Source organism: Dendrobates tinctorius, unplaced genomic scaffold, assembly GCF_039654945.1.
Source record: "Dendrobates tinctorius isolate UK_male_01 unplaced genomic scaffold, ASM3965494v1 ptg000016l, whole genome shotgun sequence".
Lineage (NCBI taxonomy): Eukaryota > Metazoa > Chordata > Amphibia > Anura > Dendrobatidae > Dendrobates > Dendrobates tinctorius.
Genome location: NW_027361684.1, coordinates 40,697,700 through 40,841,878, shown reverse-complemented (window position 1 = coordinate 40,841,878; position 144,179 = coordinate 40,697,700). Strand labels below are relative to the sequence as shown.

The 144,179-nt window shown below is 46.6% G+C and overlaps 2 protein-coding genes across 5 annotated transcripts; one reads left to right on the top strand and one right to left on the bottom strand.

The window, feature by feature from the left end:
• Positions 1-25,467: 25,467 nt before the first annotated feature.
• Positions 25,468-99,098, bottom strand: TEKT1 (tektin 1). Of its 3 annotated transcripts, none has more exons than XM_073565714.1 (8): positions 99,016-99,098; positions 57,243-57,458; positions 52,641-52,806; positions 51,390-51,518; positions 46,797-46,940; positions 45,951-46,173; positions 30,271-30,467; positions 25,468-26,129 (listed from the first exon to the last, which is right to left on the bottom strand). In XM_073565714.1, exons 2-8 carry the CDS (start codon positions 57,430-57,432, stop codon positions 25,970-25,972), a joined length of 1,209 nt encoding a protein of 402 aa, XP_073421815.1. In that variant the 5' UTR covers positions 57,433-57,458; positions 99,016-99,098; the 3' UTR covers positions 25,468-25,969. The 3 variants fall into 3 exon arrangements, with proteins under 3 accessions (XP_073421815.1, XP_073421814.1, XP_073421816.1); XM_073565713.1 differs by lacking the exon at positions 99,016-99,098 and adding an exon at positions 60,890-61,213; XM_073565715.1 differs by lacking the exons at positions 45,951-46,173; positions 99,016-99,098 and adding an exon at positions 60,890-61,222 and having other exon boundaries at positions 46,814-46,940.
• Positions 92,334-132,544, top strand: LOC141080473 (tricarboxylate transport protein, mitochondrial-like). 2 transcript variants are annotated; one of them, XM_073565717.1, is made up of 9 exons: positions 92,334-92,450; positions 112,117-112,224; positions 116,592-116,691; positions 117,368-117,506; positions 119,940-120,024; positions 120,233-120,337; positions 122,265-122,380; positions 125,125-125,198; positions 129,673-132,544. In XM_073565717.1, the coding sequence occupies exons 1-9, from the start codon at positions 92,399-92,401 to the stop codon at positions 129,785-129,787; spliced, it is 894 nt and encodes a 297-aa protein (XP_073421818.1). In that variant the 5' UTR covers positions 92,334-92,398; the 3' UTR covers positions 129,788-132,544. The 2 variants fall into 2 exon arrangements, with proteins under 2 accessions (XP_073421818.1, XP_073421817.1); XM_073565716.1 differs by lacking the exon at positions 92,334-92,450 and adding an exon at positions 92,897-93,133.
• The last annotated feature ends 11,635 nt before the right edge of the window (positions 132,545-144,179 follow it).

Genomic DNA, 144,179 nt, shown 5'->3' with positions numbered 1-144,179 from the left:
ATCATGTCGTGTTTGGACTGCCCCTGTGTGCCTAAACAATGGAGTACCCCCACAAGTGACCCCATTTTGGAAACTAGACACCCCAAGGAACTTATCTAGGTACATAGTAAGCACTTTGAACCCCCAGGTACTTCACAAATTGATCTGTAAAAATGTAAAAGTCCTTTTTTTCACAAAAAATTTATTTTTGCCTACATTTTTCATGTGCAACAGGATAAAATGGATCCTAAAATGTGTTGGGCAATTTCTCCTGAGTACACTGATACCTCATATGTGGTCATAAACCACTGTTTAGGCGCACGGCAGGGCCCTGAAGGGAATGAGCCATTTGACTTTTGGAATGGAAAATTAGCTCCAATAGTTAGCGGACACCATGTCGTGTTTGGACTGCCCCTGTGTGCCTAAACATTGGAGTACCCCCACAAGTAATCCCATTTTGGAAACTAGACACCTCAACGAACTTATCTAGATGCATAGTGAGCACTTTGAACCCCCAGGTACTTCACAAATTGATCTGTAAAAATGAAAAAGTACTTTTTTTTTTCACAAAAAATTTCTTTTTGCCTACATTTTATCATGGGCAACAAGATAAAATGGATCCTAAAATTTGTTGGGCAATTTCTCCTGAGTACACTGATACCTCCTATGTGGTCATAAACTACTGTTTGGGCGCACGGTAGGGCCCAGAAGGGAAGGTGAGCCATTTGACTTTTTGAATGGAAAGTTAGCTCCAATCATTAGCGGACACCAGGTCGCTTATGGAAAGTATGTAGTGTGCGTCAGGTTGGTGTGTGTGGTAGGGTATGCACCACACACCCACACACACACCAACTTGACGTACACTACGCCACACACACCAACTTGCCACACTACATTAGGTTGGTGTGTGTGGTGTAGTGTATGTCAGGTTGGTGTGTGGTGTAGTGTAGTGTACGTCAGGTTGGTGTGTGTGGTATAGTATACACCACATACACACCAACCTGACGTACACTACGCCACACACACACACCAACCTGACGTACACTACGCCACACATACCAACCTGACACTACATCAGGTTGGTGTGTGTGGCGTAGTGTACGTCAGGTTGGTGTGTGGTGTAGTGTACGTCACGTTGGTGTGTGTGGTGTAGTACACACCACACACACACACCAACCTGACGTACACTACGCCACACATACCAACCTGATACTACATCAGGTTGGTGTGTGTGGCGTAGTGTACGTCAGGTTGGTGTGTGGTGTAGTGTACGTCAGGTTGGTGTGTGTGGTGTTGTGTTGTGTATGTCAGGCTGGTGTGGGTGAGTTCTGTAGTGGAGTGTCAGGATGTGTTTAGTCCATGGACGTGTGATGAATTCTGAAGCATTCATTCAAATACAGTCCAGGTTTGTCGGGACACGTTTCACATTGGAAACAAGTTTCCCTTCTTGTCCCCCTTTTATAGCATACCCAGCACCTTTTTTTTTTTCTCTCCTCACGGGGAAAATGTTGCCCTGGTACCATACGAGAAACTTGAGTTCCAGGGGTGCTGGGGCGCGCTCCGTCCTCCTCTCCAAAAATCATGGCCTTTATCACCGCCTCCTGGAAATCAAGGAAGGAGTGGTCCTGGCCTGCACATCGTGATAGCATGCATGCATTATACAATGCCATTTGTACGAGGTACACAGCCAGTTTTTTGTACCACACCTTCGCCTTCCGCATGGCACTATAGGGATGGAGGACTTGATCAGAAAGATCGGTGGATCGGTGCTGGGGTACCTCGAACGGTGGTGGCCATGGTGCCGGGACCATGGATTGTGGTCAAGACAAAGACATCTCTTTTGTCTTTGAACTTGACCACAAGCATGTTGCTGCTACATTGGGCTCGGCTCTCACCCTTTCGGAGAGGCTGCTCAATTAGCGGCAAAGGGAGACCCCTCTGGTTTCTGCGCACGGTACCGCAAGCGACGGTAGCTCTGGCAGAGAGGGATTGAAATAGTGTGATGCTTGTATAAAAGTTATCAACGTACAGATGGTAACCTTTATCAAGCAGAGGGTGGACCAAAATCCCACACTATTTTCCCACTCACCCCCAAAGCAAGTGGACATTCTGGGGGCTGGATCCTACTGTCCTTTCCTTGGTAAACTCTAAAGCTGAGAGTGTACCCTGAGGTACTCACACAGCTTGTAGAGTTTCATCCCGTACCTTGCCCTTTTGCTGGGCAGGTACTGACGGAACTAAAGCCTCCCTTTGAAGTGGATGAGGGATTCATCCACACAAATTTCCCTTTCGGGAATGTACACTTCAGCAAATTTGTTGTTGAAGTGTTCGACGACTGGCCGAATTTTGAACAGTCTATCAAAATTCGAGTCATCGCGCGGAAGGATTTCAGTGTTGTCCCTGAAATGAAGAAATTTATGAATAGCCCCAAACCGTTTCCGAGTCATCACCATGCCAAATACTGGAGTTTGATATAAAATATCAGTACTCCAGTATTGGCGAATTTCTGGTTTCTTCACAATCCCCATGTGAAGGACTAGTCCCCAATATTTAATCATTTCTACAGAGTCCACAGGACTCCAAGTAGAGAATGAAGAAATTGGGTGTTCCGCCAAAAATTGTTGGGCATACAAGTTTGTTTGCTCCACCATGAGACTGACAATTGACTCCTAGAAAAAGACATTGAAAAAGTCTATTTCCCTTAAGTTGGCAGTCTCAAACTGGATTCCTGATTGGGGAACAAAATCAGGAATCCGTGGAGCAAAATTTTCAGGGACGGGGGTCCAGGAGGGAGACCTAGTGCTAGGTTGGGCGTGACTAGCACTAGGTTGGGGGAAACTCACACTTGGCTGTGAGACTTCCTCCAAGGTACCCGACTCTTCCTCTAAGGCCTCCGACTCTTCCTCCCTGGGCTTTGGACGATTTCTCGTCCTGCGACATCTCGGTGGTGGCAAGTCTGTGTCGTTGGAAGAGGAAGCGTGGGATGAATAGAGAAAGGTGGGGTCATCTCTCTCACTATCAGTATCAGAGGCAATAATTTCATATGCCTCCTCAACTGAGTAGACCCTTTGGGACTGGGATGAGCGGGACATTGTGTGTGTGGTGTGTGTGCGTGTGTAAAAAACCTTTATTATAGTGTGCGTGTGTATGTGCGAGTGTTTGGTGAAACTTTTTACTGGAGGAATGGGCTGTCAGGAGGAGACTGTCAGGTGCGCGGGGGGCAGGAGGGGATTGTCAGGCGCGTGCGGGGCAGGAGCGGACTGTCAGGTGCGCGCGGGGAAGGAGGGGACTGAGGAGATGGAAGTGGAGATGGAACCAGCAGCAGCAGGGGGTGATCAGGGGGGCAGGGGGTGATCAGGGGTGATCACTGGGGCTGGGGGATGGTCCCCGGGGGCAGAAAGGGGCTGTCAGGTGCAGGAGGGCGCTGAGGAGAATTAGGTGGAGACGGAACCAGCGGCGGCAGCAACAGTGGGGGTGATCAGGGGTGCAGGGGGGTGATCAGGGGTGCTGGGGGGTGATCAGGGGTGCTGGGGAGCGATCAGGGGTGCTGGGGAGTGATCATGGGTGCTGGGGGATCACCAGGGGCAGAGGGGGGCTGTCAGGCACCAGGGGGCAGGAGGTGGCTGAGGAAATAAGGAAATAAAAAAACCTGCAGCAGCAGGGGTTAATCAGGGGGGCAGGGGTTAATCAGGGGGGCAGGGGTTAATGAGGGTGGGCAGGGGTTAATGAGGGTGATCACTGGGGCACAGGTGGCCGTAGGCGGCTGAGGAGCTGGCAGATGTGGAAACAGCAGGTGGATGATCGGGGGTGCTGGGGGAGATCGGGGGTGCTGGGGGAGGATCAAGGGTGCTGGGGGATGATCAGGGGTGCTGGGGGATGATCAGGGGTGCTGGGGGATCACCAGGGGCAGAGGGGGGCTGTCAGTCACCGGGGGGGCAGGAGGCAGGAGGTGGCTGAGGAGATAAAGAAATAAAACCTGCAGCAGCAGGGGTTAATCAGGGGGGCAGGGGTTAATCAGGGGGCAGGGGATAATAAGGGTGATCACTGGGGCACAGGAGGGGGCTCTCAGGCACAGGAGGCAGTAGGCGGCTGAGGAGCTGGCAGAAGTGGTAACAGCAGGTGGATGATCGGGGGTGCTTGGGGAGATCGGGGGTGCTGGGGGAGGATCAGGGGGCAGGGGTGAGTGAGCAGAGGTGTGAGGGGCTGGAATTAGGCGGCGGAGGAGAGAGGTATACTACCGGAAGGCAGTGGTGGCAGCGGCGGCGGCAATGAGAGCGGCGGCAGCGGTGACGGCGGCGGCGATCGCAGGTCAGGGCGGCAGTCTGGCACCTCTTCCTCAGCTTCCACGGACGGGATGAAGTTGAAGAGCGAGACAGCCTTGATTTTACACCGCCCCTCCACATCTGATTGGAGGGCTAGCGTCACATGGACGCTAGCTCCAATCAGATGCGAGGGGGGTGACAAAAAGGTGACTGGGAGTGATCGTATCCCCGGGGGCACAAAGCCACACCCCCTGGGGTCAAGTCTAGGTCCCCCTGTGCCGGCGGGTCGAGTGAACTTTCATTGAACCCGCTAACCCGACCCGCAGGAGGGAGATCTTTTCATGACGCCTATGTGGCGTCAAAGGTCGTTAAGGGGTTAAAGGAGTTATTTGAAGATCCACATGTGAATAGCACCACAGTGTGTATGATTGACCACAGCTCCATTTACATGGTGCTCTTCAAAGCTACGTTTCCCAGGATCATGGGGGTCCCAGCTGTCAGATCCACAACAAACAGAAAGTCATCCCCTATCCCCACATAATGCTCCATACAGTATTATGGGCCCCATATATTACTGCATACAGTATTATGGGCCCCATATAATGCTCCATACTGTATAATCGGCCCCATATATTACTTCATACAGCATAATGGGCCCCATATAATTCTTCTGACCATACCCCACTGCTCTGGTCTCCTCAGTGTAATCTGATCCTCTGCACTGCTTGACACAGGGACATCATTAACTTTACATATATAATTGTCCACTTGGACTGATAATAATAGTGATTTGTTTGTACCCTGTTGTCTGGGGCTGGCCCACTTTATCGGGGTGCTCAGGGCATATGATTATACACCAGTAAAAAGTATGAAAGGCTCAATGTGGCCAGTGCCACCTAGTTTTCTACCCCTCTTATTGTACCGCTACTGTGGGCACACTGACTGGTACTGAGGAAAAGAAAGAACAGAGAGAGAGAAAAAAGAAAACAGAGAGAGAAGGAAGAGCAAGAGAGAAAGAAAGTGGGGGAAGAAAGAAAGAACAGAGAGAGAAAAAAGAGGGGACAGAAAAAGAACAGAGAGAGAAAGAAAAAAAGATGGGACAGAAAAAAAGAACAGAGAAAAAAGAAAGAGGGGAAGAAAGAAAGGACAGAGAGGGAGAGAGAAAGAAAGATGGGAAAGAAAGAACAGAAAGAGAAAGAAAGGGGACAGAAAAAAAGAACAGCAAAAGAAAAAAAAAGAAAGAAGGGAAAGAAAGAACAGAGGGAGAGAGAAAGAAAGAGGGGAAAGAAAGAACAGAGAGAAAGAAAGAGAAATAAAGAAAGAACACAGAGAGAGCGAAAGAATAGAAAAAAAGAGGGGAAAGAAAGAGAACAGAGAAAGAAAGAACAGAGACAAAGAAAGGAAGAACAGAGAGAGAAAGATTACAGAGAGAAAAAAGAGGGGAAAGAGAGAAAGAAAGAGCAGAGCGAAAGAAAGAACAGAGAAATAGGGGAAAGAAAAAATAGAGAAAGAAGAAAGAAAAACTACAGAGAGAAAGAGTGGACAGAAAAAAAGAACAGAGAGAAAAAATGAAAGAGGAGAAAAAAAACAGAGAGGGAGAGAAAGAGGGGAAATAAAAAACAGAGAAATAAAGAAACGGGAAAAAAATAGGGGAAAGAAAGAACAGAGAAAGAGAAAGAAAGATGGGAAAAAAAGAGAACAGAGAGAGAGAAAGAGAGGAAAGAAAGAAAGAACAGAGAGAAATAATGAGGGGAAATACAGAAAGAAAGAACAGAGAGAGAGAGAAAGGAAGAACAGAGAAAGAAAGGAAGAACAGAGGGAGAAAAAGCAGAGAGAAAAAGAAAGATTAGAGAAAGAGGGGAAAGAAAGAACAGAGCGAGATAAAGGAAGAGCGGAAAGAAAGAGCAGAGAGAAAGAATGAGGGGAAATACAGAAAGAAAGAACAGAGAGAGAAAGGAAGAACAGAGAAAGAAAGGAAGAACAGAGGGAGAAAAAGCAGAGAGAAAAAGAAAGATTAGAGAAAGAAAGGAAAGAAAGAACAGAGAGCGAAAGAAAAAAAGAAAGATTAGAGAGAGAAAGAAAGAACAGAGAGAGAAAGAAAGATTCTATAAAGATACTATAGCAGCCCAGCTCCCATTGTAGTGCCCACCTGAGCCTCCCGATGCAGGACATATCATGATCTGCTCACATGGCCGGCATCCCCGAGTCCAAGGCGATCCCGCTGTCTGCGCTGTCGGAGGACACGGTGATGGATCTGAAGCATTCCCTGAAGTGCCTCCATGGTTCCGTCACAATCTCCTCCCGAAATTACTTCATTTCCGGTCAGCTTCTAGCACATCACTTCCGGTGGAATGTCATGTGCGAATTTTAAAGTGCTTCTCGGGGCTCCGCCGTGTACTCCTGTGTCCATGGGAAAAGTAAGCTCCCGGCAGAGGGGCAGACTCTCTCTAAAAATCGGGACTGTCCCGGTGGGAGGTATGGATGCTCCCCACCATACACCTTGTACACATATGGCTCCGCACACCTCATATACACACGGTTCCGCCTTTTATGCCTCGCACACACGGCTCCATTCCGTAAATCTCGTACACATGCGGCTCTGCTCCGTACACCTTTTATACACGTGGCCACGCTCTGTACACCTTGTACTCACATGACTCCATTCCGTAAACCTTGTACACATGCGGCTTTGCTCCATACACCACGTACACACGCAGTTCCACTCCATACACATGCGGTTCCACTCCATACACACATGGCTCTGCTCCGCTCCATACACACGGCTCAGCTCCGTACACTTCGTACACACAGGGCTCCGTTTTGTACGCCCCATACACACACAGCTCCACACTGTACAACCGTTACACACGCGGCTCCGTTCCGTACACCCCGTACACACGCGCTCCGCTCCATACACAGGCGGCTCCGCTCCGTACACCTCGCACACACACGGCTCCACTCAGTACACACATGGCTCCACTCCGTAAACCTCGTACACATGCGGCTCTGCTCTGTACACCTTTTACACACGTGGCCACGCTCTGTAGTCCTTGTACACACATTACTCCGCTCCTTAAATTTTGTACACATGCAGCTTTGCTCCATACACCTCGCACACACGCGTGTTATGAATGGGTCACTGTGGAGAAAAAAGCAAACAAGCTAAGCCACAGAAAACCAGAGTGGTTGGTAACTATGCAGATTGCAGATCCCTGATCTTATCACACAACTAGCAGTAGCCGTGGAGCGTGCCTACGATGAACCTAGACGCCTCGTCACGGCCGGAGGACTACATAAGCCTAAAGCAAGAAAAGGGAAAACTAACTGCCCCAGAGCAAACCCCAAAGGAATAGATAGCCCCCACACATGTATTGACGGTGAAACAAGATAAAGGCACAAACACAGGCAGGAAAATAGGCTGAGCAAATGATGGGGCCCAAACTAACTAGACAGGAAAGGAAAGGGAAGACACTATCTGCAACCTGCAAAAAACCCTACAAAAAATAATGTCCAACACTTCTGATAGCAAAATTAACCCTGAAGTCACTAGACTTCTCCCACTATATCAGCACTCTGAAATATTCTGAGACAGAGCAAAAAGAGACCGAACTAGTAATGGACAAAAAGCCAATTGGCAAAATACTGATAAATAAGAGTGGAAATTCAGCTCAGCCCCCAGCCGGAGCTGGCAGACCACACAAAAAACTGAATAGACCAACAAAATCAAGTGTGAACATTAGCAGAAAAACTTAGCTTTAGATGACTGGAACAGAGCTAAAAACCAAGAGCTGACAAGCCAGAAGGAATCACTAGCAACTGAATAGGGCGTTGGCTGTCTTAAATCCAATCTGAGAATCCTGAGATACAATCGTCATCCTCATTCTCAGGTGGCAGATCTCCACCGATCAAAACAGCCGCACCACCTCCCGTCACCACCAGAGGGAGTCCAGAAGGGGAACACTCAACTGGTGAGAATGAACTCACAACACATGCAGTTCCGCTCCATACACACGCAGCTCCACTCCGTACACCTCGTACACACACGGCACTGCTCCATACACCTCGCACACGCTCGGCTCTGCTCCATACACCTCGCACATGCACGGCTCCACTTCGTACACCCCATACACACGAGGCTCCGCTCCGTACCCACGCGGCTCCGCTCCGTACACACGTGGCTCCGCTCCATACACCCCGTACATGCGCGGCTCCGCTCTGTACACCCCGTACACGTGTGGCTCCGCTCCGTACACCTCGCACACTCGCGGCTCCGCTCCGTACACCTCGCACACACATGGCTCCGCTCCGTAGACCTCGCACACGTGCGGCTCTGCTACATCCACCCTGTAAACCCCTCCTGACCCCACACAGAAACTTGCCTCATTCAGCACGATGACAACCAGCACAGCAGAGACTTGCATGCACTGAGGCCCCTGATCATGTGACCTCAACTCCTCCCCTCCTGTGACCTCATCACAGGTCCCGTGGGAGAGAATAGAACATAGTGGCAGATTAGGGATGGAGATGATCGATAGACCGAGGGCTGATGCGCACAGCACAGGACCTGTGATGAGGTCACAGGAGGAGAGGAGTCAGGGGGTCACTTGATCGGGGGCCCTGACTCCTTCCCTCCTGTGATCTCATCACTTACAAGCCTTTGCACGCTACCGTAGCACCAGCGTGCAGACTAAATTGTACATGCTGCGGGTAGCAGCGCGAATAATGCCGCCCCCTGAGCACAGCTGCTGCCTGCCGCCTGATCTACAGGCTCAATCGCCTCATTATAAGTGCGGCCCTGGGAGGAGGGGGGTTAATGCACGCTTGTGGGGTCTGCTTGGTTTGACAGCGGGGTTAATGCTGGCTTGCGGGGTCTGTTGGGGGAGGGTTAATGCACGCTTGCGGGGTCTGGTTGGGTAGGGGGGGTTAATGCACGCTTACAGGGTCTGAGGGGTTAATGCATGCTTGTGGGGTCTGTTTGGGTCGGGGAGGTTAATGTACGCTCGCGGGGTTTGGTTGGGTCCTGGGGGGGTTAATGCAATGTTGTGGGGTCTGGTAGAGTCCCGGGAGGGATTAATGCACACTTGTGTGGTCTAGTTGGATCCCAGGGCTTGGTAATGCATGTTTCTGGGGTCTGGTTGGGCTCCCGGGGGATTAATGCATGCTTGTGGGGTCTGGTTGGGTCGGAGGGGGGTGGTAAATGCACGCTTGAGGGGTCTGGTTGTACTTCTTGGGGGGGTACTAATGCATGCTTGTGGAGTCTGGTTGGGTCCCGGGGGGGGGGGTTAATGCATGCTTGTGGGGTCTGGTTGGGCTCCCGGAGGGGAGATTAATGCATGCTTGTGGGTTCTGTTTGGGCTTCTGGCTGGATTAATGCATGCTTTTGGGGTCTGGGTGGGCTCCTCTCTGTGGAGGGGATTAGTGCATGTTTTTGGGGTTTTGTTGGGCTCCAGGGGGGGTGAATGCTCATCTGTGGGTTCTGGTTGGGTCCCGGAGGGGTTAATGCACGTCTGTGGGATCTGGTTGAGTCCCGGAGGGGATTAATGCACGCTTGGGTCCCCCGGGGCCCTACAAGACCCCACAAGCATGTGCATTAATCGCCTCCCCAGAAGCCCAACCAGACCCCACAGGCGTTAATTAACCTCCCCCCCGGACAACCGGAGCCCACAAGCGTGCATTAACTCCCCCTGGTCTGGTTGGGATCTCGGGGAATGGGGGATTTCATGCACAATTGTGGTGTCTGAGTGTCTTGGTGATTTGATGCTTGGGCAACGAGGCCTATGCTCGGGGCGGGCCTGTCTGCATCTGTTGTGACTTGAAAGGGGGGGATTGATTTTGGGGTAGGCGCTCGACTGGTAGGGCTTTTTGTTTGGGGAACAGGTGCCATGTGGTGGGGTTTATGCTTGGGGTGGCCGACGGAGTAGACGTTCGACTGGGGTTTATGCTGGGGAAGCTGGACATCCGATGGGGCTTATGCTGGGGAAGGGTCAGGGGTGGAAGTCCGATGAAGTTTTATGTGGGGGGGTAGATGTCCAATGAGGGTTTTATGCTGGGAGTGGCGTTCGATAGGGTCTTAGGCTGGGAGGGGGTGGTTTCCGATGGGGGGCTTAGGCAGGGAGGGGGTGGACGTCCGATGAGGGGCTTAGGCTGGGAGGGCGTGGACGTCCGATGGGGGGCCTAGGCTGGGAGGGGGTGGATGTCTGATGAGGGTTTATGGGTTTATGCTTGGGGGTTGGACGTTCGATGGGGTTGATGCTGTGGGGGAGGGGCGTCCATTGGGGGATTAAGCTGGGGTGGCATCCGTTGGGGGGGTTTTGCTTGGGGGTGGAGGGTACATGATGGGGGTTTATGCTTGAGGGGGCGTCTGATGGGGATTTACGCTTGGGGGAAGGGTGCATTTGGGCTTTGTTGGGTTTATCCTGTGGGGTCCACTGATTAGTGTGAGGTTGAGGTTTATGATAGGAGAGGGGGGACTTATCCTGTGTGGCCCTCTGGTTGGTGTGCAGGGTGGTTAATGCTTCATTGGGGCACACAAAAAACTATGTTTATAAGCTGGTTATGCTAGGAGGGTACACCACCAACTGGCATGAAGCTAATCTGTTTAGCTTAGTTAGTGTCAGGAGGCAGACATGGGTCCGGACCACCCAGGCTGGTTTCTGCCTTAGGTCTTGATTTTTTTTTATTAATGATTTCCCTTTTTCTATCAGATATGGCTTTTGAGGGCGACAGAGTGGACTTATCTCTCTGATCTCCCACCTAGAATTGTGTCGCTACCGCATCATCTGTGGTCTACGAGGCAGGGCCCTAACACATCAAGAGTGTTTGCGGTTTTCCGGTGGACGGTCTTTGCCACTAATCCCCTACCCTCTCATCCCCCCAGAGCCAGATAGAGTAGGGAGAGAAGACAAATCCGTTACCTGCCAGTCATCCGAAAGTCTGTGTTTAGGCTATTCCATGCCCATCTTCATCACCAGTCTGCAAAGAAGGGCTTGAAATCTTCAGAACAGGTATATCCTACCAGGCAGTGAGGGGTCTCCATTAAAAAATTGAAGGGACAAGACAAATATGTCCTAGTGTTCCCCTAAGCAATATGGACATCTGGGGAAACCTTCCTATTCATGCGGCCTCCACGTTTGACAGAAGCTCCTGTGACCCTACTCTTAAAAAATCCAGGCTCTTGTCTAGCCTTCTCCGGTGGCCAGGCCACACTGCCAGCACCCTGAACAGTCATGCACGCCAACTTTCTAGTGCTTCCTGCCCTCTACCTATCAGGGTAAGATAACTTTTCTTCTGCAACAGAGGACTAAACTCCTGCTTCCTAAGAGGTGCACAGTCCAATTGTGGTTGTTTCGGAAATGTTCAGTCCAAAATAGCAACCAACAGGACAACTCTCCTACCCGCCAGGAAGAGACCTTGCTTCAGGCCATCCCCCTCCTGGTATCCATGAAGCCATCTGCGCTGGTCTGCTAGGCCTGGATCTAGCAGACTCCCTTTGGCATGATGGAGGCGTTCCCACCCTGGATGTTACTTAGGGCCCGTCACACATAGCGACTCACCAGCGATCCCGACAACGATATCAGCTTGTCAGGATCGCTGGTGAGTCGCTACATGATCGCTGATGAGCTGTCAAACAGACAGCTTCACCAGCGATCAGCACTAGCGACGCAGAGCGCGCGGCTTCGCTGTGTACGTTACCAGCGCGCTGATGCAGGGAGCTGGTAACTAAGGTACACATCGGGTTTCTAAGCACAGCGCGTCATTTAGAAACCCGATGTGTACCTTGGTTACCAGCTCCCTGCATCAGCGCGCTGGTAACTAAGGTACATATCGGGTTTCTAAGCACAGCGCAGTGCTTAGAAACCCCGCGTTTACCTTAGTTACCAGCGCGCTGATCACTGGTCTCCCGCCTATCACACACAGCGATGCGTGCTGGCCAGCGGGAGACCAGCGATCAAAAAAATGTCCTGGCTATTCCAGGATGATCAGCGATACCCGGCAGGGGGGCCAGTCGCTGATCGCTGTCACACACAGCGATCTCGCTGGTGAAATCGCTGTTGCGTCACAAAAGTGACTCAGCAGCGATCTTGCTATCGAGATCGCTATGTGTGACGGGGCCTTTAGGGTTGGCTGCCGTCTCCTTCACCATTCAAGGCTGGTAATATGATATCTGGTCCTAGACACCGGAAGCCGGCCCTGGGGGGCCGAGCCACAGACCCTCCCATCAGTTCTGCCCTCGTGCACCAACAGCATGTTACAGTTGTACAATACATATGAAATGCATTACATGAAACAAGCAAATGTTTTCAATGCAAAAAATGCACTTTTATAAAATTAGAAAGGGTTATATATATTTTAGAATGTTATTTAGCCAATATTTCTGTAAGTAGAAGTCTGAGATTTCTGTGGGAAATCTTAATTTGTTCCTCTTAAACTGGTTCTGAATGTAAATAAAACATTGCTCTGATTTATAAGTCTCCATGTTGTAATTTAGCCTTTTATTTCATGTGTGGGGCAGGACAAGCCCATGATGCATCTGTGTTGACACATGTGAGGTACTGTAATAACAGGGTGAGACAGGGAAACCAGTTTTGAAACAGTGAAGTTCACTTGTACAAGCTGCATAGATGTAAACCTGCCTAAAGGGAACCTGTCACCAGGTTTTCTCCATAAAAAAAACCCGATACAAACTGGTGTGTATGGAGCGTGTAAGCGCACGTTCACACTGGCCACTGAACAGAAGAAAAACAGACAAACATGATTGAATACCCTGCAGTAAATGGCATAGTGCATGAAAATAATATAGGGTGTTTAGTTAACATATTCTTAAAAAAAAACCCAAAGCCATCCCACCACTTCACGGTGACGTAATTGGGACAGTCCTAACTCTAATATTAAAAACCTTACCGCTTTGTCCTGTGACTTGCATGTGGATAAGGACTGAGAAGGAATTATATCCAGTTTGGCTGTAGGACAATTCTTTTTGTGTTTTTTCATTTAAGACAAATTAAATGAAGATAATAGTACCAAAGAATTTGTGTTTGCAATCATTTTCAGGAAGAAACTGAGTATTATCTGACAGAATTGCAGGGTTGTCAATACTTTTGTCCATAACTGTATATATAGTACCACAACTACCTGTATACCCTTTATATACAACACTTTATAAAGTACGACCACTATCTCACTGCCCTTATATATACACAACATTCTAGAATGCCAATCTGCGTAACTTTGTTGTTTTTTTTGTTAGACTTTCCTGCCGGGCAGTCCCATCCAAAGGGCTTCGCTAGTCTTAATCCGGTGCCTCCTCCTCTTCTATCACTGTCCTTTCTTTGAGTCGACGACGCGTCCTAAGTCCATCCACACAGTGTCTTCCATCGCACTCCGGTGCAGGCTCATTTCTCTTTGCACTTCGCAGTATTTTGCTTTGTGCTCGGCCGTGCAGAGACTTGTTGTTAAGAATCTGGGTCATTCTATGCATATGCAGCAACCCAGATTCTCACATTTGTCTCCTGAGGCTAAGTCCTTTTTCCCTGTGTCTGAGCATGCTCACGGGACTAGATCTCATTGGAGTTCAGGAGTCAGGTGCTCAGGTCCTGCTCCTGATTTGATTGGTTATGCTCGGGGCTCTGGAGGTTTCCAGCAGGTCCCGTACACTATAAAAAGTGCGCATGGCCGCTATGCCATGCGCTAGTATTTTCCATACTTGCTGCTGTGTGTTTGGTGATGGATGCTTGGACTGGTGAATGACTTATTATGAAACCCCTTCCCTCTGATATTACGAACGTGTGAGTGATTGGGATACAGCCAGTGTGCGCGCTAGCGCCAGCGCGCTCAAGCATCCTCTGTTGCAGCAGCCTGCGTCCTGCATTGCGCCTGCTATATCGCGCCTGCAGCCCGCTTTTGGCGTTCGCAGTCGCGACGCCGTGCACACGCCTATTCACGGTAAGTCCATTCGGGTGTAGTGCTGTTCTTAACTACTCCGGCTTTGGCTACCGCACGTGTGCCGCTGAGTGTCTGAGGCTAATACAGACTCAGCGTTTTTTGCATTTGTGTTTTGTGTGCAGCTCTGTGAGTTTTTAACAGAGTTTGCTTTTTTGCACCAGGTTCAGTTCATCCTGTGCACATTACCGTCCTGGTGCTCTGCCTTTTCAGCAGCGGTTATTACACCTGCCGCACGGTGGACCCCGGGCGGCGAACACGTTTATTTATATTTTTTTAAGCGTGTTCCGCCGCCGTAACACTTGTTCCTGCACGGAAGCGTGATGGGGAGGTTGTGCAGATGATGTAGGACCCATCATCCTCGGGAAGGAGGACTGTGCTGGAAGAAGACCAGTGACAAACATAATACCAGACCGCCCCGTAGGTGAGTATAAGATGTTATTTACATTTGCCTCAGACCACATGTGAGGATGTTGCTAGACTGTGCCTCAGATCACACGTGAGGACGTTACTAGACTGTGCCTCAGATCACACGTGAGGACGTTACTAGATTGTGCCTCAGACCACATGTGAGGACTAGTGATGAGCGAGTATACTTGTTGCTCGGGTTTTCCCACTCATGCTCGGGTGTCCTCCGAGTATTTTGGCGTGCTCGGATGTTTAGTTTTTGTCGTCTTATCTACATGATTTGCGACTTGTAGACAGGCTGAATATATGTGGGAATTCCCTAACAAACAGGCATTCCACACATGTATTCAGCCTGTCTAAAAGTCATGCAGATAAGACGAGGAAAACTAAATCTCCCAAGCACGCCAAAATACTCGGAGGACACCCGAGCATGCTCGGGAAAACCCGAGCAACGAGTATATTCGCTCATCACTAGTGAGGATGTTACTAGACTGTGCCTCAGACCACACGAGAGGACGTTACTAGATTGTACCCGCCAGGCATCAGACCACACGTGAGAACATTCCTACGTTGTGCCTGCCATGCCAAGTGGCACAGAAAGCAGAGTAGAAAGTTGGTCATTGTATTTTAAGTCACTACTTGTGGGGATCATTACTGTATATACAGGAGATGTGGTGGTACATACTTCATATAAAGATATCTGTGGCCCGGTACTGTGCAGTGATGTGAAAACCTTTTTGCCCACCCCTCCTGATTTTTTACTCTCTTGCATGTTTGTCATACCTAAATGTTTCAGAGTAACAAATACATTAAAATATTTGACAAAGATAGTACAAGTAAACACAAAATTCAATTTGTAAATGAAGGTCTTTATTATTAATGGGGAAGAAAATACAGGGCCCTGTGTGAAAGTTATTGCCCCCTACTTTGTTTTAACTGTGGTTTGTCACATCTTTGAAAAGCAAAGTTCAGTTTCCCTAGCCACACCCAGGCCTGATTACTGCAACACCTGTCCTCAATCAAAAAATCACTTAAATAGGACCTGCCTGACAAAGTGAAGTAAACAAAAAAGATCCTCAAAAGGTAGACATGCTGCGATCCGAAGAAATTCATGAACAAATGAGATGGAAAGTAATTCAGATCTATCAGTCTGGAAAATGTTATGAAGCCATTTCTAAAGCTATGATATTCCAGTGAACCACAGTGAGATCCATTATCCACAAATGGAGAAAACATGGTACAGTGGTGAACCTTCCCAGGAGTGGTCTGGTCATTAAACTTAAAAAATACTGGAGGGGATAAAAAAAGTTATTGAAAATGGCATTTTTTTAAAGTTTATTTTATATGAAAGAAATATTTTCTTCAACTATACAATATAGGAACATAGAGATACATTGCACATAGCAATGTATCTCTGTACTTATATCCTCTGCTTCTGAATTTACAACCTGCAGTACAGCTCACTATTAACAAATGTTGCAATATTTTTTCAGTGTGGGCGGTAGATCACTGATAGAGCTGTTACCTGTGGGCGTTATTTTTCATGATTTTAATGTTTTTGAATAAAGTTTTTAGTTTATGTGTTTTAATGGTGATGGAGTTTTTTTTTCTCTCTTTATACAGTGGGGAAAAAAAGTATTTAGTCAGTCAGCAATAGTGCAAGTTCCACCACTTAAAAAGATGAGAGGCGTCTGTAATTTACATCATAGGTAGACCTCAACTATGGGAGACAAACTGAGAAAAAAAAATCCAGAAAATCACATTGTCTGTTTCTTTTTTTCATTTTATTTGCATATTATGGTGGAAAATAAGTATTTGGTCAGAAACAAAATTTCATCTCAATACTTTGTGATATATCCTTTGTTGGCAATGACAGAGGTCAAACGTTTTCTGTAAGTCTTCACAAGGTTGCCACACACTGTTGTTGGTATGTTGGCCCATTCCTCCATGCAGATCTCCTCTAGAGCAGTGATGTTTTGGGCTTTTCGCTTGGCAACACGGACTTTCAACTCCCTCCAAAGGTTTTCTATAGGGTTGAGATCTGGAGACTGGCTAGGCCACTCCAGGACCTTGAAATGCTTCTTACGAAGCCACTCCTTCGTTGCCCTGGCGGTGTGCTTTGGATCATTGTCATGTTGAAAGACCCAGCCACGTTTCATCTTCAATGCCCTTGCTGATGGAAGGAGGTTTGCACTCAAAATCTCACGATACATGGCCCCATTCATTCTTTCATGTACCCGGATCAGTCGTCCTGGCCCCTTTGCAGAGAAACAGCCCCAAAGCATGATGTTTCCACCACCATGCTTTACAGTAGGTATGGTGTTTGATAGATGCAACTCAGTATTCTTTTTCCTCCAAACACGACAAGTTGTGTTTCTACCAAACAGTTCCAGTTTGGTTTCATCAGACCATAGGACATTCTCCCAAAACTCCTCTGGATCATCCAAATGCTCTCTAGCAAACTTCAGACGGGCCCGGACATGTACAGGCTTAAGCAGTGGGACACGTCTGGCACTGCAGGATCTGAGTCCATGGTGGCGTAGTGTGTTACTTATGGTAGGCCTTGTTACATTGGTCCCAGCTCTCTGCAGTTCATTCACTAGGTCCCCCCGCGTGGTTCTGGGATTTTTGCTCACCGTTCTTGTGATCATTCTGACCCCACGGGGTGGGATTTTGCGTGGAGCACCAGATCGAGGGAGATTATCAGTGGTCTTGTATGTCTTCCATTTTCTAATTATTGCTCCCACAGTTGGGAGTTTTTTTCTCAGTTTGTCTCCCATAGTTGAGGTCTACCTATGATGTAAATTACAGACGCCTCTCATCTTTTTAAGTGGTGGAACTTGCACTATTGCTGACTGACTAAATACTTTTTTTCCCCACTGTATGTACTCCATTCCGATTTCATCACTGATACAATTGTGCTCAAAAGTTTACATAACCCCACAGAACTTTTGCTTTCTTGGTCTTTTTTCAGAGAATATGAATAATGACACCAAAACTTTTTCTCCACTCATGGTCAGTGGTTGGGTCAAGCCATTTATTGTCAAACTACTGTGTTTTCTCTTTTTAAATCATATGGAAAAACTCAAAACATCCAAATGACCCTGATCAAAAGTTTACATACCACACATTTTAATACTGTGTATTGCCTCCTCTAATATCAATCAATGACTGCTTGAAGTTGTTTGTGGTAGTTATGCATGAGGTTCTTTATTTTCTCAGATGGTAAAGCTGACCAATCTTCTTGGCAAAAATCCTGCAGTTCCTATAAATTCCTGTGCGGTCTGGCATGAACTGCGCGCTTGAGATCTCTCCAGTGGCTCAATGATATTGAGGTCAGGATACTGAGATGGCCACTCCAGAACCTCCACTTTTTTCTTTCTGCTGTGGCCAATGACATGTCAACTTGGCCTACGGTGTTTTAGATCGTTATCATGTTGGAACGTCCAAGAATGTCCCATGCACAGCTTCTGGGCTGATGATTGCAAATTTGCCTCCAGTGTTTGCTGATAAGGTGCTGCATTCATCTTTCCTTCAACTTTGACCGTTTCCTGTGCCTTTGTAGCTCACACATCCTCAAAACATCCGCAATCCAGCTCTGTGCTTTACAGTAGGAATGGTGTTCCTTTCACCATAGTCCTTATTGGCCTCTCTCCAAATGTAACGTTTATGGTTGTGGCTAAAAAGTTCAATTTTGGTCTCATCACTCCAAATTAATTTGTTTCAGAAGTTTTGAGGTTTGTCTCTGTGCTGTTTTGCATATTGTAGGTGAGCTACTTTGTGGCATTTGCTCAGTATTGGCTTTCTTCTGGTGACTCAACCATGCAGCCCATTTTTCTTCAAGTGCCTCCTTATTGTGTATCTTGAAACAGCCACACTGCTAGTTTTCAGAGTCTTGTATTTCAGCTGATGTTATTTGTTTTTCTTTGCTTCCCGAACAATTTTCCTGGCAGTTGTGGATGAAATTTTTGTTGTTCTACCTGACCGTGGTTTTGTTTTTACAGAGCCCCTGATTTTCCATTTGTTAATCACAGTTTGAATGCTGCTGACTACCATTATCAATTCCTTGGGTATCTTTTTGTATCCCTTTCCTGATTTATACAGTTCAACTACCTTCTCCTGTAGATCTGGTGGCAATTCTGTTGCTTTCCCCATGACTCACAATCCAGAAACGTCAGTGGCTGGATGAAAGATGCAAGAGTCTCCCTGGATCCCAGAAACTTCACTCAGCTTTTATGCACACACACTGATTACAAGCAAACAGGTTACAGGTGAGGATGTTACCTTTAGCAGCCATTCCAACCCATTTGTGTCAACTTCTGTGCATTTTATCAGGCCAAAATCACCAGCGGATGTGAACTTTTGATCAGGGTCATTTGGATGTTTTGGGTTGTCATTATAATTAAAAAAGAGAAAACAAAGTAGTTTGACAATAAATGACTTCACCCAATCACGAACAATGAGTGGAGAAAAAGTTTTGGTGTTATCATTCATATTCTCTGAAAAAGGCCAAGAAAGCAAAAATTCTGTTGGGGTATGTAAACTTTTGAGCACAACTGTATACCTGACAGGGGCCCATACATTCTGTACAGTCTATCTACAATAATATATCCTGTATATACTCGAGTATAAGCTGACCCGAGTATAAGCCGACCCCCCTAATTTTGCCTAGGGTGGGAAAGCCTAGGGTGGGAAATGCTCCATAGATTATTCCCCGATATGCTGCCCCCATAAGAAGCTCCATAGATTATTCCCCCATATACTGCCCCCATAAGAAGCTCCATAGATTGCTCCCCCATATGCTGCCCCCATAAGAAGCTCCATATTGTTCCCCCATATGCTGCCCCCATTAGAAGCTCCATATTGTTCCCCCATATACTGCCCCCATAAGAAAATCCATATTGTTCCCCCATATGCTGCCCCCATTAGAAGCTCCATATTGTTCCCCCATATACTGCCCCATTAGAAGCTCCATAGATTATTCCCCCATGTGCTGCCGCTGCTGCAGCATGTAAAAATAAAAAAAATGACATACTCACCTCTCCGTCGCTGGGTGTCATGTGATACCGCTCATTAAAACTCATGAATATGCGCATATTCATGAGTTTTAATGAGCGGCACCACGTGACCGCTGAAGGCAGGAAGAGAAAGCACGGGGAGAAGCTGGGGGCTCAAGACACAGCGTCAGGACGGGTAAGTATGACCTGACACCCCCGCCCCCCCTCCCCCTCCAAGCCCCCGGTGTATATGACTCGAATATAAGCCGAGAGGGGGACTTTCAGCCCAAAAAAACGGGCTGAAAATCTCGGCTTATATTCGAGTATATACGGTACCTGACAGGATCACATACAGTCTATATCTACAATAATATATCAAAAATAGAGAAAAATCCAGCTTCACGAGAAAGTGAAAAAATCCATTCTTTTATTCACTTAAAATTTCAGAGATAGAGGATACAATATAAGCATAAATAGCAGCAAAAAATGCGTTAACGCGTTTCTGGTGTCGCATCACCCTTAGTCATGAATAAGCGTGCTGCAACACCAGAAACACGTTGATAGCATAAATAGCAGCAAAAAATGCGCTGATATTGTATCCTATATCTGTGAAATTTTAAGTGAATAAAAAAATGGATTTTTTCACTTTCTCGTGAAGCTGGATTTTTCTCTATTTTTGCTTTGTTCCACGCCTTGACACGGCGGATCCGTCCTCCGAGTTCCATGATGTCATACTGGTGAGCTGGACTTCATTCATTTTATCTACAATAATATATACCTGACAGGAGCCCATACAGTCTATATCTACAATAATATATACCTGACAGGAGCCCATACAGTCTGTATCTACAATAATATATACCTGACAGGAGCCCATACAGTCTATATCTACAATAATATATACCTGACAGGAGCCCATACAGTCTGTATCTACAATAATATATACCTGACAGGAGCCCGTACAGTCTATATCTACAATAATATATACCTGACAGGAGCCCGCACAGTCTATATCTACAATAATATATACCTGACAGGAGCCCATACAGTCTATATCTACAGTAATATATACCTGACAGGAGCTCATACAGTCTGTATCTACAATAATATATACCTGACAGGAGCCCATACAGTCTATATCTACAGTCATATATACCTGACAGGAGCCCGTACAGTCTATATCTACAGTAATATATACCTGACAGGAGCCCATACAGTCTATAGCTACAGTAATATATACCTGGAAGGAGCCCGTCAAGTCTATATCTACAGTAATATATACCTGACAAGAGCCATACAGTCTATATCTACAATAATATATACCTGACAGGAGCCCATACAGTCTATATCTACAATAATATATACCTGACAGGAACCCATACAGTCTATATCTACAGTAATATATACCTGACAGGAGCCCATACAGTCTATATCTACAATAATATATACCTGACAGGAGCCCATACAGTCTATAGCTACAGTAATATATACCTGACAGGAGCCCGTACAGTCTATAGCTACAGTAATATATACCTGACAGGAGCCCATACAGTCTATATCTACAATAATATATACCTGGAAGGAGCCCGTACAGTCTATATCTACAGTAATATATACCTGACAGGAGCCCGTACAGTCTATAGCTACAGTAATATATACCTGACAGGAGCCCGTACAGTCTATATCTACAGTAATATATACCTGACAAGAGCCCATACAGTCTATAGCTACAGTAATATATACCTGACAGGAGCCCATACAGTCTATAGCTACAGTAATATATACCTGACAGGAACCTATACAGTCTATAGCTACAGTAATATATACCTGACAGGAGCCCGTACAGTCTGTATCTACAGTAATATATACCTGACAGGAGCCCGTACAGTCTATATCTACAATAATATATACCTGACAGGAGCCCATACAGTCTATAGCTACAGTAATATATACCTGACAGGAGCCCATACAGTCTATATCTACAATAATATATACCTGACAGGAGCCCGTACAGTCTGTATCTACAATAATTTATACCTGACAGGAGCCCATACAGTCTATATCTACAATAATATATACCTGGCAGGAGCCCATACAGTCTATATCTACAGTAATATATACCTGACAGGAGCCCATACAGTCTATATCTACAATAATTTATACCTGACAGGAGCCCGTACAGTCTATATCTACAGTAATATATACCTGACAGGAGCCCATACAGTCTGTATCTACAATAATATATACCTGACAGGAGCCCGTACAGTCTATATCTACAGTAATATATACCTGACAGGAGCCCGTACAGCCTATATCTACAATAATATGTACCTGACAGGAGCCCGTACAGTCTATATCTACAATAATTTATACCTGACAGGAGACCTTACAGTCTATATCTACAATAATTTATACTTGACAGGAGCCCTTACAGTCTATATCTACAATAATTTATACCTGACAGGAGCCCGTACAGTCTAGTGTCTTCACCAGTGAGCCGGCTAGACTGTATGGGGCTGCACCCAGGACCTGGCAGGAGCCCATATATTCTGCTGGCTTTAATAATTTATACCTTGAAGGAGCACATACATTCCAGTGTCATGTATGGGCTTCAGTCAGGGCCAGGCAGCAGACCATAAAGTCTGCTATCTTCAAGAATATACACCTAGAAGGAGCCCATACAGTCTAGCATCTTCAGTAGTGAGCCGGCTGCAGTTAGGACCTGGAAGGAGCCCAGACAGTCTAGGCTCAACTCTGCTTTCAGTACAGGCCCGCTACAGGTTACCGTGTTGTGGAAGGCGCTAATGTGTAGTGACGTCATTTCCTACAGTTGTCTATTGGATAAAAAAAAGTCCCGACTCCGCCTCTAACGGTATTTGGCGGCTGACGTAGAAAATGTGGCCTCGGCCAATGGCGAGCAAGATTGCGGTCACGTGGTCTTGAAGTGCTACTATTAAATAGCGTTCCTACAGAGTGCTGCTAGAGTGCTGTCAGTGAGCAGGCAGGAGAGCTAGGTTAGTGGGGCGCGGGCTTAAAGGGGTCATCCACGATATTGATGATCAGCCCTTATGATAGGTCACCATTATCACAGTAGTGGAAACACCCTTTTAAATCTCTTGAAAACAGCAATTAATACTCTCATGCCTATTAAGGGAATGTGTCATCCAAAAAATGTTTTCAACAATTCAAAAAGTGTAAAGTATTAATGTTTTAATTAAAAACATTACTTTTTTTTAAATTGTATAAAAATATGAAAAAATATTTAAAGGGAATCTGTCACCAGCTTTTGCCGCTATAAGCTGTGGCCGCTGCCTTTCAGGGTTTATCTACAGCATTCTATCTATAATAAAGTAGATAAGCCCCCGATCCAACCAGCAAGATAAGAAAAACAAGTTTTATTATACATACAGTCCGGTCCGATGGGTGTTGCAGGTCCTGGTCCGGCGCCTCCCATCTTCCTGCGATGCCGCCCTCCTCTTGCTTCCTCGCTCCTGCGCAGGCATAATACTTATTTGCCCTGTTGAGGGGCAGAGTAAAGTACTGCAGGGCACAGGCACCGGGAAAGGTCATAGAGGTCCAGCGCCTGCGCACTGTAGTACTTAATAATAATCTTTATATAGCACTAACATATTCCGCAGCGCTTTAGAATTTGCACACATTATCATCACTGTCCCCGATGGGGCTCACAATCTAAAATTCCCTATCAGTATGTCTTTGGAATGTGGGAGGAAACCCACACAAACATAAGGAGAACATACAAACTCTTTGCAGATGTTGTCCTTGGTGGGATTCAATCCCAGGACTCCAGCACTGCAAGGCTGCAGTGCTAACCACTGAGCCACCGTGCTGCCCAGTACTTTACGCTGCCCCTCAACAAGGCAGATAAGTATTACGCCTATGAAGGAACGTGATGCCAGGGAGCGATGAAGCAAGCAGGACGACGGCATTGCAAGAAGATGGGGACACCCATCGGACCGCCCCCCCCCCAGTGAGTATAATAAAACTTGTCTTTCTTATCTTACAGGTCGGACCGGGGACTTATCTACAGCATTATAGATAGAATGCTGTAGATAAGCCCTGATAGGCAGCGGCCGCAGCTTATAGCGGCCAAAACAGCTGACAGGTTCCCTTTAAAGGCATTGATATTTTCCAGTTTTAAACACTAGGGGGTCAAGCTGCTGAAATAAGCCTTGAAAATCTAGTGTAGGGCTAACGTACGACTACTGTAAATGTGGGCGGGGTCTGCACACACATCTGACGTCACTGCTCCCCTCTCCTGGGTGTTTGCGAGAGCAAAAGGGAGGATGACATTTACTAGGTATAGATACAAGGCTCTATTCAGTCATTGTAACTCCTCATTCAGGTGTCTGCAGACACAGCAGTAAATTCAAACCATGTCCTATGAGGAACGGTTAAAGGATCTGGGAATGTTTAGAAAGAAAGAAGACTGAGAGGAGACTTAACAGCTGTCTACAAATATCTCAAGGGCTGTCACATTGTAGAAGGATCATCTTTATTCTTATTTGCACAAGGAAAGACTAGAAGCAATGGGATGAAACTGAATGGGAGAAGACACAGATTAGATATTAGAAAAAACTTTTTGACAGTGAGGGTGATCAATGAGTGGAATAGGCTGCCACAAGAGGTGGTGAGTTCTCCTTCAATGGAAGTCTTCAAACAGAGGCTGGACAGGTAACTGTCTGGGATGGTTTAGTGAATCCTGCATTGAGTGGGGGGGGGGGTGTTTGGACCAGATGGCCCAGAAGGTCCATTCCAACTCTACTATTCTATGACTACAATAAAATGGCACCACACTCCTCCTTCAGCTGAGAATTGGAGGTGTGCTCAGCTCCCAGCTGAGTCTGCCACAATGTAGGAGATGCCGATGGACACCGACTTCAGCCACCTATGCCCAGAGGCGGCCGTATCTGCGCAAGGGCTCATACTCACATGCGAGAAACCAGGGCCGGACTGGCCATCTGGCAATTCTGGCAAATGCTAGCAGGGCCTGTCTGGTCGTGGGCTGCCTTGTCTGCTACATTGTTGATAGAATCGATGTTCTCAAGACACCCATGCTGTTAAGAGTTGTGACAGAGCTGACTCCGTCACTTACCCCAACAGGCCACAGGTATCATTAGAAATATTGATCTTGTAATAAATCTTGCTTTCCTCCGTCCAGGACAATATTAGTAATAAATACCATCTGGTGCTTGGGGGCGGGGACAGCATGGGCCTGTGTGATTTCAAATGCCAGGACTGAATTTCAGCCCCAGTCCGCACCTGCGAGAAACTCAGACAAGTTTTGCAGCTTAATACCCGGCACTGCCACCAGCACTCGGATCGGAGCGTGCGGCTGCATGTATTGACGTGCGAGACTTGTCTGAGTTTCTCGCATGTATGAGCCCTAAGTGACATGCTCAGACACCTGCACACCAGCAAATACAAATGGTAGCCCCAAGCGGCTGCAGGAAAAAAAATAAAGTTCAAACAGTACATTCCTTTTTGTATTATAATTGATTATATATTATTATATAAAAAAAAATCTGCAACACATTGCCTAGTAAAGCTGCCTTGTGACAACATCTGCTCCACTTCTCAGCTCTACACAACTCAGGAGGACAGTTCTTGGCTGATTGGTTCATATCAATATCTGAGCTGGGCCCTTCCTCTCATTTTCTTTTATGTTACTTATACGCGCCCTCATAGTCTGCTGTGCTTTACAGATATTATAATGAATACAGCACAAGGTATTGAGCCCACTGATTGGCTGCAGTGGAAACTTGCGCTGTAGCTCTGACATCACCGCAGCTGGTAGCAAACACCAGGCGCAGCGGCGGAGCAGCGACACTGGTGCAGGAGCCGGTGAGTAACCTGTTTAATAGTTTTAACCCTTGGGATTGTATAGACTATAATAAGTAAAATATTAACAGAAACCCTTTTAATGATATAACTTTCTCTTTTCCTTTTTTCACCCTTGAATACGGAGAGCCATCATTTTGCATGTTGGTCATTGCCGGGGGCAATGATTGACTGCAGCGGTCATTGAATGAAGTGATGTCATCTCTGTAGGACTGAGGAGCAGCAGTGATCGAGCGATGGAGGGGTTAGAATGGTTATGTTATTAATGCATTTTTAGTTCCCATATTTATAGATAAATACAAAAAAACACAATCCCTTTAAAAGGTTTACTCCATCTTCATTGTTTCTGTCTGATCGGGCGATTACAGAGCGAAATAGAGGAATCATATACAGGTGAGAATGCAGTAATGTGGGTGAATAAATATGTGTATTTATTGCTTTCATATTTGTATTTATTTTTTTCCATTTTCCATAGAGAACTCAGCATGTTCAAGTAGAATGGCCGAGAAGCCGCACATCTCACATCTAGAAGTTGTTAATGGAGATGGCTTCTCTCATCTGCATACAGATCACTTCATGGATGTACAGAGTGTTTTCCTTCACTTGGATCTCTTCCTCTAGAGACAGCTGCTTACGGATCAAGCCTTTCAGCTCGGCTTCCGCCTGATTCAGAGCCTCTCGTAGTCTGCAAAACAAAAGAATCAGAATGAGTCTAAGGCGATGTTCACACTGGGTGTTTTTCATGTGTTTTTTTTTTCTGCAGAAAAATCTCTTGGCAGCAAAGAAGCTGCAGAAAAAAGCAGGATTTGCTTGGTTTTTCTTGTGTTGTTTTCTGCTTTTTTTTGCTGCGTTTTTATCATTCTACATTTGTCTTTTGTGTATGCTGATAAAAGTTTAGTGAAAAAAAAAATCTGATTCTAGTTCATAAGGTTTTTGGCGTAAAAAAAAGCCGCAAAATTTGATACCCGTGTTTTTTTTCACCACCCATTACTTTCAATAGGTGAAAAACGCTGAAAGAAGTGACATGCTCCATTCTGCAAAAAAAAAAAACAAGCAAAGCACAAAACACAGAGAACAAAAAAAAAAAACAATAAACCAATGTGTGTGCATGAGGTTTCTGAAATCTCCTAGACTTTGATGGAACTGTAAAGTGCAGGTGAAAATTTGCATTAAAAAAGCATAAAAACACCGAATGTGAACATAGCCTAAGGGCTCGGGCGTATAACCCGGACAAGTGAAGTCCGATAAAAAAAAAAAATATCTGATCGCACTCGGACCAATGGTATTCGATAAGGCAGTGCAGATCAGCATCTTTTTTTCTTAGCTGTGTTTGGCATGAGAAAAAGAAAGTCGCAGCGTGCTGAGAATCCACTCCGAAATCTGATGTGAGGGAAAACAAAAATGTTACTGGTGTTATAGTAATCTGATGGGCCAGTGCAGATAAATCAAGCTTTAAAGGGGACCATTACCAGGTGAGAAGTGGACAGCTTTGCTAGACGTGTATTCCCGCTGCTCCCCGGAGTATGCAGTTTTTTTTTCGTTTTTTTATTTTATAATCCGCCATGCTGTTCCAGAGAGGCGAGCCTTTACATTTAGGGCTATTTTTTACGGTATTAAAAAATGGCGTGGCTCCCAGAATTATCTGGGGCGTGTCTTTACGCTGCGCCGCTTTATTATCCTGTGAGCCACGCCCCTTTGTAAAGAGCATAAAAATATACCTCTGGAACCGATGTATGATGGGAAAAAATAACGCAATACTCAGGCGCAGTGGGAATAAAAATAAGAGCAAAAACTGGCCACTTTTTACCTGATGACAAGACTTCTTTAAAGCCGCATGCAAATTAACCTGGAAGCGCATTGGGGGCGTGTCCCTTCTTTTTGATGCAACGAACTGCACCATTGGTTTTCCTCTATGAAATGTGGTAGGAGGTGCCGACACAGCTATAGTTATAGCATTAAGTACTTTAAAGGGAATCTGTCACCAGGTTTTTTCCACCTCATCTGACAGCATGATGTAGGGGCAGAGGCCCTGTTTCCAGTGATATGTCACTTATTTGGCTGCCTGCTGTAGTTTTGATTAAAAAAAAATACCAAAATACCACTTTTTTTGCCTGTTTGTTAGTCAATCCCTGCATGTGTTGCGGCCGTTGAATAGCCGCGGCAACGCAAGCATTTTGTTTTCAAGCACGCCGAAAAAAACTCGATAAGGACACAAGCATGCTCAGATAACATCTTATCCGATCACACTCACTCATCGCTAGGTGGTTTGAACTGACAATATCCAACATTAAGTCCGCCCAGTAGTGTGGCTCCTTCATGGGTGCCACATTACTGCGCCGAAGAAAGGCCTGGAAATGTACTTCCGTATTATACCAAGAAAACTATATTCATGAGCTCTGTATAATCCCGTCACCACCACTGATTGTCAGCTTTCTGCCTATGCACAGTGTACACACATAGCTGCCAATCAGGGGTGTGGGCGGGGTTATTCAAACTTCAGCATTCAGAGAATTGGTAGATCTGCAGCAGATAAAACTATATCTTATTAAAAATACAGAAAGAAACTCAGTAAGTGACACATTGCTGGAATCAGGGTCTCTGTCTCTATAGACATCATACTGCTCTCAGATGGGGTGTCAGAAACCTGGTGACAGATTCCGTTTAAGAACAGAGGGCTTTTTCATGTTTTTGTTTACTGCTCACTATCAAGGTTACCAGTCACCCCTACAATCTAGCAGCTGTGGTGTATCGTGGGCTAGAAGAACAGCACTTCCAAGCTCTTTTCCAAAGAGCTTGTAATCACTGCTCTGAAACTGGCGATCTCTGCAGTGCACTGTTAGCTCCTGATGCAGGCCAGCTTTAGTGCCAGTGTGTTCTTACATAGTAGCATCGGGAGCGCAGTACGAAACGATGCCACTGGGCTTAATTGTCAATCAAATAGGAGTGCATCGACTGACAAAAAAGAATCCATGACATCCCCTTTAAGACACCAGTAGTTGACAGAACCAGATAATTTTCTCAGGGTCAGATGACTATTGTATGGGGGCGTCCCAACTCTTCCCCAAAATCATCTGTCTGAATTCATACGTCGATCCTTTTCTTCTCCCGCTCGATAGACTGACTTACTCCACTCTCCTCATATGGAACACATGGACTCTCAGCTGAAGGGAGTGTACATGTATATGGGGACGTTAGGAGATAGCGGTCAGCCAAGTGAACGTTAGTACATGTGGTACTGCTGTTGTAAATCTATAAAGAGGCCGATCCTCACCTGTCGCTCGCTAGCAGTCATCATATGGGACCTGCTTGATGACCATATTATTAATGTCCAAAATGTGGAAACGGCACAAGCGTCAAGACCCATGATGGGAAGTAGGAGACCAAGAGCCCCTATTTCCCTGAATAGGGCCCATAAAGGCAGGTAATGTCATCATAAGAATTAATTAAAAGAATAAGGGCTACACGTTTCAACATCGGACAGATGTCTTCCTCACGCCAGGCACATCCCTCCAAGCTGAGCGGACTACCTTTCTTGCCAGCTCTCACCATCTCCACTTTATTAAGGATTTCTGTACTCTGCCTTTTTTTTCTCCTTACAGGTTCATCTAATCATCTAAGACACTTTCAATAGACTCTCATTCTTTTCAGCAGCCGTAAAGTGCATTGTCTATACAGTGCGCCTCCAATGGAGGATTGATAAGTAAGAAATACAATTTTAAAAAAAAAATTCCAAACACATTATTCATAGGCATAGGCTATGTGCACACGTAGCAGAACTCTCGCGGAAATTACCGCGAGAATTTCGGATTCCATTCCGCGGGAAAATCGCATTTAAATTCCCGCGATTTTACCGCGGAAAAGCTAGCGTTTTGCAAGTGTAGTTAGCTTGCAGAATGCTAGCGTTTTCCAAGAGATCTGGAGCATCGCTTGGAAAACTGATTGACAGGTTGGTCACACTCGTCAAAGATAGTGTTTGACAAGTCTGATCAACTTTTTACTACTGATGCCGCCTATGCCTATGTAGTAAAAGATAGTAAAAGATAGGATATAAAAAATAATTTAAAAAAATAAAAAAATATTGTTATTCTCACCGGGAGCGTGGAGAGAGGTGGGAAGGCTGCGCGGGACGCCGGAAGGTGAGAATAACAATATGTTATTTTTATTCTATTTTTTACAGGGATATGGTACCCACAGCCCGGAGGACAGTCTCCTCTCCACCGGACCGTGGGTACCATGCGCAAATGTTCTGCTTACTTTTCGCATGGTGGGCACAGCCACATGCGGAAAGTAAGCAGAACAATGCATTCCTATGGGTGCGGGATCGCCGCGATTCCGCTAAATGAGCATGCTGCTTTTTTACCGCGAAGCGATTCCGCCACGGAACAAAACGCAGCATTAGCACAGCATTGCGGAATCCCATAGGAATGCATGGGATGCTTATTATTTGCGTTTTCACAGCAAAATCGCGCGTTTAAAACCTTCCGCAGAAACATGAAAAAACTGCGACGTGTGAACACAGCCTTACACTCAGAGGGGATGTAAAGTATCAAAACATCATGGCTACCATCTTCAAAAAACAGCACCACACCTGTCCAAAAGCTGCATGTGATATTTCAGCTAAACCCCACAGAAGTGAAAAGGTTTAACTGCAATACTACACACAACCTGTGGACAGATGTGGCGCTGTTTCGGAAACATCTGTCCTTATATTTCTAGAAATGTACAACCCCTTTAAATCTAATGGAACTAAAATAAAAAATACATGATAAACTTATGCGATATTTAGGATAAAATTACAGATGTGGTGATCCTCATGTTTCACTCACCTCTCAACATTTGTAGCGATCTCCTGGACTTCGGTGATAAGTCGGTATTGTACAGGGTCACGGCAGTGCTCCACATTAGGTCTCAGCATTCTGGTTTCTAGACGAGTCTGAGCCACTTTGATGGGTCCTTCTTTATCTGCAATGGCTTTCTTAAGATTTTCTATATTCTTTTCCTGGGAACTGATCTCATCCATTACCTTTTAAAAAAAAAAAAAAAAAGAATTAAGGATTAAGAATGGATATAATGCACCTGTCACTGCAGAACATGGAAGCAATCTTTATTGCAACCTAGATTCTCAGAAACATAGGCTCAAAACCGTCCATAAATCTTTATTACAGCCCATATGCTCGTGGCCAACCGTTCATAAATTTATGGAGATTCAACAAAAATTGTAGCTTTTTCTGCCGTTTGGGTAGCAGAGGTGAAAGTAAGGAGCAGCTCCAATCAAAAGGACGCGGGAGCTCCGACTGACTGTCAAGGGTTATGTCTACTCCAGTGATTAATGTAACGGTGACGTCCCAGTGCTAATAGGAGCCCAGAATAGTGGTGGGATTTCAATAACCTGTCCAATTCTTAGACTTAATGAGCATGTGCGGCGCCCCTGAGGCTCAGTCGCCACAGAGGTACTGCACCTTCTCCTAAGGTGTAGTGCCCCACCATCCAGGTAAGGTGGGAACTCCTTTCCACACTCCAACACTCGCATCCCACACAACAGGGTAGTTCAGCACAACCACATTGCGGCTCCATGCTCAGAGGGTAGCAGAGCACCTTTGGTGGTTCCCTGCTTAGAACACTGGACGTGCTGGGAGGTGGGAGGAGTTAAGATACATAAAAGATTGGGAAGGTTTAGAATTACAGGTCAGTCTGACAGAAGGTCAGAGAGAAGGAAGTCACTCAGACACGAGTGAGGATACCTGGAAGAAGGGATGGAGGAAGGAGTGCTGCAGCTGCCTCAGTGATCTGAGCCAGCTGGCATGGGAAGGGAAGAGAAGGAGGAAGACGTAGAACTGTAACCTATGATTCCATAAGAAAGACAAGTACGGAACGAAGGAGTAAAGTGAACAGAGAGGACGTGGGTTAGGAGAGAACCCTGCCTATAGGTTCTAAGTGCAAGGCTGGGGCCCGGTCTCTGAGGTTGTATGGACACTTATGGTTCTGCAGCAGACACCGGTGGAGTAGTTGGCTGTAAATGCACTACTCCCATCTAAGACTTGGGGCACAACAGCAACTATATAGAGAGCTGGGACTCAGGAGAAGGGAGTCCCCGAAGCAGGCTACAGCTGTCTGCCGTACAAGTAGAGTTCTTGGGAACATCAGTCAGGAGCAACTCCAGTGTAACTCAGTACTAGGAGATCTTCACACTTTAAGGCGCTATAGAGGAGACGTTCAGAAAGGTACATGTTGGCGGAGTGTTGGAGGAGACAGTCCTATCTTGCCTGGAGGTTGATTCTCTGACCCGGAGGACACGGCACGGAGGCAGGCACCTGTGTGTACTACAGACTGTGAGTAAAGCTTTGGAACTACAAGCCCCGGTGTCCTCCATTCATTTGTGCGCACACACCCCCAGCACCGCTACATCTGGGTACCAGCTTCTATACCGCCTGCGCCTCTCTTCATCCATTGCAACTACACTGCCCTGGGGCTACAGCTTCACCTGTGGGGAGCTATACCATCTGGGCTGCAACACACCACCAGCCCCAGAGGATCTACATGCAGCGTCGGCCTAACACCTCACTTGCCGAACACCACAGGTTGTGTCACAAACTATTTCTGTGGCGCCCCCAGGTGTATGGTCGCCACACTGGCTTTGCCTTCCTCCAGGGGAGGGTAATGCCAGGCTTGGAGGCAGTGATGGGTCTCTCTCGCAGTTAACCTAATGCGTGCAACACAGTTCCACTCCAGGCCAGCAGGGGGAACTCTGAACTGGAATTGAAGGGAGGAGTGTCCTCTGAGGGCCAAGAGGAAGGAGTGGTCAGTTAGTGAGAGGAGGTCAACGTGTGCAGACGTGTGGAGAGAAATGGAGGTTGAGCTCCGGGTGGAGAGCTCCCTCACTGCGAGAGCGCAAGAGCTGGAGCCTGGTCTCCACGGTGGTGCGGATACTAACGGTCCTGCCACTGACACCAGAGGAGTAGGAGGCTGTAAATGCGCTGCTCCCATCTAAGACTTGAGGGCACAACAGCAGCTTGGATAGAGAGCAGGGGCTCGGAAAAAGGGAGTCCCCGAGATAGGGTACAGCTGTCTGCCGTGGAAGTAAGGTTCTTGGGAACAGTCGTCAGGAGGAACTCCAGTATAACTCAGTACTTGGAGTACTTCATCTAAATAAGCGCTAGGGAAGGAGACTGCACAGCCCTTCTGCTGAGAGAACCCTGATCTGCTTCCAGGCTAGCCTGCTCCGATACCATCTGTAATCAGGACCCTGGACTGCATTTATCAAGTACAGGTACAGAAACTGCAGCCGCTGTGTCTTGTCTGTTCCCTACGCTTCCGGCACTGCTACATCCCCGTACCAACTGCATCTACACTACACTGGGACTATAGTTTCACCTGTGGGGAGCTTTTACATCTTTGCTCCACCATATCATCAGTCCCAGTGGATCCACATGCAAAATCTCCCTTGTCGAACACCACAGGTGGCGTCACAAACTATTTCATTAACTACATTAAAACCACCACTGATTTGGGCGCCCAGGGCCACGGACTGGGTCACCGCCACCGCAGCACATCTCCCCCTGACACCGGCCCGGTACCGAGTACCCCACAGCCCTGGGAGGGCGACCCAATTTGGCGTCACGAACAGGATTACAGAGCCCGGTATCCCCCGGGTCCTGTGTGCCATACACAGTGTTTGTGCAATAAACTGTGTGTGAAATTGGCGCCAGCTGCTGCGCTGCTTGGCACGCGCGGGAAGAAAGAGGGGCGGCCTTTGTGGGCGGAGCTTGCCGCAGGGCGCGAAGAAGAGAAGTGCCGCGCGGGAAGAGGACAGCGCGCGAGAAGGGGGAGGAGCTGAGGCCTACAGCCCGGAGCGTCGGGCCTGCGAAGCGGCCGCCGGAGAGCTCCCACAACCCCCGGCCCTAGCTAACGTTAACTAGAGGGGAGAGAAAATGTCCGAGGATAACGCCGATGTAGCGGTGGGCAATCTCCCGCTAACCCTGCGGCACCGCCAGGAGGAGCAACCACCTCAGTGGTCCCCATCATGCCGCTGTCTATGCCCTACATACCGGGAGCGGCCTGCCTACCGCAGTACTCGGGTGAATCACATACCCTGAGCGAATTTAGACTGTGCTGCTTGTTTAAAGTATACCCTCTGTCTGAAGGCCAGAAAGTGAATATCCTGATTGGACAGCTAACGGGTGCAGCACTGCGGGAGGTGAAAGCCTGGCAGGCCACTGATAAAGAGACTGTTGCAAAGGTCCTGGCCAAGCTGAGAAGCACCTTTGACACCCGCACTGCAGCTGAAATCAAGATGAGGTTCTTTGGCTGTAAATAGAAGACGCAGGACAGTATAAGGGACTATGCTCTCAACCTGCAGGAGGCGCTGCAAGCAGTTAAGCAAGTTGATCCTGACAGTGTGAAGGAGGAAGATATAAACTGTTAAAGGAGCAGTTCATTGAAGGACTCCTGTCCAGTACTCACAGGGGGCAGTAACGCATCCTAACCCTGCAAGACCCTGATCTGGACTTTGCTGATTTTAAGGACAGGGCTATACGGGTACTGCAGGAACCTACTGACAGCCGTCCAGCGCCCCTGAGGCGCCCAGCGATCACCTACCACCAGGAAGCAACGTCTTTCCCTTCCGTCCCTGTGGAGGCTGATGCACAGACTCTGAACAAGGATCCGACTGAGGAGCTGCGTCTTCAGGTCCAGGAGTTGACCAAAGGGATGGCTGCACTTACCAAAACCGTGCAGTCCCTGCAGATGTCCTCCAAGGAAAAGGTCCAGCTTGCTTCCAGTCCAGAGGATGTCCCGTGGCTCCGGAGGAGGAGAGCCCCGCCACTTCGAGGAAGGAACAACGATCGCTATGATCAGGACGGACGTCCCATCTGTCGTCGCTGCTACAAGGCAGGTCATCTTGCAAGGTACTGTCCTTTAAACGAGCAACCCCTGGGGCAGAGGGTCAACCCTCAGGAATAGGATCCCCAGGCCCAAAGAACTGGAGAGCCAAGTATGTGGGAGGGAGACCGATCCTTCCTGTGGTGATTGACGGTATCCCCATGAACGCTTTGCTGGACACTGGCTCCCAGGTGACCACCATGCCCTATATTCTTTACAAGAGGTATTGGGCTGATTCTGAGCTCACTTGTGGTCCAACTAATGAACTAACAGTAGTTGCCAGTAATGGTCATACCTTGCCGCAGATTGGATGTAAGGAGATTACTGTTAAAGTGGGGAGGGTGGAGTTAAAGTCTCAAGGTCTGATAGTTGTTGATATTGATCGACGTGAATGTAATCCCATGATGACTCTTGGTACAAATGTAATTGAAAACTGTCTGTCCGAGGTTATTGTCTTGTTGCAACAGGTGGCTGAGACTGCTGGTTCTGGTGAACAACGAGTCCTGCAGAAGGAGATCCGAGCCCTGATGCAAAGACAACAGGTAGAACTCTCTGGCGGAGAGATTGGCAGCGTCAGAGTGAGTGATGCTTTCCCCATTGCAATACGCCCCAGATGCGAAATGTTGGTTTGGTGTCGGGCAGCTATAGGTCTTAGAGGGAGAGATTACCAAGCATTGGTAGAACCAGTATCCTCCGATAGCAGGCCCACGGTCCTGACAGCCAGAGGGGTGGTTGATGTACGGAAAGGGAGAGTACCTGTACGTCTTTTGAATTGTGGGGAGGAAGAGGCCACAATACCTCAGTACGCCACAGTTGCTAAGCTGCTCACTGTTAATAACAACTCATTGCAGGCAGCAGAGCCCTTGGTCTCATCCGACCAGGTGGAGGACAATGGCTCTGGGAAGCAGCTAGAAGAGTGGTGCCAGCAACTGCAGGTGGGAATTGACTCTACGCCCTCATACCAGAAAAAAGGGATTTACAGAGTGACACAAGAGTATGAGCGGGTATTCAGCAAACACCCACTAGATTTTGGGCAGGCAAAAGGGGTTCAACATCATTTCCCCACTGGAGACCATCCACCCATCAAGGAGAGGTACAGACCTATACCCCCAACACAATACCAATGTGCTAAGAGTATTTTGAAAGAGATGAAGGAAGCTGGGGTTATCAGGGACAGTTGTAGCGCATGGGCAGCTCCAATAGTTTTTGTAAAGAAAAAGGATGGTACCATGAGAATGTGTGTTGATTACAGGAAAATTAACAGCATTACACATAAAGATGCCTACCCATTACCCAGAATTGAAGAGTCATTAGCTGCACTTAAAACTGCTAACTACTTTTCCACCTTGGATCTCACCAGTGGGTATTAGCAGGTTCCCGTGGCAGAGGCAGATAAGGAGAAAACCACTCCAATGGGTCTCTGTGAGTTTAATTATATGCCATTTGGGCTCTGCACTGCTCCAGGGACATTTCAACGGCTGATGGAGTGCTGCCTGGGACACATGAACTTTGAGACAGTCCTGTTGTACCTGGATGATGTCATTGTTTTCTCCAAAACCTATGAAGATCATCTGGAACACCTGGCGGAAGTGTTTGAAGCTTTGTCCAATTTTGGCCTGAAGGTGAAGCCTTCCAAATGCCACCTCCTGAAGCCTAAGGTACAGTACCTCGGTCATGTGGTCAGTGCGGAAGGTGTGGCGCCAGATCCTGATAAGGTTACAGTCATCCAGAACTGGCCGAATCCCAGCAACCTCCATGAGGTACGCCAATTCCTTGGACTGGTAGGCTACTACCGGAGATTCATCAAGGGCTTTACTGAAATAGCCACCCCGATGCAGAATCTTCTGGTGGGGCAGTCCAAGAAGGCCAAGCAGAAGAATTCCACCTTTGAATGGACTGAGGAGTTGGAGAGGTCCTTCACCAGACTGAAGATGGCTCTCACAGGTGACGAAGTTCTGGCCTACCCAGATTATGATAAACCATTTGTGCTGTACACGGATGCCAGCAATGAGGGACTAGGAGCAGTACTGTCGCAGGTACAGAATGGAAAAGAGAGAGTGATCTCCTATGCCAGCAGGAAGCTGCGTCCCACCGAGAGGAACCCTGACAACTACAGTTCTTTCAAGTTGGAGTTCCTTGCCATAGTCTGGGCTGTCACCGAAAGGTTCAAGCATTACCTGGCCTCCGCCAAGTATACTATCTTCACGGACAATAATCCGTTGACACACTTGGACACTGCAAAATTAGGTGCACTGGAACAGCGATGGATGGCCCGGCTATCCAACTACGAGTTTACCATCAAGTACCGGGCAGGGCACAAGAATGCCAATGCTCATGCGCTATCCAAAATGCCTAATCTGCCAGAGGCAGGAGAAGACCCTGAGGCTCTTGAAGAGATAGAGTTGCCTCCCTTCCACCGGCCACTTGCGGCCCAGCGCGCTCAAGGAGTGAGAAACAGACGGTCTGACTTGAAGGAGGTCACCCTGAATCCATTGTCCCATCATGATTGGGCAGAAACGCAAGATGGTGACCCTGCAGTCCGCCTGGTGAAGGAGCTGCTGACACAAGTTGACTCACGTCCAGAGTCGAATGCTCCTGAAGAAACTCAGCAGTTGTGGAAGGAAAGAGGTCGGCTGTTCATTTATGAAGGGAAGCTGTGTCGGAGGAGTATCAACGCCCGCACTCATGAGCTGGTCTGGCAGGTGATAGTCCCAAAGAGAGAGGCACCAATGATCCTAGAAGCATACCACAATGGAGCTGGACACTTTGGATGGAAGAAGTTGGAAGCATTGCTCCGGGAGAGGTTCTACTGGGCTGGTATGAGGAAAGCCATTGAGAGGTGGTGCCGGGAGTGTGGACAATGTAACCTGCGCAGAAGGGATCGAGACAGCCAAAGAGCTCCCCTGCAGCCAATCATCACCAAACAGCCACTTGAGTTGGTAGCCCTGGACCATGTGAAGCTGGTTCCAAGCCGGTCAGGCTACCTCTATGCCCTTACCATGGTGGACCACTATTCAAGATTCCTGGTAGTTGTGCCTCTCAAAGATCAAACCGCCAGGACGGCAGCCAGAGCGTTCCAACAGCACTTCTGTAGTCCATATGGGTACCCTGAGAGAGTGCTTACTGATCAAGGTCCGGCTTATGAGGCAGAAGTGTTTCATGAATTCTGTAAGCTGTACGGTTGTAAGAAGATCCGGACAACACCGTATCACCCACAGACCAATGGCATGTGTGAGAAGATGAACCAGGTAGTGATTGACCTACTGAAAACATTGCCCTTGGAGGAGAGAAATCTGTGGCCAGAAAAGTTACCAGATCTGGTAGACCTCTACAACCATATTCCAGTGAACTCTACCAACTGTACTCCAGCATACCTGATGAGAGCAAGACCGGGTAGGCTGCCTGTGGATTTGGACATGGGAGTCCTGACGCCTGAAGTAACGTCGCCAGATGCTGACTGGGACAAGGAGAGGCAGCAACAATACAGAAGAGTGCAGGAGTGTGTGGAGAAGAGTCTGGTCCAGGCAAGACAGAAGCAGGAGAAGCTTTACAATCAAAATGTGCCTGCTGTTCCCTTTTCGCCGGGAGAACAAGTCTTAAAAAGGAAGAGGAGGTTGCACAAGCTGGATGATCAATGGGAGGCTGAACCTTATACCATTCTGCTCTCAAACTTTGATAATACCAAAGTCTGCCTTATTAGCAAAGATGGAGGAGAAACCTCAGCAGCCATTTCCAGAGATCACCTGAAGCTATGTCCTGACTTGTTAAAAGAAAGAATAGAGGAACCAGATAACATCCAGTCTGTAGAGGAAGAAGAGAAGGTCAGCACAGTGCTTGGAGAGTTCCATGCGAATTGGACTAGAGTTAATGATGCAATAGTGGTGCCAGTGTTGTTATTTCCCCAAGTGGTAGCACAGGAAGATGGGACTCAAGAGAACCCTGAAGATCAGGAAAATCAGGCAGCAGATGCCACACCAGCAGTCGAGCCAGAGAACCCTTGCCCTGCCAGTGGTGAACCTGTTGTGCCCGTGGTGAGTCCAAGAGTTCCCAGACCAGCTAGTGTCCCCGTGCTACATAGAACCCCCGGTAGTGTATCCAGCACCTTACGCAGTACACCGGTAGTTAGAACCAGATGATTGGTAAGGGCCACTACCACACCAGTGTTACGCAGATCTACTCGTACCACACAGGGTGTACTACCAGTTAGGTTCCGCATATAAAGTAAATGTGAATATTAAAAATTGACTGTATATAAGTAACTGTTTTTCAAGTTTTGTGCCTACAGGTAACCTGTAAGAGTTTTCTTGGAAATTGCGAAGTTTGTTTTATGGACACTGCACCTCAGGACTTGTGTGTGGTCAAAAACTTTCTTGTATATATTTCACCATTTGCCAGGAATGGACCATGGACATTGATGCTGGACTTATCATCATAGGATCATTTTTGAGCTCGTGGTTTTTGTACATTTTTTTCCCTTTTTCAAATCTTGTACAACTATTATTGCTTAAATGTTTATATGTTGTTTTCCATGTTGTTCAGTCCGGGAGTGCTGACTTGCACTAGGGGTGAATGTGGCGCCCCCAGGAGTATGGTCGCCACACTGGCTTTGCCTTGCTCCAGGGGAGGGTAATGCCAGGCTTGGAGGCAGTGATGGGTCTCTCTCGCAGTTAACCTAATGCGTGCAACACAGTTCCACTCCAGGCCAGTAGGGGGAACTCTGAACTGGAATTGAAGGGAGGAGTGTCCTCTGAGGGCCAAGAGGAAGGAGTGGTCAGTTAGTGAGAGGAGGTCAACGTGTGCAGATGTGTGGAGAGAAATGGAGGTTGAGCTCCGGGTGGAGAGCTCCCTCACTGCGAGAGCGCAAGAGCTGGAGCCTGGTCTCCACGGTGGTGCAGACACTAACGGTCCTGCCACTGACACCAGAGGAGTAGGAGGCTGTAAATGCCCTGCTCCCATCTAAGACTTGAGGGCACAACAGCAGCTTGGATTGAGAGCAGGGGCTCGGAAAAAGGGAGTCCCCGAGATAGGCTACAGCTGTCTGCCGTGGAAGTAAGGTTCTTGGGAACAGTCGTCAGGAGGAACTCCAGTATAACTCAGTACTTGGAGTACTTCATCTAAATAAGCGCTAGGGAAGGAGACTGCACAGCCCTTCTGAGAGAGAACCCTGATCTGCTTCCAGGCTAGCCTGCTCCGATACTATCTGTAATCAGGACCCTGGACTGCATTTATCAAGTAAAGGTACAGAAACTGCAACCGCTGTGTTTTGTCTGTTGCCTACGCTTCCGGCACTGCTACATCCCCGTGCCAACTACATCTATACTGCCCTGGGACTATAGCTTCACCTGTGGGAAGCTTTTACATCTTTGCTGCACCATATCATCAGTCCCAGTGGACCCGCATGCAGCATCGGCTTAACATCTTCCTTGTTGAACACCACAGGTGGCGTCACGAACTTTATCATTAACTACATTAAAACCACCACTGATTAGGGCGCCCAGGGCCACGGACCGGGTCACCGCCACCGCAGCACATTTCCCCCTGACACTGGCCCGGTACCGAGTACCCCACAGCCCTGGGAGGGCGACCCATTTCACTATTCCACCATTACCAACCCACCATTACTTGGGCGCCCAGGGCCACGGACCGGGTCACCGCCGCTGTGACACATCCCTCTGACATCAGCCCGGTACCGAATACCCCACGGCCCTGGGAGGGCGACCCAACTTGGCGTAACGAACAGGATGACGAGACCCGATGCCATCGGGTTCTGTGTGCCTAAGATTTGTTGGACTTTGAACTTTTGAAAATGTGCAGAAGACCCAATTTAATAGACTGTGACATGAGCATCAAAAATGGCCGCTGGCGTGGAGAAGAAGGGCGTGGAGATGGGAGGTCCTAGGAAAAGACCGCGAAGAGTCTTGGGCCTCCCCTGCCTGAATTACTATGTGACAGCGACATGGGCCACCCCCCGAGGGGTTCATATAATGGCTTGGTATGGAGGCGCTGGAAGAAGCCGCCCCCGGAGGGAGGGGCAGGAGAAGTCATTGATGGGAAAGGGGCCGAGGCAGGAAGACCGCCAGAACGCCATTTTAGAGAGAGAGGGAAGGAGGCCTGTGGAGCGCGGGGAAATGATCTCCCTGGCGCCATGGCTGAAGGCTCCGACCCTGTCTCCGAGATGAACCTCCGGCAGCTGGAAGAGGAAATAGCCGAGCTGACCACCCGTCTGCAGCTGAGGCAGGAGGACTTGGAGAAGCTGAGCAGGCAGCATGCCCAGGAGGGGCCTACACCTGCAGTACCCTTTCCACCAGTACATGTCACCGCTGCACCGGACTGTCCTCAGGCAGCGCTGATTTACACCTCCACGCTGTCCGTGCGGCTGAGTGCCGCTTGCCCGAAGGAGTTACCGGAGGACCCGGGAGCTGAGACCGTGCTCCCGCCCGGACCTGACGCGGCTGCGCAGGTCCCTACAGAGACCCCCGCGGATCCGGAGCCGCCGGTAGCTCCACCGCCATCCTCGGTGTCCCACCGGGCAGCGCCCATTGCCACTACGCCTGCACTGGAGCAGAGGCAGCATCTCCAGGAGTTACCAGGTATATACCCCGGCCCTCCTAATGGGTTACCCCCCGAATTCACGTTGTCAGAGGCGGGTTTGCAGCAACTAGAAATGGGGCAGTTGGAAGAGTCAGCTGGGGGAGCTGGACAGACGGAGATGGGGAGGTGGAGAAGGTCCTTACTGAGAAGGGTACGGCTGGAACAGGCACGCACGATCCAACATCTTAGGGGATTGGAAGAGTCTAGGTCGCTTTGGGATAGTGATCTCGGGATCCCTTGGCTGCCGAGTCCCCATGTAGTTGCTTATCAGCGCTGACAAGCTGTGGCATCCCTTGGTGCAGGGCCACGCACCAGAGCAGCAGAATTATCCACCCCTGAGGAACAGTTAATGAACATTGACATGCATCACAGGTTCCCTCTGCCACAGCTACAAGGCCCTAGGCAGCAATACCAGCAACAGGATGAGGACACTACATCTGGTAGCAGTTCCACTTTAGCTTCCAGAACCCCAGGAGGGGACCGCAATTAATCTAAATAACTCTCGGTAGCCAGGAGGGTTTTGTTTGCACCGTTGTGCCTTCTTTTTGTTCATCATGTTTTTCTGTTTGCACTTTTGTTGCCCTGTTTGATTGGAAACGCTACTTTTGATATTGAACTTCCGTGATCATGAACTTGGAGTGCATCACAAACTTCATTGTAAATAGTTTGCGCCTCTTTAGGTGCTCTCTCTTGGTTTTACATAGGACACTTTTTGAAGATGATGTCTACCTCAAAGAAAAGGACACTGCAAGAGATCCCGGCTGAGAGCGGTGTCCAGCATTGCTTACAAGAATTTTTGAATGTTTTACTGTGAAGTATTTGATAATGTGCTTTATTAGAGTATTAGTAACTGAGAAATGGCTTTTACAGAGAATTGAGAATGTTTTGATATAGAGATGAGAGATTTGAATAAAGAATTGAAAATGGCAGGTGACGGACCAAGTATTTGCCGTCAGCGTCTTAAGTCTAGAAGAGACAGTAAGTAGAAAATGTGAAAAAGGAAAAGTGATAAAGAAATGTGTTACAGAGTACAGCACTTTTGAATTAAGTATAGTTTTGGAAAATTTGCACTTTTTGATTTAGAATTTTAGATAGATAATTAAGAATTGTTGGTAACGTTCAAGAATGAGTACCTCCTATATTAGGAAGTTTAGTTTAAGAAATGTTTTTTTCAGCATTACAAAATTTTGTATGTTCCTGTATTGTCATCTGTTTACCTTGCAGCCCGCGGACGTGCTGTGTTTAACGGGGGGGTATGTGGCACCCCTGAGGCTCAGTCGCCACAGAGGTACTGCACCTTCTCCTAAGGTACTACAACCCGTCTGTCCCACTGATAGTGTGAATTATCCAGAAACAGAAATAGCACTATACAAATACATAATAAAACATATATTTTATTGAAAATGCATTAAAACAAACAACTGATGAAAACCTCTGTGATAAGACACATACACGGCTTATAAATACAAATAATCACATAAAGAAAGAGAGATCCACTAGTGCACTATGAAATAATTAATAAATATATTTAATTATTAATATATCATGGGAAAAACAACCTAATTGTTCATTATAGTCATATAGCTTAAATATTCTCATAGCATAAAGGGCCAAATGAATTAAGCTCCTGAGGAAGAGGACGAAACGCGCGTCGGGGTATTAGGACACACGGTTTTATTCACTCATGTAAGCTATCTATGTGAGACTATATTTACCGCTGGTTATGTTATTTATGTGTTACATATGCTTTTAAGCAGTGTCAATATTTTCTGAATGTAGCTTTGCTATGTTTCATCTTTGAGCAATGAGACTAACCTGCGGTCTGTATTATAATGGAGATAGAGAGCGAGCAGATGCGTAATTCTATTTAGTTCCCATGGGAGCTTAATTCATTTGGCCCTTTATGCTATGAGAATATTCAAGCTATATGCCTATAATGAAAAATTAGGTTGTTTTTCCCATGGTATATTAATAATTAAATATATTTATTAATTATTTCATAATGCACTAGTGGATCTCTCTTTCTTTATGTGATTATTTGTATTTATAAGCCGTGTATGTGTCTTATCACAGAGGTTTTCATCAGTTGTTTGTTTTAATGCATTTTCAATAAAATATATGTTTTATTATGTATTTGTATAGTGCTATTTCTGTTTCTGGATAATTCACACTATCAGTGGGACAGACGGGTTGTAGTATTGTATTTGGCACTTGAAAATTATTTGTTGGATCTTGTTTTTGATTTAATCTTCTCCTAAGGTGTAGTGCCCGACCATCCAGGTAAAGGTGGGAACTCCTTTCCACACTCCAACACTCGCATCCCACACAACAGAGTAGTTCAGCACAACCACATTGCGGCTCCATGCTCAGAGGGTAGCAGAGCACCTTTGATGGTTCCCTGCTTGGAACACTGGACATGCTGGGAGGTGGGTGGAGTTAAGATACATAAAAGATTGGGAAGGTTTAGAATTACAGGTCAGTCTGACAGAAGGTCAGAGAGGAAGGAAGTCACTCAGACACGAGTGAGGATCCCTGGAAGAAGGGATGGAGGAAGGAGTGCTGCAGCTGTCTCAGTGATCTGAGCCAGCTGGCACGGGAAGGGAAGAGAAGGAGGAAGACGTAGAACTGTAACCTAAAATTCCATAAGAAAGAAAGACAAGTATGGAACGAAGGAGTAAAGAGAACAGAGAGGACGTGGGTTAGGGAGAGAACCCTGCCTATAGATTCTAAGCGCAAGGCCGGGGCCCGGTCCCCGAGGTTGTATGGACACTTATGGTTCTGCAGCAGACACCGGTGGAGTAGTTGGCTGTAAATGCACTACTCCCATCTAAGACTTGCGGCACAACAGCAACTATATAGAGAGCCGGGACTCAGGAGAAGGGAGTCCCCGAAGCAGGCTACAGCTGTCTGCCGTACAAGTAGAGTTCTTGGGAACATCAGTCAGGAGGAACTCCAGTGTAACTCAGTACTAGGAGATCTTCACACTTTAAGGCGCTATAGAGGAGACGTTCAGAAAGGTACATGTTGGCGGAGTGTTGGAGGAGAGAGTCCTATCTTGCCTGGAGGTTGATTGAGTCTCTGACCCGGAGGACACGGCACGGAGGCAGGCACCTGTGTGTACTACAGACTGTGAGTAAAGCTTTGGCACTACAAGCCCCGGTGTCCTCCATTCATTTGTGAGCCAACACCCCCAGCACCGCTACATCTGGATACCAGCTTCTATACCGCCTGCGCCTCTCTTCATCCATTGCAACTACACTGCCCTGGGGCTACAGCTTCACCTGTGGGGAGCTATACCATCTGGGCTGCAACACACCACCAGCCCCAGAGGATCTGCATGCAGCGTTGGCCTAACACCTCACTTGCCGAACACCACAGGTGGCGTCACGAACTATTTCACTATTCCACCATTACCAACCCACCATTACTTGGGCGCCCAGGGCCACGGACCGGGTCACCACCGCTGTGACACATCCCCCTGACACCGGCCCGGTACTGAGTACCCCACGGCCCTGGGAGGGCGACCCACATGCTCTTTCTTCTTTCCCAGGCAGCAATAGTCGAGTGGAAGGCACTATGGCTGCCAGGCAGCCTTGCCTCTGAGACACTGCTGCACTTGGCCTGGAAACTGGGGGAACAGCAGCAGGAGTCAGGCTCTGGGTTTTGGCTCCTTCCCCTATTGGAGATGGTTTTGTGCTAGTTGGTGACACATTATTTTGGTATCCGGAATAGCACCATTAATATCATCATCCTTGGGCATTTTAATGCTGGCTCAGGTGGCTGTCCACGGCCTGAGTGTTTGTCAGGAGTTTAGCTTCTTCCACTTGTCTCAGCTCCAGCTATGTATCTAATTATCTCCTCTGCACTCCTGACCTCCATTTTACTACTGGTGTTCATTTGCATGCTCCATTCACTGTATCCAGGCGTTGTTCACACCTAACATTCTGCAATCAGAATTCTAGATAACCAGCTTCTCATGCCTCCTCTTGTTCTTGTTCACACCTTAAGGCCCCCCATATGCATTAGACTAAATTTGGCCAAGCCTGCCAAAATCGACTGGTTCGGTTGACAGTCTAATGTCTATAAGGGCACTAGATAATTATTGGTGGGAATAGAAGGAGACGACATGTCCCATTTTGGACTGTTGTTCCTATTTTCCTCTAGAGATAAGCTGCCACCAGAAATGTCTCCAGCTCTCTCATAGACGACTTAGGAGTGCTTGGCAAAGCGAGCACTTCCATGCATGGGACAGTCAGGCGAGATAGCTGGTGAGCACCTACATTGTATGGGGGGCATTAGTCCCTGCTACCAAGACCAGCTGACATACTCTTCTGTTTTTGAAGTGTGTACCACATTTCTGCAAGTTTCACACTTCAGTTATTTGACGTCAGTCATAATCCGCCGTTTTTATAAAAAAAAAAACGGATCCGCGATTTCACTCTTGGCAGATTTCAAACAACTTGTCGGACGTCAAACAACTGAAATGTGAAACAGGCCTAAGCTACCAGTTGACTAATGCACTTCTGCTATTTATGTATCTACTGCATTTCTGCAGACAAGTCACTAGTTTGCCAATACATGACTTCTATCCTGTGGTTAACCCTAGCCCTGCTGAATGGTTCCGATTACATAAACACTTCCGCTACCCTGTGATTTACCCTATCCCTGTTACAAGTTCCTGTTTGTATATATATATATATATATATATATATATACATACAATTAACTACCTTATATCTCTGTTGCAAGAACAGGACTGTATGTACTTCTTTACTGTTCCGGAGTGCCATTTCCTTCCAACAGGATCTAGTGCTTCTAACTACACAGCTGTCTTGCATACCCTGCTGTCCTGGTCCTCACTGATCCATGAATTGTCCTTTTCTGCTGCTTCATCGCTTCTGGTCTGTGCTGCAATCGACCTCACCAGGTGAACCCATAAGGGATGTAACTCTGCCATCAGATCCATCATGATGCAAGTGGTGGTACATACAGTATGTGCTGTATGATACACAGTTCTTCTTTTGTCCTGTATTCTTACCTTAGTCAGGTGAACTTCCAATTTGTTTTTTGCGTCCTTTGTCTCCGCTACACGTCTCCTCAAGGCAAAATTGACGGTATCACACTGCTTGCGCATATCGCAGGCTGTTTCAGATAAGATGCTGTCAATCAGAGCCCGCAGTGCTACAGCATTGTTCCTCTGCTTTTCAGCTTTTTCGATGTTAGTATTGCTGAAATCCTCCCATTCTGTAGGTGTAACCGAGCTAACAATAAGAGCAAGACAATATTGTCATGAATGTAATCTAGATGCATTTTTCTTACTAAATACTTAGCGCTGGACCTGAGCTTATTTTAACCTTGCAGAAGCTGACAGAGGTGAAAGGCCCCTTTAAATAGGACCTGTTACCAGGTCAAAAAAGTTCAGTTAGGCTTTTTTTTTTTTATTTCAGCTGCTCCTGTTACTGGCGCCCACCAGGATCCAGCGCGGGTCGCTCCGTGATCTGTGCAGAGACAGGAAGCGGTGAAGTCACCGTTACACCAGTCACCGGACTGTGGCAGCCAGTGATTGGCTGCAGCATAGAGGTGATCTTGAACAGCACAACATCATAAAACATGAGGCACTGTTCAATTCACAGGGGGCCGCTTCAGCCAATCACGGACCATAGCAGCTTGGTGGCTGGTGGAACTGAAGACTCATTAGGACATAGAACGTCTTCTCTGTTATTAGTGGTGGAGCTCCTGCTATACTGGCTCCCGGTCACACAGGCAGCTTTACGTTAACAAATTTATCCAATTAATTTTTCCATAGAGGTAGGAACAGGTCAATAGATGTCCTGTCCTGCTATACGTGGCTATTTGTTACCAAGCGTACAACCGTATATCTTACTTTCCCTGAACTGTTACCGCAATGGGAATATATTTGATGTCCGGAGTGTTGTTTGTTAATGTGCTGCAGTGATTGTCCAATTTCAAGGCTTCAAACTTGTCTTTTAGATCTTTCTCAAGCGAATATTTAGCGGAACGACTCAACCTAGAAACATTGGAAATACAATGGGTCATCAGTGTTCAATTATTCATAAAGAAGTGAAGATTAGGAAAATTGGATAATGGTAATAGCTACAGACATGCATGCAGAAAACAACACAACTGATATGTTGGCTTTTTGCATTGAATACAATCAAATCTCAGAAGAAAAGAGATTTATCTGGTCACAATGGGTAATTGTCCTGACTTTTATCTACATGGGTTATCACACATGAAGCCCACTGTGCTATCTTTCCCATATCTATATGGCTTTGATCATAGATCCTCACAGCTTAACAAAGGTTGTCCCATGGAGATAAACAATTGTTATAAAGAACCTGCCCCAGAGATCACCTGCTCCGCATATGAGAAGGGAAACATATTGTTATTGATGCAACCCATTTGATGATAACAGCTTGGAGGATGGAAAGAGGACCTTTAACCAGTCTGAGCATATGAAACCAGCCACCTGATGGAATAGCGGATGCAGAGCTGCGTAAAACATTTCACATTTCTGTTGTAGAGATATTGGCTTGTAAAGCTTAGATTTTAACTTTTTGCTAAGACCAAGAGGCCCATAGTAGAATCATTTCTGGAGGTATGTACTTTTAACGCCTGCATGATGTTGACCAATCATAAGTAGGAGGCATCATGCAGGGGGGAAAAATATATTAGGAATATTAGACCTGGGTTTCTCTGTATAAAGCATAACCCTGCTCATCTCACTGCTGGCATCTACAGTGTAGAGTAGAGCAGACATTAAGTGAACATTATAATCTAAACTTTACAAGCTAATGTTTCTGCTGCGGAGATGAGAAATTAAAAAATAAAAACCCAAGTTTAATTCTCGGTGACATAAGCTGCCGCCATAGTCTGGCAGCAGCTCTCTCATAAAGATCACAGGAACACTTGCACTTGGCAGAGTTAAGGTACTGTCACACTAAGCGATATCGCTAGGAATATCGCTATAACTAGTGACGTTATAGCGATATTGCTAGCGATATCGCTGTGTCTGATACTTACCTACAACCCGCTCCTCCGCGCGAGAACGTCCAGGACTGTTTCTCGTCGTCAGCTTCCTGCGGTGCTTCCTGCTGTGACGACGAGCGATGCGTGGAGCCAGGCAGGAGGACGCAGGATCGCCTAGTGTGACAGGTAAGTAGCGACCCCCATCCCCAGCGATGTCGCTGGTGAGATCTACCTGTGTGGCAGCTCACTAGCGACCACTTAGCGATGTACCAGCGATCCTGACCGCGTCATATCGCTGGTCGGGATCGCTGGCACATCGCTAAGTCTGACAGTACCTTTAGTGTACTGTGTATCGAGGAGAGATACTGTAACTGTTGGCCCAATTGGCTAAACCATCGCTTGGCCAACAGCTATCTATTACGGAGCCCTTTAAGACTGCCATACACATAAGATGGCTGAAATCGCTTCCTGACGAAACCACAAGGAAGTGGTGAAACGCGCGTCGAGGCTTAAGCAGGCTCCACTTGTTCCCTGCTCTGCGTTCATACCGCATCATGTCTGAAGGTAACTAACCCCTTATGCACCTGTTGTCTTACTGTGCTTGTAGACTATAGCTTAGATAAGATCATATTCAAGATCTCTGTTATTATTAACTTAAGCCAGATATGACAGCACGTTTATATATGTACCTTTACCTTTCAATAGATTTCAGCGCCTGCTGTTATTAGCAGCAGGCATTTTTTGCGGTTATGTCGCATTGTGGGTTCCTGTATGAGACCCCCTTTTTCTATTTTCTCTGTCAGGTGTGCAATTATATTTATTAGTCCACATGCATGCATTCACTTATGATTTGAGGATCGCTGTGATATTAATTTTGGTATTGCGCCCTATTTCTACTACTAAATGTGTATGTGCATTGCAGTGAATTTGATATTGTCATCTGCACACCCGTCCATTTTCTCTTACCTCCATAATTTTCAGTGTGTGTATACCCAAGCTATGTTTCTCTTCACATTGTGTTATGACTAATCAATTTTGCATGACTTTTTTGAAACATGTTGTTGGCCTTTATTTTTCTATTCAGGGATTATGACCTCCATAACCAGACTCTTTGAGCATTTAATTATATATTTAACTTTGATAATTATACTAGTATGCTTCAACACTATTTATAATCCAGATACCTCCCTGTTTTAGATTTTCTTTTGTTGTTTGGTTTTTATGTATTGGTCTAGAGGCGTTTCCATCTGGCCATGTGGAATTGTTTTTTGGTCTTAGAGACAAATTTCTGTTAATGCCTCCTTGGTCTTAAGTGAAAATTATAATCTAAACTTTACAAGCGAATGTTTCTGCTACGGAGATGAGAAATGAAAAAATAAAAACCCAAGTTTAATTCTCGGTGACTTAAGCTGCCGCCATAGTCTGGCAGCAGCTCTCTCATAAAGATCACACAGGAACACTTGGCAGAGTTAGTGTTCTGTGTATCGAGGAGAGATACTGTAACTGTTGGCCCAATTGGCCAAACCATCGCTTGGCCAACAGCTATCTATTACGGAGCCCTTTAAGACTATCATACACATAAGATGGCTAAAATCGCTCGACAGGCAAGTCATTTTGGCCGACTCTCCCATATACATAAAAACAAACATCAAACATTTGTATATTGCTTCTCGCAAGGGACTTGAAGAGCAGTTGGGAGAGTAAATGAATCAGTTTGGTATAATATCCTATGCATAGGGTCAGTGCATTAAACAAATAAAACTGTCTTGAAATAAATGTGTCCAGTGATGATCCTTCAAATAGCTGGGGCCTAAGCTCAGACAAGCATTCCTGTGTTCTCTATGAGATAGCCACCACCAGACATGTCTGACAGCATCTTATCTCCAGGAGGACAAAAGGATGGGCAGTCCGATATCCGGCAAACTGAATCCTTTAACTCCCCCCCGCCATAATTTGTCCAGGGTCCTCATACACATTAGACTGTTGGCCGAAGCGGGTTCGGCTGATATCTAATGTGTAAGGAGAACTTTGGAAAGGTTTTGATGCAAAATGACATAAGTGGAAACCAAACATAGGACACAGGTAGATGCCTAGCTCAGCTCACAGTCCAAAGCAGAGGTCATTTGGTGATTTTCTGTTTAAGGCTGGGGTCACACTTACGAGAAACTCGCACGCGTCTCGGTAATCAATACCCGGCACTGCCGCCGGCACTCAGGACCGGAGTGTGTGGCTGCATGTATTTCTATGCAGCTGAAGGCTCTGATCCCGAGTGCCGGCGGCAGTGCCGGGTATTGAGACACAAGACTCGTGCAAGTTTCTCGCAAGTGTGACCCCGGCCTTAATGGTGTTTTTTACATCCCCTGCACTGGATGTCTGTCTTTGGTCCACGACTTTGCAGATCACCCTTAAGTCTGGTGCAGAGCGTGCTGTGACTGAAGAGATTGGCATCTGCGGCTTCATTCATTTCAATGGATGTGAGGAGAAAGTTGTACATGTGTAACTGCCCTTTCTGCCAAAGAAGTAGCACTGTTATGAATGAGTCACCGGAGGAGGAGAAAACAAAAATACAAGCTAAGTAGGGGGTTCCTACGGTGCCCTAGACCCCTCGTCACAGCCGGAGAACTAAATAAGCCTAAAGAAAGAAAGGGGAAATCTAAACTGCCACAGAGCAGACCCCAAAGCAGTAGACAGCCCCCAACATGTATTGTCGGTGAAAAACAGATGAAAACACAGACAGAAAGACAGGCAGAGCAAACGATGGGGCCCAACTAACTAGATAGGACAGGACAGAAAATATGCTGGCTGCAATCCGCAAAAACCCTACCAAAAATGTCCCAACCGTCTGATAGGAAAAAAAGGCCCTGAAGTCGCTAAACTTCAAAATCACTATATCAGCACTCAGGTATATTCTGAAAACAGAGCAAAGAGATCAACTGATCAGAGACAAAATGGAATTCAGCCAGTCCCAACCAGGGCTGGCTGAACACAAACACTAAGGAAACCAGACAAAATCTCATGGAATAATAGCAGGGCAAAAACTTAGCTTTTAGTAGACAGGAACTAAACTGGATGCCAGAGCTCAGAGCAGAAAGGATCACCAGCAACCCTGCAGGGCGTCGGCTGCCTTTTATCCACTCAGAGATTCCGGGTGTCCAATCACACTCTGCCTGTTCAGATGACAGGTTCTTCCCATCCAAATCAATTTCACTACCTTCCTTCACCAGCAGAGGGAGTTCATCAGACATCAAAGGTGAAGGGGAAAATGAACTCACAACATAGCACCAACCAGAAAAGGGGTCTCAGGGGAACCCCTGCATCATCATAAATAAATGTCTGTGATAAAATAACCCATTTATATTTTGTGGCTTCATTAAAAACAACAACTTTCATAGATCAAAAGCGAAGAAGTCATTGACAAAGGTGGCCTGTAGTCTAGTGTTTGGCCAGTAAACAATTAATCACTTTTGTGTAAGGTGATGTATATTACCTGATCTGCTCAGTGATCTGCTCCAATGTCCTCTGCAGTAGAGCCACCACTCCCTGGATCACTTCCACTTCCTTGAAAAGCTCCAGTTCCACTTCATCATGAACCAGATCTATGCCAACTCTTTTCTCTCTAAAATGGTGAACAGTATGTTAGACACATGCATTGGCAGGACGACCAAAGCAAAATGATTGTAGGCAGAACAAATGTATTAGATTATGTTGCCTTGTGAATTTACAAGAGATCTACACTGCAAAGTGATCATCTGATCTTACAAGATGATACATCGAAAAATTACACTGTCCTTGGTCCGTAAACTGTAGCACTGACCAAATTCCAGAAAAGAGGACCTCCAGCACACATTGAGACTAGGACTATTCATCAACTAATGGCTGCAACACCTGTCGCGTGACCAAGATTCGCTCAGTGCCGCTGCTATAGCACATCGTAACACAAGTGAATGCAGTCGCACTATGACCTTGAGGGTACTTTGACTGAGACAGGCGCAATAAGACGCAATAAGTCCAGCCATGTTGGTTATCGTCTGGCTTGTCACATTACCCTCAAGGTCATAATGTGGGAACTACGTATCCCTCACCCCTCTAGAGCCATCCACTATTGTTTTGAGTTGCAGTGTTCCGGTTGCATCTGAGAACTTCCAGCCGATCAGATATTGATGGCCTATCCCGAGGATTGACCATCAATAAAAAAAGTAGTGGCCAAACCTTTTAAACATTAAACTCATTCTTTTTTAGAATTGGTAGTGGTTGCAGTTTATACCTTAATAGGTCAGCAGATAACTTATTATTACGTCTTTAAAGAAAATTACTGCTTCCCGAACCATATGCAGCATGAATCAGAGCTTGGCTGCAGCCAGGTATGTTTTACTCTGAAGCGCTGCTGTGTTTCAGAGAATACATAGTTTGAAAAGCTGAGACCTGACTAGTCCAGTGATGTCCCCAGTTAGTATCTACCCCACACACTTTAGTTGATTGACAGGCCTCTCCTTGTGTGCACATAGCCAAAGACCTGTCAATCAACTGGAGCAGGGTGGGGAATACGCCGCCTGGGGAGGACACTGGACTAGCCGAGGCTCTCCTGTTCAAACTACTATATGTGTTTTCTGAAACACCCCAGCGCATCAGAGGAAAATATACCGGACTGTAATCCTACAGCAAGACTGGTTCATGCTGATCATGGTTCGGGCAGCATGAATCTAATGATAGGTTTCCTTTAAACACTCCCTAGAATTACCTTTCTAATAAACATTGCTGGGCTATAGAAAGGGGCTCCATGCAGCTCTCTAGGGCTTTTTCCAGACGGGTGTTATATGCCAGCAATTGTTCTATATCGTTCACTGTGTCTTCAAGCTTGTTGTCCAACTCCTTCTTCCAAAACTCAATCTCATCCAGCCTCTGCTCTGTGGAGAAATGCACACACCAAGCCTGACATAGCATGTTAAAAAGGAGAAGGGGCTTAGGCCATGTTTAACTGGACATATACAGACAAAATAATTTATAATACGTTCACGAACAGATACATATTTACACGCTGTGGCACATACAAGCACATTATTGTAGGGATTCACTCACTATAGTAGGCATTAGGTAGCGCTCACACAGGCATTATAGTTTTGGTCCAAACACATGTAGTTTTTATTGCTTTCCAAAGGTTGCACAGCACCAAAAGAAACTCATAAACAAAAAACCCTAGCCTTGTTTGTCCAGGTGCTAACTAAACAGAGCAGACCCTGGCTACTCATACACGGCTGATCTAGCCCCAGCTCAGTCAAACAAAACTGCTGTTGTCCATAGCAACCACTGATACCTGTGGTTCTCTTTACACGGCCTGTTCAGACTCTTATCAGAGAGGGATTCTGGCCTGTCTCTCTTTTCAACTTTAAGATACATCCAATCTGGTCAGCTTCCTTTTGCTGACTGACTCAGATGGACACCTAGCCGTTTATATATAGGGCCAGCCAGGTGCACTAATAAAACCCTGCAAAACTAGGACTTAACCCTAGCCTTCCTGGCATTGCTAAATACCCTGCCTCTGTGCCCAAATCCGAAGGCTGGGAACCACCTACTAAACCACCGTACCTACAGGGGGTCACTTTTTCAAAACTGACTGAGAGGGGGCGTGGCCAGTTCTGTATTGCCTCATCTGAGACTGCCACCAGGTGGGCATCAGGAATTCAACAAAGCTTTAAATTGACCCAAGTGAGAGGCTCATGCCTGATGACATGAGTGTGACCTAGTAACTCCAAGAACCTGCCTCTATTTTTGGGTAGCAATTACCATCCATGTTGTCTTTGGGCAGGTGACAAATTTCCAGCTACTTTGATATCTGGAAAGGTGGTTTCTAACTGGGCTAACAACCAAAGGGTTTTTAGCGGCTCCCTATCCTTCCAGGATTTTAGCAGGATGACAAAATATATGGGAAAGGACTTCCTTTTTCTGGTTGGTGTACTGTGTAGCTGATCTCTCCCTACTTTTCCACCACCTTATAGGGTCCCTGCCACTGGGTAAGGAATTTATACTCTCCTGTGGGCAGTAACACAAGTACCAGATCCCGAAGCTTACATTGTGTCACTCTGGCCAACCAATTATACACCTGGGATTTTTCCTCCTGGGCCTTGAAGAGGCGCTCTCTTACCTGTCCCTTTACTTTGCTACCACAACAGAACAAATCATTATGCCTGGCCTATTGCTGACTCTCGGCTCCTGCGGAACCCCCATTTACCATTTCCAGAGTACCTTTTACTGTTAAGTCTCTGGGCTAGGCAGTTCCAAAGTTGTCCTGGGACTCCTGCAGGTCAGGGATATTGGCTTCAGGGGATTTCTCCTCATCCTCTATTCTAACCAGTAAAGTAAATGGAAATTCACCGTTTACATCATGTGCATTTGTTAGCATAGTAGACTCCTGCTGTCATACTGGACTACTGGGTGCAACAGTTTTAGCCCATAGGTCTCAGAACAACGAAAAGTCTCGTCCGATTACAATAGCATGTAACAAGTCCTTGACCACTCCCAGTTGGTGGGACACAGAACCAGAGTCTGTGTGTATGTCCACCTGGGCCATAGGATAGTTCTTGGCATCTCCATGGATACACTTTACCCCCAACTCCTTCCCAGGGACTAGCACATGCATAAGTGTGGTCCTTGCCAGGGTCACTAAACTCCCTGAGTCCAGAAGTCCTGTCACTTGGACACCGTTCAAAGTCACCTGACATTCCTGAGGCCCCTCGCAAGGATGAGGAATAGCTCTGCATGCATGAAAGGCGAAGTAGGAATAGCCCTGGTCTATGCTGCAGTCCATCAGCTCCGAGGTGAAGGGATAAACAGCTGATAAATGACCTGGGACGCTACACCTCCAATAGATCATGTTACAAGTTGCACCTTTGACACCTCTTGGATAACTGCGCCCTTCAGATGTGAGCTTGGGCCCCTTCTATGATGGAATCACTGAATGGGTGGCTCACGGAAATGCGGTATATATAGTATATCTCGACTTCAGCAAAGCATTTGATAAAGTATCTCATACTATCCTTATTGGAAAAAAATGATCAAGTATGGGATTGACAAGGCAACTGTTAGGTGGATTCATAACTGGCTCAGTGATCGTACTCAAAGAGTGGTGATAAATGGTTGCACATCCTATTGGAAGAGTGATTCAAGGAGTACCACAAAGCTCTATCCTGTTCCCAGTGTTGTTCAACATTTTGATACATGATCTAGATATTGGAACTGAAGGTAAACTAATCAAAATTGCAGATGATGCAAAGCTAGAAGGGATAGTGAACACTAGAAAAGACAGAGAAAAGATTCAGGAGGATCTAGATAAGCTTGAACAATGGGCAGCGACTAATAAAATGGTATTTAACATGGAAAAATGGAAGATTCTATATATGGGCAACAAAAACGAAAATAACATCTGCAGAATGGGAGGAATAGAACTAAGCACCAGCATCTGTGAAAAAGACTTGGGTATACTAATAGTTCATAGACTGCACATGAGTCCACAGTGCAATGCAGCAGCAAAAAAGGGCAAACATAATTCTAGGATGTATTAAGAGAAGCATAGAATGTAGATCACGTGAAGTAATTATCCCTCTCTACACCTCCTTGGTCAGGCCTCATTTGGAATACTGTGTCCAGTTCTGGGCACCAAATTAAAAAAAAAAAAAGACATTGACGAACTGGAGCAAGTTCAGAGAAGAGCTACCAGGATGGTAAGCGGATTGCAAAGTATGTCCTACGAGGAATGGTTAAAGGATCTGGGAATGTTTAGATTGCAAAAAAGACTAACAGGAGACTTAATAACAGTCTACAAATATCTGAAGGGCTGTCACAGTGTAAAGGGATCACCCTTATTCTCATTTGCACAAGGAAACACAAGAAGCAATGGAATGAAACTGAAAGGGAGAAGATACAGAGTAGATATTAGAAAACCCTTTTTGACAGTGAGGTTAATCAAAGAGTGGAACAGGCAGCTATGAGATGGTTTAGTGAATCCTGCATTGATGAGGGGGTTGGACACTAAGACCCTTGAGGTTCCTTCCAACTCTAACATTCTATGATTCTTTTGGGTCTCCAAGAAATGTGACCTTAGGCTCCCTTTGATTGCAGAGGGAGTTCTCTATGGCCAAGTATCTTTCCACGAAGCTCACAAGGTCATCTGCATTCTGGGGATCTCCATGGACGACCCAGCTTAGCACGGAATTTAGTAGTGATTGAATAAATCTGTCCACCACCTGTCCTGGAGAACAGGTGTCAGGCTGTAGCCATTTTTGCACCAGGTGTAACATCAAACATCTGGGACTGGGGAGGCTTGTCCCTTTGGTAGCACCAGAGGTGCACGCATTGTGCTTGGAGTGCCATGGTGACGCCCAAACGTGCCATAATCTCCTTCTTCACCTTATCGTACTACTTGTCATCCTGCAGAGCAAGGTCGTAGTACGCTTTCTGCGGTTACCTTTGTAACATGCACTCTCTCCAGCTCAAAGACTCTCTATATCCATTTACACACATATAGGCACTGTGACACTCACACTCATTCACCGTTGTGACAAAATGAGCTCTGACACCCCAAAAATGGTTCAGATGCCTTTGTGTAAAGAAGGTACCAGGAGGTAGAGACCAGTGATAAGGCTACGTTCACACAGAGTATTTGGTGAATTTTTGGTGTTGCAGATTTTATGTAGCATTTCTGCACCTATTAGGTTACATGCGCTTTTTTCCATAATATTTTTTAAGCATTTTTATTGTCTTTTTTTCTGTCTCTTTTGCGGTCATGCTCTGTTATTGATATTTTCTGGTATTTGGCTTTTATAAAACTTTACTTACACAGTCATATGTGATGTCCATCTGTTTTGGTGCATTTCTGCAGCACATGTGTGTTTCTTTACATGCAGACTTTCCACATCTAATGCAATTCTAAGGGTAAAATCCGCACATAACATTCAGTGTACTCTCAAGAGAAATTGACTTGCGGATTTCAAAAACGCACGGCGGGTCAGTTAACGCTGCGCAAAAAACCCCCACAGTGGGCATGAGATTTCTATTAATCCCATTCTTAAGTAGCTGCGTTTTTTGCACAGCGAAAATACACAGTGACAAAACCTCACCAAAAACTCGTGGGAACTTACTTTTTAAGATTAAGTATCAGAATGGAATTGGGGATTGTGAACATGTCTTTAATTTTTTTTTTATCAGTTTGAGAACTTTTAAACGTCATTTTTATCCTATGGACAACCCTTTTGCGAAGTTACTCAACTTTTCACGTGGTTTCATGTTAATGCAGATTTCAGAGTGGAGATGGATTTTACCGAAGGAGAAGCTGCTGCACAAATCCTACCTAGTTTCTTGTTGACATCATTTTGCGTTTTCTGTGTTGTTTTTTCAACCTCATCGACCAGTCTCTGACTTTCGGCCACCAGCCTTTCAGATCTTGACCTCTGAATCTCCGCACTAGCATACTGGGTTTGGTTGGCAAGGCTCCATTCCTTAGGGAGAAACTTAGGTGGAAGTTGGACAAGCCGGGCCATCGTCAGCTGAAGTATAGAATCCGGGACTGGAAAGAAAAGAGAACCTATGATGAAGGTATCTGGGTAATGGGGAGATGGCGGTGCTAGGCTTGTCCTCAGACTTATTAATGATTAAAGACCATTCACAATAGAGAGTAAGACAATTGTATCACACAGTATGCACCGGCGGGAGGGTCACTTTACTAATGCAATACCTAGAGCATTTATCATCCTACCTATGCTGTAAGGAGAGGAATGGATCTTCTACACTTAGGAGATCAATGTCTAATCTACCACTATCTCAGGATTTTGTGAGCTTTATATAAGGAAGAATACACAAAAACTAATAGGGAAAATACATTCTTCTTTTGTTGTTTTCTTTTACACAATAATCTATAGGCCCCATACACATTAGATAAAAGTCTGAACCTGCCGGGATCGGCCGACCACCTAATGTGTATGGGACACCTCACAGCCCCTTGTCAAGTTACTTCTGGGAAGGTAAGGATTTGTTGGGTCGATCCAGGGAGATGATTCTTCTAAGGCTGGGGTCACACTTGCTAGAGAAATGCGAGAAACTCGCATCAATACCCGGCACTGCTGCCGGCACTCGAGACCGGAGTGTTCGACTGCATGTATTTATGCATTTTTATACAGCTGAACGCTCCGGTCCGAGTGCCGGCGGCAGTGCGGGTATTGATGCACGAGTTTCTCGCATTGCACTCACAAGTGTGACCCCGGCCTAACATACAGAACACAGGAACTTTCCACCGGCAGCCATCTAATGTGTATGGCCAGCTTTCGTTGTCAAAGGCGAAGCTCTAGTGCTTTTTTGGTGATTACAGGATTGGTGTTGGTGGAGGCGGTTGAATTGGCCGACTATCTAATCTAAATGGGAGCCACCCAACTGTGCCCGATGGAGGGTCATAAGGATCAGGCGGGTGGAATTCAATCAACTGATATTTTTCTTCTATGGGTATAGGATTCTGGTTGCTCTCATTATAGAGTCCAAAAGTGTTTAGATATTTTGCTGCAATGATCATGAAGCATACATACATGTGACCGCTGCGGCTAATCACTGGCCTCGGCAATCTTGTGTTAACTATTGACGTGCGGGCCAGTGGGCCCGCATTGTCAATAGCGTTTAGCTGCGGCAGCGCCGAGGGCCCGGTTTACCTACCGGTAGGGGCCCGGTGACCAGAGGAGACCGGGCCCGATGCGGGCCCCATACGCCAGTCAGGGCAGTAATGCCCTGATGGCGGCCCTGCTTGTGCTATACATACAGCGACCTCCACTGAGGCCAGGGATTGGATGCAGTGATCAGAAGAAACTTATGGGGGTGCCAGAGTGGTGGCAAAAATTCTGGAAAACCCCCTTTATGTTTGTCTCCCTTAAGGGCATGTCACACTAAGAGATATCGCTAGCAATATCGCTATAACTTGTGACGTTAAAGCGATATTGCTAGCGATATCGCTGTGTCTGATACTTACCTACGACCGGCTCCCCCGCTGGTTATCGCTGATCGCGCGAGAACGTCCTGGACTGTTTCTCGTCTTCAGCTTCCTGCGGCGCTTCCTGCTGTGACGACGAGCGATGCGTGGACGCGAGCGGGAGGACGCAGGATCGCCTGGTGTGACAGGTAAGTAGCGACCCCCGTCCCCTGCGATGTCGCTAGTGAGATCTGCCTGTGTGGCAGCTCACTAGCGACCACTTAGTGATGCACCAGCGATCCTGACCGCGTCATATTGCTGGTCGGGATCGCTGGTGCATCGCTAAGTGTGACAGTACCTTTAGGCCAGCGTTCCTCAGAGCTGCGGAGGGCTGCGGACTTCCTCTGTGAAGCTCCGCCCACTGCCGCACCTCCTCCGGTCAGCTCCGCCTACGTCCGCATACTTCTGCATGCGGCCTGCATACACTATCTTTAACATTGGGTACGCAGGTCGTGCGGATGTATGCGGATGCCTCTGCATGCGTCGTTTTGATGATGCAGTGACCAGCGGCGAATGCAACATGTTGGAATTTGATGCGGTCGCCGCATCGTCAAAATCATGTGGAGGCATCCGCATACATCTGCAAGACCTACGTACCCAATGTTAAAGATAGGGTACGTAGGCCGCATGCAGAAGTATGCAGACATAGGCGGAGCTTCACGGAGGAGGTGTGGCAGTGGGCGGAGCTTCTGGAGGAAGTCCGCAGACCTCCGCAGCTTGGCCATCCGCAAATGTGAACCTAGCCTTACATAGGCAAAAACATTGATTTAGGATTAAGTCAATTTTTTTCTCCCCAAGAAATATCATTCCCCCAAACTGGAGCCCCTATAGTCTCTAGAGCAGCAGAAGCTTGAACGGAGCAGAGGTTGAGGATACGCTTGGCCACTCGTTTTACAGTGCACAGGGCTGATGCAGACCGCCTCTGTAATGTATTTTTCATTTTTTCCACTTTTTCTTTCAGCTTTAGCCCCCGCTTTGCGATCAGCTCTGATCATGGCGTTGGGGTAAACAGCCAGGATCAGAGGATTCTCAGATTCCACCCATTAGTGTTGGAGAGTGGCTGTCAATCACAGTCAAATCCCTTTTGGCTCGGTTGAAATACATGTACAGCGCCGCGCATAAATCACCTCCTGCCAATGACATATAATGCTAGCAGCCAAGGACGGGACGGACATCCATACTGCGTAGGGTAGGCACGTTATCACACAAGCATGGAGGTAACCAACAGGGTGCTTGATGGAGGAATAGATGAGCTTAGAAAGTCATCTTTCCATACTATTTTGTTTGGGTTTGAAAATGGGGGGCTGACTACTAGGACCCTAGATCAGGGTAGAGAACTTTTTCTTTTAAAACCAAATAAACTTTATGGTGCAGAAGCAGAAATAAAGGATCAGATATATTACAGATACAGAAAATTGACAGGAACAAATGTAATATTTAGTACATAGTAGTAACAGCATTACAGGTAATGTAGAATAGACATGGAGAACGTGACGAGAATATGACAACACATAGGGAGGGTCTGATCACACACAGAAAATCAGACTAAGATAAAGCAGAGTCACTGCTGCTTGTCCATCCCTGATGATTCAATGATGAAGGGCAGGCTTGAAGACCAGATAGAAGAAACTGCGGCCCCAGGTGCCCCCATAAGCCGCTCCCATCCCTTTATCTGGGGTAGGGAACTTTCTTTTCTGGACTTCACAATCAGCCGCTCTTCGGGTCACATTAGTAGCCTCGCGTGTCACCCCGTGGGACACCTCACCTGTAGGGTCTCATTGCAGGACCGCGTGGTACACTTTATTATTTTACCGTGTACCTTTCTATGGAATAACAGAGTCTATAACAGTTTACATGGAACCACCCAGCAAAAGCCAAAATGACCCTCTTACTCTCCATTCAGCTAACAGAGCCCTAAAGATATATTTTTTACTCAAGAGGTTCTTCAGCAGCAAAACCTTTTCTACCCAAAACAGCAGGCAGGATACCTGGTGCGGAGGTCGGTGGTGAGGATTCCTGCGCCGATCTCAACCGCTCATCTGCGGCAACACAAGGCGGTTACCATGGAAGCAGGAAGGACGCGTCTCCATGACAACACGGGCGCGGCCTCCCCTCCCCCATCTGCAGTGATCCTGCACTGTGCACAGATCGCGGTCGGTGAATGGAGTCCGACTGCCTTGCGTGTTATCGGTGCGGGGACAGTGCAGCAAAGGACGAGGAGCAGAGCACAGGGGGCTGGCTGCACCGTGCGAGACCCCCGGGGGATGACTGCATCCTAGGAGGCCCAGGGGGGATGGCCGCACCGAGGGAGACCCCTGGGGGGATGGCCTCACCGTGTGAGACCCCTGGGGGGATGGCCGCACCGTGTGAGACCCCTGGGGGGATGGCCGCACCGTGTGAGACCCCAGGGAGATGGCCGCACCGTGCGAGACCCCAGGGAGGTGGCCGCACCGTGCGAGACCCCAGGGAGATGGCCGCACCGTGCGAGACCCCAGGGAGTTGGCCGCACCGTGCGAGACCCCAGGGAGGTGGCCGCACCGTGCGAGACCCCAGGGAGGTGGCCGCACCGTGCGAGACCCCAGGGAGGTGGCCGCACCGTGCGAGACCCCAGGGAGGTGGCCGCACCGTGCGAGACCCCAGGGAGGTGGCCGCACCGTGCGAGACCCCAGGGAGGTGGCCGCACCGTGCGAGACCCCAGGGAGTTGGCCGCACCGTGCGAGACCCCAGGGAGGTGGCCGCACCGTGCGAGACCCCAGGGAGGTGGCCGCACCGTGCGAGACCCCAGGGAGATGGCCGCACCGTGCGAGACCCCAGGGAGATGGCCGCACCGAGGGAGACCCCAGGGAGATGGCCGCACCGAGGGAGACCCCAGGGAGATGGCCGCCCTGAGGGAGACCCCAGGGAGGTGGCCGCACTGAGGGAGACCCCTGGGAGATGGCCGCACCGTGTGAGACCCCAGGGAGATGGCCGCACTGAGGGAGACCCCAGGGAGATGGCCGCACCGTGTGAGTCCCCAGGGAGATGGCCGCACCGAGGGAGACCCCTGGGGGGATGGCCGCACCGTGTGAGACCCCAGGGAGATGGCCGCACCGAGGGAGACCCCAGGGAGATGGCCGCACCGAGGGAGACCCCAGGGAGATGGCCGCACCGAGGGAGACCCCAGGGAGATGGCCGCACCGAGGGAGACCCCAGGGAGATGGCCGCACCGAGGGAGACCCCAGGGAGATGGCCGCACCGAGGGAGACTCCAGGGAGATGGCCGCACCGAGGGAGACCCCAGGGAGATGGCCGCACTGAGGGAGACCCCAGGGAGATGGCTGCACCGTGTGAGACCCCAGGGAGATGGCCGCACCGAGGGAGACCCCAGGGAGATGGCCGCACCGAGGGAGACCCCAGGGAGATGGCCGCACCGAGGGAGACCCCTGGGGGGATGGCCGCACTGAGGGAGACCCCAGGGAGATGGCCGCACCATGTGAGACCCCAGGGAGATGGCCGCACTGAGGGAGACCCCAGGGAGATGGCCGCACCGTGTGAGACCCCGGGGAGATGGCCGCACCGAGGGAGACCCCGGGGAGATGGCCGCACCGAGGGAGACCCCAGGGAGATGGCCGCACCGAGGGAGACCCCTGGGGGGATGGCCGCACCGTGTGAGACCCCTGGGGAGATGGCCGCACCGTGTGAGACCCCAGGGAGATGGCCGCACTGAGGGAGACCCCTGGGGGGATGGCCGCACCGTGTGAGACCCCAGGGAGATGGCAGCACCGTGGGAGACCCCAGGGAGATGGCCGCACCGTGGGAGACCCCAGGGAGATGGCCGCACCGTGGGAGACCCCAGGGAGATGGCCGCACCGTGTGAGACCCCAGGGAGATGGCCGCACCGAGGGAGACCCCTGGGGGGATGGCCGCACTGTGTGAGACCCCTGGGGAGATGGCCGCACCGTGTGAGACCCCAGGGAGATGGCCGCACTGAGGGAGACCCCTGGGGGGATGGCCGCACCGTGTGAGACCCCAGGGAGATGGCAGCACCGTGGGAGACCCCAGGGAGATGGCCGCACCGTGGGAGACCCCAGGGAGATGGCCGCACCGTGGGAGACCCCAGGGAGATGGCCGCACCGTGTGAGACCCCAGGGAGATGGCCGCACCGAGGGAGACCCCTGGGGGGATGGCCGCACTGTGTGAGACCCCTGGGGAGATGGCCGCACCGTGTGAGACCCCAGGGAGATGGCCGCACTGAGGGAGACCCCTGGGGGGATGGCCGCACCGTGTGAGACCCCAGGGAGATGGCCGCACCGTGTGAGACCCCAGGGAGATGGCCGCACCGTGTGAGACCCCAGGGAGATGGCCGCACCGTGTGAGACCCCAGGGAGATGGCCGCACCGTGTGAGACCCCAGGGAGATGGCCGCACCGTGTGAGACCCCAGGGAGATGGCCGCACCGAGGGAGACCCCAAGGAGATGGCCGCACCGTGTGAGACCCCAGGGAGATGGCCGCACCGTGTGAGACCCCAGGGAGATGGCCGCACCGAGGGAGACCCCAGGGAGATGGCAGCACTGAGGGAGACCCCAGGGGATCAGTGCACACCCATCACCTACGGATAGAATCATAGAATCATAGAATCGTAGAGTTGGAAGGGACCTCCTGGGCCATCTGGTCCAACCCCCTGCTCAAAGCAGGATTCGCTAAATCATCCCAGTTAGATGTCTGTCCAGCCTCTGTTTGAAGACTTCCATTGAAGGAGAACTCACCACTTCTCGTGGCAGCCTGTTCCACTCATTGATCACTCTAACTGTCAAAAAGTTTTTTCTAATATCTAATCTGTGTCTCCTCCCATTCAGCTTCATCCCATTGCTTGAGGAACATGGGGTGACAAAATAAAAATTGTGCAACATGGGGAATATTCACGGTCTCTAAAATGCACACTGTCCAACCTGTATAACTTCTGGGGGTCACAGGGTGCAGTGGGAACAATTTACCTAACCATGCCCCCTTTACAGCCCCTCTGAGCCCCATTTCTTTGCCCCTTTTTATAAGTTTAGACATCAAGGCTTTTCATCTCTTCCAGGATGTCTCCCCCCATTTTTATTTATTTGAAGCCTTACAGACTGTCTTGGAGAGATGGCAAATATATGGCTCCCCCATAGCTGCCAGAAACGGAATGGAGCTCATTTAGGCCACGTTCACATAGCGATATGGCAGTCCGTATAACAGATGCGTTAAACGGACTGCGCTAACGCTAGTCTTCTTTTGATCACGTTTATGCGATCGCGTTAGCGCAGCTGCTCCATCTACTCTAGCCATGACGGACCCTCGAACGCTGCAGACCGTGTCCAAGGGTCCATCACAGAATGACGGCACATCGCTAGGGCATGCCGATTATGACATGCGTTAGCAATGCGCTCGGTTATGGCAGTCTATGGGTGCGTTAACGGTTGCGTTGCATCGCGTTAATGCCGCTTTGTAGCGCAATCCGTTAAATGGACTGCCATAACGGAATGTGAACCAGGCCTAAGGCATCATGCACATAGGAATACGATGGCTGTAGAAACCTATGGGCCTGTACTGTACCTCCATGTGCCTCCGATTGTATACAAGGGACACAGGTGTTCTATTATGGATTCAGGGACGAACGGTCCAAAAAGGCCAAGCCGAGCTGTCCACTAACTACAAGTTTTAGGATCGAAAAAACAAAAAGCAAAAAACACAAATATCCTGAACTAAAAATTAAAAAATGTACTGCAAATAATGCATAAAGGTAATAATAATAATAAGGGTATTTAGTAAACATAATTTTGATCAAAATAAAGGTTTTAAATACTAGAGTAGGGACTGTCCCACAAGGGTTGCCGTGACGTGGCGGGATGGCTTGTACATTATTTTGATCAAAATTATGTTTACTAAATACCCTTATTATTATTATTACCTTTATGCATTATTTGCAGTACATTTTTTAATTTTTAGTTCAGGATATTTGTGTTTTTTGCTTTTTGTTTTCTCTGGTTAATGGTCATGTGTTAATATGCACTTACATTGTGCATACACATTAACTTACTTTTCTCAGTTCAGATTTGTTTTTTTATTCAAGTTTTAGGATCGGTTCATACTTGTTAAAGGGGTTCCTCCATCGATGATGTCACCTGCCTGTGGAAGTGAACAGCACAAGACAACCCTTTAAATGTTCACCGTAACCCTGAGGGTTCGCTCATACCTCAGGCGAGGGCTATGTGATGTTTTATTGGATAGCATTCAGCCCAGTTATACTATGGGACAGTGCACATCTGCGATTTTTTTTTCTCATGCACACTTGACATGAGAAAAAAGTTACATCATCCGGCAAGAGGTTCCAGAATATGGATGGCTCGCACTCATGCAAGTCTATGGGTGTGTGTGAAACATCTGACTGCACTCGGATGTCATTCGACATCAGATTCTCTTGCACGAGAGCACATACGCCAGTGTGACCCCTGATAACAATAAATTCTTAAAGATCCCACCTTATTAAAGCTCAATTACGTTCCTCATGCCCACAATAGTGGGAAATGAGACGACTTGCGGTGCACAGTAGCCACTCTGAACACTTAGTGCTGCAGTGTAAAGCATGTAGGAGACACATAGCAGCGTCAGCCTGGGATAAGACAATTAATGTAGCTAACTGCAATCAGCGAGTCTAGATGTTCCTCTGTTGTCATAACTACATATACACATCGGGTAAGGACTGGGGCTGAAATTCAGCCCTGGCAGTTAAAATCACACAGGCCCATGTTGTCTCCGTCCCCAAGCACCAGATGGTATTTATTACTAATATTACCCTGGATGGAGGAAAGCAAGATTTATTACAAGATCAATATTTCTAATGATACCCGTGGCCTGCTGGGGTAAGTGATTGAGTCAGCGCCTTTGTGCTCCATCACAACTAACAGTGTGGGAGTCTTTAGAACACAGATTCTGTTAACAACGTAGCACACAAGGCGGCCCATGACCAGACAGGCCCTTCCATCCATTTGCCAGATGGACAGTCGGGCCCTGATACACATTAATATAAACTGCAATAGTGGACCCCAAACAATAGCTGCAACATAAAACCACAGATAGTTCTCACTCTCCCCCGCATCAGCATGTTTTGGCTGCATAGTGACATTGACAGGTTAGGCCTGTTTCACACATCCGTTTGTGACCAGTCAAAATCCGCCGTTTTGCAAAAAAAAACGGATCAGCCATTTTTGTTTGCGGATCCGTTTTTTCCCCATTGACTTGCATTGTCGGCAGATTTTGACTGATGATCGTCCGAATTTGTGCGGATCCGCGAGAACTTTGGCGTCCGCTGAGATCACCGAACGGAGCCTGTAACTTTTTTGCTGTGCGGATCTCTCTCTCATCCGGTGGCACCCGCTCCTATCAGTCCGCCTGCGGATCCGCTTTCCGCTGTTTTGGCGGATTTTGACTGACAAGACAAACTGATGTGTGAAACAGGCCTTACATCACTGCTGCAGACAGTGGTATAACTTGAAGTTTGAGGGCCTCAATGCAAATGAACCAACAGGAATGGGACAAAGAACATTTTGGGCACCTAAGCTTTAGGGCCAGGTACGATTGCAACCCCTGCACCTATTATTGTGACACCCCTGGCTGGAGCCAATCATTGAGCTCCATGCGTCTGCAGATGTAGGTGGTAGAAGCAGTGATCAGCTGCAGCGGTTATTTGAGCCTTTGATGTAACATTTGGTCAGGGCTGGCGTTATGGGCAGGGAGACCAGGCAGATGCCTAGAGCCCCCGCTCCTCCAGGGGCCCCCAGCCAGCGGCACATCACACAGCCACTATGGGGCTTTTTAAATCAGTGTGAGTACTGGACTGTGAGGCCACTCTGGGGGGGACTATATATCATGCTGGGCTGTATTATACCATGCTGGGGGGCTATATACCATGCTGGGCTGTATTATACCATTCTGGGAGGCTATACACCATGCTGGACTGTATTATACCATTCTGGGAGGCTATATACCATGCTGGGCTGTATTATACCATGCTGGGCTGTATGTTAGGCATCGGATTTCTGCGTTTACTCCGCAGGGATCCAGATCCTCACATTCTGCAGTCTCCTGCTGTTCATCTACTACAGAGGAGATTGCAGAGATTGCCTTGCAGCAAATCTCTCCTGAGGCTAAGTCCTTCTGTCCTCCTACTGAGCATGCTCATGGGACGATCTCCCATTGGAGATCGGAAGTCGTGTGCTCAGGTCCGGCTCCAGATCTCATTGGTCCATCTCAGAGATCTGGAAGCTTGCGGAAGGTCCCGGCTGCTATAAAAGGCGCTTGGCTGTTCCGCCATGCGCTAGTATAGACTTACTTGCTGCTGTGTGTATGAGGACGGATGTATGATTCTGGTGAATGACTCATTAAAAAACCCCTTCCCTCTGATATTACGTATGTGGTTAGGGACTGAGTTAGAATCAGCGCCAGCGCTCCTCTGCTGCAACATCCACAGCTGCTAGCGTCCGACATTGCACTTGCATCTTAGCCTTGTCGTTTAGTGGCAGTGTCCACGCCGCGCTGCAGTAGTAGCCCCTTTGCGTCCGCAGTTGCGACGCTCCGCACACGGTAGGTCTAGACGGATGTAGTGCCGCTGTCTTGGGCTACTCCTGTGACCTGATACCGTGTGTGCGTTTTTACTGAGTACTGTGACCTCAACAGGCTCAGTCTTTTGTGTTTGTACTTATTTGGCATCTCTGTGAATTAACTGAGATTACTCTGCGCACCTGAGTGACGTTTAACCCTGTGCGCATTTCCGCCATATTGCTCCTGCCACCACTTAGCAGCGGTTATATCACCTACTGCATGGTGGACCCCGAGTGGCGAACGCACTTTATTATTTTTATTTAGTGCGTTCCGCCGTTCCTAACATTATACTAGCGCCAGGGTCTGGCTAGTGATGGCAGAACAGCAGCAACTGTTACACTGTATTCGGCAGCTTGAGGGCCGGTTGGCCACTCTAGAGAGGGCTCTCTCAGCTGCACAATCCACCGAAGCTGCTGTAAAGGCAATCACAGACGCGGTTTCCCGTATGTCCACGTCCTCCCTCGCGCCGACAGTTACCCGCCTCCCGTTGCCCGATAAATTTTCTGGCGATGGCGCCTCCTGTAGGGGTTTTATCAGCCAGTGCTCCATTCAGCTGGAGTTACTGGCTGCGCGATTCCCTATGGAACGGGCTAAGGTGGGGTTTATTGTTTCCCTTCTGTCGGGCAAGGCGTTGGAGTGGGCTACGCCATTATGGGAGTGTGGTGACCCAGAGGTTCAGACTGCTGCTCAGTTTCTAACAGCTATTAAGCAGGTCTTCCTCGGTCCACGGGTCATGCACGACACCTCTCTTCAGCTTCTTGCTTTGACTCAGGGTTCTCTCTCGGTTAGTCAGTATGCCGTCCGTTTTCGGACACTGGCTTCCGAGCTGGAGTGGTCCGATAAAGCCCTCATCCCTGTGTTTTGGAGAAGTTTGGTAGAGCATGTTAAAGATGCTCTCTCTACCAGAGAGGTTCCTGCAAGTTTGGAAGAGCTGATTGCCATTTCCACCCGCGTTAACCTCCGTTTTTCGGAGCGCGGTATGGAGCGTGCTCAATCCAAACAGAAGGTTACCTCGGCTCCCAATTTTTTGAGCCTCTGAAACTTCCAGAGGTTCCACCCCCAGAGCCCATGGAGGTGCCTCATGCCGTTCTCCAGGCGCGTCCGGCACAAGACTCCAGTTGCGGTTATATTTGTCAACATGCTGTTTCTCAGAACAAGAGTGTGCCGCCGGGCAAGACCCTTGTTCCTCCCCGCCTTCGGCCGAAGGTTCTCGCATGGGCACACGCGTCCAGGAGGGGTGGTCACTGTGGCTATATGCAGACCACAAAACTCCTGGCAGGGTCTTTTGGAAGTGCATTGAGCAGCAAGGTGGTGTGCTGGTAAAAGGGGAAAAAAAAAAAAAAAAATCTTTTAAATCTTCTGCCTGAGCGAGTGTGAACGAGCTGAGTGTGACCTGAGCGTAAGTGTGAACTGTGGTAAGTGTGTGACTTGAGATTCAGTGAGGAGGTGTTTGGAAAACCTATAACAAATACCTGTGTGAGTTGCTGAATTGTAGGTTGCTGAGTGCTTTCTACCTGTCCAATTTTTGGGGGGCTTGGGGGCTTGTTTAGCCTATTTTTTTTTTTTCTCTCTAATCTTTAATCTCTTATTTTACTATGTGTTTTTAAGGGTTAACTATATTGCATTTAAATCTTGAGGTGTAACTATATTCACAAGGGGTTAATTAAGGGTGGGAGTTCATACAGTAATTAAGGGTTTATAAGGGGCAGCTGGTTGGGGCTTAACTCCTTTTGGAAGTGCATTGAGCAGCAAGGTGGTGTGCTGGTAAAAGGGGAAAAAAAAAAAAAATCTTTTAAATCTTCTGCCTGAGCGAGTGTGAACGAGCTGAGTGTGACCTGAGCGTAAGTGCGAACTGTGGTAAGTGTGTGACTTGAGATTCAGTGACTTTGGATTCAGGGAGTTTCCAAAGGAGGTATTACTGAATTGCTGTTATATTTTATTAATACTTTTTATTTATTTTTGCTTATCGTATTGTCTTTTGCAATCCCCATTAGGATGTGCTCCACTATTGCCAATGCCATCCAGTGCATGTCTTGCCGCATGTATGAAATCCTTGAACAGCCGGTCGAGGGTGCATACTGCTGTGCGAGATGTGAGCACGTTGTGCATTTGGAAGCCCAGATTCTGGATCTAAATGTGCAGCTGGCAACACTGAGATCCATAGACAATATGGAAAGGAGTCTTCTGCTCACTGAGCAAACGCTCAATGGGATAGATGAGGGGGGGATGCTAGGTTGGAGCTGCAGGACAATGAAGCAGCTAGCTGGGTGACAGAAGGCGGGGTAGAGGGAAGAGCACCAGGGAGGCTAGTCCTGATCTGGCACACCCCAATAAGTTTGCTAAGTTGGCAGATGAGGGGAGTGTTAGTGCAGGAGTAGCACTGCTGCAGCAAGGCATGTCCTCTGAAAGCCGGATGAGTGTCTGCTCCAGTAAGGGGGGAAATAGGAGAGCAGGGCAGGCCAGACAGGTTCTGGTAGTGGGAGACTCAATTATTAGGGGAACAGATAAGGCAATCTGTCACAAAGACAGGGATCGTCGAACGGTGTGCTGCCTACCTGGCGCTCGAGTCCGACACATCGCTGATCGGGTTGACAGATTACTGGGAGGGGCTGGTGAGGATCCAGCGGTCATGGTGCACATTGGCACAAATGACAAAGTTAGAGGTAGGTGGAAGGTCCTTAAAGATGATTTCAGGGAATTAAGCTGTAAGCTTAAAGCAAGGACCTCCAAGGTGGTATTTTCGGAAATACTTCCTGTACCACGTGCCACGCCAGAGAGGCAACGGGAGATTAGGGAGGTTAATAAGTGGCTCAGGAATTGGTGTAGGAAGGAGGGGTTTGGGTTCCTGCAGAACTGGGCCGACTTCTCAGTTGGCTACAGGCTCTACGCTAGGGACGGGTTGCACCTCAATGGGGAGGGTACAGCTGTGCTGGGGGAGAAAATGGCTAGAAGGTTGGAGGAGTGTTTAAACTAGGGACGGGGGGGGAGGGTATTCCTTTTATAGGAGGGGAAGACAGTGCAGCTAGAGACCGGGGCACAAATAATGAAATTGGGGGTGGGGTTAGAACAGTTAATAATTTAAGAAAGAATAGAGGTACAGAGAGATACATAAAGTGCATGTATACTAATGCCAGAAGCCTCGCCAACAAGATGGAGGAATTGGAGTTAATGTTGTTGGAGCATAATTATGACATGGTGGGGATATCTGAGACATGGCTGGACGAGAGCCATGACTGGGCTGTTAATGTACAGGGCTATAGTCTGTTCAGAAATGACCGTACTAATAAACGAGGGGGAGGCGTGTGTTTATATGTAAAATCATCCTTAAAACCCATCCTTCATGATAATATATATGAATCTAATGAAAATGTAGAGTCCCTGTGGGTAGAGATAAGGGGAGGGGGGAAAAATAATAAATTACTGATAGGGGTTTGTTATAAGTCTCCAAAAATAATCGAAGCAACAGAGAATATCCTTATAAAGCAAATAGATGAAGCTGCGACTCAAGGAGAAGTCATTATTATGGGGACTTCAACTACCCTGAAATACATTGGGGAACCGAAACCTGCAGTTCCAGCAAAGGTAATAGGTTTTTGACAACTATGAGAGACAATTACCTTTCACAACTGGTTCAGGACCCAACAAGAGGGGGGGCACTGCTAGACCTAATATTATCCAACAGGCCAGACCGCATATCAAATGTAAGGGTTGGGGGTCACTTGGGTAATAGTGGTCACAAAATAATAAGTTTTCATGTATCCTTTAATAAAATGTGCAGTAGAGGGGTTACAAGGACACTAAACTTCAGGAAGGCAAATTTCCAACGGATGAGAGATGATCTTGGTGCAATTAACTGGGACGATATCCTGAGACATAAAAATACACAAAGAAAATGGGAGACGTTTATTAGCATCCTGAATAGGACCTGTGCACAATATATACTGTATGGGAATAAACATGCGAGAAATAGGAGGAAACCACTATGGCTAAATAGAGCTGTAAGGGGTGCAATAAGAGATAAAAATAAAGCATTTAGAGAATTAAAGCAAGTAGGTAGTGATGAGGCATTAAATAAATACAGAAAATTAAATAAATTCTGTAAAAAGCAAATCAAAACAGCAAAGATTGAGACAGAGAGACTCATTGCCAGAGAAAGTAAAAATAATCCCAAAATATTCTTTAACTATATAAATAGTAAGAAGCTAAAAAATGATAATGTTGGCCCCCTTAAAAATAGTCTGGGTGAAATGGTGGAGGAGGATGAGGAAAAAGCCAATATGCTAAATGACTTTTTTTCGACAGTGTTTACACAAGAAAATCCCATGACGGATAACATGATCAGGGATAAAAATTGTCCATTAAATGTCACCTGCTTAACCCAGCAGGAAGTACGGCGGCGTCTAAAAATCACTAAAATTGACAAATCCCCCGGGCCCGGATGGGATACACCCCCGAGTACTGAAGGAATTAAGCACAGTCATAGATAGACCATTATTTTTAATCTTTAAAGATTCCATAATAACAGGGTCTGTACCACAGGACTGGCGTATAGCAAATGTGGTGCCAATATTCAAAAAGGGGACAAAAACTGAACTTGGAAATTATAGGCCAGTGAGTTTAACTTCAACTGTGGGTAAAATCCTGGAGGGTTTTCTAAGAGATACTATACTGGAGTATCTGGAGAAGAATAAACTTATGACCCAATATCAACATGGATTTACAAGGGACCGTTCCTGTCAGACTAATCTGATAAGCTTTTATGAAGAGGTAAGTTCCGGACTGGACCAAGGGAATGCAGTGGACGTGGTGTACATGGACTTTTCAAAAGCTTTTGATACGGTGCCACACAAAAGGTTGATACATAAAATGAGAACAATGGGGATAGGGGAAAATATGTGTAGGTGGGTTAAGAGCTGGCTCAGGGATAGGAAACAAAGGGTGGTTATTAATGGAGCACACTCGGACTGGGTCACAGTTAGCAGTGGGGTACCACAGGGGTCAGTTTTGGGCCCGCTTCTTTTTAACATTGATTAATGACCTTGTAAGGGGCATAGAGAGTAGAATTTCAATATTTGCAGATGACACTAAACTCTGCAGGGTAATCAATACAGAGGAGGACAATTTTATATTACAGGAGGATTTATGTAAACTAGAAGCTTGGGCTGATAAATGGCAAATGAGCTTTAATGGGGATAAATGTAAGGTCATGCACTTGGGTAGAACGAACAAGATGTATAATTATGTGCTTAATTGTAAAACACTGGGCAAAACAGTCACTGAAAAAGACCTGGGTGTATGGGTGGACGACAAACTCACATTTAGCGGCCAGTGTCAGGCAGCTGCTGCAAAGGCAAATAAAATAATGGGATGCATTAAAAGAGGCATAGATGCTCATGAGGAGAACATAATTTTACCTCTATATAAGTCACTAGTGCGACCACACTTAGAATACTGTGTACAGTTCTGGTCTCCGGTGTATAAGAAAGACATAGCTGAACTGGAGCGGGTGCAGAGAAGAGCGACCAAGGTTATTAGGGAACTGGGGGGTCTGCAATACCAAGACAGGTTATTACACTTGGGGTTATTTAGTTTGGCGAATCGAAGGCTTAGGGGTGATCTTATTACAATGTATAAATATATGCGGGGACAATACCAAGACCTTTCTAATGATCTTTTTACTCTTAGACCTGAGACGGGGACAAGGGGCATCCTCTATGTCTGGAGGAAAGAAGGTTTAAGCATAATCACAGACGCGGATTCTTTACTGTACGAGCAGTGAGACTATGGAACTCTCTGCCATATGATGTTGTAATGAGTGATTCCCTACTAAAATTTAAGAGGGGACTGGATGCCTTTCTTGAAAAGTATAATATTACAGGGTATATACACTAGTTTCCTTAGTGTTGCGTTGATCCAGGGAGCTAGTCTGATTGCCGTATGTGGAGTCGGGAAGGAATTTTTTTCCCCAATGTGAAGCTTACTGTTTGCCACATGGGGTTTTTTTTGCCTTCCTCTGGATCAACATGTTAGGGCAAGTTAGGATAGGATATGGGTTGAACTAGATGGACTTAAAGTCTCCCTTCAACCTTAATTACTATGTTACTATGTTACTGGTGGCCGCACAGGGATCGGGATGTTAAAAAAATATATTCGGGCCTGCGCCTTTTGTTCTCGGAATAGCCTCCTTAAACAAAGGGTGGAGACGCCTGCTGACACACGGTGGTGTTCCACTTTAACCCCTTCACTACCAAGGGTGGTTTGCACGTTAACTCCCGGGCCAATTTTTACAATTCTGACCACTGTCCCTTTATGAGGTCATAACTCTGAAACGCTTCCATGGATCCCAGTGATTCTGACATTGTTTTCTCGTGACATATTGTACTTCATGTTAGTGGTAAAATTGCATTCAAATAACTTGCGTTTATTTGTGAAAAAAACGGAAATTTGGCAAAAATTTTGAAAATTTCGCAATTTTCTAACTTTGAATTTTTATGCCCTTAAATCACAGCAATATGGCACACAAAAAACTTAATAAATAACATTTCCCACATGTTTACTTTACATCAGCACAATTTTGGAACCAAAATTTTTTTTTGTTAGGAAGTTATAAGGGTTAAAAATTGACCAGCGATTTCTCATTTTTGCAACACCATTTTATTTTTAGGGACCACATCACATTTGAAGCCACTTTGAGGGGTCTATATGATAGAAAATACCCAAAAGTGACACCATTCTAAAAACTGCACCCCTTAAGGTGCTCAAAACCACATTCAAGAAGTTTATTAACCCTTTAGGTGCGTCACAGGAATTTTTTTGAACATTTAAAAAAAAAATGAACATCTAACTTTTTTTCACAAAAAAAATACTTCAGGTTCAATTTTCTTTATTTTACCAAGGGTAACAGGAGAAATTGGACTGCAAAAGTTATTGTGCAATTTGTCCTGAGTACGCCGATACCTGATATGTGGGGGGGAACCACTGTTTCGGCGCATGGCAGACCTCAGTAGGGAAGGAGCGCCGTTTGACTTTTTCAATGCAAAATTGGCTGGAATTCAGATCGGACGCCATGTCGCGTTTGGAGAGCCCCTGATGTACCTAAACAGTGGAAACCCCCTACAAGTGACCCCATTTTGGAAACTAGACCCCCCAAGGAACTTATCTAGATATGTGGTGAGCACTTTGAACCCCCCAGTGCTTCACAGAAGTTTATAACGCCCGGGAGTGAAAATAAAAAAATCGTATTTTTTCCACAAAAATCATCTTTTAGTCCCCATTTTTTTAATTTTCCCAAGGGTAACAGGAGAAATTGGACCCCAAAAGTCGTTGTCCAATTTGTCCTGAGTACGCTGACACCCCATATGTGGGAGAAAACTACTGTATGGGGACACGTCGGGGCTCGGAAGGGAAGTAGTGACGTTTTGGAATGCAGACTTTGATGGAATGGTCTGCGGGTGTCATGTTGCCTTTGGAGAGCCCCTGATGTACCTAAACTATTGAAACTCCCCACAAGTGACCCCATTTTGGAAACTAGACCCCCCACGGAACTTATCTAGATGTGTGGTGAGCACTTTGAACCCCCAAGTGCTTCACAGAAGTTTATAACGCCTGGGCATGAAAATAAAAAAATCATTTTTGTGCAAAAATATTTTTGCCCCCAATTTTTTTATTTTCCTAAGGGTAACAGGAGAAATTGGACCCCAAAAGTTGTTTTGTAATTTGTCCTGAGTAGGCCAAAACCCCATATGTGGGGGTAAACCACTGTTTGGGCGCATGTCAGAGCTTGGAAGGGAAGGAGCACCATTTGACTTTTTCCAACGCAGAATTGGCTGGAATTGAGATCAGACGCCATGTTGCCTTTGGAGAGCACCTGATGTGCCCAAACAGTGGAAACCCCCCAATTATAACTCCAACCCTAACCCCAACACACCCCTAACCCTAATCTGAGCCCTAGCCCTAACCCTAGCCCTAACCCTAGCCCTAACCCTAACCCTAGCCCTAACCCTAATGGGAAAATGGAAATAAATACATTTTCTTTTAGTTTTATTATTTTTCCCTAACTAAGGGGGTGATAACGGGGGGTTTGATTTACTATTTATGGCGGTTTTTATGTTTGGCGGCTGTCGCACGCTAAAAGACGCTTTTATTGTAAAAATAGTTTTTGCATCACCACATATTGTGAGCTATAATTTTTCCGTATTTTGACCCACCGAGTCATGTGAGGTCTTATTTTTTGCGGGACGACTTGACGTTTTCATTGGTACCATTTTCGGGCATGTGACTTTTTGATCGCTTTTTATTCCAATTTTTGGGACGCAGAATGAACAAAAACCAGCGTTTCATGAATTTCTTTTGGGGGGGTGCGTTTACACCGTTCCGCGTGCGGTAAAATTGATAAGGCGGTTTTATTCTTCGGGTCGGTACGGTTGCAGCGATACCTCATTTAGGTCTTTTTTTATGTTTTGTCAGTTTTTTGCAATGAAAACAATTTTATATAAAAAATAATTATTTTTGTATCGCTTTATTCTGCAAGCTATAACTTTTTTATTTTTTTGCGGATGATGCTGTATGGTGGTTCGTTTTTTGCGGGACAAGATGACGTTTTCAGTGGTACCATGGATATTTATATGCGTCTTTTTGATCGCGCATTATTGCACTTTTTGTTCGGTGGTATGATAATAAATCATTATTTTTTGCTTCGTTTTTTATTTTTATCTTTTAAGGGGTTCGCTAAAGGGGTTAACTAATGGGACAGTTTTATAGGGCGGGTCGCTACGGACGCGGCGATACCAAAAATGTGTACTTTTATTGTTTTTTGTTTTTTTTATTTTGAAAAAATGGATTTATTGGGGAATATTTTTTTTTTCTTTTACTAATTTATTTAGCGATTTTTTAAAAATTATTTTTAACACTTTTTTTTTTATTTTTTACTTTATTACCTTGTCCCAGGTGGGACATCACTGTCCTGTGACAGATCGCTGATCTGTCACATCACAGGTCACTGTGACAGATCAGCAATCTGTCACAGGCAGTTCTGCAGACTTCCTCATGCCTGCGCTTTGCAGGCAGTGAGGAAGTCAGCTCCCTACAGGCCCCCGTCACCATCTTGGATCCGGGGGCCTGTAGGGAAAGAGACCCCCGCAGCAGCGCTGCACATTGCGCTGCCGTGTCGGGCTCAGGGAAGCAAGGAGGGAGCCCCCTCCCTGCCGATGCTTCCCTTTAACCCCCGGTACACCGCGATCGCGTTTGATCGCGGTGTACAAGGGGTTAACGTGTCGGGGGCGGTCTGTGACCGCCCCTGACACATTGTGCCGGGTGTCAGCTGTGATAATCAGCTGACACCCGGCCGCGATCAGCGGCGCTTACCACGTGGGCGCCGCTGATCGCTGGGACGTAATATTCCGTCCATGGCAATTAGGTCCAGGGTCACATGGACGGAATATTACGTCCATTGTAGGTAAGGGGTTAACTTCTGCTCCCGTTGTCTATCACGGGTCCCTTCTCAAACCTGGTGATCTTGCCTCCCCTGATGCCTTCCATTTGTCCCGGGTCTCCCTTTCCCCTACCGGGACATCAGACTTGCCTTCGGACGAGTTTGAGGCCTATATCTCTGATGGGCACAAGTTGGTGGATAAGAAGGCTCAAGGAGGAGGGGGGGTAATGTTAGGCGTCTGATTTCTGCGTTTACTTCGCAGGGATCCAGACCCTCACATTCTGCAGTCTCCTGTTGTTTACTACAGAGGAGATTGCAGAGGAGATTGCCATGCAGCAAATCTCTCCTGAGGCTAAAGGGCCTGTCACACTAAGCGATATCGCTAGCAATATCGCTATAACGTCACTGGTTTTTGTGACGTTATAGCAATATTGCTAGCGATATCGCTATGTCTGATACTTACCTACAACCCGCTCCCCCGCTGGTTATCGCTGATCGCGCGAGAACGTCCTGGACTGTTTCTTGTCGTCAGCTTCCTGCGGCGCTTCCTGCTGTGACGACGAGCGATGCATGGAGCCGGGCGGGAGGACGCAGGATCGCCTGGTGTGACAGGTAAGTAGCGACCCCCGACCCCAGCGATGTCGCTAGTGAGATCTGCCTGTGTGGCAGCTCACTAGCGACCACTTAGCGATGCACCAGCGATCCTGACCGCGTCATATCACTGGTCGGGATCGCTGGTACATCGCTAAGTGTGACAGTACCTTAAGTCCTTCTGTCCTCCTACTGAGCATGCTCATGGGACGATCTCCCATTGGAGATCAGGAGTCATGTGCTCAGGTCCCGCTCCAGATCTCATTGGTCCATCTCAGAGACCTGGAAGCTTGGTCCCGGCTGCTATAAAAGGCGCGCATGGCTGTTCCGCCATGCGGTAGTATAGACTTACTTGCTGCTGTGTGTATGAGGACGGATGTATGATTCTGGTGAATGACTCATTAACCCCTTCACTACCAAGGGTGGTTTGCACGTTAACTCCCGGGCCAATTTTTACAATTCTGACCACTGTACCTTTATGAGGTCATAACTCTGGAACGCTTTCATGGATCCCGGTGATTCTGACATTGTTTTCTCGTGACATATTGTACTTCATGTTAGTGGTAAAATTACATTCAAATAACTTGCGTTTATTTGTGAAAAAAACGGAAATTTGGCGAAAATTTTGAAAATTTCGCAATTTTCCAACTTTGAATTTTTATGCCCTTAAATCACAGCGATACGGCACACAAAAAACTTAATACATAACATTTCCCACATGTTTACTTTACATCAGCACAATTTTGGAACCAAAATTTTTTTTTGTTAGGAAGTTATAAGGGTTAAAAATTGACCAGCGATTTCTCATTTTTGCAACACCATTTTATTTTTAGGGACCACTTCACATTTGAAGCCACTTTGAGGGGTCTATATGATAGAAAATACCCAAAAGTGACACCATTCTAAAAACTGCACCCCTTAAGGTGCTTAAAACCACATTCAAGAAGTTTATTAACCCTTTAGGTGCATCACAGGAATTTTTTGAATATTAAAAAAAAATGAACATTTAACTTTTTTTCACAAAAAAAATACTTCAGGTTCAATTTTCTTCATTTTACCAAGAGTAACAGGAGAAATTGGACTGCAAAAGTTATTGTGCAATTTGTCCTGAGTACGCTGATACCTGATATGTGGGGGGGAACCACTGTTTCGGCGCATGGCAGACCTCAGTAGGGAAGGAGCGCCGTTTGACTTTTTCAATGCAAAATTGACTGGAATTCAGATCGGACGCCATGTCGCGTTTGGAGAGCCCCTGATGTACCTAAACAGTGGAAACCCCCCAAGTGACCCTATTTTGGAAACTAGACCCCCCAAGGAACTTATCTAGATATGTGGTGAGAACTTTGAACCCACAAGGGCTTCACAGAAGTTTATAACGTACAGGGGTACAATTAAAAAATCATATTTTTTTCCACAAAATGATCTTTTCACCCCCAATTTTTATTTTTCCAAGGGTAACAGGACCCTAAAAGTTATTGTGCAATTTGTCCTGAGTACGCTGATACCCCATATGTGGGTGTAAATGACTATTTGGGCGCATAGCAGAGCTCGGAAGGGAAGCAGCGCCATTTGACGTTTTTGGCTGGAATTGAGATCGCGTTAGGAAAGCCCCTGATGTACCAAAACAGTAGAAACCCCCCACAAATGACACCATTTTGGAAACTAGACCCCCCAAGGAACTTATCTAGATGTGTGGTGAGCACTTTGAACCCCCCAGTGCTTCACTGAAGTTTATAACGTCCGGGCGTGAAAATAAAAAAATCATATTTTTTCCACAAACATGATCTTTTAGTCCCCATTTTTTTATTTTCCCAAGGGTAACAGGAGAAATTGGACCCCAAAAGTTGTCCAATTTGTCCTGAGTACGCTGATACCTCATATGTGGGAGAAAACTACTGTATGGGCACACGTCGGGGCTCGGAAGGGAAGTAGTGATGTTTTGGAATGCAGACTTTGATGGATTGGTCTGCGGGTGTCATGTGCGTTTCGAGAGCCCCTGATGTACCTAAACAGTGGAAACCCCCCACAAGTGACCCCATTTTGGAAACTAGACCCCCTAATGAACTTATCTAGATGTGTGGTGAGCACTTTGAACCCCCCAGTGCTTCACAGAAGTTTATAACGACCGGGCGTGAAAATAAAAATATCGTATTTTTTCAACAAACATCATCTTTTAGTCCCCATTTTTTTTATTTTCCCAAGGGTAACAGGAGAAATTGGACCCCAAAAGTTGTTGTCCAATTTGTCCTGAGTACGCTGATACCTCATATGTGGGAGAAAACTACTGTATGGGCACACGTCGGGGCTCGGAAGGGAAGTAGTGACGTTTTGGAATGCAGACTTTGATGGATTGGTATGCGGGTGTCATGTGCGTTTGGAGAGCCCCTGATGTACCTAAACTATTGAAGCTCCCCACAAGTGACCCCATTTTGGAAACTAGACCCCCCCACGGAGCTTATCTAGATGTGTGGAGAGCACTTTAAACCCCCAAGTGCTTCACAGAAGTTTATAAAGCCTGGGCGTGAAAATAAAAAAAACATTTTTTTCCGCAAAATTATATTTTTGCCCCCAATTTTTTATTTTCCTAAGGGTAACAGGAGAAATTGGACCCCAAAAGTTGTTTTGTAATTTGTCCTGAGTAGGCTGATACCCTACAAGTGGGGGTAAAACACTGTTTGGGCGCATGGCAGAGCTTGGAAGGGAAGGAGCACCATTTGACTTTTTCAACGCAGAATTGGCTGGAATTGAGATCAGACGCCATGTTGCCTTTGGAGAGCCCCTGATGTGCCCAAACAGTGGAAACCCCCAATTATAACTCCAACCCTAACCTCAACACACCCCTAACCCTAATCTGAGCCCTAGCCCTAACCCTAGCCCTAACCCTAGCCCTAACCCTAGCGGGAAAATGGAAATAAATACATTTTCTTTTAGTTTTATTATTTTTCCCTAACTAAGGGGGTGATAACGGGGGGTTTGATTTACGATTTATGGCGGTTTTTATGTTTGGCGGCTGTCGCACGCTAAAAGACGCTTTTTATTGTAAAAATAGTTTTTGCATCACCACATATTGTGAGCTATAATTTTTCCGTATTTTGACCCACCGAGTCATGTGAGGTCTTATTTTTTGCGGGACGAGTTGACGTTTTTATTGGTACCATTTTCGGGCACGTGACATTTTTTGATCGCTTTTTATTCCGATTTTTGGGACGCAGAATGAACAAAAACCAGCGTTTCATGAATTTCTTTTGGGGGGTGCGTTTACACCGTTCCGCGTGCGGTAAAATTGATAACGCGTTTTTATTCTTCGGGTCAGTACGGTTACAGCGATACCTCATTTAGGTCATTTTTTTATGTTTTGTCGGTTTTTTGCAATGAAAACAATTTTATATAAAAAATAATTATTTTTGTATCGCTTTATTCTGCGAGCTATAACTTTTTTATCTTTTTGCGGATGATGCTGTATGGTGGCTCGTTTTTTGCGGGACAAGATGACGTTTTCAGCGGTACCATGGATATTTATATGCGTCTTTTTGATCGCGCGTTATTGCACTTTTTGTTCGGTGGTATGATAATAAATCATTATTTTTTGCTTCGTTTTTTATTTTTATTTTTTAAGGGGTTCGCTAAAGGGGTTAACTAATGGGACAGTTTTATAGGGCAGGTCATTACGGACGCGGCGATACCAAATATGTGTACTTTTATTGTTTTTGTTTTTTTTATTTTGAAAAAATGGATTTATTGGGGAAAATTTTTTTTTTACTAATTTATTTAGCGATTTTTTTTAAATTATTTTTAACACTTTTTTTTTTTTTTTTTTTTACTTTATTACCTTGTCCCAGGTGGGACATCACTGTCCTGTGACAGATCGCTGATCTGTCACATCACAGATCACTGTGACAGATCAGCGATCTGTCACAGGCACTGCTGCAGACTTCCTCATGCCTGCGCTTTGCAGGCAGTGAGGAAGTCAGCTCCCTGCAGGCCCCCGTCGCCATCTTGGATCCGGGGGCCTGTAGGGAAAGAGCCCCCCGCATTGCGCTGCTGTGGGGGGCTCAGGGAAGCACGGAGGGAGCCCCCTCCCTGCCGATGCTTCCCTTTAACCCCCGGTACACCGCGATCGCGTTTGATCGCGGTGTACAAGGGGTTAACGTGTCGGGGGCGGTCCGTGACCGCCCCTGACACATTGTGCCGGGTGTCAGCTATGATAATTAGCTGACACTCGGCCGCGGTCAGCGGCGCTCACCACGTGGGCGCCGCTGATCGCGATGACGTAATATTCCGTCCATGGTAATTAGGTCCATGGTCACATGGACGGAATATTACGTCAATTGTAGGTAAGGGGTTAAAAACCCCCTTCCCTCTGATATTACGTATGTGGTTAGGGACTGAGTTAGAATCAGCGCCAGCGCTCTTCTGCTGCAACATCCACAGCTGCTAGCGTCTGACATTGCGCTTGCGTCTTAGCCTTGTCGTTTAGTGGCAGTGTCCACGCCGCGCTGCAGTAGTAGCCCCTTTGCGTCCGCAGTTGCGACGCTCCGCACACGGTAGGTCTAGACGGACGTAGTGCCGCCGTCTTGGGCTACTCCTGTGACCTGATACCGTGTGTGCGTTTTTACTGAGTACTGTGACCTCAACAGGCTCAGTCTTTTGTGTTTGTACTTATTTGGCATCTCTGTGAATTAACTGAGATTACTCTGCGCACCTGAGTGACGTTTAACCCTGTGCGCATTTCCTCCATATTGCTCCTGCCACCACTTAGCAGCGGTTATATCACCTACTGCACGGTGGACCCCGAGCGGCAAACGCACTTTATTATTATTTTTATTTAGTGCGTTCCGCCGTTCCTAACAGTATTATACCATTCTTGGGGGGCTATATACCATGCTGGGCTGTATTATACCATGCTGGGCCGTATTATACCATACCATGCTGGGCTGTATCATACCATGCTGGGGGGGCTATATACCATGCTGGGCCGTATTATACCATTCTGGGGGGGCTATATACCATGCTGGGCTGTATTATACCGTGCTGTGCTGTATTATACCATTCTGGGGGGCTATATACCATGCTGGGCTGTATTATACCATGCTGGGCTGTATTATACCATTCTGGGGGGCTATATAACATGCTGGGCTGTATTATACCATGCTGGGCCGTTTTATACCATTCTGGGGGGGCTATATACCATGCTTGGCTGTATTATACCGTGCTGGGCTGTATTATACCATTCTGGGGGGGCTATATATCATGCTGGGCTGTATTATACCGTGCTGTATTATACCATTTTGGGGGGCTATATACCATGCTGGGCTGTATTATACCATGCTGGACTGTATTATACCATTCTGGGGGGCTATATACCATGCTGGGCTGTATTATACCATGCTGGGCTGTATTATACCATTCTGGGGGGCTATATACCATGCTGGGCTGTATCATACCATGCTGGGGGGGCTATATACCATGCTTGGCCGTATTATACCATTCTGGGGGGCTATATACCATGCTGGGCTGTATTGTACCGTGCTTTGCTGTATTATACCATTCTGGAGGGCTATATACCATGCTGGACTGTATTATACCATGCTGGAGGGCTATATACCATGCTGGGCTGTATTATACCATGCTGGACTGTATTATACCATTCTGGGGGGGCTATATACCATGCTGGGCTGTATCATACCATGCTGGGGGGGCTATATACCATGCTGGGCCGTATTATACCATTCTGGGGGGCTATATACCATGCTGGGCTGTATTATACCATTCTGGAGGGCTATATACCATGCTGGGCTGTATTATACCATTCTGGGGGGATATATACCATGCTGGGCTGTATTATACCATTCTGGGGGTCTATATACAATGCTGGACTGTATTATACCTTGCTGGGCTGTATTATACCATTTTGGGGGGGCTATATACCATGCTGTGCCGTATACCATGCTGGGCTGGGCTGTATACCATGTGGTGCTGGTAATATACCATGTGGTACTGGGCTATATACTATGCGGCTGTGTTATATACCATGGGGGGTACATTTTACATTATATTTTATGGGGGAGGCTGTGTTATATAATGTGGGGGCTACATTATATTCTTTGGGGAGGTGGGCTGTATTATATTCTATTTGGGGCTACATTATATTCTATGGGGGCTATTTATTATATTCGATGGGGGCTGCATTATACTATATGAGGAGGGCTACATTGTATTCTATGGAGGGGCTACATTATACTGTATAAGGGGCTGCATTATATCCTATGAGGGGATTGCTATATATTCTATGGAGGGGCTGCATTATACTATATGGGGGGTGGGGCTGCATTATATTTTATGGGGGGTTACATTATATTCTGTGGAGTGGATGCATTATACTCTGGGGTAGCTGCATTATTCTCTAAGGGGTGGCTGCATTTTACTATAAGAGCGGGGCTGCATTATATTCTATGGGGGTTACATTATATTGTATGGTGAGGCTGCATTATACTCTGTGGGGTGGCTGCATTATGCTCTATTGGGTGACTGCATTATACTATATGTGGGCTGCATTATACTGTGTCGAGGACTATGAGGAATACATTATATGAAGAACTATGGGGTGCATTATGCTATGGGAAGTGAATTGTACTACATGGGTGACTAATGGCAGTGCATTATACTATATGGAGAACTATGAGGAGTGTATTATACTATATGGAGGACTGAGCAGTGTATTTTAATATATGGAGGGCTATGAGGAGTGTATTATACTATATGGAGGACTGAGGAGTGTATTTTACTATATGGAGGACTATGGGGAGTATATTATACTACACTATGTGCAGAATTATTAGCCAAATGGGTATTTTGATCACATCATCCTTTCTATACATGTTGTCCTACTCCAAGCTGTATAGGCTTGAAAGCCAACTGCCAATTATGTAAATCAGATGAATTGCATCTCTGTAATGAGGAGGGGTGTGGTCTAGTGACATCAACACCCTATATAAGGTGTGCTTAATTATTAGGCAACTTCCTTTCCTTTGGCAAAATGGGTTAGAAGAGAGATTAGACGAACTCTGAAAAGTCAAAAATTGTGAGATGTCTTGCAGAGGGATGCAGCAGTTTTGAAGTTGCCAAACTTTTGAAGCGTGATCACCGAACAATCAAGCGTTTCATGGCAAATATCCAACAGGGTCGCAAGAAGCGTGTTGATAAAAAAAAGGCGCAAAATAACTGCCCATGAATTGAGGAAAATCAAGCGTGAAGCTGCCAAGATGCCATTTGACACCAATTTTGCCATATTTCAGAGCTGCAACGTTACTGGAGTATCAAAAAGCACAAGGTATGCCATACTCAGGGACATGGCTAAGGTAAGGAAGGCTGAAAAATGACCACCTTTGAACAAGAAATGTGGCGCCCCTGAGGCTTCAGTCGTCGCAGAGGTACTGCACCTTCTACTAAGGTGTGGTACCCCACCATCCAGGTAAGGTGGGAGCTCCCAGCCACACTCCACACCTTTACCCCACACACAGGATGTTCAGTAGGGTCCCATCCATGCTTTATGCTGGGAGGTAGCAGAGCACCTTTCATGGTCCCTGACTTCGTAACACGAGATGTGCTGGGAGGCGGGTGGAGTAAGATGACACAAAAGAGTGAGAAGAGTGAGGATTAGAGAGTAGTTGGTTAGCGAGTGGAGAAGGATGGATGCTTGAAGGACGTGCTGCAGCAGGTCCCAGTGATCTGGGCTGCTGGCACGGGGAAGGCAGAGAAGGAGACTGACAAGACTGTTATCCTAACCTTCCATAAGAAAGATAGAACAGTTCGGAATGAAGGAGACAGAAGGACGGTGTGAAGCGGGTTGAAGAAAGATAGATAACCCTTCCAGTCCAGAGCGCAAAGGCCGGGGCCCGGTCCCCAAGGTTGATCGAAACCTTAATATCCAGCAACAGACACTGGTGGAGTAGTGAGCCGCTAACGCCTTACTCCCATCATAGACTTGGGACACAACAGCACTTGGATAGTGAGCCAGGACTCCTGAGTGAGGAGTCCCCGAAAGAGGCTACAGCTGTCTGTCATACAAGTAAGGGTCATAGGAACCCGAGACAAGAGGTACTCCAGGGAACCACGGTACTGGGGTGCTTCACACTTAAAGGTGCATTAGAGGTGACGTTCAGGAAGGTACATGTTGGCGGAGTGTTGGAAGGGAGAATCCTATCTTGCCTGGAGGTTGGCTGGAGCCCTGACCTGGAGAACATGGCACAAAGGCAGGCACCAGTGTGAACTGCAGACTGTGAGTAAAGCTTTAGAACCACACACTCTGGTGTCCTCCAGTTATTCCAGCACCACCACATCTGGGTACCCGCACCTACACCATCTGCGCCTCCCCGCCATTACTTCATCTACACTGCCCTGGGACTACAGCTCCACCTGTGGGGAGCTTTACCATCTAGGCTGCATACACCATCAGTCCCAATGGACCTGCACGTAGCGTTGGCTTAACATCACACTTGCCAAACACCACAGGTGGCGTCACGAACTATTCCTATAAACTGTAACATAAACATCCACCATTTTATTGGGCGCCCAGGGCCACGGACCGGGTCACCACAGCACATCCCCCTGACACCGGCCCGATACCGAGTACCCCACAGCCCTGGGAGGGCGACCCAATTTTGGCGTCACAAACAGGATGACGAGACTCGATGCCATCGGGTTCTGTGTGCCTTGGATTTACAACTTTTGAGTGTGCAAAAGACCAAATTTAATAGACTGTGAGATGAATCTCAAAAATGGCCGCTGGCGCAGAGAAGAAGGGCGTGAAGAGATGGGAGGTCCTAAGAAAAGACCGCGAAGAGTATTGGGCCTTCCCTGCCTGAATTATTATGTGACAGATGCATGGCCCACCCCCCGAGGGGTTCGTATACTGGCTTGGTATGGAGGCGCTGAAAGAAGACGCCGCCCCCGGAAGGAGGGGCAGAAGAAGCCAGTGGCGGGAAGGAGGCCGGAGCAGGAAGAACGCCAGAACGCCAATTTGGGAAGCAAGGGAAGGAGGCCTGCGGAGCGCGGGGAAGTGCAAACCCCCGGCGCCATGGCTGATGGCTCCAACCCTGAATCCGGCATGATTTGCCAGCAACTACAAGACGAGATTACGGAACTGACTACCCAACTGCAGCTGAGGAGGGAAGCACTGGAGAGGCTGAGACGGCACCGCGCCCCGGCAGGGCCTACATCGGCGGTACCCAGTTCACCGATACCCGCTGCTGCCACGCCGGACTGTCCTCAGGCAGCGCTGGTTTACACCTCTACCCTGACCGTGCGGCTGAGAACCACCTGCCCGGAAGCATTACCGGAGGACCCGGGAGTGGAAGCGGAGCTCCCGCACGGACCTGACGTGGCTGCGCAGGTCCCCGTAGAAACCCCTGAGGACCCGGAGCTACCATCCGCTCCACCATCACCGCCGGCACCGGAGCAGAGGCCGCACTGCCAGGAGGCCCCAGGTATGTCAGATGTCCCTCCACCTGGGAAGGCCCTGGGGTGCCCCACTGTTGCAGCGGCCGGCCAGCTTGTGCTAGACCTGGTTTGGGACCGGGAAGCCAGTCCCCGGGGGGAGACACCGGAACCCCCAACAGTGGTACCGCAGGCCCCAGCAGGTAAAAGCAGGTCCCGGGAGGAGGAGAAAGAGAATGAGGCCTATTGTCGAGCCACCATCAGGCAGCTGGCAGCTGAGTCCCGGGAGAGGGAACAGCAGAGATTGGCGGTGCTGGGCCCGGATCTGAACCGAAAAGAGAGGGCCCTTGCTGGGCATTACGGTTCCCAAGATGCCGCAGAATGGGGGCAGGTCCTTAATGTTAATCAGGAGCGGGGGTTCGGATTCATTGCAGACCCCAAGAGGATAAGTGACTTATTCTTCAACAGGAGGGACGTCGAATCCCACCTGCACAAAGGACACCCTGATAGAAACCTGCAGCCTGGGGAGTATGTCACTTTCACCCGGCATGAAGGACTCAGGGGGTTGTACGCCCTGAATGTACGCCGTATCCCTGCAAAATTTGTTGAAAGGTACCTGCCACAGAGACCCGTTAATGCTCCTCCACCTACAAGTACCACCCAAATTGCTCCGGTACCTGTATCCAGAAAACCGGCTGCCCCTGGAACAACTCCAACCCGGCAACCTAAAATGAATATCTCTGGCACCGTGGGAAGAAGACTACTTGAAGTTGACCAATGATTACCTGGAATATGGTCCCAGTACCCCAGGAGGGGATCCCCAGTAAAGAAAAGAAAAATACACAAATCTCGTTACCCAGGAGGGTTATTTGCACCAGTTGTGCCTTTTTGCATTTTTGTTGCTGTATATCATGTTTTGCACTTTTTGGTTGCCTAGTTTTCATTGGCAACCTCCACCATTGAACTTCAGTGATCATGAACTTGGAGTGTATCACAGACTTCCTTGTAAATAGTTTGCACCCCTTTGGGTGCTCTCTCTTGGTTTTCCATATAGACTCTTTGCGAAGATGATGGTTTTTGCATGGACACTTTTCAAAGAATGATGTCTACGTCAAAGGACACTGCAAGAAATCCCGGCTGGGAGCAGTGTCCAGCACCTTACAAGAATCTTTGAATGTTTTATGATAAAGTATTTGATAATGTGTTTTAGTGATAGTAGCTAAGAAATGCCTTTGATAGAATGTTTGATACAGAGAATTAGGAATGTTTTGAGACAGAATGTGAGAATTGAATAAAGAATAAAGAATTGAAAGTGACAGGTGACAGGCCAAGTACAGATGGTCAGTGTCTTGCGTCTAGAAGAGAGAACAATTGACAAGAAAGTAATAAAGAAACTGTGTTACAGAGAGCATAGCACTTTGAATTGAGAATTGCACTTGAAGTAAAATTTTTTGATACTAAGATAGGAAGTTAGCCTGTTTGCAACGTTTAAGGAATGTGCCTCCTACATTAGGAAGATTAGATAAGTATTGTTTACCAGCATTTAAAATTTTTTGTGTGTTCCTGTACTGTTAATCTTGTTGTCTTACAGCCCGCGGACGTGCTGTGTTTAACGGGGGGGGGTATGTGGCACCCCTGAGGCTTCAGTCGCCATAGAGGTACTGCACCTTCTCCTAAGGTGTGGTACCCCACCATCCAGATAAGGTGGGAGCTCCCAGCCGCACTTCACACCTGCACCCCACACACAGGATATTCAGTAGGGTCCCATCCATGCTTTATGCTGGGAGGTAGCAGAGCACCTTTCGTGGTCCCTGACTTCATAACACGAGATGTGCTGGGAGGCGGGTGGAGTAAGCTGACACAAAAGAGTGGGAAGAGTGAGGATTAGAGAGTAGTTGGTTAGCGAGTGGAGAAGGATGGATGCTTGAAGGATGTGCTGCAGCAGGTCCCAGTGATCTGGGCTGCTGACACGGGGAAGGCAGAGGAGACTGACAAGACTGATATCCTAACCTTCCATAAGAAAGATAGAACAGTTCGGAACGAAGGAAACAGAAGGACGGTGGGAAGCGGGTTGAAGAAATATAGATAACCCTTCCAGTCCAGAGCGCAAAGCCCGGGGCCCGGTCCCCGAGGTTGATCGGATCCTTAATATCCAGCAACAGACACCGGTGGAGTAGTGAGCCGCTAACGCCTTACTCACATCATAGACTTGGGACACAACAGCACTTGGATAGTGAGCCAGGACTCCTGAAGGAGGAGTCCCCGAAAGAGGCTACAGATGTCTGTCATACAAGGGTCATAGGAACCCGAGACAAGAGGTACTCCAGGGAACCACGTACTGGGGTGCTTCACACTTAAAGGCGCATTAGAGGAGACGTTCATGAAGGTACATGTTGGCGGAGTGTTGGAAGGGAGAATCCTATCTTGCCTGGAGGTTGGCTGGAGCCCTGACCTGGAGAACATGGCACGGAGGTAGGCACCGGTGTGAACTGCAGACTGTGAGTAAAGCTTTGGACCCGCACACTCTGGCGTCCTCCAGTTATTCCAGCACCGCCACATCTGGGTACCCGCACCTACACCATCTGCGCCTCCCCGCCATTACTTCATCTACACTGCCCTAGGACTACAGCTCCACCTGTGGGGAGCTTTACCATCTAGGCTGCATACACCATCAGTCCCAGTGGACCTGCACACAGCGTTGGCTTAACATCACACTTGGCAAACACCACAGATGGCGTCACAAACTATTCCTATAAACTGTAACATAAACATCCACCATTTTATTGGGCGCCCAGGGCCACGGACCGGGTCACCGCCACCGCAGCACATCCCCCTGACACCGGCCCGGTACCGAGTACCCCACAGCCCTGGGAGGGCGACCCAGAAACATAAGATAAAACTTCAAGACTGGGCCAAGAAATATCTTAAGACTGATTTTTCTAAGGTTTTATGGACTGATGAAATGAGAGTGACTCTTGATTGGCCAGATGGATGGGCCCGAGGCTGGATCAGTAAAGGGCAGAGAGCTCCACTCCGACTCAGACGCCAGCAAGGTGGAGGTGGGGTACTGGTATGGGCTGGGATCATCAAAGATGAACTTGTGGGACCTTTTCGGGTTGAGGATGGAGTGAAGTTCAACTCCCAGACCTACTGCCAGTTTCTGGAAGACACCTTCTTCAAGCAGTGGTACAGGAAGAAGTCGGTATCGTTCAAGAAAAACATGATTTTCATGCAGGACAATGCTCCATCACATGCATCCAAATACTCCACAGCGTGGCTGGCCAGTAAAGGTCTAAAAGAAAAAATAATGACATGGCCCCCTTGTTCACCTGATCTGAACCCCATAGAGAACCTGTGGTCCCTCATAAAATGTGAGATCTACAGGGAGTGAAAACAGTACACCTCTCCGAACAGTGTCTGGGAGGCTGTGGTGGCCGCTGCACACAATGTTGATCGTAAACAGATCAAGCAACTGACAGAATCTATGGATGGAAGGTGGCTATATTGGTCACTGATTTTTTGTTTGTTTTTGATTGTCAGAAATGTTTATTTCTAAATTTTGTGTTGTTATATTGGTTTACCTGGTGAAAATAAACTAGCGAGATGGGTATATATTTGGTTTTTATTAAGTTGCCTAATAAATCTGCACAGTAATAGTTACCTGCACAAACAGATATCCTACTAAGATAGCCAAATCTAAAAAAAAACCCACTCCAACTTCCCAAAATATTAAGCTTTGATATTTATGAGTCTTTTGGGTTGACTGAGAACATAGTTGTTGTTCAATAATAAAAATAATCCTCTCAAATACAACTTGCCTAATAATTCTGCACGCAATGCATATGGAGGACTGAGCAGTGTATTTTAATATATGGAGGACTATGGGGCAGATTATATTATATGGAGGACTATGGGGTGTAAACTGTAGATGTGCTGCTGATAACATGATACTGTATGGTGATCTGTTAGGGTGAGTGCACACGTTGCGCATTAGTCATATCACTTGGCAGAAACCGCAGGGTAAAACACATGCATTTTTCCTGTGGATTCCTAGCATGTATACAGCGGATTTGATGCAGGTTCTAGTGAGGTTTGGCAGTGCGGATGAGAGATTGATTTGTTTGTCCCGAAACGTACACTGCAGCTGCGGTTCCGCAAAAAAGAAGTAACATGCTGCGGAAAGCAAACCGCAGAAAATCTGCACGGAATTTTCCGCAGCATGTGCACGGCGGATTTGGTTTTCCATAGGATTACATGGTACTGTAAACTGCATGGAAACTGCTGCAGATCCACAGGACCGGATCCGCAGCAAAAACTGCAACGTGTGCACGTACCCTTAGTGATCGTTCTGTCCTCATCATTGTTTCTCAGCTGGTGGAAAGAGGCCGGGAAACAAGTGTTGAACTATTTCAGTAATGTTGATCACACTCGTTTAGCGGCCTGAACTCAGCGCATGTAAATAAAACCGAAATGCTTCTGTGTGATGTGCAATATGTTAGCATTTGGGACCCTATTTTAAACTTTGCCTAGGGCCCCACTTTGCCTAAAACCGGCCCTGCATTTGGTGTCCACTTCTTTTAAAAGTGGAAAAGCCCTTTAATGAGTCTTCACTGCGTAGGTTGAGTCGTGACCGCCTGGTTAATCCTGCTGTTCGGGAATCATGCCCAGGGTAGCACCACTGTCACGTTATCCCTTGGCACTGTGGAATATGTTGGTGCTATAGAAATACAGATAGTGCGAATCTGTCAAAGGAGTACGTGGCAGCCATGGCAAGCCTGACCGACTGTGGCTGCTGCAGGGGGGTGACATGTTGGCCATACACACGGATACAAGGACGGATCCAGAGCAGTAGATTGGAGGTGCTGGTACAGAGAGCACTCCGCTCTAACGGGGGATCCCAAGTGGATCTATAATGTCCACATTCCCTAGGTCTGGGGGTCACACAACCATTTTCTCACCATTGGAGGCAAACGAGATGGGCCGATTATTATCAGGGTGGGGTGAGTTTTTCTCAGATATGGAGAAAAAGAAAAACTCTCTGCACCATCTCCATTCAGTCAATCCGTGAAAATCGGATGACGCACCGATGACCTCAGAGCGCAATCCAATGATTTCCACTGACCCATCGACATGGCCGAGCGCGATCCGACACTCACATAAAAATCAGACATGCCAGCGATTTTTTTCCACACCGCGCCATAGAAAAACGTGGGTAAGAGTGTGATCCATGAAAACCACGGAGTGCACTCCTCCGATTTAAATGATGGTGTGCACGAGCCCTTAGGGGCAGGCGAAAGATCCCTTTAATTCCCGGTTGTCGCTTTAAGAAACAGCTGATCAAAACTTGTAACAATCTGACAGCTGAGGACAACTGAAGGGCTTGTATCAGGTGAAGGGAGAAGCATGAAGAAAGCTCAGGACTAGCTGAGTCCATGCAGCCTGTGCCAGAGCCTGCACATCACACACGTGGCCACCGCTGTGCTGGTGAGTAATCGGCTCTGGTGACCCCCCCATCAGTCACAATCACCCGATCGGGTCAGGTCCAGGAGGTGAGCAGACACGGGAGGGTCCGCGATCAATCACACGGCCCCTTTCAACTTCTCGTCTCGCCTTATCTCACAGCAGCCAATCAGGAAATCGCCATAGTACTCGTCCAGCCAATCAGGTACCAGACTAGCCCGCCCCTTTACTCACAGATTGCAATCTATTACGTATACGACACACTGAGTTCACGCAGGAACCAATCGGCGTGTTCCACCTTATGTTTTATTAATGATCCTCGAGCAGGAGCAAAGCTAGGGGGGCGTGGCGACAAAGAGGCGTGTTCTACTTAATATTAATGAGCGCCTGTTAGTGGGCGTGACTGCACTGGAAAGAGTCGCTGTTCGGAGGCGGGGACCCGTCTGGCATGTTAATGAGGGGGCGTGGCAGCGCACAGGGTCTCCACTGACTCTCCCGTGGGCTCGCTCTACCTTTATTCTGTCGCCGCTGCTTCTCAGCTGCCATGTCTTCTATCCTGCGGCCGTTCACCGTCACGGAGGGGCCCTGCGAGTTCTCGCGGACGGCAGTGAGTGGCAGCCGGCGGGTGGTCCCCGGGTGTCTGGCTGCGGCTGCTCCAGGAGGAGGGCGAGGGAAGATCACACACCCTGGCAAAGCCATCCTGGCTGGTGAGTACCCCTGCCTGTGGTCACGGTGCCAGGTGCACGCACAGCCTTCCTCCATGTCTGCGCACAGCAACCCCTTGTATTGCTCACGTTGCCCTCCCCAGCTTTCCCAGGCTCCTGACAGGCAGTGGCGCTCTGTCCATATCCCGTATAGAGGATCGTGTGATGACATCTGTCACCAGCTTTCTCAGGATCCAGACAAAAAGCAGAACTGGATTGGCAGCAAGTGAAGCTCTGATCGCATGGTGTGCACATGTGCCAGGCAGCTGGGCTCCTCGGGGCTTATTGGTAGATCCCAGCCATGGCTGGAATGTCAGGGGAAAGTAGAGGACCTTTAACTTGTTTTCCTAATGCCAGTGAGTCAGAGTGCCATGATCAGCGGCACTAAGGCTAATCATTATTGGCCCTCGTCGTCACTGAAATTTGGGGCTCGCCCATCTTTCCCACTCCAGTGTTTTGTATAGGGGGAGCACCGGACGCCATCTGTGCCCTGTGCGGAGACTTGGAGCCAGGCTGGTCACACGGATCCCCCTTTATATCACTGGCAGGATGGCCAAGAGCAGTGACATGGGCCGGGCTGCCCAGTCTGTGATCGTGTGTGAATGATGCTCTACCTCGTCCGTGGTATATTGTTACTGATAATGTGCGTTTTCCAGCGAATTAATGTCTGATCGCTGTTGGTCCTTCTAGCGGTGGTTGGGAAAGCGACATGGAGAGCACGCGAGTCCATGTCGCTTTCCCAACCACCGCTAGAAGGACCAACAGCGATCAGACATTAATTCGCTGGAAAACGCACATTATCAGTAACAATATGCCTCCCAGTAAACCCTTTGGGTCTAAGCAGAGGCGTAGCTAGGGGTTTCAGCTTAGGGGGGGGGGGGCGAAAAATCTGAGTGGGCCCCTAACCGTTAATCCTGATTACAACTCAGGTTGGCACGCTCTAGTCATGAGTATAGGGGAACCTCAGCAGATGACCGCGCTGTAACTGAAACAAATCTCTATACAAAAACAATACTGATATTACCGCCATATGGTGACCTCATAGTGGTAGATACCAGTCCTGCAGAATATACAAGAGTTTACTATACAGTTACAGATGATAACTTACAGGTGACGTTCTTTCTGATAATCGTTCACTTTTGCATCTTACCCAGACCGACATGACGACTTCTCCAGCCAGGACTCGTCTGCAGAGATTACAACAAAGACACATCTGACTTCTCACATTTCCAGCCCAGCACCCATCTATCTCCAACGTGCACAACCTACAAACCCCAATACTGAGCCGCTGCTGCTGTATGTGTCCTTACTATTGTACCTGCTGTGTGGCACTAAAGCAGAGCTCCTCTAACTGCCTCACATAATAATGCCACCATTGTGCCCTATACATAGCAGGATGTCTCTTTTGTGCCCTCACAATAGCTCCCATACTGTATATAACCCCCAGTTTATGACAGACCCCACAGCAGTGGTGGGATTCAAATTTTTAACAGGTTCTGTGTTTGTTTGTAGGAAAACCACACCCATTTTAAGACACACCCATTTACACGCACCTTTTCCTCAAACATATACAAGTAGGGACGCAGTCAAGGAGCTGTTCCTATAGGCAGGCCCAGGTCCCCAGTAGGCAGGCCCAGGTCCCCAATAGGCAGGCACACAGGTCCCCAATAGGCAGGCACACAGGTCCCTAATAGGCAGCACTGCACAGGTCCCCAATACGCAGCACATACAGACAGTAACTCACTGACCCGGCGTTGGACTGTGTACCAGATACACAGGCTGCGGTGACTCCTCCAGCGAGCTCCAGTTACCCGCCAATGCCGCACTGCGCCGCAGGAATCAGTGCGCGGGGGCCTCCGGGGTGTGCTGTGCTCTGTCCAGTAGTCAGAGACAGGGCAAAGCACGCACGTATCAATGCGCGGTATCCGGCGTGGCGGGCGGGACTAGGAAGCAGAGCAAGAGTCCTCCTCTGCTCCTGCTCCTTCCCGGCTGTGAATCTCCCCGGTTCGGGGAACCGGCTGCTTTTTTAACAACCGCTTCCACCGAACGGGGAGAACCCGCTGAATCCCACCCCTGTCCCACAGTAACTCCCACACTATGATGGCCCCCACAGTAGCCTTTAAACTGTACTGTATAATGACCCCCACATTTGCTCCCATGCTGTACAATGACCCCCGCATTAGCTCATCGGCTGTGTAATGGCCCCCAAATTAGCTCTAGCACTGTATAATGACCCCTGCGTTAGCTCCCATACTGTATAATGACCCCTGCATACACTGGCCCCACATTAGCTCCTATACTCTATAATGACCCCTGCATTAGCTCCCATACTGTATAATGACCCCTGCATACACTGGCCCCACATTAGCTCCTATACTCTATAATGACCCCTGCATTAGCTCCCATACTGTATAATGACCCCTGCATACACTGGCCCCACATTAGCTCCTATACTCTATAATGCCCCTGCATTAGCTCCCATACTGTATAATGACCCCTGCATACACTGGCCCCACATTAGCTCCTATACTCTATAATGACCCCTGCATTAGCTCCCATACTGTATAATGACCCCTGCATACAGTGGCCCCACATTAGCTCCTATACTCTATAATGACCCCTGCATTAGCTCCCATACTGTATAATGACCCCTGCATACACTGGCCCCACATTAGCTCCTATACTCTATAATGACCCCTGGATTAGCACCCATACTGTATAATGACCCCTGCATACAGTGGCCCCACATTAGCTCCTATACTCTATAATGACCCCTGCATTAGCTCCCATACTGTATAATGACCCCTGCATACAGTGGCCCCACATTAGCTCCTATACTCTATAATGACCCCTGCATTAGCTCTCATACTGTATAATGACCCCAGCATACACTGGCCCCACATTAGCTCCTATACTCTATAATGACCCCTGCATTAGCTCTCATACTGTATAATGACCCCAGCATACACTGGCCCCACATTAGCTCCTATACTCTATAATGACCCCTACATTAGCTCTCACGCTGTACATTGGAGGATTTGTTACTGTGTGATTAGGGCTTCTTCATGTGGACGGGGAGGGCCTGTAGCTATGGAGGGTGGGGTTGTTGCTATAGAGGGCAGGTTTGGAGTAGAGTAGGAGGTTACGACTAGTTCTCATTTCAATGCCATAACACCCCCCTTGGACGTTCTGTTCAGAATATCTAGAAAACCGTGCAAACTAGTGACAGAAAGTAAACTACTTATTGTCATAATTCTGCAGCCCAGATATGTACTGAGATTATGTGAAAAGCCCGGACAACCCCTTTAACTACATCGGTGAGCACCCGCTGACCTGGTTAACAGTAGCAGAAGCTCTGGGTGTGGGTGGGCCCCCTCAGAGCAAGAGGCCCGGGCGAGCGCCCCCTCTGCCCCCCTGCTAGCTACGCTACTGGGTCTAAGGCTACACTTAGATGAAGTGACCACCGATCGACGGTCAGTTGACTGCCTGTTTAGAGCGGCTGACTCCACTTCCGTGCACAAAATGATCATTAATCCTATCCTTCTGGGCTCATAGAATATCATTGTTCTCGGCAGCACGTGTCCTGTTTACAAGGAACAATGTGCTGCCAAGAACAATAATTTTTAAGCAAGCTTAAAATTAATTTCATGTGATCAATCATTGGGTTATTGCCTGATTAGAGAGGTCAATCAGGCAATGAAAGTGCATAATGGACATTCATGACTGTCAGGCAGTAGAAATGGATCCTGAGGGTTAAAGGGGTTGTTGGGACTTTAACAGTGATGGCCTATGCTTAGGATGGGCTATAAATGTCTGATTTCGGCTATTACCGGTGTCGTCGGCGGCCAGGAATACTCAGTTACGGAGCTGCACAACACAGTTCTGTCGATGGAATAGTGGCTGCGGCCGGGTACTGCACAGCCACCCACTTGTGATTTCAATAGGGCGGCGAATGTGCAGTACCCGGCCGTGGCCACTATACTGTTGATGGGGCTGTGCAGCTGACCTCAAGAACAGTTGATCGGTGGGGTGCAGCCTGTCAGCTGTGTCATAACCCCACCGATGAGACATCGATGACCTATCCTACACACCCTTAAACCTCCTCCATATGTCCAGTTTTTGTTTTGTGTCCGTATACGGTCTGTTTTTTGTTGTTGTTTTTTTAAAGACTGCAAATACGGACATATGCACCCCCAGTTGTAGTCAGCGGCTGCGGTCACACGGATTGCATCAGTACAAGAATCTTCAGGATGTGTGAACGAGGCCTTACACAGATTAGCTAGTCTTTGTTGCACGCAAAACCTAGTCTGGCAGTGATAATCTCCTGCTGATAAAACACTAACTGTTTTGAAACTACAGTAAGCTGCCAAGCAAGTGACACATCCTTGGAATCGGGGCCTCTGCCCCTACATCATGCTGCTCTCAGATTAAATGACAAAAACCTTCTGACTGATTCCCTTTAAAAAGGGCCTTGTCACGTGCCTCAGGCTATAAAGCCTTAGAATTTAGTTTATTTTTTTTAATAGCTAAAGTGATGGGTTTCAGTAGTCTCCCTGTGGATGGGTGACATGGTGTGTTGTAGAATTGCCACTGATGCCATATTTCTGAAGATTGCTATTTTTTTGCTGTGGCTGTTGTAATATGATGTATAGATAAACACGAAGGCGTTGGGTGTGTATACTTATACACAGTAGTGGTAATGTGACATCTATCTGTTCTGTTCTATCTATCTGTTCTCCTATCTATCGGACATTCACCCGCCATGGACGATTCGGACTAGGATATATGGCCGCTGGACGCCCATCTCTAGGCAAAACCGTTCACCACAACATTTTAATGAAGTTATGTATTTCTCTCGCTTCTAGTCTGTCTCATATCACAACCAATATCGAGTTGGGGGAAGTGGATCCTGTAAGTGTCCTTGGAAGCCATTTTGCTTTTTTCCACCCACAGATCAGACCAGCGTCTCGGCCTTGGACCTTGCCCACTGCTCTCCGCTGACATACCCTTTCTCTAGTTGGTCCTTATCCAAAATGGCGGGGATTAGTAGGAACTCGACGCCTGCTTTCTCTGCCAGGTTTTTGAAGGCTGTTTGTTTCAGGAGCTTGTGGAAAGTCTTTCAGTGACAAATGCCTTAGGTCAGGTTGCCGGCCTATGTTTTTTTTTTTTTTTCTTGATCCACTTATCCAAATATCAAGGACGGATGTCTTTAGTGACTAATTGAAGAAAAAAACAAACTGTTGGGTAGAAAGTAATAATTTTGTCTATAGAGCAGAAAGCTGATGGGAATCGTCACCTGCCTCATGCTGCCCAAACCACAGCAAGAGTCGGACCCTGGTGGCATGACTGACTTCAGGTCTCATTTAATCTGAAACAACATTTTTATTCGATTGTCCATGACAGCACCACCTGAGAAAGGGGATCCGCCCTTCAGGAACAAGAAATCCTAAAGATGCATAAGGGCGGCATCTCTCCCATGCATCAGTTGGTTTCCTGTTCCTAAAGGACAGGATTCCCTGCAGATCGTACCATCATGGATGAGGAATCCCCAGGCCGGCTGATTAACTCAGGTAGCGGGGGGGGGGGGGTCTCCTACCTCGGTCAGTGCGGGGTCCCTGGAAGCAGGCACGGATTGGCAATATAACCAACCGGGCATTTTCCCGCTGGGCCGCTGTCATGTGGGCCGCGGGCGGCAGCGCCCGATCATCTGGCCGCTTGCCAGCTGCTGCGGCCACTGTTGCTCCTGCTGCTGGCCCTCTGCGGGCACGGCGGTGATAGTTTCCAAGTTCCTCCCGCACTGCAGGGAGATAAGCCACCACGCCCCCCCCCCCACACCCCATCCTCGCCGTAGCATGAGACCCCCCCCCCCCCCCGCAGCCACTCACAGTGTCGCTTGCCTTCTCTGTTCGCAGGACCTGTGACGCTTGCCTTCTCTGTTCACAGGACCTGTGATGAGGTCACAGGAGGGGAGGAGTCAGGGGTCACATGATCAGGAGCCTTTGTACAGACCCCTGATCATGTGAACCCTGACTCCGCCCCTCCTGTGACCTCATCACAGGTCCTGTGCGCTCAGCCTTGCCACTTGGTGTCTGCAAGACTCTGCTGTGCTGTTGTCATGGTGCTGGATGAGATAAGTATGTGTGGGGTCAGGAGGGGTTTACAGGATAGATGTAGCAGAGCTGTATGTGCACGAGGTGTACGGAGCGGAGCCGCGTGCACGAGGTGTACGGAGCGGAGCCATATGTGCACGAGGTGTACGGAGCGGAGCCATATGTGCACGAGGTGTACGGAGCGGAGCCATATGTGTACGAGGTGTACGGAGTGGATCCATATGTGTACGGGATGAGCGGAGCCATATGTATACGGGATGTACAGAGCGGAGCCAAGTGTGTACGAAGCATACAAAGCGGGCTTTTCCCACGGGCACAGGAGTACATGGTGGAGCCCCGAGGAGCATTTTAAAACACACACATGATGTTCCACCTGAAGTGATGTGCTGGAAGCTGACCGGAAATGAGATAATTTCTTAAGGAGATTGTAACAGAACCAGGAATGCTTCAGATCCATCACCGTGTCCTCCTCCGACAGCGCAGACAGCAGGATCGCCTTGGAATCGGGGATGCCGGCCATGTGAGCGGATCATGATATGTCCTGCTCCGGGAGGCTCAGGTGGGCACTACAATGGGAGCTGGGCTGCTATAGTATCTTTATAGAATCTTTCTTTATTTCTTTCTCTTTTTCTTTCTTTCTTTCTCTGTTCTTTCTTTCACATTCTCTGTTCTGTCTTTCCCTCATTTTCTTTCTCTCTCTCTGTTCTTTCTTTCTCTCTCTAATCTTTCTTTTTTCTTTCTCTCTCTGTTCTTTCTTTCCCCTCTTTCTTTCTCTCTGTTCTCTCTTTTCTTTACTTCTTTCTTTCTCTCTCTATTCTCTGTCTCTCTGTTCTTTCTTTCCCCTCTTTCTTTCTCTTTTTGCTTTTTTCTCTCTCTCTGTTTTCTCTCTTCCTTAGTGCCAGTCAGTGTGCCCATAATGCCAGCCACTGTGCCCTCAGTACAAGTCAGTGTGATCAGCAGTACTAAATGGGTGCGATTAGGCGTGGACATGGGTGTGGCTAGTTGCGAAATGGGTGTGGCCGGGCGTGGCCTAAAATTTGCAGCGGCGCGCCGCAGTCTTTCTCCCTCTTTCCCTTCCTCAAAAGTTGGGAGGTATGATAGGGGCAGCTATGACCAGGGGGTCTGGTTGCCCAATGGATAGCAGTTCTGCCAGGAATTCTGTCACTATGCGTACAAAAGGGGACAGAGCTTTGGGAGGAATACTGTACCTAAAAGCAATAAATAGGACTGAACTGAAATACTGGACACAGCTGTGACTACATGTTATATAGTCGTGTTAATCTCCTCTCACTTCTTGTAACCTACAACTGTACAAAAATATTATATAGTCACCATGTGACTAGTGGGCCTGTGTAACTTCAATTGCCAGGGCTGAATTTTAGTCCCAGTCCGGCCCTGCCTGGAAGCGCCACGGTGGGTCCGGGTAGGGATCCACAACAGTGTGTGGAGCAGGTGGGAGCGGGGTCCGGACGATGCCCGTCTCCGGGGCCAGCGCTGGCACGTGAGTACGTTTTGTTTCCCCGAACCCCTGGGGCCGTCCTGGTCTCCTGGTGCAGCCTTTCTGCGGTCCGGGCCGTCATCTGGGGCCGGCTGGCGTGGCATGGGGGGCGGGCACGGAGCGGGTTGGGTCGGGCCGTGGCGCTGCGCCGCTGTCATTTTTTTCGCGTCCCCGCGTGTTCACTGAAGCGCCGGAAGTGACGCGGTGGGGAGGGCGGGGTCAGCGGCCTCGGGTCGGAAGTCGGATGCCGGCTTTTCTCTGTTCGTCGCTTGGGTGGCGGCGGCGCGGGGCCCGACATGGCGGCGGGAGCGGCGGGGAGGCGGGACGCGGACAACCCAAAGGGGGGAGGGAGTAACAGAACCCCTGGCCACATCGCTTGCTGACCCGGATTTCCAGGGGGAGGAGCATAAAAGGCCACAGAAACGCTGCAGGGCTGCTTTTGGCCCATTTGCAGCAATGGATGAGCCGGAAGTTCCCGTGGCCCAGCTGGACCGAGAGCAGGAACGTGCCTCAGAGAGACCCCAGGCAAGCTCCCAGCAGAAGAAACGTACTGGGCAATCCAGCCACAGAAGGTCCTCCAGGCTGAAGGACCCAGCTCGCCTCCCCCGTGATCCGGTACCTACTCCTACTGCTCGGGTAAGAGATCTTCGTGAATGTTCCCTGATGCAGTATTCCCCTTGTATTTTTCTCTCCTATAGGGGAAGAAGTGCTCTGGTAAAGTGAAAAACAGGGCGTGCGCCCTTTGCAGTTGTCCCTCGCCAGACGCCTACCCTAAAAAAACTCTGTCAGTCATGTATACGGCAGGGAATTGGGGAAGAAAAAAAAAAAAGGCCTAAATTACCATACATAATTCCTTACACTTTCCCCACTTCTGCAGGTGGCGGAAGAAGCCCCTGACTTCGCTATGAGTCTAAGGGAGATTATCAGATCGGAAGTTAAGGCTCTAAAGTCTTTACCCCAAGGGGAATCCTCTAAGAAGAAAAAGGGAGCGAGTTTCTCAGGGTCGGACTCCTCAGCTGGCCCTAGAGGAAATGACGATTCCTCAGAGCCCTCAACTTCTTCCGCGTCCTCGTTAGAGGAGGACTCCAGTCGTTTTTGCTTGAGTCTAGAACAAGTGGATAAGTTGGTCAAGGCGGTAAGGGCTACCATGGGGGTAGCAGACGCAAAACCAGAACGGTCAGCACAAGACCTGATGTTCGGCGGCCTAGACCCCAGGAAACGTAAATCTTTCCCATTAAATGACAAGGTCCAGAACCTGATCAATAGGGAATGGAAGAAATACGAAACAAAGGGCTCCCTACCACCGGCCTTTAAGCGCCGATATCCCTTTGAGGACCCCTTGGTGAACAGATGGGATAAAGCCCAAAAATTGGACGCAGCGGTGGCTAAAGCATCCCAAAAATCTGCTATCCCCTTTGACGACATGGCTTCCTTGAAAGATCCGCTGGACAAAAAGGCAGATTCCTACCTGAAAGGGACATGGGAAATGTCAGTTGGCGCCCTAAGGCCGGCGGTGGCGGCTAACTGCACAGCCAGATCTATGATGGTCTGGCTGGACCAGCTTGAGTCACAGTTAGACTCTCTTGAGGCTCCGTCTTCTATCCTGAAGAGCCTCCCTACCATCCAGAATGCTGCAGCCTTTTTAGCCGATGCATCAGCAGATTCGGCAAGGATGGCGACCAAAGCCGCAGGTCTATCAAATGCAGCCCGAAGGGCTATATGGCTGAAGTGCTGGCCCGGGGATATCCAGGCCAGATCCTGCCTTTGCTCCATCCCATGTGAAGGAGAATATCTCTTCGGTCCAGTTCTAGATGAACTTTTGGAGAAAGCCGGGGACGATAAAAAGAAATTCCCTACCCTGCCAACCCCTTCCTATAGGCGTCCCTTCACTAGGAAGAGATTTTTCTGCAGAAGGTCATCCAAAGATCGAGGCAGATGGGAAGATAAGAGGAGGAAAGGTACTGGGTTTGTTTGGAGGGGGACGCGAGGAAGGATCATCCCGTGAGACCAAGAAACCTCCCCAATGACTAGCGTCTCCAGTGGGAGGTAGACTATCTGCCTTCTACCAAGCCTGGTGACTGATTTCAAACAGTAACTGGATCCTGGGGTTGGTAGCCTCAGGTCTATGGCTAGAATTTTCCTGTATCCCCCGGAACAGTTTTAAGGTCTGCCCTAGAGACCGAAATCCGTGACCTATGCTATAAAAAGGTCCTGATAAAGGTACCGGAGGCGGAGAAGGGCAAAGGCTTCTATTTTTCCCCTCTATTCCTGGTCCGTAAGCCGGATGGCTCTTACAGGACCATAATCAATCTGAAGGCACTCAATAAATTCCTGGTCATTTGCCCATTTTTAAAATGGAAACGATTAATTCCACAATAAAGTTACTGTTTGAAAACTGCTTTATGGTGGTGTTGGATTTAAAGGACGCCTACTACCATATACCCATCCATGCGTTTCCTCAGAGTGGCGGTTCATTTGGAGGGGTCGGTACAGCATTTCCAATATGTCACCCTTCCCTTTTGTATTGCAGTTGCCCCTCGTGTGTTCACTAAAGTTATAGCGGAGGTTATGGCCCATCTACGCGAAGCAGATATCCTGGTAATCCTCTACCTGGATGACTTCCTAATTGTAGGCAAAACACCAGACCATTGTCTGGATCAATTGCAAAAAGCAAAGTCTGCTCTGGAATGGTTAGGGTGGCTACTAAACATTAAAAAGTCCAAGTCTACAGCCCATGATAATTCAGCAGTTCTTGGGCCTAATCCTAGATTCACAAAATCAGGAGTGTCGTCTGCTACCCGAAAAATTAATTTGCCTACGGTATCAGGTCCTGAACGCCTCCAATAACCCCACCATGTCCCTTAGGAAAGCAATGTCTCTCCTAGGTTCCCTCTCGTCCTGCATACCCGCGGTCCGGTGGGCCCAGTTCCATACAAGGGTTCTACAGGGCGAGGTTTTGCTTCATCAAAAAATCCTGGGGGGTTGCCTAGAAGGCCAGTTGACTTTGTCCCAATGGATAAAATGAAAGCGGTCTCAATGAAGCGCTGGCGTGAGCAACACCAGTGGGGAGGACGGTAGATGAGAAGCCCAAGTCAGCACCAGCCGCAGACCCTCGTTGAGGACGCTGTACCCACCTGAGGAAGACCGCGTCCTGCTGTTGAAATGTGTTATGGAATAAAGACTTTAAACAGACCTCCCTCTCATCCTTGGCGCCCTCCTGACCGCGGTTCATTGCTCTACAGTTGACTTTGTCCCAACACACTACAAAATCCCTTAGTTGGTGGCTAGAGGAAAACAATTTAGCCAGAGGAGTGCCCTGGGAATATAACATAACCCGTGTAGTCACCACGGACGCAAGCCCTACTGGTTGGGGTGCCCACATGGGGGAGGTCTTAGTCTAGGACCTATGGGATCACCATCAGGTGGAAATGTCCTCCAACCTGAAAGAGCTAACAGCCGTAGAGCAGGCGGTTAAAAGCCTTCTTGTATATCTACAGGATCACCATGTTCGAATATTTTCCGACAATCAGGTCACCGTGGCTTACATCAATCACCAAGGTGGGACTCGTTCCAGACCCCTAATGAATGTAGCAGTGCGGCTGTTCCAACTGGCAGAGCAACATCTTCTGTCTCTAACAGCTCTGCACATAAAAGGAAGAGAAAACACCACGGTGGACTTCCTAAGCCGCAACCTTCTAAGACAAGGGGAATGTTCCTAAAAGACCTCCATCTTCGACCCGATCGTACAGAAATGGGGGCAGCCAGAAGTGGACCTTTTCGCCACCAGGGAGAACAGGAAAGTGTCACAGTTTTGCTCTCTATATCCCAGAGAAGGCCCTCTTGGACTTCAGGTTAGCATATGCCTTCCCTCCCCTGTCTCTACTACCCCTGGTGATGAGGAAAGTCAGGAAGGACAAGGCGAAGATTATAGTGATCGCCCCGTTTTGGCCCAAGAGGGCATGATTCTCATGCCTCAGGACCATGTCGGTGTCCGACCCATGGGTCCTTCCAGACATCCCGGATCTCCTATCCCAGTCTACCATCTTCAGGTGGCTGGCCTACATCTGACGGCGTGGATTTTGAGCGGTCACTGCTAAGGGAGAAAGGGTTCTCCCCAGCCTTGATTAACACCCTGCTTAAGAGCAAAAAGCCGATCACAACCAAGATCTATGTTAGGATCTGGAAAAGATTCCTTCTGAACTCGAGAGTAGTAGCTGGACAATCCACACCGATAGCGCAGATCCTTGAGTTCTTACAAAGAGGTCTGGACATGGGGCTTTCCACCAGTACCCTTAAAGTACAAGTGTCAGCCTTAGGTGCCCTTTTTAACTGCAACACCGCCAGTAACTATTGGATCAGTAGATTTATTAAGGTAACAGGCAGGGCCAGACCGGTAGTAAGAAATACATTTATGCCATGAGATCTAAACCTAGTCCTCACAGCCATGACAGAGGCCCCGTTCGAACCCATTTCATCAGCCTCTACAAAAAATCTGTCTCTTAAAGTGGCTTTTCTAGTAGCGCTGGCGTCAGCCCGTAGAGTAAGTGACATTCAGGCGTTATCTAGACTCCCTCCTTACATACAATTCAGGGACGATAGGGTAACACTTACACCTGATCCAGCATACTTGCCTAAGGTAGCCTCCAGTTTCCATAGAACACAGGAGATAGTCCTTCCATCCTTCCTCCCTAATCCAAGGAACAAAAAGGAAAGAAAACTACACACTCTAGACGATAAGACAGAGGCGTAGCTAGGGTTTCGGTTCAGGGGGGACGAAACTTCTGAGTGGGCCCCTAACTAGGTAACTGTGATTACAACTCGGTGACGCACCCTAATAGTGGATGTAGGAGATAACTGCGCTGTTACTGAAAATAATCCCTATATAAAGACCAACATAGATATTACCGCAATATGATCAGTGGTAAATGCCAGTCCTACAAAACATATGTGATTACTGCACAGGTATAGTTGGTGTCTTACCGCTGACGTTCTTTCTGATGGAATCGGTCACTTTTCACGTCTTTTCCATCTGGCCCAGACCGACATGACAACTCCTCCAGCCACGACTGCTACAGAGAATACAACAACGACACGTTTCACTTCTCATATTCCAGCCCCATCACCATGTAGCCCCAACCTGCACAAACCACTGATCCTGCTGATACCCCAATGCTGAGCCACTGCTGCTGTATGTGTCCCTATTACTGCACCTGATACCCCAATGCTGAACCGCTGCTGCCGTATGTGTCCCTATTACTGCACCTGATACAGCAGCAGAGGCTCAGCATTGGGGTATCAGGTGCAGTAATAGGGACACATACGGCAGCAGCGGTTCAGCATTGGGGTATCAGGTGCAGTAATAGGGACACATACCCCAATGCTGAGCCTCTGCTGCTGTATGTGTCCCTATTACTGCACCTGATACCCCAATGCTGAACCGCTGCTGCCGTATGTGTCCCTATTACTGCACCTGATACCCCAATGCTGAGCCTCTGCTGCTGTATCAGGTGCAGTAATAGGGACACATACGCCAATGCTGAGCCTCTGCTGCTGTATGTGTCCCTATTACGGCACCTGATACCCCAATGCTGAGCCGCCGCTGCCGTATGTGTCCCTATTACTGCACCTGATACCCCAATACTTAGCCTCTGCTGCTGCCGTATGTGTCTCTATTACTGCACCTGATACCCCAATACTGAGCCTCTACTGCTGCCGTATGGGTCCCTATTACTGCACCTGATACCCTAATGCTGAGCCGCTGCTGCCGTATGGGTCCCTATTACTGCACCTGATACCCCAATGCTGAGCCGCTACTGCCGTATGTGTCCCTATTACTGCATTTGATACCCCAATGCTGAGCCGCTGCTGCCGTATGTGTCCCTATTACTGCACCTGATACCCCCTATACACACACGGCTCTGCTCCACACCCCCTATACACACACGGCTCTGCTCCACACCCCCTATACACACATGGCTCTGCTCCGTACACGCGCGCGGCTCTGCTCCGTACACGCGCGCGGCTCTGCTCCGTACACGCGCGCGGCTCTGCTCCGTACACGCGCGCGGCTCTGCTCCGTACACGCGCGCGGCTCTGCTCCGTACACGCGCGCGGCTCTGCTCCGTACACGCGCGCGGCTCTGCTCCGTACACGCGCGCGGCTCTGCTCCGTACACGCGCGCGGCTCTGCTCCGTACATGCGCGCGGCTCTGCTCCGTACACGCGCGGCTCTGCTCCGTACACGCCGTACACATGTATGGCTCCGCTCCGTACACATTGAACACACAGCTCCGCTCCGTACACCCCGACCCGTACACACTTGGCTCCGCTTCATACACAAACGGCTCCGTTCACCCCATACACAAACGTCTCCCCTCCTCTGTACACCTCATACATGCATATCTCTGCTCCGCTCTGTACACCTCATACATGCATATCTCTGCTCCGCTCTGTACACCTCATACACACACAGCTCTGCTACAACCACCTTTTAAACCCCTCCTGAGCCTACACAGAAACTTACTTCACCTCATCCAGCACCATGACAACCAGCACAGCAGAGCCCTGCAGCCGCTGAAGCCCCTGATCATGTAACCCCCTGACTCCGCCCCTCCCGTGACCTCATCACAGGTCCTGTGTGCACAGAATAGCCCCCTCCTCTTCCTCTTCCTCTTCTCTGTTTTTTTTTTTTAAGAGGGTTTGTCTGGGCATCTAATGTTGATGATGATGATGACCTATCCTTTGACAAGGAGGTCATCAATATCAAAATGGGGACCTGAGGCACCTGATATCCACTGATCAGCTGTTCTTGGCGGTGGCCAGATGTAAACATTGGATGGAGCTGAACAGCACAGCTGTGTACTATGTGCAGAGAACTGCTCATCCGCTCCTATTTTGCACCCTGACCGGAGCTGTAACTGATGATCAATGGGTTTTTCGGATGTCAGACCCACACATGTGTGTATATATCTTGATTATCCCAAAAAAGATGGAAAATTGGACGGACTGTATACTTCCATTGGACTTTTTCTCCATATGATTTTAGATGTATCTGAGGGTCCAAGTTCTATTATTATATACTATATAAGCCAAATATATAGAAGTAAAAATATAAATCAAATTTTATTACCGTACATAGCAAAATATATTAAGACGTTTACTACTAAAACAAGGCAGTTAAAACATGGGGTCCAAGGTGAAGCCACAAAAATACATAGGTAGTAGTTCATAATGTCAAGAAAAATCAGAATAATAAAGATGTGATATCTGTAATCAGCAGCAGAAAATGCCCATAAGACACACAAGCAGAGACCCAAATGTATATCCAAACATGAAATGGTTCTGGTAACAATCAGGTCCTGCTAAGTGATAAACACCATGAAAGCTTGAGTCTGCATACACTAAAAAATACCAAAGTACTAGTAAACTCAGAGGTATTGTTGCTTACCCATGATCTTGCCCTTTCGCACACCCTTAACCCCAACGCGCGTTTCGCATACGCTAACGCAATAATCATGCTACATCAAAATCTATTGGGAAGGGACCAGATTTAACAAATTTTAATCCATCGTATGCTGCAAGGGTCTGATGGGCGGATCTTTAATGTCCTGAGTTCTCTACGCTGGGCGCAGAGCTCCTCCCCTCTGCTCCTCAGAGACTGCTCTAGCGTCCACCCAGAGGACCGCTAAATCTGTCAATAGAGGCGAGAGTAGGGAAGCATGCAGTGCTGAGAGCAAGGACACTTCACATGGAGAACACACCCACTGGACTTTTACAATCTATCTCCTGTCCAGTGCTATCCGCAGTTTTCAAGGATCAAAACTGCAGAAGTTCCTTTTAAATAAAAGGATAGAGAGAAAGGGAAGTTGATCAGAAGTGTCTCAATAGCCAAAGTTTAATAACGTGCCAAGTAATGAAGGATGGAAATGTTACACGCCAATCAGTCATGCTTCGTCCACGTTTCCAGGGGAATAGTTTTATTGACGTCAAGTGAATTAAAAATTAAAATGGGTTTTTTTTTTTTGCAATTCATCTGACGGTTGTCGTTGTATTTCACGGATAACAAGTACTCTACATGATCCATCCATAATTCATTCCCCATCCCTGGCATCCAGCCATGACTAGAGTTATTTTACTTCTTGCTGTAAATAAATAACGGATGCCATATCTACAGATTCTCTCTGCCGTCTACTGTGATCTGAAAAGTGATTGCTCTTTTCTTTTTCTAGTCTGAGACAAGATTTTGTTGATTAATGGTAGGAGACTTGGATGATATTGACTGGCATGCAGTTGGGCTTCTGCGTCACAAGTGATTGATTACTGAGCTTTTAAGTTGCTCCTTTTATTCAATGAAATTAAATTTAGTTCATTATATATGCCATTATGAGATTGGATAGGGGTCATTGAACTTATTATCCTCCTATTTATAGAAAGCCCCTTTCCAAATTGCCGGAAAGGCTTTCAGATGCTCCAGTGCCTAGTAGTAGGAGCCTGGAGGAGAAAAGTAGATTTCTCGCATGTAATATACAGTGGGTGAAATCCATGTTGAACACGTCACCAATTTTTTGACGAAATACACTTCTAAAGGTACTATTGACATGAAATTCCAACCAGATGTCAGTAATAACCCATCCAATCCACACAGGCAAAGAAATCAAACCATAAATTAAGATGTGTAATAATGAGAAATGGCACAGGGAAAAAGTATTGAAAACATGAAGAAAAACAGGTGCAAATAGCCATGGAAAGTCATGACACCAGCTGAAATCTATCAGTAGTTAGAAAGCAATTCTGCCACTTAGTAAAAAATATCAGCTGGTTCAACTGATGGCCTATAAAAAGGTGTCTCTTTACCAAGGTGCCACAAAAGAAACATCTCATGTGTAAAACCAGTGAGGTGTCTCAAGACCTTCAAAACCTTATTGTTGTAAAACATACTGATGGCATTGGTTACAGAAGAATTATCAGACTACTGAAGTTTAAAGTGAGGAATGTTGGGGCCATAATAAGGAAGTGAAAAGAACATCATTTCACCATAAACTGGTCACAGCCAGGTGCTATCTATATTTCAGATAGAGGTGTAAAAAGAATTCTCAGAAGAGTTATCCACAAGTCAGGACCACCTGCTGGTATCAGCAGGTACAGTTGTTTCAAATAAAACTAAGTAAAGGGCCTGTCACACTAAGAGATATCGCTAGCAATATCGCTATAACTTGTGACGTTATTGCGATATTGCTAGCGATATCGCTGTGTCTGATACTTACCTAAGACCGGCTCCCACGCTGGTTATCGCTGATCGCGCGAGAACGTTCAGGACTGTTGCTCGTCGTCAGCTTCCTGCGGCGCTTCCTGTGGAGAGACGAGCGACGCGTGGAGCCGGGCGGGAGGACGCAGGATCGCCTGGTGTGACAGGTAAGTAGCGACCCCCAACCCCTGCGATGTCGCTGGTGAGATCTGCCTGTGTGGCAGCTCACTAGCGACCACTTAGCGATGTACCAGCGATCCTGACAGCGTCATATCGCTCGTCGGGATCGCTGGTACATCGCTATGTGTGACAGTACCTTAATACTCAACTTCCATGGCCTGTATGCATGCTCACCACCAAGACCCTGTAGCTGAACAAAAAGCATTTTCTAGCACATTATAAGGTTGCTCAACTACATTTAGACAAGCCTGTAAAATACTGGGAGAACATAGTCTGGTCAGATGAGACCAAAGTTGAACTCTTTGGATGCCGGAATACACACAATATTTGGAGGTCAAAAGGCACTGCATATCACACTCAAAACAACATACCAAGAATGAAGTTTTGGAGGTGGAAACATGGTGCGGGGCTGTTTTTCAGCATACAGCACTGGCAAACTTCATGTAATTGAAGGAAGGCCAAATATGCCAAGACATTCTTGATGATCTGCTATCGCTTACCAGGATGATGAAAATGAAACGAGGGAGGGCATCCTAAACACAAAGCCAAGGAAACCCTCAATTGGTGTCGGAGAAAGAAAGTAAAGCTGTTAGAATGGCCCAGCCAATCACCTGACCTGAATCCAATAGAAAATTTATGGAAAGAATTAAAGCTCAGTTCATACAAGGAGCCCATAGAACCTTTAGGATTTGAAGTCTGTGGGAAAGAATGAACCAATCGCACCTGAGCAATGCATGCGACTAGTTTCTCCATGCAAGAGGTATTTTGAAGCGGTCATCACCAGTAAAGGCTTTTGTACGAAGTATTACATATACTTCTTTTTTTTTTTTTTTGTGTGTGTCATTTCTAATTACACACAACTTTAATTTATGGACCTCTATAGTTTGACTTATTTGCCTGTGCGTATTAGATGGGTTGTTATCGGCATCTGTTAAGAATTTCATGTCAATAGCACCTTTAGAAATATATTTACTTAGCAAATTGGTGATGTGTTTAATACTTCACCCTCTGAATTATAAAGTTTATTTTCACACGTATTATTGATTTATACAATATAACTTTCAGTGATGGTTACTCTTTAAAGTGACGGTCTTCAAGGGCACTTTCCAATACTGTTTATGTTGTCATGAAGGAGTTCGCAAATAAGCGATGATATTTATATATTCTGTGGGAATTTATCATTCAGCTACTCAAGAAAATTAATTTCTACCACAAACGCCAACTGCAGTAATTACTCTGTACAGTATTGAAGGCTGAAAGGACATGTTAGCGTAAATCAATACCAGCTATAAAACAAATCTGTAAATTTAAGAGAACATGTTGCCTTTAGATTATATACAATAATGTAATTTTTTATTTTTCGTTTTTTTGTTTTTTTTTTTCTGTTTGTAAACATGGAGAATTCATGATAGAGCGAGTTTAAGCTAGGCCGCCATTGTTTTGGGGATCCTAGAAATTGAAACACCACTGATTAAACATTTATGGCTTATTAATGGGATATTCCATAAAATGTGATAAAACTGCAGATTACTTAAAGCATATGGCATTATAAGGTTTGTCATGATTATAATACAATATTCCTATGACTCCTTTTTATTGTCAGGACCTTCTGACCATCAGATGCCTCCCCAATTCCATGACTGATTTAGGGGGAGAGAGTGATGGATTGGGCAGAAGATATATCAAAGTACAATCCTTTTGTTTTCAGGGAATATAAGCCGCTGTCACATGTGTCTGGCAGCAGCTTTTTCCTCTCCCCATTAAAAAAAAACAAAAAAAAAACCCAAAACGCTTGACTGCTCCTCTGAGCCGAGTGTTCATGTGTATGGGGGAGTCTGAAGAGATAGCTGGCTGCACGCTGCCATGTCCTTTGTATGACCTACTTTATAGATTTGTCGTCACACTCTATTTATGACATTGTCTTTGAGGATGTCACTGATTTTTGTGTCTGTCAGGTGGAATCGCGGGAGGAATTGAAATATGTATCACATTCCCTACAGAATATGTCAAGACCCAGCTTCAACTGGACGAGCGGGCCAATCCTCCTCGGTTTCGAGGTGTAGGTAAGGATTGATGATTACAATGTAATCCCTGGCCTTTCTGTGCAGTTGTAGATATGTTGGATAATTAATGCCGTGTGGTTGTTACCGTATTTTGTGGATTATAGACGCACCCAAAATTTTGAGGAGAAAAGTAGGACAATTTATTTATTTATTTTTTTTTAATAAAATGGTGGTACTTCTTATAATCCATGCATCTTATTGCTTACCGTGGGTGGTGGCTGCGGTGAAGCGGGGTCCCAGGGTCACTGCTGGAGGAGGCAAGAGTGGCGCGTTGCTGCAGGCCACAGGCTGGGATGAGGGGGTGTTCTGCTGAGGATGAAAATGGCTGCTGTGGTGCGGGGGGCTCCACCGGCATTTTGTGAAAGCCCGAAGCCCCTCCGCACATCCATTACTGCAATGCGTTGGTCTCCGGGAAAATGGCCGATGGTAGTTGTCGTATACTCAGATTGAGATCTTGGCAACAAGATTGTAACCGAGATCTCAACTTGAGCATGCGCCGCCCCCGACGGCCATTTTCACTGAGGCCACCGCATTGCTGTAATAAATGTACAGTGGGGCTCAGGGCTTTCACAAAATGCCGGCAGGGCCCTCTGCACAACAGAGCACCGCAGCAGTGCACATCGGAACATCCCCTCATCCCAGCCTGCGGCCTGCAGCAACACGCCACTCTTGCCTCCTCCAGCAGCGACCCTGGGACCCTGCTCCACCGCGGCCAGTAAGGTATATCCGCAGTATAAGATGCACCCCCATTTTCCCCCCCAAATTTGGGGGGAAAACAGTGCGTCTTATAATCCGAAAAATACGGTAATTGATTTACACGCGTTTAATGTTGAGTTATATACAGCTCGCTAATACACGTTCATTATCAAAACTCCACCCGTATCTCACTATCTGCTCCACTTTCATGTTGGGTTTAACACGTGAGTGGCACTATGGAGTTCTTGTTCTCTTCTTATGCAGTTTGAGAGAGATAGATAGATAGATATATCTATTAGAGCGTCCTAGGCTATGTTGTGAGGCGAAATTTTAACCCTGCTCGTTCCAATTCACCAAACAATTTTGCCCCTATCTACATATTGGGGGAAAAAGTGTGTGCGTATCAAGCCCCGCCCCTCATTATGATGTCACAATGGTTGCCATGGCTACGCTGATGTCGTCATAGGTGATGTCATAATGGTTGACTATGGGATGGAGGATGTGTAATGGGTATATGGGCACGGGACTATGGGATGGCGGATATGTATGATGGGTATATGGGCACGGGACTATGGAATCGTGGATATGTATGATGGGTATATGGGCACGGAACTATGGGATGGAGGATAATTATAACTTGCTATAACTAACCACAGTTAGTTACTATGCCAGGGCAGCGCCGGGCTCTTCAGCTAATATATATATATATATATATATATATATATATATATATATATATATATATATATATATAACAAACGGCCTCTTCAGAGAGGAAGAGGGCTAGACCTCTATAGCGCCACCTGTTGGATGCAGGAATCCTACAAGTCACTATTGATACTTTTAACGAGCCTTGTAGTATGATATGGAATAAAAACAACTTTGTTTCAAACGTGTGATGCTCGTTCAAACTCGCATGCGGCAAGTAACAGATATGTGCAGTATGAATATAACACCTGAAACCAGATAAAAATAGGAGACGTTGACTCAATCTTTGCATTGTGGTGCCACACTAAGCATTGAGAATAGAAGAAGAGAACTGTCTTAGGACTTGAGAACCACAATTGTTGTTGATATTTTTTCAAACTCAAGGTTACAAGTCCATCCCTAGAGATCTTGATGTTCCTTTGTCCATGGTGCACAACATAATCAAGAAGTTACAACCTGTAACTGTAGCTAATCTCCCTGGACATGGACAGCAGAGAAAAATTGATGAAAAATTGCAGTTCAGGATCGTTCGAATGGTGGATAAACAGCCCTAATCATATTCCAGACAAATTTAAGCTGTCCTGCAGGCTCAGCATGCATCAGTGTCAGCGCGAATTATCCGTCAACATTTTAATGAATGCTATGGCAGGAGACCAAGGAGGATGTCACTGCTGACAGACCTAAAAAGCTAAACTGCAGTTCGCCAAAACGTACACAAGTAAGCCAAAATCCTTCTGAGAAAGCTTGTACAGATGATACCAAGGTAGACCTTTTTGGTAAAGCCCATCATTCTACTCTTTACAGAAAACTGAATGAGACCTACAAAGAAAAAAAAAAAAAGCTGAACCGCCACCGTATTTGACTATATGTACTAAATTGTTTTGGGGTTGTTTTGCTGACTCTGACACTGGGTGCCTTGACTGTGTGCAAGGTATCATAAAACCTGAGATTTCCACAGGACTGTAGTCGCAATATAGTGCCCAGTGTCAGAAAGCAGGATTTGCGTCATGGGTCTTCCAGCAGTACAATGACCCCAAACTTTCTTCGAGAAGCCCCCAGAAATGGATGAAAGCAAAGCGCTGGAGAGTTCTGAAGTGGCCAGCAATGAGTCTGGATCTAAATCCCATTGAACACCTTTTGTTTGTGTGTGTTTTATTTTTCTTTTAAGTTGGAATTCAGATATCATTGACCTCATACATAACGGCTAATATTGGTATGCACACGTACATATAGGTCTTTATATATTTTTGAGAGCCAAATTTTAACCAAGACTTTTCTTTACAATATTAGGACATTACATGGGGTCTTATTTAAAATTTAGTTATATAACTATAGAATATTAGTGCGTCACATAGTCTGTCGATGGGTTTGTGTACTCGGGACGCTGTCTCCTGGTATGGCGGCTGATGGATCTGCTGGGGCAGCTGGGCCATGCATTATTGCACAAACAAGTAAAACCGTCCAGCTTTGCTGTCAGTGTGTCTGACTGGCAGGACTGATTATGTGTAACCGTCCTGTCTTCTTGATGGAGTGTGGCAGCTGTTCTATTAAGAAAGCAAATCTTATGAAAAAATCAACACTTCGAATAAAATCCTTAAGACCAGGATAACTTTCTATGTGTTTTAGGCATCAATTCAGTATTTGGGGCACATGGGGGTGATGGATCCTTCCCCCACACACTCTCTGGTTTGGCCAATGTCCTGTTAAGACACTTATTAAAGGTCGAGTACTGACTTATAGGAGCTCCTGATGATACAGTTAGATTTGAACGAGAGGTGGTCGCAAGTTGGCACACCTAGGGCAGTGTCCGATTATCGCAGCTGCTGACCCCAAGGGAGGCACACAGGTTCTGACTCGGAGTTTCCGGCCAGAGAGGAACCGAGTCACTGGCAGGTACGGAACCACAGGTGCTGTTTTTGGCTTGAGTACCACTGGAGCGGCTTCAGGGGGTCAGATTCTGCAGGTGTGACTTCAGGCTAGATGAGAACAAGGAAAGGTTCCAGATCAAACGGGGAACTCAAAGGACGCAGGTTAATGGTACTTGTTCAGACAGCAGGTTTAGAGGTAGGTACTGAATCAGACAGAATTAGATCAGATACAAGGCATAGCCCAGGCCAGACAGACCCTGAGAGGTTTGAGAACAGGCAGGACCTGACAATGGACTAAGCAGCTTCAAGACAAGCTAACACTAAAATCCTAGATATTGAACAGGCACCACCCTATATGGGAGGGTGCCTTAAATACCAGATGTCTCCTAGCTATTGGCTGGGGACATTTCAGGACTGCGCTCGTGCATACTAGGTGCATTGCCCAGAGGCGTACACAGGGACATGGCAGCTGTGGCGAATGCCCAAAACAGGTACGCGGCCAGGACAGTGCGCATGTCGGCATCCCTGCTGAGGAGAGGTGAAAGCACATTTGTGTTACAACAACGCTGTACATCACACGTAATTCTAAAACCTTTAAGCCTGTTAGTGGTGATGCATGGTCACTTTACCGTCAAGGGCTTATCCAGCTGAGAAAACACTTTTTCCTGTTCCCTATTCAGGTATTCAGAGTCCATTAAGTCTTCTGGTCAGGATCTCTCTCCCTAGTAAAAGTTGGTTACAAAAAGTGTTTCATATTTTGGAGGATCAGTCCTACAGATGACCCAACGCTTGAAATGGACAATGTGTAATGCTTCACTTTCCTTATGGTGGGGCTGCTGTGAATCTGAACATGTGCTGCATGGCTTTATGAAAGATGACAATTGGGGGTCTCACGGGGCCCTCTGATCACCTTATTGTCAGGAACTTTTTTTTTTTTTAACTAGTTGGATGTTTGGATGTATACGTTGGGGGGGGGGGGGGAAGCAGTCATTTTCTGGATGATAAATATCTCCATTTTAAATGCAAGAAACCCATTACAAGGGTCTGATCTGAAATCCATATAACATGTCTGTGACCTGTTCTCTGTCACCTCAGGTCACTGCGTCACGCTCACTGTACAGGACCATGGAGTCAGAGGGCTATATCGTGGCCTCAGCTCATTGCTTTATGGATCCATTCCAAAGTCTGCAGTGAGGTAAGAGGAGGGAATGAGCGGCATTAACTTCTGTCTATAGGTTCTGTCGGGGCAGGTGGATGCCGGAATGGAGATTCACTATGGATGACCCACTATGTCTATGGAACATGAACAGCCATTCGTTTCAGTGGTCGCCATGTAATGCTATAATGAAAAGTACGCCTAGGTCCGTGTTCTGCCAATGATCAGATGTTCTTAGGTTATATTTTGGCTTCCAAAAATGTAATATGTAATTACCAGTATATAAAAATGTGGCTAATTTTGATGAGACCGGCCAATCATTCAATGTGTATGGGGCAATGCTGTTTCTCCCGTGTCAGATGATGTTAAAAGGAAGAAGGATCCTGGATTGTTAAAGTTTTAACTTCTGATTCCTTTTTTTTTTCCTCCTTTTGGCACTGACTGACAGCAGGAACCGCATTGGGGCTGCTGTCAGTCATTGTGGGGGGGGGATACTGTTACAGCTGCCACCCTCTATTGAGAAATAAAAGAACAAAACTGAAACGCTTCCCCTATTTATGACCATGTAAATCGCGGATTACAGACTGATCTTTGTGCTGTTCTTTATTATCACGGACTTCTATACTGGTATAGGTGACTTACATCCATGACGGATCAAAAAATGGAAGTGTTATTTCTCCATGATGCGTTTTTTTTTGTGTATGTTTTTTTTCAGATTCGGCACATTTGAGTTCCTCAGTAACTTTGCAAGGAGTTCCACGGGGAAATTGGATGGGAAGGCCAGTTTTCTGTGTGGCTTAGGGGCTGGTGTGTCAGAGGCGATTCTGATCGTATGTCCAATGGAAACTATTAAGGTATGTGGTTTTGCCAAGTCTATGGTAACTCTTCCCATTCAGCTGGGAGTCTTCTTTATATTAGTTTGTGCTCTTCCTACTATAATTCTGGATGGGAATACAACCATAGTAACTATAATCACCCATGGGGCTGTAGATGTTCATTCACCCATGGGTGTTGACACACTTTACTCTTCTCTCCCTACTGTACCTCACATACGTCTGGCGTATGTTACTACCATAGTCACAGTTCAATGTTTTCTGTGCCGACTTGCATTATTCCTCAAAGGCCTGTATCTATTCTGTTGTAGGAACAGCCTACATGCATCCTATGAGATATGTTACCTTCACATGGTGCAAACTTTCTCTCAACGTTTCACTCTTCCAAATATTCACATCCAAAACCTCAATTTTAACTTGCGGCCATTGCTACGGATGACACATAGCTTAGAACTGAGATATTGCAGAATACTTGCCAAGATTGTGTACAATAGGACCAGTCTTGACTGGCTAAACCCTAAGGCTGTGTGCACACGTTGCAGATATAGATGCATATCCGCAGCGTTTTTGGGCGCACGGATTCACATCAAATCCGCAGTGTAGTGCACAGCCAATGTTAGTGAATAGGAAATTCGGGTTTGTTGTGCACATGCTGTGGAAAAATCCACGCAGATTTGCAGCAGGTTTTTTTTCGCAGCATGTCAATTTTTTTTGCGGATCTGCAGCGTTTCTGCACCTATTGACTTCCATTGAGTCAGGCACAGCAAAACCGCAGATGTAAAAAAGATCTGCGGATTTCCTGCGGATGTGGGTGTGAGAAACGCTGCGGACCGGGAGGAGGGAAGTGTGTGGGCGGAGCTGTGTGCGGGGGTCTGCATGTATGTGTGTGCCGGTGTCTGTGTGTATCTGTGACTGTGTGCGGGGGTCTGCGGGGCTGTGTGCGTGTCTGTGTGTAGGCAGGCATCGTCCGATGGGACTACTAGTGCCATCCGGCTATGTCTGCTACAGTGACACCATTAGCCAATGATGGGAAAGTAGTAGTCGGCTAATGTATTGAATGTTAAAAAAAAAACATAGTGCAAATACTCACTATATTCAGGTAATCCCCGAAGTCATCGATCATCTGCAAATAAAATTAAAATGATAAACAAACACTATACTCCCTGTGTCCGACGTAATCCAATTAATAACGACTTTCCCATGACGTTCTCCCATGGACGCTCTCCAGGGGCTCCGGTGATATAGTGACGGAGATAATTCTCTGCACTGTATCACTCTGCCGCCGACAGGTCATCTGAGTTCATCCTGTCACTTGCGGCTCCTTATTACCCCATATGCCACCGCTACACGGCAGTTGGAAGAAAGAGGCTAAGTGCCGGAATTGGCGCATCTCAGAGATGCACCATTTCTGGGGCAGCTGGGAGCTGGGGTCTGTAGCTGGGGGGGGGGCCCAATATCCAAGGCCCCTTCCCAGGCTATGAATGTCAGCCCGCAGCTGTCTGCATAGCCTTTCTGGCTATTAATTATAGGGGGACCCTACGGCTTTTTTTTTTTTTTTTTTGGGTCCCCCTATTTAACAGCCAGTAAAGGCTATGCAGACAACTACGGGCTAATATTCATATCCTGGGAAGATGCATGGGTATTAACCCCTTCCCAGGCTATAAACATCGGTCCCCAGTCGCTGGCTTTCCCTCTCTGGTGCAGAAAAGAGCCCACGCCATTTTTTTTCTATACTTTTTAATTAAAAAAAAAGTGTTAGGCCGAGGTCACACTTGCGAGAAACTCGCCTGAGTCTCGCACCTCAATACCCGGCACTGCCGCCGGCACTCGGGACTAAAGTGTACAGCTGCATGTATTTCTCTGCAGCTGAACGCTCCGGTCCGAGTGCTGGCGGCAGTGCAGAGTATTGAGGTGCGAGACTCGTGCGAGTTTCTCACAAGTGTGACCCCGGCCTATCTATAGATTTGTGGATAGATATATCTATGCATAGATAGACATATCTATGTATTGATACCTCTATCTATAGATACCTCTCTCCCTCTCCATTATTCTTCAATGGAGTATGTAAAAAAAAAAAAAAAAAAAAAGAGGACAAAAGTGACATCACAACTTTTTTTTTTTTTTGTAAATAACATCTTTATTTAGCTTTCAAAAACGCATGAAAAAAACGCATCAGATCTTGCGTTTTCTGCCAAGAGATGCAGATTCTGTGCAGAAAAATCTGCAGGCAAATCTGCAACGTGTGCACATACCCTAAATTTTATAGAAATTGTTTTTTGTGGGAGAAGGAGCCCATTGACAATACGCTTCCCGGGTGATTGGTAAAATTGTGCAGTTTATTGGTTGTTCCTAAAAATGTACAGCTGATTTTCATATTTGGTTTCTTGGAGCGCTAGGATGAATATTGAATGTTCACTGCTGTCACAAGTATTCAACCAGTTCTTTCTATGACAGGTGAAGTTCATCCATGACCAGGCGTCTTCTGCACCTCGGTACCGGGGCTTCGTCCATGGAGTGCGGGAAATTATTAGAGAGCAAGGTGGGTGCAAGTCACTAGAAAGCACTAGGCTATCGTAAAGGGAAGAGGAAAAGTCTGAAAACACATTTTGTCCCTTTATATTAGGATATAAGGAATATTTTTAACTGTATAACGTATAATAATCTGTAGTACAAGTACACTGAGAATTTCTATGAAAATATGTGTTGATCATAAAGATTAATGTCAATGTTTCTCTATTGCCATACAGGATTACGTGGAACATATCAAGGACTGACCCCCACTATTTTAAAGCAGGGCTCCAACCAAGCAATCCGGTTCTATGTCATGACCTCACTACGTAACTGGTACTTAGGTGAGTTGTATATTAAACCTGTTATATAGATGACAACACGAATACATAAAATGTATTAATAAATTACATAAACAAATTTAAAGCACATGACTTGATATAAGCCATGAATAAAATAAAATGATTTCTAGAATTTAGGCTAAAACAGAAAACCCGATGGGAAATATTGGGTGACAATCGGTGATGTCGGAGAGTGCTGAAAATGGACCTGATGGCACAGATGCTTGTGCTCTGCAGCATAAAGACTTATAGGGTTGAAGGCCAAGTAACAAATTGTCATGCTGAAAATAGGTGTAGAATCTTACATTTTGCAAAAAAGTATTTAGGCTTTAGGCTGTGTTCATACAGTGCGTTTTACTGTGCCGAAATAGGCAAAAATTGCTAGGGATTCCTTATGCCAGCCAATGGCTTTCTATGTTTTTTTTTCCATGGTGTCATCTGTGTGACAGCACAAGAAATACCGGAGTGGCAGTTCTGATCGGCAGTAACACTACCACTGTCAAGACAGTCGGTCAAAGCGCTGCGGGGTCATGCTGTCAGATGTCAGCGTGACCCACGGTAAAAAGCTTACTGCAGGCGTCGGCTGATGAGACAACTCCTACCATCATGCTATGTCTGATATCACTGATAACAGTGATGGGAGAAGTTGTTACTAGTCAATCTGATCTAATAGTGTGGGTGTCACTAATGGCTGTAAGCCATACACTATGCATTACATGTGTCTGTGTGACTGGCATCCTATGAAAGCCTCATCTGTGTGCATCTTTAATACTGCACAGCCACCCCCTCCATGAATTGGTAGGTGTGTGAGTGGCTATTTTCATCAGTATTTTGCACCTGTGCTGCCCCCCGCTTTAATTATGGGGGTCTGCTGCATCCTGCTAGTGCAGTAGTAATCTGACCTGGTGTTGGTAAGGCTTTTTTTCTGTGAGCCAGCTATAGAATATGTATGAGAACCTATAAAAAAAGTGCATTTTCTGCCAAATCCTGTGTGTCGAGGGTGGGACCAGAAAGCAGTGGGGGTCAGTTAGGTGCCATAATAGGACCTTTTAGTACTTTAGAGGGAACTGGTCTGGCATTGCTCGCTGCCCAACCCGCGGGCAGCATGAATTACAGCCATGTATGCTATTCTCTGTGACTCACTAGCATTTTAGGAACAAATATACTTTGACGATCCAGTCGGGGACCATAGCGGAAGAGCATACTTCTTAGCCTCCACCCTTGGCAGGCTCTTTCCAGTGTTTCTGCAAATGATTGTTGGGTCCCTCACATGTACAGAAGGGAAGACCTGTCAATCACCTCTAGCAGCGCTGGGAAGAGCTAGCCAGGGTCAGAGCCAGACTAGTATTGACCTTCCCAGAACATCCGGCCATGGAACTAAAGTGTATTTTATTTTCTGTGAAACACCTGCCTATCTTAGAAAATGATGTGAATGACCAACATGCTTTCATGCAATCGGGCTGCGAGTCAAGCTGCTCTTCTTCTTTTTTTTTTTTTTTTTTTGTCCACATGAATCACCTGACAGGTTATATTTTCAAAAGAAAAATTAAAATTGTCTGTAAAGAAGTCCAATTAAGGGATGGGCCTTGAATGTTCTCTCCAAAAATGCATTCTGGCAACATCTTGCTGATTTTTGGAGGTATCTCAATGTACTGTAGTCAGTTCATAAAAGACTGAGACATTTTCGTCTGTGATCCAGATCAGAATTATTTATCCTTTTTTATTTTCATCAAATTTAGCTGAGAATATGACATTGATTAGGAGACTACCTTATTATTCCATGCTTGATCTTCTGAGACTCTGCTGGGAAAGGTGACTTTGTTGTCACCAGTCACTACCAAATGTTACAAATACCAGTTATTTGCTTTCTTTCTATAAGGTGGTACATTCTCTGACTATTTCTTACATGTAACTTTGCTTCTGGTTTTAGGTGATGATCCGCAAAGGCCAATTAATCCTTTAATCACAGGAACATTCGGTGCCATTGCTGGGGCTGCGAGCGTCTTCGGTAATACACCGCTAGATGTTATCAAGACCAGAATGCAGGTAATGACTTTATTATCAGTGCAGATTAAATCCTAGTTCAGTTAATCAGTTTGCAAGCACTTTGGTTATTTAACACTGTCCCTTCTCCTTGAATGTGTTGATCTTGTAAATTGTCAGGATCCTTGGAGGGATAGGCGGTAGTGAATGTTGGACAACAACATTTTGATCTTTGGCGTTTCCATTCTCCCCCAAAAATATACAGTTAATGTTCATTTTGATGGTTCTGTAGTTCTTCATATTTGCTTTTTGCATCAGTTCCTTGAGGTTTGAAGTAATTCAATGGGAATATAATTGTATCCATAGGATGGATATGGAGACACCCGGGTACATGGCTGTATTTAGGACTTGAGGGAGAGGGGGGGGGGACGACACTGCAAAAACAAACCAGCAGGGCCTCAATAACGTAAGAACCAAAACAGAAAATGGACCCCTAGAAAATAATTGACTAAAAGTGTAAAGGTCCCGTCACACTAAGCGAGATCGCTTGCAATATCGCTTAAGCGTCACCGATTTTGTGACGCAGCAGCGATATTGATAGCGATATCGCTATGTGTGATACTTAACCAGTGGGGGAGCCGGTCGGAGGTATCACTGATCGCGTGAGAACGTCCTGGGCCGTTTCTTGTCGGCCGCTTCCTGCTGGCGCCGACGAGCGACACGTGGACACGGGCGGGAGGACGTCTTCATCGCCGCGTCTGACAGGTAAGTAGCGACCCCCCGACCCCTGCGATGTCGCTGGTGAGATCTACCTGTGTGGCAGCTCACTAGCGACCATTTAGCGATGCACCAGCGATCCTGACCGGGTCGTATCGTTGTCGGGATCGCTGGTGCATCGCTAAATGTGACAGTACCCCAACGCTCACAACAGACTTCTTAAAAATTGATGCTGCACAGTGTGTAACCAATCAGGGCAAATAGAGGTATGGAAAAAATGCTGGCAGGTAGGGCAAGGCTCAGGGCTTTCTAGGGATAGATTAGCCGCCTATACCACTTTTTTTTGTATGGATTGTGATTCAATACTGTTTTTCCATACCTGCATCCAAAGTGCTGCTGCTTCTGGATCGTGTGCACACGGCCTCATTCTTCATCAGATCTGTTGACATTCTGCATCCAGTGCAAATGAATGGAGTATTTCATACACGCAAAGGAAAAGTCAGCACATCTTGAATTCTACAGGAAGCTCATTATGTGCAAAAATTCTGCTCAGAAAAGCCATTTGTTTTCCCTGTTATGAGCGGACTATCTCATGTGCAGATCTGCCGGTACATTTGGGCAGAAGTCTGTTTTGTCTCTTGTTTTCTGTTAATCCTTCAACATTTACATCGAGACATAAATGTAAAAGATCATTCATCCACTGCAATCATACAATGACTGTTTCCATTCAATGACAACAGACAAAGAAAACTGTGAAAAATTATTGCAAAAGTATTAGAAGGTCGCAGAACTTTTCGGTATACGATGAGCACGCTTGAAATGCTCCTTTTGATGCTTGTTACATTTGGGAACGCTTATATCATCTAGCCATGGCAACCTTTCAAAATGGATCCCAAAAACTCCAATCTTTGTTTTTAGTACAATAGGAACCCCTGATGGGAACCTCAACCCCCTTCAGGACGGAGCTTTTTTCATTTTCGTTTTTCGCTCCCCTTCTTCTGAGAGCCATAACTTTTTTATTTTTCCATCAATATGGCCATGTGAGTTGTACTTTTGAACAACACCATTGGTTTTACCGTGTCGTGTACTCGAAAACGGGAAAAAAATTCCAAGTGCGGTGAAATTGCAAAAAGAGTGCAATCCCACACTTGTTTTTTGTTTTGGCTTTTTTTGCTAGGTTCACTAAATGCTAAAACTGACCTGCCATTATGATTCTCTAGGCCATTACGAGTTCATAGATAAAAACGAACCTAAACATGTTTGATGTCTAAGTGGTGAAAAAAATTCCAAAGTTTGCTAAAAATAAAAAAATTGCACCATTTTCCGATACCCGTAGCGTCTCCATTTTTCGTGATCTCGGGTTGGGTGAGGTCTTATTTATTGCCTGTCAAGCTGACGTTTTTACTGATACCACTTTTGTGCAGATATGTTCTTTTGATCGCCCGTTATTGCATTTTAATGTAATGTTGCGGTGGCCAAAAAAAAGGTAATTCTGGCGTCCTTTTTTTTTTTTTTTTTTTCTCGCTACGCCATTTAGCGATCAAGTTAATCTTTTTTTTATTGATAGATCGGGCTATTCTGATCGCGGCGATACCAAATATGTGTAGGTTTGATTTTTTTTTTTTTTTTTTATTATTTTGATTGGGGCGAATGGGGGGTGATTTTAAACTTTCATGTTTGTTTGTTTTGTTTTTTTTAATTTTAAACACTGGTGGTGCTCATAGCAATCTGCCATCAACAACGATAGAGGTCTCGAAGAAACCTCAGGTTGTTATGGCAACGCACTGATGACCCCCGATCACGTGAATGGGGTCGGTGATGCGCGTATTTCCGGCCGCGCGCCGGAATCACTAGTTAAATGTGCTGTTGCGGGCACATGTCAGCTGTTTAAAACAGCTGACATGTCACGGCTTTGAGGTGGGCTTACCACCGGAGCCCACCTCAAAGCGGGGGATACTACCAGCTGGCAGTACTATTCCGTCAGCTGGCAGTAAGGGGTTAACCCACTAATCTGATCGAAGCCTTAATTCCATTTGTTAATGTTGACAATATATTTTGTGATTATTCTGTTCCTATGTTCTGATTCCCAGGGATTGGAGGCTCACAAATATAAGAACACTTTAGACTGTGCAAGCCAGATACTCCGCAATGAGGGTCCCTTGGCGTAAGTTACCAATAATAAGAATTTCTTCCTAGTGTATAATGTAATGTAGTAAGTCATAACAAACAGTGCATCTTGTCCCAGTTACCCATTACCCCAACATAATTTTACTGGTACAAGACATTTAATCAATGTTTGTTACAAGCATTATATCAGATGTATAACAAAACGCAATTACTAGAATTATTTGTGCCCTCTGGAATCCACGGTCTGTATGTAACAAACCTTCTTAACTGCACAATTACTTTCTGAACAACTCTCTGATTCTGTTGCCCTCACTGAAACCTGGATTCAGGATTCTGACACTGTCCCCCCTGCTGCAATTTCCCATGGTGGCTTACAATTCTCTCATTCTCCGAGACCCACAAACAGACTTGGTGGTGGAGTCGGCATAATCCTGTCCCCACAATGCACTTTCCAGGTCATCCCCCCCCCCCCCCCAGTTCCAACACTCATTCCTTTCTTTTGAGGTCCACGCCATCAGGCTCTTCCGTGCTCTCTCCCTCAGGGTGTAGCGGTCATATATCGGCTCCCAGGTTCACCCACCCACGTCCTTGACCATTTCTGGGCCTGGCTACCACACTTCATGTCCTCAGAACTACCAACCTTTATCCTTGGAGACTTCAACATCCCCATTAACAGCCCCACTTCTACATCTGCATCCCAGCTTCTATCACTAACCACTTCATTAGGCCTCTCACAGCTCTCAACTTCCGAGACACACAAAGATGGTAACACCCTTGACCTGGTCTTTGTCCGGCTCTGTTCAGTCTCCTACCTAGATAACTCACCGCTTCCCCTTACTGACCACAACACTCTCTCCTTCATGCTCACAAATCCTCGCCCACCTCGGCACATTCCTACCTACCACACATTCAGAAATCTACAAGCCATTAACTCTCATACACTTTCAGACTCCCTACACTCATCACTGTCCCCAATCTCCTTTGTTTCCTGTCCTGATCTGGCTGTACATCACTATAACAACACTCTTAGAAGCACCCTTGACCAAGTAGCTCCCCTCACCCTCAGAACATCCAAGCACAGAGTAAAACAGCCCTGGCTCACATGACAAACTGTACTTCTCCAGCGATGCTCTAGGAGTGCCGAACGTTTATGGAGGACAGAAGACTTCATCCACTTCAAATTTATGTTAAGAACCTATAACTCTGCCCTTCACCTCGCCAAACAGACCTACTACACCACCCTGATCTACTCACTATCCAACAACCCCAAGAAACTTTGAAACCTTTCACTCCCTCCTCAGACCGAAAGCACAAGCACCATATCACTTAGATTTGTGCTGATGACCTGGATTCCCACTTTATAGAGAAAAGATAATATCCATCAGGAAATCCTCTCACAGCTACCAGTTACTGTGACTCTTATCCCTCCCTGCATTTCCCCTGGCTCACTCTCCACATTTTATCCCATCACAGAAGAAGTCGTCTCCAGGCTCCTCTCTTCTTCTCGTCTGAGTACATGCAGTACCGACCCTATTCCCTCACATCTCCTCCAGTCTCTCTCTCCAGTCATCACTACTCACCTTACTACAATCTTTAATTGCTCCCTCTCCTCGGGCATTTTGCCATCCTCCTTCAAACACTATTACTCCATTATTAAAGAAACCCACTCTTGACCGATCCTGCACAAACAACTACAGACCAGTCTCCAATCTCCCCTTCATCTCTAAACTCTTGGAGTGCCTTGTCTACTCCCGCCTTACCCGTTACCTCTCCACTCATTCACTCCTAGACCCTTCACAGTCTGGCTTCCGCCCCTTATATTTGACAGAAACTACACTCACCAAAGTGACCAATGACCTTCTGACAGCAAAATGTAACAGTGACCACTCTGCTTATTCTTCTCGACCTTTCTGCAGCTTTCGACACTGTTGACCACCGTCTCCTACTCTCTAGGCTCCAGTCACTAGGCATTAGGGACACTGCCCTCTCCTGTTTCTCTTCCTATCTTTCTGACCGCTCCTTCAGTGTTTTGTTCACGGGTTCCACTTCATCTCTTCAACTGTTGGGGTACCTCAGGGCTCAGTCCATGGCCCTCTTCTCTCTACACGGCCATCAGCAGATTTGGCTTTCAGTACCATCTTTATGCTGATGACAACACACAACTATACACGTCATCCCCTGACCTTACCCCCGCTGCACTACAGAACGCCAGTGACTGTCCGCAGTCTCCAACATTATGTCCGCTCTCTATCTGAAGCTCAACCTTTCCAAAACTGAACTTCTTCTGCTCCCGCCGTCTACTAACTTAGGCTAGTTTCACACTAGCGTTTTTGAGCGCAGCGACGGCCTGCGCACGGCCGCCGCTAAGCCCCGCCCCCGCCGCTAGCTCCGCCCACCGGCGCATGACGCTGCATGCGCCCTGCGTCCCCTATCTTTATCACTGGGGGCGCAGGCCGTGCGCAGTATGTGTTTGGCGGCGCATGCGTCCTTTTGACGGTGCGCCGACGCAACCAAACTGCAGCAGGTTGCGTTTGGCGCAGGTCGGCGCACCGTCAAAAGGACGCATGCGCCGCCAAACGCATACTGCGCACGGCCTGCGCCCCCAGTGATAAAAATAGGGGACGCAGGGCGCATGCAGCGCCGGTGGGCGGAGCTAGCGGCGGAGGCGCGGCAGGGGGCGGGGCTTAGCGGCGGCCGTGCGCAGGCCTTCGCTGCGCTCAAAAACGCTAGTGTGAAACTAGCCTTACCCAAATCTGACATTTCCCTCTCCTTGGGTGACACCATAACACCCAAGCAGCAGGCGCGCTGTTTGGGTGTTATGTTTGACACCAATCTCTCCATCACCTCCCATATACAATCTCTTGCCCCTTACACCTAAAGAACATCTCTAGAATCTGCCCTTTTCTCACCATGGAAACAGCAAAAACCCTCACTCCCGCCTTGATCCACTCCCGCCTGGACTACTGCAATGCTTTATTAATTGGCCTCCCCCTTACTCGACTTTTCCCTCTCTAGTCCATCCTTAATGCAGCAGCCAGGGTTGTCCATCTGGCTAATCTGGTAAAGAGCGGACGCGTCTGAGTACCGTTGTTACACTGGCTGCCTATTCATTACAGAATCCAATTCAAAGTACTTGTTCTCACTCACAGAGCTCTCCACAGTGCTGCACCCTCTTACATCTCTTCCCTCATTTCTGTCTATCTGCCAAGCCTATCACTGCGCTATGCAAACAGCTTTTGACTAACCTCTGCACTAATCCGTACCTCCCACTCCCGACTCCAAGGCTTCTCCCGCGTTGCGCCAATCCTCTGGAATTCTATACCCCAAGAAATTAGGACTGTCCACAACTTGCACAGTTTTAAGCGCTCCCTCAAAACACATTTGTTCAGAGCGGCCTATCACATTCCCTAATCGGTCATTTTATGTGTAAGTGTGTGTGTGGGTAACCCATTCACTATCTCTATCTATCCCCCACTCCCTCAAGATGGCTGGACCATCATTGTAAATACAAAGTACAGGTGTGTATCTCCCCCACCTCATTGTAGATTGTAAGCTCTCACGAGCAGGGTCATCTTATTTTACTTTAATTATTGTATTGTTACTGTTGTTACTTATGACTGTTGTTTGAAACTGTTAAACTGTAATGCGCTGCGGAATATGTTGGCGCTATATAAATAAAGATTATTATTATTATTTTTTTATTATAAGATGAGAAATGACCGAAAGCTTGCATTAAAACAACTGTGTTCTCCGTTCTCCTGTCTAATATGAAGTTCTAGCTTCCAATTTTACCATTGCCGCCATATTTTTATATCCATGGCTTTCTCCATGTGTTGCCTCTTCTACCATTATGGCAAGTGAGGGCCCTCAGCTTTGTTTGCTTGCTTGTTTGTTTGTTTTCCCCACTTAATGTCTAAAAAGTTAGAATATCTCCTCCTATTACATGTAGGCATAGGACTACATTAATCTTTTTTTTTTGTGTGTATACTGCCCCCTACAGATTAAAATCATACCAATTACTTTCAGCACATCATAGTGCATAGCGTTTGTGTTCCTTGGAATATAAGTCAGGCAATTGACATACCGTAATCGCTTGCTTTTATGGACATCTTTTGACATGAAAAAATATTGTTTTTCCATGTGATTGTTTACCTTTTTAGTTAATAAAATAACACCAAGTTCCACTCTGGAATCTTCATTCCTTCATTTATTTTCAGGCCTTTCTTATGCAGTTTGCAGACATGGTCAACTGTGTCTTGCTGCCTGCCGCCAATAGGTGTATATAGCCTTAAATGATGGACGGTCGAGCACACACTGATGCCTTCTCCATCATTCTAGTCAATGGTCCCGATGGCGCACGAATCCCGTTTTGCGGAGGTTCTGACATAAGCCCTGACGGAGCCACAGCATACTGTGTGAATACAGCCTAAGGGAATCCCTATTCTCTGGTGATTATCACAATTGTATTTATTGTTTAATATGGACTAAATGCCAAAATCTCTCCTCTACAGGTTCTACAAAGGGACCGTACCACGTTTGGGCAGAGTGTGCCTGGATGTTGCCATCGTTTTTGTCATCTATGAAGAAGTAGTTAAAGTTCTGAACAGAGTTTGGAAGACCTCCTAATATCATAGTGTGTGACTGGGAGAGCCGCACGCAGCCTTCTGGAGGGACATGTCTTCTATCTACATTTTACCTCTTGAATGGATTGTGCTTATTGGAAATGATCAGAAAATGTCATTTTAACCTGTTACTATATTATGGTAAATGTCTAATCTCTGGCTTTGCCATAAAGCTGCCAAATACCTTGCAGTCAGTGATTGTCATACACCTTATTGTGAATTATTTCTTCTGTATTTGCCTGGATTCTTTGTAATAATTATGTGGATCTGATATATTTATATGACATAGACCGATGTCCTGGGTGGGCTATCGGGGTCCACCTGTTTATCCATCTCACCACGGCAGGGACAATACAGCACCCACCTGAGTGTCCCCATAGAAGATAAATTGGTATAAAGCTGCCCATGCACATTAGATCATCAGTGGATACCAGAAGATCCACTGGGCCCTACCAGCAGATGAGGAGGGTGAAACCATGATTAGGCATATTGATAACGAACATGCCTCACCTGTGGTTTTTCTGAGAAATAAAGCTGGTTGCGGCTTTTTTTTTCTTTTTCTCTGTCCAGTAGAACTAAATATATCCTAAGCCAATGGTTGGCGGAGATGGTGATCAGCCAACCACTCTATCTTTAAGACCTATCTAAGTATGAATCTGCTTGTGATCACTACGACTTTTTAACATTTGATTTCTCCACATTGTAGGTTTGCGTTTATTCAGAGAATAGGTGATAACCTGCTGGTGGTCTGATCAATGGGACCCCCACTGATCCTGAGACCTGAGCTCTGAAATGCCTGCTCTCTGGGACAGGGGTGCTGTATTTGGCTATCTAGGCCCATAGACAATAAGTGTGGTGTTGGCATGTGTGTACATCCACCACTTGGAAATAACCCTTTAAGATCCATAGACCTTACACTCATGAATACTTTACACTGAAGCAAGCATGCAAGAAGTGTGATCTAAAGACTTGTCAAATAGATGCACTCAGACCTGCAAACCGTAAGGCCACGTTCACACAGTATTTCTAAGCCAAAACCAGGAGTGGGTGTTAAATACATGTTTCTATTTGTTCCTCTCCTGGTTTTGGCTTACAAATACTGAGGTAAAATACTGACCAACCACTGGTGTGAACGTGGCCTTAGAGACCTTGGCCATTTCTCCATGTGTTCTACTGAACAATGGAAAATATTCAGAAGTAATTCTCAGTAGGTTCATATCAATGTGTCTTTTTTGATTCTTCTGTATTTTTTTTATTATTTACTTTTGATATGTTGTATATTTTTTTATCAAGTAAATACATCCCCTTATATGTGACCAACATGTGGTGTAAACCAAACACTAGGCTCCTGCCCGCCTAACATTAATGAAACCCCTAAATATACAACTTGGTAAAATATTAACACGACTGGCTGGGGACTGTTCCTGGTGTTGCACCTCATCCTAGTGAATGATATGAGCCATCATTGTCCTAGCTGCCAGATCAATATACTGCTGTTTATGGGAAACATGAACTTTTCTAATCCCTTTTAAGAATGATCTCCTCCTTTTTTTTTGTCTTTCATGCACTGATTTCTTCAGTGATGGCTCTGACTGCAGCCTGTACAACCCTCACAACACTGGTTCTTCCTGCATATACACTATTCTTACTCCATTCTGTCGGCCAAGAACACTTCGAGTGGATATGGAAACCAAAATGGCAGAGCATTGAGATAACAACTGCAGCCAGATGGATCCACCACCATTAAGTGCTGAATGATTTAAAGGAGCAAACTTCTGGGCATATGTAGCATACTGTCTAATGTGTGTTGCCATTTTACTGCACAGTGTCACACTTTAAGCCACGCCTCTTTGACTACGACTACACCATCTTTTGACTAATCCATGCCCCCTTTATCAGATGAGTAGAAAAAAATGTCTAAATAAATGTGGTGCAAATATGTTTAGTTTCTGGGACCCCTGATGATGCTGGTAGAGAAGTGGCCGCAGCGATGGTTTACGTGGTTCTGCTGGGAACTGCAGTGGGTTCTCATTTACTTTAATGGGGCTACATTGCAGCTGCTTACACAGCATGTGGCAGGGGCATTCCTGTAAAATGGCACAGTGCTATATCAGTGCTATGGCCCCTACATTCTCTGGTTTGGTGGGAGTCCTAGAGATCGATGATAAAGTAATGGCATATCCTATCACTATGCAACTCTGTAGTATGGGAAGACACAATTAATGATTTATATTACAGCAGAATTGCATTGGTTGAGACTAATCACCCACTCGGTGGCATTTTACATAACAACTGTACACCTATTCTATGTAATTTGTATAGTAAAGGGATTCTCCCGTGAAAACAAGTTCTCCCCTCTCCACAGAATAGCTGATAACTTGCTGATTTGTGGGAATCCAACTGCTGGATCTTTCACATATTGGCAAAACATGGAATATTTATTGCCAACAGGGCACTTTTATTTAGAATGCAGTTGTCAGTACACATGCCTGACTTCTGGAGCACGGTGCTCCACGGGGAATAGTTGGCCATGCACATTAGCAGTGCCATTCTAAGAAAATCCGTTGACCTTTTTTCATTTAAATACCAATATCTCTTATATCTGCAGATTATGTGAATGGAGGATGATTTTTTTTTTTTTTTTTTTTTTACCTGTAGCACCTTACTCATGTTTTGTCTTTTCTAACTTTGTGCCAATTATGCATATTAACTATGTAACTGTGTGGCTATTATTTGCCAAATACAAAAGCTTCTGAACTGATGGACGTTTTCAGGCTCCATGCTGATTCATTTAACTTCTAATATGTGAAAATAAACCAACCACGTTGTTCTGTCCTCACTAAATGAAGCAAATTCATGTAGCTTAAACAGGCAGCTAAACCGCTATACCGGGGTCCAATAAGGAGACTGTAGGTTGAATCTGTGCTTTATTGAACGTGATGGTATATTGACGCAACCTTACCAGAATGCACTGCAAACTGAGGGAAATAGCAAAGTGAAAGTAAACACACAATAACACAGTGGCTATGACTCTGGTCATTAGATGGAGCCAGAAACACTGAAAACATTAACAAGCAGATAATCAGGATTCTGAATCAGATGTTGGAGACAGAATGTGATATATGTAGGGCTGGGAGGGCAATTTTGCCGGAGGGCCACATGAGCGACTGTGACTGCTCTGGAGGGTTGAACCAACAGACTGAAATTAATTTTACTCATTATTAACCCCTTTACAAAGAATGACAGACATAGCACATCATGAGCAGGTATCGGTTCCTGCGTCATATCCTACGATGTCTGACATGGAACTGTCTGTGTGAAATCACAGTGACCGTTCCGTGTTGACAGCGATCGCTGACTGGCAGAGATGCAGAGACTGACCGATCACAGCATGATCATGTGGGAGGAGCTGAAATATCAGAACTTTTCTACATGATTACTGCCGGAGCTCTGCTCATCTGACAGCTAAGCTCCTGCGGTAACTGCCATGGCAAGTGCCTGCACCACCCCAGGCTGATTAACCCTCCAGATTCCGTGATCGATGTCGATCATGGTATTTGGAAGGTTGTGAGAGGGAGGGGGTGCCCTCTCTCAACCCCGTGATGAAATCAAGGGGAGCTGATGGTTGTCATGGCACCCAGAAGTCAAACAATGACCTGGTGTGCCAGGAACGGTGGCCTGTTAGACCCAGCCATAGGCTGGATGTAACGGGCGATCTGCCTTTGTAATCTCACAGGACACATGAATTGCAGTTCTGGTGCATTGCAATGCATGAGGAAAGTGATCAGACTAATAAAAAAATTAATGTCCTATAGAGGTACTAAATAAAAAAAAAAGTTAAGATTGAAAACATTTTTACAAAAACACAAAATGAAGAACAAAGTATTACACCAATAAATACATATATTTTTGTAAAAAACAGAATGACCCAATCTATAAAATTGTCACAGTAGCTAACCCCTACAGTGAACGCCGCAAAAATCTATAGCTTTTCATTATACCGCTGGAAAAAAATGTAATATAACGCGATTAAAAAAAAACCAATGTAAATTAAAAATTGTACTGCTGAAAATGTCATCTTGTCCCTCGAAAAACAAGCCGCCATACAGCTCCATTAGTGGAAAAGTAAAAAAGTTATAGCTCAGAATATAGCGATGCAGAAACAATATTTTTTCAATAAAATGGGTTTGTCTAGAAGCGACAAAACATAAAAACAATTTATATAAATGTATCTGTAACTTTACTGACCTGAAGAATAAAGCTGCCTTATCAACTTCACCACACGGTGAATGACATCAGTGGCGTATCTAGGGGGGGGCAGCCGGGGCAGTTGCCCCGGGCGCAGCCAGCAGGGGGGCGCAGTTGGGCCGCCTAATGCAGCGGTCCGCAGTGTCCTCCCTGGTGGCTGCGTTCTGCCGCCTCCCGCCTGAGAGTCGGCGGTTCTCTGTGTCAGCTGTCAAGACGCCTGTACAATTGAAGCTCTGACCGCCGGGCCAGAGTGACGTCAGCAGCGTGATCAGGTCATGTGATCACGCTGCTGACGTCACTCCCCGGCGCCCAAAGCAAACGCTGGTGGTAAGTGTGCTCCTCTGTGGAGCTGAAGAACCACCGAAGATGGGAGATGAGGGGGAGTTAATGAGTGGAGATGGGGATTTGTAGAGGGGATGGCGGTTAATGTGTGGGGGTATTTAGAGTGGGGATGGGGGTTAATGTGTGTGGGGGTTAATGAGTGGGGATGCCATGGGGTTAATGTGTGGGGGGATTTGGAGTGGAGATGGGGGTTATTTAATGTGATGGGGGTTAATGAGTGGGGGGGTTAATGAATGGGGATGGGGATTAATGTGTGGGGGCATCAATGAGTGGGGATGGGGGTTAATGTGTGTGGGGGTATTTGGAGTGCAGATGGTTATTTAATGTGTGGGGGGGATTTGGAGTGGTGATGGGGTTAATGAGTGGGGATTGGGTTAATGTGCGCGGGGGTTAATGAATGGGGATGGGGGTTAATGTGGGGTTGGGGTTAATGTGTGGGGGTATTTGGAGTGGGGGTGGGGGGATTTGGAGTGCTGATGGGGGTTAATGAGTGGGGATTGGGTTAATGTGGGGGGATTTGGAGTGGGGATGAGGGGTTATTTAATGTGTGGGGGGGATTTGGAATGGGGATACTTAATGTGTGTGGGGGATTGGGGATGGGGGGATTTAATGTGTGGGGAGATTTGAGGACACAAAATAAAGAGTATGTATGAGGAAACAGTATGGGGGATTGGTGCAGATAGTATGGGGAGCGAATGGGTTAATGTATATGGATGGACACAGTATGGGGAGTCAGGGGTATGTGTGAGCAGACAGTATAGAGAGTGAGGGGGTAAATATATGAGGAGACAGTATGGTGAACAGGTGGGATGCTAGAGGGGAATAGTGTGAGGAGACAGTATATTGCAGATATTTTTATTTAGGGGCATTATAATGACACTTCTATCTTTAAGGGCATCGTGTGGAGATTTTCTGCAGAAGACCGGAGAAGATGGACGTCTACAGAGACGAGATGTGGATGAGAAAACTCATCATGGGGTCTAGAAGAAAAGGTGACTGACTGCAGAGACGACGTCATCTATAAGGAACTTGGATGTAAATGTTATTTGTGATACTGACTAATTCTCATGTTTTTATTTGTTAGGAACATTAAAGGGGTTCTCCAGGTTTGTGCTGAGTCTGCAATCATTCTATGTGACTGGAGACTTCTGAATTCTCACAGTGCTCACTGAACGCTGTCAGGATTCTCTTGTGCCGGTAATATACATACATACGGTCACATGCTGACTAGACGTGTGTGGCCTCACTCAATGAAAATGAACAGAGCGAGGCCGGGCACGTCTAGTCGGAATGTGGCCAGAAGTATATAAATCACATACTTGTGCTGACATGACTGTACATCAGCAAGGGAGAATCCTAAAAGTGTGCAGTGCATTCGTTGTGAGAATTCAGAAGCTGCAGTGTCAGGATTCTGCTCTGCAGGTTGCCGTAGTCATCACATGGACACTTCACTCATATGCGATTTTCATAGGTATGATCCTGTGACAACGAGCTTCTCTTCCTGCTTCTCTGTTTTTTACTGAACATTGAGAGCATTAGGAGGAGCAGCTCATGGGTACATGGCTCAAGTCGCATATGGGGGGGCGCCGAACCGAATTCTTGCCCCGGGTGCCAGAAAGCCTAGATACGCCTCTGAATGACATATACAGAAAGAAGAAGATTAAAAAAAAGTTGCTAGTTTTTGTTCATTCTGCCTTTTCAAAAGCCGTAATAGAATGTGATCAAGAAATGTTATGTTCCCAAAAATGGTACCAAAAACCAGCATCTGCACCTGCAAAATTCAAGCCATAGCATGACTCTAATGGCCGACATATAGGAAAATTATAACTCTCAATATATAGCTATGCAAAAACTTTTTGTGTGTGTGAAAAGAAAAAAAAGCGTCTTCAATTTGTGTGTTACAGCAGTAAAAAAAATGTAAATCTAATATCGTAAACATACTGACCCAGAGAACCGTTGCCTAATCACATATACTGCAAGAGAAATGGCATAAAAAATAGCTAAAATTAGTTGTTGATTTCTTCATTCTGCCTCATCGCACATTTATCTTGAGCGCTACACTGAGCGCTTACAGCGGGGTTTCCGTGTAAATCTCTGAAATACGTGATTCAGAAGGAAAACCCCCGGCGGAAGATTCCCTATAATGAGGCAGATGCACGTATTGTGGAAAAGTGGTGTCCATCTTTTTAGGTGTGCATAAAAGTGCGGCCATCACCGGTTTGTGCATCTCTTAAAAGGTGGAATGATTCGCTCGGGAGTTTCATCAGAATCACGTATTTCGCAGATTTAGATGGAAACCCTGATGGAAGTGCTCAGGGAAGGGCACAGGATGAATGTGATCCAAAATGTCACCAACAAAAGTTTCTACTCGGCCTACAAAAAAAATACAAATCCTCACTCAGGTCTGTCATCTGTTAACATATATAGAGGTGTCCATATTACTGGCAGCACAAAGGCTATGGAAAAGTGACGTGGCTTTCACCAAAAGAAATCCAGGAAAATCTACGTGCCCAAATCCAAATGGCCACATCCTCCTTAGCCCCACATTGTGCGTAATCCGCAGTTAGCAGCCACATGTCTGGCATTACTGTAGCGACAAGAGCCCACTTAATATGTGGATGCTTATATTCAGAATAGCAAGTTGGGCACTACAATGCATATTTGCATTTTCACTTAGCAACATCCATTGCTAGCAAAATAATCAACACACCTGTAGATACATTTCCAGAGGGGTGTAATTTTCAAATTGAGTCCGCAAACAATTCTACAAAAACTTGTTCTCCAAGAGTCAAATAGCTTCCCTTCCAAGCTCTGCCGTTTGCACAAACAAGAGTTTCTGTGCACACATGGGGCATCCCTGTACTCAGTAGAAAGTGCACAACTTACCGTATGTGGTTCATTTTCTCCTGTTACCTTTCTTAAAAGGCAAAAAACAGGCTAAAACAACATTTCCAGAGAAAAAAAACATAATTTTTAATTTTCATGGTCCAATGTTTTAAAATTCTATGACGTAGCTGTGGGTTCAAGGTGCTCACCACACTTCAAAATAAATTCCTTGACTAGTGTAGTTTCCAAAATGGGGTCACCTGTGGTAGGTTTCCTGTTATGAGAGGGTCACCGAGGAGGAGAGCAAGTCCAAGCTAAGCCACAGAAGACCAGAGAGGTTGGTAACTAAGTGGATTGCAGATCCCTGATCCTATCCACACAACTAGCAGTAGCCGTGGACCGTGCCTACGATGATTCTAGATGCCTCGGCTAAAGCAAGAAAGGGGAAATCTAAACTGCCCCAGAGCAGACCCCAAAGGAATAGATAGCCCCCAAACATATATTGTCGGTGAGACAAGATGAAAACACCAGCGCAGGTAGGAAAATAGACTGAGCAAACGATGGGACCCACACTGACTAGACAGGACAGGAAAGGAAAGACACTGTCTGCAATCACGCAAAAAACCCTGCAAAAAAGGCCAACACGTCTGATGCAAAAAATACTGAAGTCGCACGACTTCGCCCACTATATCAGCACTCTGGTATATTCTGAAAGCAGAGCAAAAAGAGGCCAATCTAATAAGGGACAAAAACAAACTTGCACAAGCAGTTCTGCTAAACAGAATAGCAAAAGAACACTTAGCTGAACATGCAGGGACCTCAGGAGGCAGTAAAAATCACCAGCAGGGATAGAGGGAGTCGACTGTCTTAAATCCAGTCTGAAACCCCAGATCTCCAATCGTCGTCCTCATCAGGTGGCAAGCCTCTGTTAATCAGATCAGCTCCATTACCTCCAGTAACCACCAGAGGGAGCCCAGAAAGAGAACTCGCAACCCCTCTGTCAATTTGACCAGCTCCACTACCAGAGGTAGGCCAGAAAGCGAATTCACAACAGTTTCCACTGTTTGGACACAAGGGGCTCTGCAAATGTGACATGGCGTCCACTATCTATTCCAGCCAATTTTCCATTCCAAAAGCCAAATGGTGCGCCTTCCCTTCCAAGCCCTGCTTTGCGCCTAAACAGTAGTTTTCCTCCACATATGGGGTATCTGTGTACTCCGGAGAAATTGGACAACAAATTGTATGCTCCATTTTTTCCCGTTACCCTTGTGAAAATGAAAACGAAATAAAGTTACTTTAAAACCAAGCACACCATTGTTTTTCTTGTGAAATTCTCAATAACTTTGATGTGTCACATGACCCTCTTTCCATTGGAAAAAATAAAGTTGGATCCAAAATGGCCAACTTCAAAATGGCCACCATGGTCACCACCCATTTTGAAAAGTCCCCCCCCATATACGAATATGCCACAAACAGGAAGTTGATATCACCAACCATTCCCATTTTATTTAGGTGTATCCATATAAATGGCCCACTCTGTATATACTAAAGTGCAAGTGGTAATGGACTATATAGAACTGTGTATATAAATAATCTGTGTAGGGAAGCAACTATGAGACATGGTAATCAGATGTTTGAGAGGTAACAACTACACAATATATGCCAAGAAGGTTGAATGAAAGATCACATACTGGAGACTGTGGCATAAATCTGTATAATTTGCTGCATATACGATATGCACCAGCCCTGACACATGTTTCGGCAGACCTTTGTAAGAGGATGGAGTCGTCTTATGACTGGCAAGTTTATAAATACTGTTTAAACCAATGGGAGGTAGCTGGGGTGATTGGCGACACATGCTTACTTTGAGGATCCCAGAAGATCGCCGCCCACCTGTGTCACGTGGTCCACAACATCACGGTCAGGTGAATGTGACATGGAAACGTGTAGACACGGGATGGAGACTTCCAAGGCACGATGCAATCATGCATTCCACCCCACCAACTGCATTGGGAGGAACATGTAAGCATGAGAAATGAGCGTATAAGGACGCCCGTGTGTTGTCTGAACTAGTCACAAGATGGCATTGCTATGAATAGTCAAATATTTGATGACATAGAAGATTAGGTTGGAACTAAACATATAATGCATTGTATGATAATATATGGAGAAAAAAAGAAAATAAATGAATAAAAATGAGGAATGAAGAACAGGTCTCTAGTTTATAACTTTTTTGCTTACATATACCGATGTAAAATACTGACCTAATACTGATGGTGGGAACGTGGCCTAAGCAAGGGACTGGACGAAAAATGTCCTGCATGGCAGAGTTAGAATCATAGAATCGTAGAGTTGGAAGGGACCTCCTGGGCCATCTGGTCCAACCACCTGCTCAAAGCAGGATTCGCTAAATCATCTCAGACAGATGTCTGTCCAGCCTCTGTTAAAACCACTGCTGAACAATAGGAACATAAAGGCTCTTCCCAGTTTTGCCAGAAAACAACTTGATGATCCCCAAGACTTTTAGGAGAATACTCTGTGGACTGACGAGACAAAAGTTGAACTTTTTGGAAGATGTATGTCCCATTACATATGGTGTTGAAGTAAAAAAGCATTTCAGAAAAGGAACATCATACCAACAGTAAAATATGGTGATATGGTGGGGGTAGTGTGATGGTCTGGGGCTGTTTTGCTGCATCAGGACCTGGAAACCTTGCTGTGGTAAATGGAACTATGAATTCTGCTGTCTATCAAAAAGTCCTGAAGGAGAATATCCAACCATCTGTTCATGATCTCAAATTGAAGCGCACCTGGGTTATGCAGCAGGACAAGGATCCAAAACACACCAGCAATTCCACGTCTGAATGGCTTAAGAAAAACAAAATTAAAAATGTTGGAGTGGCCTAGTCAAAGTCCTGACCTTAATCCAATTGAGATGCTATGGGGTGACCTTAAAAAGGTGGTTCATGCTCAGAACCCCTCCAAAGTGGCTGAATTACAACAATTCTGCAAAGATGAGTGAGCCAAAATTCCTCCAGAGCGTTATAAAAGACTCATTGCCAGTTATCGCAAACATGCAAAAGATTAGGAAATAAGGAAGGGGGCACTTTTTCACACAACTGTGTTGCTTTCTTTTCTGTGCCATACCGCTGTAACAATCATCTATTGTGAATAGTGGAGCCTGTGCTATGTGTACACAATGCTGATATCTCACTTTCTAATCCTATCTTTAATACAACCCCTGGCAAAAATTATGGGATCACCGGCCTTGGAGGATGTTCATTCAGTTGTTTAAGTTTGTAGAAAAAAAGCAGATCACAGACATGGCACAAAACTTAAGTCAATTCAAAAGGCAACTTTCTGGCTTTAAAGGGCCTGTCACACTAAGCGATATCGCTAGCAATATCGCTATAACTTGTGACGTTATAGCGATATTGCTAGAGATATCGCTGTGTCTGATACTTACCTACGACCCGCTCCCCCGCTGGTTATTGCTGATCGTGCGAGAACGTCCTGGACCGTTTCTCATTGTCGGCTTCCTGCGGCGCTTCCTGTGGAGAGACGAGCGACGAGCATGGAGCTGGGCGGGAGGACGTCAGGATCGCCTAGTGTGGCAGCTCACTAGCGACCACTTAGCGATGTACCAGCGATCCTGACCGCGTCACATCGCTGGTCGGGATCGCTGGTACATCGCTAAGTCTGACAGTACCTTAAGAAACACTAAAAGAAATCAAGAACAAAAAATGTGGTAGTCAGTAATGGTTAGTTTTTAAACCAAGCATAGGGAAAAAATTATGGAATCACTCAATTCTGAGGAAAAATTTATGGAATCATGAAAAACAAAAGAAACAAAAAAACACTCCAACACATCACTAGTATTTTGTTGCACCACCTCTGGCTTTTATACCAGCTTGCAGTCTCTGGGGCATGGACTTAATGAGTGTGAAACAGTACTCTTCATCAATCTGCCTCCAACTTTCTCTGATTGCTGTTGCCAGGTCAGCTTTGCAGGTTGGAGCCATGTCATGGACCATTTTCTTCAACTTCCACCAAAGATTTTCAATTGGATTGAGATACAGACGATTTGCAGGCTATGACATTGACCTTATCATCTTGAAAAATGATTTCATCATCCCTAAACATCCTTTCAATTGATGGGATAATAAAAGTGTCCAAAATATTAATATAAACTTGTGCATTTATTGAAGATGTAATGACAGCCATCTCCCCAGTGCCTTTACCTGACATGCAACCCCATATCATCAATGACTATGGAAATTTGGAAATTCTCTTCAATCAGTCATCTTTATAAATCTCATTGGAACGGCACTAAACAAAAGTTCCAGCATCATCACCTTGTCCAATGCAGATTCGCGATTCATCACTGAATATGACTTTCATCCAGTCATCAACAGTCCATGATTGCTTTTCCTTAGCCCATTGTAACCTTGTTTTTTTCTGTGTAGGTGTTAATGATGGCTTTCGTTTAGCTTTTCTGTATGTAAATCCCATTTCCTTTAGGCGGTTTCTTACAGTTCGGTCACAGACGTTGACTCCAGTTTCCTCCCATTCGTTCCTCATTTGTTTTGTTGTGCATTTCCTGTTTTGGAGACATATTGCTTTAAGTTTCCAGTCTTGACGCTTTGATGTCTTCCTTGGTCTACCAGTATGTTTGCCTTTAACAACCTTCCCATGTTGTTTGTATTTGGTCGAGATTTTAGACACAGCTGACTGTGAACAACCAACATCTTTTGCAATATTGCGTGATGATTTACCCTCTTTAAAGAGTTTGATAATCCTCTCCTTTGTTTCAATTGACATCTCTCATGTTGGAGCCATGATTCATGTCAGTCCACTTGGTGCAACAGCTCTCCAAGGTGTGATCACTCCTTTTTAGATGCAGACTAATGAGCAGATCTAATTTGATGCAGGTGTTTTGGGAATGAAAATTTACAGGGTGATTCCATAATTTTTCTCCACAGAATTAAGTGACTCCATAATTTTTCCCCTCTGCTTGGTCTAAAAAAGTAACCATTACTGACTACCACATTTTTTGTTCTTGATTTGTTTTAGTGTTTCTTAAAGCCAGAAAGTTGCCATTTGAAATTACTTTAGTTTTGTGCCATGTCTGTGATCTGCTTTTTTTTGTACAAAATTAAACAGCTGAATGAACATCCTCCAAGGCCGGTGACTACATAATTTTTGCCAGGCGTTGTATGTGGTTTGGTCACGGTGTGGTGGTATTTGCTCCTTGTATGTGGTATTATTTGGTAACTATGTGGTGGTAATATGTGTGGTCTGGTCATGGGATGGTGGTATTTGTTCCTTGTATGTGGTAAAATTCAGTCACTATGTGGTGGTAATATGTGATCCGGCCATTGTTTGTCGGTATTTGTCCCTTGTATATGGTATTATTGGTCATTTTAAAAATGTATTTAACACATTACCTTAAAGAAAAATAAATAAAAATATACCTAAAAAGAGTATTGGGTATTTTAAGGAATATTTAATAGGTTAGAGTAGGGCCCTGACAAAAAAGTCTATCTTGTCGTGGTGGTGGCTTAAAAAATCTTTTGGCCAAAGCAAAAGCTGATGTATATGTATGTGAAATGGTGTTCACTGGGAACTGTTAATGTGTCATTGGTGAGGACTTGGTACAGAAGTGTTTTTCAAAGAGAGGGCAGTGGGATTGTGGAAGGTTCTAGGGGTGAAAGCGGAGTTGTGGTGGAGCCTGTGCAAAGTTTCAAGGGGGCTCAAAAATTTTGCCAGCATGGGACCCTGAAATTCCTAGTGGCAGCCTTGATCTCAGGTTCACATACATGAGGTATTGGAAAATCAAGAAGCTTCAGTAGAATTTGGCTGTGCCGGGACATTTGCTTGCTTGTATAGAAGCTGTCTTTTTTTCTGGAAACTGAGCAGAATTTCTAACACAATTGTCTAGAATTTTTTATGTGTATATATTACATCTATATACAGTAGACAGATATTTGATGACACTGAAATTGCTCAATGGTATAGGTAGGGATTAACCAATATTTAAAGGGCATCTGTCACCAGGTTTTTCTGCCTTAACCGAGAGAAACATGATGGAGGAAAAGGAACCCTGATTTCAGGATGTAACACTTAGTTTATTGGGTCAGCAGTAGGAGTCGAGAGAACCCGGGCAGCCCAACGCGAGAACTCCAGCGAGGCCAAGGGAGCTCAAGGCCCGCGTCATCAGATATGGCCGCCGTCTCGTCAGCGAGGCGATGGGGAGGAGAGCCCGGGGAAGCAGCGGTAAATTTGAATATGGTGGAGACATCTAGCCGCAGCAGCCGTAAAAGAGCTGCAGCGGCCCAGGGAACCCCGGCACCTGCCAGGCACTGATCAGCAGCGGTTTCCGCAGCAGAAGACAGTGAGGCTGTTGCTGTAGCTTTTATCCTGGAGAGCGGTTTCGCCGGCAATGGATTCAGAAGGATGTCAGCTGTCATCTCCTCACCAGCATTTGCCTGCCGTGGCAGGCTCGAGTGCCGAAGCTTCTCCGGACACGGTCGCAATACAGGATCAGAAGGGTGAGAGTTTTAATGTCCCTTTGTCTGCTCCCTCATATGCTAATTTGAGGTCTATAGTAAAAGAAGTCCTGAGTGAATGTTTGGCTGGATCTGAGTCAGGGACAGTCCCGGTGTTGCATTCCCCTGAGATTTCAGCTAACAGCAGGGTGGTTGTAAAATCGGGGTTGCCGGACGTCTTGTTAAAAGTATCACTGTCATGTGAGATGTCTCCACTGGGTTTCCACCTTAGTATGGCGGTAAAGGAATAAATTTGGCACAGGGAGTATATTGATATTTTCTCCCTTTTACTGTCGGTTAAGGAACAGCAGCATAGATACGAAAGGAAAGATGAAGCTGAAGAAAAGAAACGTATGGTTATTCAGAGGTCATTCAATAATTGGCTTTAGGCGTTTTCTATTTATGCTGCTGTATTGGGTGAAAAACACCCTG

What these genes read in the sequence shown, in the direction of transcription:
- LOC141080473 (XM_073565716.1), top strand. Translation starts at nt 92,971, where the DNA reads ATGTCTTCTATCCTGCGGCCGTTCACCGTCACGGAGGGGCCCTGCGAG. An exon ending in ATTCCAAAGTCTGCAGTGAG is followed by an intron (nt 116,692 to 117,367) that starts GTAAGAGGAGGG and finishes GTTTTTTTTCAG; the next exon opens with ATTCGGCACATTTGAGTTCC. An exon ending in ACTACGTAACTGGTACTTAG is followed by an intron (nt 120,338 to 122,264) that starts GTGAGTTGTATA and finishes TTCTGGTTTTAG; the next exon opens with GTGATGATCCGCAAAGGCCA.
- TEKT1 (XM_073565714.1), bottom strand. Translation starts at nt 57,432, where the DNA reads ATGGCCCGGCTTGTCCAACTTCCACCTAAGTTTCTCCCTAAGGAATGG. An exon ending in CAGCAATGTTTATTAGAAAG is followed by an intron (nt 51,519 to 52,640) that starts GTAATTCTAGGG and finishes TCACCATTTTAG; the next exon opens with AGAGAAAAGAGTTGGCATAG. An exon ending in GCGGTAACAGTTCAGGGAAA is followed by an intron (nt 46,174 to 46,796) that starts GTAAGATATACG and finishes TCTTATTGTTAG; the next exon opens with CTCGGTTACACCTACAGAAT.